This window comes from Carcharodon carcharias, chromosome 27 (genome assembly GCF_017639515.1).
Source record: "Carcharodon carcharias isolate sCarCar2 chromosome 27, sCarCar2.pri, whole genome shotgun sequence".
Taxonomy (NCBI): Eukaryota; Metazoa; Chordata; class Chondrichthyes; order Lamniformes; family Lamnidae; genus Carcharodon; species Carcharodon carcharias.
In genome coordinates, this window is record NC_054493.1 from 15,579,067 (window position 1) to 15,723,245 (window position 144,179).

Consider the following 144,179-nt stretch of genomic DNA (forward strand, 5'->3'; position numbering starts at 1 on the left):
TCTGTGTTTATTATTCTCACTGGAAACATTTTTCCTACTAGTTTTCAACTGGAACCTGTTTCTGCTATTTGATTGTCATATTTCCATGTTTTTAACTTTATTATTTAGTCTCTATGTGAATTTCCTCATGTAAGTCACACTGCAATTCAGCCTTTGGTCTGAAAACTTGCTTCTTGAATAAAATACCATTATTATAGCTCACAGTGTAGGGTCATAAGCTCAGAATTACCACTTGGCAGGGTACAGGAGGGTAAACAGTGACTGGGATTGAACCTCACCATCACACAGCACCTTCACGAAAGAAAGAGAGAAAAATCTGAGTGTTGCATCCCTGTTGATGTTGCTGGGCCATATTCTACCACCTGAAGCATTCTTGGTAGCATCATCAGCCATTGTCTTCAGATGGTACAGGAGCTAATGGAAGGTGTTCAGTTCACCGTGTTTGTACCAGCGCTTTAGTGTAGCTATCGAATTAGTCCCACTCCCCTGCTCTTTACTCCTAGACTCAGATATTTCTTCCTTCAACTATTTATTCAATTCTCCCAAAAAATGTTGCTCTTGAATCTGCTTCCAGCACCCTTTCAGGCAGTGATTTCCAGATCACAACAACACACTGCTTAAAAAAAAGTTCTGAAATCTGTGTCCTTTGATTAGCAATTTTTCTGCTACTGGACACCCTTATTCTTTCAGTTTTTCAAAACTGTTCATGATTTTGAAAACCGCTTTGCATCTTTTTTGAGAAGGTGGTGGTGAGCCAGCTTCTTGACCTGCTGCAGTCCATGGTGTAAGTTCTGGGTATTTTAAGAATCAACCACATTGCTGTGGGTCTGGAGTCATATGCAGGCCAGACCAGGTGAAGATGGCATATTTCTTTCTCTAAAGGGCATTAGTGAATCACATTGGTTCTTTATGGCAAGCAAAAATGGCTTCAGGGTCGTCGTGAGACCTGGTGGGAATCGAAACCCAGCCTCCAAAGCATTAACCCTGGTCTCTGGACTACTAGTCCAGTGACAATACCATTATGCTGCCACCACCATCCTGCTAAACCCTTTGCTCCAAGGAAAACAATCCCAGTTTCTCCATATAGCTGAAGCCACTTACCCTTGGTAACGTTCTAGCAAATTTCTTCACCCTTTCTAAGGCTTTCATATCCTGTTTAAAGTTTGATGCCCATAAATGAATGCAGAACTCCAATTGAGGCATAACCGTTGGTTTATAAAATCAGTATTAACTCATTGAACGTAAGCACACTTAAAATAAATTGTTTAAAATCTGCACTAAGAGATCACATGGAGGAATTCACAGGAGGCTTTTAACTGCTGCTACAATTGTATAACTGACATTCAATCCCCAGATAAAGAAGAGTACGATAACATCGTGGTTATCCATCAGTAATCCCATCTGTCAAGGGTGATTCTTCCTTGTGAATGACTGGGTGCAAGTGATACATCAGTGTTAGTTGTGTATCCACAGGGGACTAATGTGTCCTATCTTAGCCTTGCAGGCTCTCCTTACAGTGAGGACATGGGGTTTATTGGCCAGTAGAGTTGGTGATGGATTGTTGACTCGAGCAGCTGCTCTCTCTGTTCCTCTCTCTCAGTGGCTGCTCTTGTTGATTGAAAAGTTCATGGATGATGAATCACCGTTTTGGAGGCGATTGGGAATCTGCTTCCGAAGTGTTTCTGTTAATAGAGCAGAATGTCACAGAGGCCTTGAGACTGTCTTTGAAAAGTTTCCTTTGGCCCCATGTGAAGAGCCTCCCTGCTGTAGATCCGAGTACAGCACCTGTTTGTCAATCTGAATTCAGGCATTCTGATGACATGCCCAGGCATAGTGGTTACATTACTGGATTAGCAATCTCGAGAGAATAATAATAATCTAGAGATGTGAGTTCAAAACTCATCACAACAGGTAGAGATTTTAAATTCAGTTAATTCAATAAATCTGGAATAAAAATCTGCTATAAAAGCTGTTATCAGTGATCATAAAATGGATGGATTGTTATAAAAGTCCAACTGGTTCCCTGAAATCCTTTAGCAGAGCAAACCTGCCATCCCAACCTCATCTGGTCTACAGGTGACTCCAGACCAACAGCAATGTGCTTGACCCTTTGAAATGGTGCATAAGCTACTTTGTGTATTAAAACCACTCGGAGAAAGTAAAATTCAAATGGACTGCAGCAGTTCGGGAAGGCAGATCACTATCACATTCTCAAGGGAAATTAGGGATGCTAATAAAGGCCCAGGTTGCCAGTGACACCCACGTCCTGTGATAAATGAAAAAAAAGCTGCAGCCTGTTTCCAGGTTTCTCTGTGTTATTGGTATGTGACAGCATAACTAAAAATACACGAGGAATATCCACGAGATGACAATCCTGACAGTTACTCACTGAAAGCATTCACTCACTCACCCCATCTGCTGAGTTCACATTTGACTGGAGGGATTGGATTCCGCGTCATTGCTGCTGTTTCGCAAAACTTTGGGGGATTTGCAATTCGCCATTAATTCCCTTCTTTTTGGTGGATAATGGAGGTTCTGTGCACTTGGGCTTCTGTCCAATTTGGTTGGTCTGAAGGTCTGCTCCTCAATGCCTGGTCACACTTCAGACCCAGGCTTCCAATTGTTGTCTGCCCAGTGGGTACATCAGAGGATCTTCTCCTGGAGCTGCGCTTCAGCGTGGTTACAACAGCAACTAGTAGATCTAGGGTGGGTAGGACTCTCTGGCTGATGTTCAGTCTTCTGTGGTCTTGTCCATGCCCTGGTGGCTAGGGAGGATGCAGTGTCCATCAGTATGGTTGATCCCTTCCACATACAGTGGGCACTTCAAGTGCAGAATGTCTCATAGTCACTGGAAACAACATTGTGGTTTATTTGTGAAAATTCCATTTGCTTTTGTTGCCGTTTGGGGCTTCTTTTAGTTTGATATGGGTCACATGTTTGGAAGAACAGAGAGAGAAAAAAGTTGCATAGAAGCTAGAATTGTCTGTTTTGAATTTCTAACATGGACTGATAGCGATACTGACACTGTCAACTCTTTCTGCCGGATATTAGAAGGAGATGATTTGCACAGGAAACTAACCAAACATCACATCAAGATCTGTTAGAGTCACCTGGTTCATCAGGACTTGAATATCATCAGCATTTGAGTGTGGAAGGAGAAATGTTTCTCTGCTCTGTCTGTGGGAAAAGATTACAAACATCAGTGTGACCAGAAAAGCACCGAGACACAGACACACACCCAAGTGAGAGTGTTCCAGTGCACTGACTGTGGAAAGAGCTTTAACCAGTTACACAGCCTGAAAAAATATCACACTATTCACAGCAGGGAGAAACCGTACATGTGTTCCAAGTGTGGACAAGTTTGCACTAGATCATCCAACCTGGAGAGACACAAGAACACCCACACCATTGAGAAACCATGGAAATGTGGAGATTGTGGGAAGGGATTCAGTTTCCCATCCCTGCTGGAAACTCACCGACGCAGTCACATTGGGAAGAGACCGTTCACCTGCTCTGTGTGTGGAAAGGAATTCACTAAGTCATCCAGCCTGGGGTCACACCAGAGAGTGCACAGTGACAAGAGGCCCTTTAAATGCTTTTACTGTGGAGATTGCTTTAAAACCTCACCGGACCTAATTAAACACCAGCTTGTTCACACTGACAAGATATCATTCAATTGCTCTCACTGTGAGAAGAGATTCAGACAATCATCTCACCTTATTCAACATCAGTGAGTTCACACTGGGGAAAGGATATTCACCTGCTCCTTGTGTGGAAAGCGATTCACTTAGTCATCCAATCTCCAGACACACCAACGCACTTACAGTGTAGAGAGGCCGTTCACCTGCTCCGAGTGTGGGAAGGGATTCAATCAACCATTCAACTTGTTGAGACACCAGCGGGTTTCATATGTGACTGCAGTGGTTGGATGCTGCTGTTAATCACATGTTTTGTTTATTTCTCTGAAGCTAATAACCCCTATGACTGGGCCAGAGTTTAAAGTTCTTCACAGGGCAGGTGGTGTGCCAAGTCTGTAGCAGGTAGGAGTTTGTAGAGAATATTGCGATCCTGGACCATCATATCTGCAGCAAGTGTCTGCAGCTCAGGGAACCTGGGCTCAAGATTATTGAGCTTGAGTCTGAGCTGCAGATATCAGGGGCATCAAGGAGGGGGAGAGTTACCTGGACACTTTCTTCCAGGAAGCAGCCACAGCCCCAAGGTTCAGAAGAAATTTACAGTTAGTCAATGGTCAGGATATATCAGAATATGTTAAGGAAATTAGTTTTAGCATCTGTGGTCTTAATATCTCCAGGTTAAGAGAAATTGAAACCTAGATTTAGTGTGTGTCAGTGAAGGCAACTTTCCCTTCTTTAAGATGTTGGAACATTGTTTCTGATGTTATCAGTGAAGTGAACTGATCTGAGGCATTGAAAGGATTCTCGATACTGCACATCAGCAATTTAAACCTAACATTGGCTTCAGGACATCAGAATACTTGGTTATAGACAAGGCACCGAAAAGCTTAAAGGGAGACAGAAGCGGTTGCAGGAGAGCTGGATCCTGGTGATATGAATGTGTCTGTAGTGGGTGGGATCAGACTGTTTCCATGCATCCACAATGACTTCCCCACCCTTTATTTTGAAAGAGTAAAACTGACAGAGAACAATTGTCATTCTGGGAGTAGCAATCTGAAGCTTTAACTCGCTGACACCCTGGTTTAGGGTATCCTGTAGAACTACCTTAAATCAGCCTCTGTGTCACAATTGGCCTGTGCGTTCAGCTGTTAAACGAAAGGGTGGTGAGTTAAGACCTTCCAGAGACAAAATCTTCACTGTTTTCTGAAATCAGCATTCATTATCACACAGTTCCAGGTTGTCACGAGTACTTCAGTTGCAAGAAAAATTCTCCAACCACTAAGCTAGTTGCTAGCCATTAAGTTTCTGCCCAGGTGTTTTACATGAATATTTGTTTTTAAAATAATGATCAAACAATTACACCTGCCATATACCTATATCGAGCCCATTAGAAATCTATAAAGTTGTGAGATTCAAACAAACCCATTCACTCCTCCTCAGCTCCACAGTGAGTGAGACAGGAAAAGCAGCAAAATTCTGGCCCCACACTCACCAATCACCCGCTGCCAGCAGAAAGCAGTGATGGCAGCTTCAATCAGCGGGTTACTGCCCACCCCTGGGATGCCAAATACTCCAACCCGGGGCTAAACCTCCCAATACACTGAGCACAGGCTCAGGGAAACACAGGTAGATTATATCCCAGTCACTAAACCTCCGAAAAACATTCACGGAATACCCGAGCAAGTGAGTCACAAATAAAAACAACAAAATCTTTTCACTGCAAAATTCCTTCCTTTTATTCAAAATCTGACTGTTGTGAATCTGAAAATGAGAACCAAGGGATTTGTGTTACTGACTGACTTGTTTTCCATTGTTTGTCTGTCAGGTTTGCAATTCAACTTGTGTTGGAGATTGAAGTGAATCTGATTTCAAACTGAAAGCACAAAGCAGGTAAATATTAAATCCAGGAACAAATCCGGTGGAAAATGGATCACAATGTTTGGAAGGAGGTGCAGCTGAGAAGTGGAAACTGTGAATAATGTTATTGATGACTGAGGGGAAAGCATTGGACCCTTGGGCTTCGGCTGGTCAATTCCCTTCTCTACCATTGCATTCGGACAGTTATCTCACTGTGATAAGGTATCTGGTTCGATCATTGCTGTATGCCTCACTAGCTCAGTCAGTAGATCAAGTGTTTTTTGACCTCAGCGCTGTGGGTTTGAGGCCTACATTGGGCCCCATTGTTTTTTAAACTTTGCTGCTTCCACGGGTGAACCCCAGCTCTCCATTCCAATATGAATCATGAAAGCTAGTCAGTAGGTACAGCTCAGTAGGTACAGCAAGTAATCTGGAAGGCAAATGGAATGTTGCCATTTATTGCAAGGGGTTTGGAATCTAAAAGTAGGGAAGTTTTACTGCAGCTGCACAGGGCCTTGGTGAGACCACATCTGGAGGACTGTGTACATTTGGGTCTCCTTATTTGAAAAAGGGCAATTGCGTTGGAAGCAGTTCAGAGAAGGTTCAGTGGACTCATTCTTGGGATGAAAGGTTTATCCCATGAATGAATGTTGGACAGGTTGGGCCTATACCCATTAGAGGAATGAGAGGTGATCCTGAATCTTATTCACATCAAAATCAGCAAGGAGGAATATATTTCATAGGCTGGGTTTTATTTTCTTTGGAAAGCTGCTGGAATGGCTTGAGTGGGGGTGTGGCTAGCTCTGGAACACAAGTCTCCAGGACTTTGATCTGATCTGTTAATTTCAGGATCGCTTAGCTCTGTCTATCGCACACTCCTTCCACTATTTTACAAGTAGTCCTGTGTTGTAGCTTTACCAGGTTGACTTTTAGATTACCTGGTAATAACCCCGGCCTGCTCTCCTACACTCTTCATTGAACCTGGGCTGATCCCCTGGCTTGACGGTAATGGTAGAGTGAGGGATATGCTAGGCTATGAGTCTCAACAAGAGGTTGTGGTTCTTTACAAGTCTGCTGATGCTGATGGCCCACACTGCCTCATGTGCTCACAGTTTTGAGTTGCTAGACCTGTTCTGAATCTATCCCATTTGCCACACAACACGATGGAGAGTATCCTCAGAGTGAAGATGGGACTTTGTCTCCACAACTATGCGGTGGTCACTCCTACTGATCCTGTCATGGACAGATCCCCTTGTGACAGGTAGATTGGTGAGAACAAGTTCAGGGTTTTTCCCACTTGTGGGTTCCCTCACCTGCTGCCACAGGCCCAGTTTGTCCTTCAGGGCACAATCACCTGCCTGGACCTGTGAATGAGAATTGGAGTGTTTGAGGGAGGAAAAACAAAGCTGGAGGCAGTCGGTAATTAAACCTCGGAGGAATCACCGGACCCAGGTTTAAACTTAAGATCTTCCATTGCATGTTGTGATGGTTTTTCAAACATCAACTTGCAATTTTCTGAAGATGAGGAAAGGCTATGATGGAACTATCCAAACACTGATGTTCCTTTTCTGTTCTACCAATTTCATACTGACACTCCTTCCACCTTCCTCCCTTGCTTGCTCCCTCCCTCTAACTTCATACAGTTAACTTCCTGCTCTCACCATGGCTCCCAGCTCCTGTCCCTTCGATGCCTCCACCATTACTTATTGCCTTGTTGATATATTTTAAGTGACTGACTGCAACTGCACACTCTGGGAAGAAATTCCTGCGCACAGTGCGGAACTTTGTCTAATCATTTGACGCAACAGCAATAGGAAGCAGCAATGACTTATGGAGCACCAAAGGGCAGGGAGAGGCCAGGAGTTGTGCTGGGGGGGGGGGGGGGGGGGGGGGTGCAGGGGGGGGTGCGAGTGAGGGGCTGCTGGCAATGGTACTTCATGTCGGTGGACTCGACACCCTTTGTCATGGGCCAGATCTGAACTTTGAGTCATTTTGTAACTTCCCTGGTCGTGAAGGATACAGAAATCTAACGTGATGTTTAATGTTTCAGATGGGACCCCTCAATAAAGAATACCTCCTGCATGCATTATACTCAATAATCAACACTCACCACCAGAAATAATGTTATATATCATGCTGCATAATATATCTTACATCATTACCAACTTGGTTCACAAAAAATTGAATAGGTGGGTGGACGTAGATGGGAAATGGGTTTTGAAAAAGGATATTGAAGAAAATGATGAGCTAAAATAGAAGCGAGAAATAACAATGGAGTGAGATTAATACAGAAACAGTAGAAACAAAACAGGAAAACAAGAAATACTGGTTATTAATATTAACCGGTTATTAATATTAACTGATATTAATATTAACCGGATATTGATATTAGCAAATCTAGGAAAATAGAAACACTAGTTATTAAGATTGTTGGAATAAATCTGCCTGGGAGACGATCAGTTTCAAGACATTTGATTAAAATAAATGTGTGTTATAACAAATATGAAATAACAGTAATTCCCATTTGTATGATATTCCTAGCAGGTCTACCAAGGCATAGGTCATACTGAGCCAGAGGGTCTTCTGTTTTACACCCATAGGGATGTTACACAATGTATGATGACACATTTAATAGAACCGCTGATTGATGTTGGTTAAGTATGTGCATTCCCATTTTTATTGTATGGAAATTATACAATAGTCAAATGAGAGACAAAAAAAACTGTCTTAATATTGGAAGTGTTAAGACCAATGTGAAGTTTCTCAGAATGTTTTTATTTTGGTAAAGGTGTTATATAAATGCACGTTTTCATTGTTGTTGACTGTGGAGAGAGATTCCATTGCCCTTCTGAACTGGAAACTCATGGGTGCAGTCACACAAGGAAGAGGATATTCACCAGTTGATTGTGGAATCAGTCACCCCATTTACTGATGCAGCAGTACAGTCACACTGGAGAGAGACCATTCAGAGTACGAAAGGATTTACTCAGCTTTCTCACCTACTTTGAAAGTTCAAAGAATTTGATACATGATCAGCATGTTTATACAGGAGAGAAGTTATTCAAATGTTGTGTGTGTGGGCAGTGATCCACTTGTTCTTTCCAGCAGCTGGGACGCCAATGAGTTCACATGTGACTCTAGAGGTTGGATTCTGCTGTTATTGCTGTTGTTTTGGGGACTTTTGACTTTCTACCAATTCCCATTTCCCTTATTTTCAGTGGATAATTGAGGATCCATGCCGATGGGTTTCTGTATAATTTGTGTCCTAGCTTTAATATTGGATCGTTTGGCCCCAGACTCCACCCCATAACAGCAAAACAAATCAGGATAGAGTAATTTGAATTGTCAATGGCGGGGCCGTTACCTAGCATTCTCTGCGGTTGAGAATGTCCTTTATTCACATCATGAGACCAGTGCGCAGGCGCCCTGCCCAATGTTTAGCACATGCGCAGTACAGGTGATGGCGATGGAGAGACGCTTTATCAAGGATCTGCAAACGGTAAATTGATGGCGGGAAGGAGGGAGCAATGGATCCGGCGGTTAGTCGGGGAGGCTATGTAGACATACTGTGTGAGCCACCAGTCCTGAAAAAGAACCTAACGGTCGCCCGTTAGCACTGAGCAGGGCAGCAGCTATAGGTGCGATTTCTCTCATTCCCAGGCCCAGGTCATCTTTATTGGGGCAACGTGAAGCAGGGCGCATGCGCGGCTGACATCTTTATTGGGAGCAATGTGATGCAGGACGCATGCGTGGCTGACATCTTTATTGGGGCCTGGTGCAGCAGGACGCATGCGCGGCGGAAACATTTACGGATAAAAGCAACAAAAGCAGAAACTGCTGGAAAAACGCAGCAGGTCTAATAGCATCTGTGGATGCTTATCTTTATAGATAAGATGTTTTTAATGACGCAATTGGGACAACTTGTTCCATCAGGCTGCTTCACACTTTTGAGTTACAATATCTCAATGACGTGCAGAGAAGGAAAGGAAGCAACTCCTCTTCTCCTAATCCCACAAGCACATGGGACGTCTTGCCCCTTGTGTCCAAAGGTCTGCGAGTCAGTTCAGTCACATAAAGCCACCCGGCAGAAACCCACGACCCTGAGTAGACGTAATCCTCAAATCGATAAAATGCTGACGACGACCAGGGGCAATGTACAGCGTGGCACGTGCGCGGTCATCCCTGTCCCTGTCAGCAGGAGGAGAGCATATTGTGGCTTTCTATCCTGGACTGACAGGGATGAATTTTGGTAAGTCCTTTTACAGGGAGTTAGAAAGAGAGTTGAAAACAGGAAATTCAAGCCAAGCACTGCATGAAAATCTGACGCAATCAGTCAATTCATCAGGATCTTGAATATTATCGGCCTTTGACTGTAAGCGTTGAGTTCCATGTCATTACCACTCGTTATGTGAAATTTCTTCCTCATATTCCCCCTGTAGATCTTGTTGAAAATCTTAAATCTGTGTCCCGTAATCCTTTTACATTCAGATGATGAAAACAGATTTTCTTTATCCACCTTATCTAAACCTATCATAAGCTTATACTTTTCCATCAAATCTCTCCTCAATTTCCTTTGCTGCAAAGAGAACAAGCCCAGTTTCTCCAACCTAAACTTGCAACTAAAATCCCTCATCCCTGGAACCATTCTGGTAAATCTCCTCTGTACCCTCTCAAGGACCCTCACATCCTTCATAATGTGTGGTGATCACTGATTTGCACCGATCCAGATGTTCTGTGTTCATGTCTGTGATGTCATCGCACATCGACAATTGCTCAGTGACATCACCCCGCTCCCTGGGTATTTCTTCAACTGGGAGATTTTTCTCTGACTCCAGTGCTTCTGATATCTTTCCATTTGTTGAAATTGTTTCAGAGCTGAGTATTTTTGACCAATTATCTAAACTTTAGAGCATTTAGTTCTATGCTCTGTTATCTGTGAGAGGTTCCATGGCTCTGGGTCTGGTGTGGCTCCTTCACTGTGGATCTGAATCCATTTCCATCCATTGCTCTGTTTCACCGCTACCCTCCCTGATCAACTCTCTGCTATTGTCTAACTTCCTCTGTCTCGAATAATGGGTATATTTTAGTTATGTTTATTATTTTACTGTTACTTCTGCAGACTGTGTCTAAATGAGGCTGACCAACTTTATCTTCCTACAGTATTTTTAAAATTTCAATCACGGGATGTGGGCTTCACTGGCTGGGCCAGCATTTATTGCCCATCCCTAGTTGCCCTTGAGAAGGGGGTGGTGAGCTACCTTCTTGAACCGCTGCAGTCCATGTGGTGTAGGTACACCCACAATGCTGTTAGGAAGGAAGTTCCAGGATTTTGACCCAGTGACAGTGAAGGAACAGCGATATATTTCCAAGTCAGGATGGTGAGTGACTTGGAGGGGAACTTCCAGGTGGTGGCGTTCCCATCTATCTGCTGCCCTTGTCCTTCTAGATGGTAGTGGTCGTGGGTTTGGAAGCTGCTGCCGAAGGAGCCTTGGTGAATTCCTGCAGTGCATCTTGTAGATGGTACACACTGTTGCCACTATGTGTCGGTAGTCGAGGGAGTGAATGTTTGTGGATGTGGTGCCAATCAAGCAGACTGCTTTGTCCTGGATGGTGTCCAGCTTCTTCAGTGTTGAGGGAGCTGCACTCATCGAGGCAAGTGGAGAGTATTCCATCACATTCCTGACTTGTGCCTTGTCGATGGTGGACAGGCTTTGGGGAGTCAGGAGGTGAGTTATTCCTCACATGATTCCTAGTCTCTGACCTGTACTAATCTTTTGCCATTCTTTTTTTTTTAATTCATTCATGGGATGTGACACCATATCAAATGTCTTCTGGAAATCTAAGTACAGTACATTCACCGCGTGAGATGGATTTGGTGGCTAGGGAGTGAAGACAATGGCTTCAGTCTTCCCAATATTTGAATAAAGTAAATTTCTGCTCTTCCAGTACTGGATGTCAGACAAGTCAGGATGGTGTGTGGGTTGGAGGGGAACTTGGAGGTGATGGTGTTCACATACTTCTGTTACCCTGGTCATTCTGAGTGGTGGGGATTGAGGGTTTGGGAGGTTCTGTCAAAGTCCTCTCTCTCTCTCCTTCCATAGAGCCCAGAGTCTTGTGTAGACTCATATCAGGTGGCCAGTTCCCTTCCCTGAGGAACTTTATTGAACCAGTTGGGTTTTTACGACAATCCAGCAGTTTTGATGGTCACTTTTCCCTGGTACCGGCCCCACAAATGACCAGATTCATTCAGCTCAATTTCACAACCTGTCTTTGTGTTTTTGTGGTTCTCTCTCACTCCTCTTTTTTCTGTTTTAAATCAGTTTCACAGGGGATTAGAAGGGGAGGATTTGCAGTCAAGAAACTCAAACTAAACATCACATCAGGACTTGACAGAGTCGCCCAATTAGCTGTAAGCTGAATATCATTGGATTTTGAACATGGAAGTAAAAAGCGCCATTCACAGTGGGGAGAAACCATATGTGTGTTGTGTGTGTGGACGAGGCTTCAGCCAATCATCTGACCTATCGAGACACAAGCACAGTCACACTGGGGAGAAACTATGAAAATGTGGGGACTGTGGGAAGGGATTCATTTCCCCATCCAAGCTGGAAACTCACCAGGGCAGTCACACTGGGGAGAGGCCATTCATCTGCTCCATGTGTGGGAAGGGATTCACTCAGTCATCCGCTCTGGTGACACACCAGCGAGTTCACACTGGGGAGACACTGTTCACCTGCTCTGAGTGTGGGAAGGGGTTCAGTATTTCAGCCCACCTGCTGAGTCACCAGTGAGTTCACACTGAGGAGAGACCTTTTAAATGCCCAGACTGTGGAAAGTGCTATAAAAGTTCTGGGGAACTGATGCACCATCAACGTGTTCACACTGACGAGAGACCGTTCAGGTGCTCTCGCTGTGGGACTGGGTTCAGGCGATCATCTGACCTCACTGTACACCGGCGAGTTCACACTGGGGAGAGACCATTCACCTGCCCCCAGTGTGAGAAGGGATTCACCCAGACATCTGACCTGCTGAAGCACCAGCGAATTCATGCTGGGGAGAGGCCACTTACCTGCCCTGAGTGTGGGAAGGGATTCACTACTTCATCCATCCTGCTGACACACCAGCGAGTTCACAACGATGAGAGACCTTTTAAAAGCCCAGACTGTGAGAAGTGCTTTAAAAATTCCAGGAAACTGATGTCCCATCAACGTGTTCACACTGATTTGAGACCATTCAAGTGCTCTCACTGCGGGACTGGGTTCAGGCGATCATCTTAACTCACTGCACATCAGCGTGTTCACAATGATGAGAGACCTTTTAAATGCCCGGACTGCGGGAAGTGTTTTAAAAGTTCTGGGGACCTGATGTTCCATCAACAAGTTCACACTGACGAGAGACCATTCAGATGTACTCACTGCAAGACAGGGTTCGTGCGATCATCTGAACTCACTGTACATCAGCGAGTTCACACTGGGGAGAGGCCATTCACCTGCGCCGAGTGTGGGAAGGGATTCACTACCTCATCCCACCTGTTGAGACACCAGCGAGTTTACAAGTAATGACAGTGATTGGATTCTGCTGTTCATCACGTTCAAGACTGAACCATCTGCTTCTGTCTGTTTCTGCTGATGTTAATAAACTCCAGATCACTTACAAGAGCTAATATTCTGGCTAAAAGTCAAATAAATTAGCTTTGTGTTAAACACACACTGTGCTGTGTCTTTTTAGAATTTCTAACATAAGTTTGTTCCTTTTGAAGGGCTCTCCCTCTTCCCTGTCTCCTCCATCCTCACCAACAACAACTGTAAGGAGCTCATGGAGCTTCTTTGTCACTAAGATTGAGACAATCCGATCAGCTGCCCCTACTGCTTCCCTCCCTCCCACTATCCCACCGGGCCAAACTGCCTCTAAAGCTCGTCCTTGTCTGAGCTCGGAACCTTTTTCCAGTTTCTCTCCCATCTCCCCTCCTGCCCTCCCAGAGCTCATCTTGTCCATGAATCCCACCTCCTGCTCCATCGACCCTATTCCCACTAAGCTGCTGATCAGCCAACTTCCCCATGTTCACTGACTATGTTAACAGTTTTCTCTCTCAGGCACTGTCCCTCTCTCCTTCAAATCTGCCATCCTCAACCCTCCTAAAAAAAACAAATCCCTGACCCCGTCATCCTTGCAAACTTCTGACCCGTCTCCAGCCTCCCTTTCCTCTCCAAAGTCCTTGTTGTCATCTCCCAAATCCCTGCCCATCTTTCCCGGAACTGTATGTTTGAATCCCCCCCCCCCCCCCCAATCATGTTTCTGTCTCGTCCTCGACCTGTCTGCAGCCTTTGACAAGGTCGACCACATCATTCTGCACCTTCGCCTCTCCCCTGTTGTCCTGCTGGGTGGGGCCGCTCTCTCCTGTCTAATCATAGCCAGAGAATCACTTGCAATGTCTTCCCTTCCCACTCACACAGTTACCTCTAGTGTCCCCTAAGGATCCAGCCTTGGCACTGATTTTCTTATCAACTTGCTCCATACAAAAACAGAGGGTGAGATTTTACAGCCCCTCCTGCTGGCGGGATTTTCCAGTCCCGCCAAAGTCAATGGACTTTTGAATGGCTCACCACATTTCCCGGCCTCGCCCCCACCACAACAGGGCTGTAAAATTCTGCTCATGATCTGAAAACAGTGTCAGTTATCACAATTACACTGACAGCTCCCAGCTCTACTTCACCACCACCTTTCTCAACTTCTCCAGTCTTAGTAAATTATCAGACTGTTTGTCTGATATCCAGTGGTGCATGTGCAGAAATTTCTTCCAATTAAATATTGGGAAGACTGAAGTCATTGTTTTCATTCCCTAGCTACCCACTCCATTCCTCTCCCTGGTAACTGTCTGACACTCAAACAGACTTTTCATATGTTTGACCCTGAGATGAGTTTCCGACTCGGGGGTGTCTGTGTGTGTCTCTTGGTGATTTTTCAGTCAAAATTATGATTTGAATCTTTCCCCAAAGACAGAGCAAACATTTCTTCAATAATCAGGCATATGAATTAAGTGATTCCTTCAAATCTTATCGAGATTTTTAGTTTAGGTTTCCCATCTGCAAATCTCCTCTAACCCCTTGTAAACAGAGTTTACAAAAGTCATCACTGTCAGCACAGGATAAAAATTCAGAACAGAGAATTCTAGTTTCTATGGAATATTTTTACCCTTTCATTCCCCACAAATCTATAAATCTCTGTCCCACACACTCCTCTCCCTCTCTGCTCATTGTTCCAGATTCAGTGTCCAGTCTCCTACTTATTCTTTTCTCCTTTCCAGATCCTCTCTCCTCCTGTCCTTAAGCTGGTGACTCAGAATGTGGATCAATCCCACTCCTTCACTCTAATTCTACCAAATAATGCAGCTCACAACAACAAACCATCTTAAATGACTTTATTAGTAACTTTCAATATTTGGAAACATTCATCTTTTCCCAATTGTACAAAACAGAAAGTCCAGTGGTTAGATCAGAGCTTCCTTCTCCTCAGGTCTAAGAAGCTATGTCTATCTGATTTACATTTATAAAAACTCACTCACTCAGTTAGTGACCAGATCTCACTGAACTATGACACAAGCTGTGTCTGTCTGAGTTACATTTATACAGACTCACTCAGTAAGTGATCGGGTTTGACTGAGCTACAACTGATATTTATATTGAGCTTTTAACATAATAAAATGTCCCAAGGAGTTTCACAGGAGCATAAGGACATATTAGGTCAGATGACTAAAAGCTTGGTCAAAGAGGTCAGTTATAAGGAGTGTCTTAAAGGAGGAAAGTGAAGTAGAAAGGTGGAGAGGTTTAGGGAGCAAATTCCAAAGCTTAGGGTCCAGGCAGCTGAAGGCACGGCCACCAATGGTGGAGAGATTAAAACCGGGGATGAAGGAAATCGAGTAATGGTGCTCCATGTTTATTCATACTCGGTTTGTTGTCATTTTCTCCACTCTTACTGCAGATTATTTCAGTTCTCAAACCTTCAGTAACAAGTCCCAGCTCCCCAACCCTGACACTGAATTTCCTTTCTCACTGCACTGTGTAATTTCCTGAAATAATCCCTGCTGTCTGTCCTGGATGAATCCATCTCACTAACAAATGTTTACATGTTTGCGTCACATAAAGGAACATAGGAACAGGCAAAGGCCATTCAGCCCATCAAGTCTGCTCTGCTACTCAATATGATCATGGTGGATTGAACACTTCAGTACCTTTTACTCACATTATCCATAGCCCTTTATGTTATTGTTAATCAGAAGTCTATCAATCTCTACTGTAAATATACTCAATGACTGAGCTTCCACAGCCCTCTGGGGTAGAGACTTCCAAAGATTCCCAATCTCTGAGTAAAGAAATTTCTCCTCTTATCGGAATTGAGTGGCTTCCCCCTTACTTTGAAATGGTGTCCACTGTTTCTAGACTCCCCAACCAGAGAAAAAAATCTTACCTGCACCTACCCTGTCTATTCCTTTAAGTATTTTGTTGGTTTCAATGAGGTCACCCCTCATTCTTCAAAACTCTCGAGAATGCAGGCCCAGTTTCCCGAGTCTTTCTTCATAAGACAGTCCGCAATCCCCAGAACAAGTCTGGTGAACCTTTGTTGCACTCCCTCCATGGCAATAATATCCCTTCTAAGTAGGAAGAAACTTAAGCAAGGAGTCAGGAGGGCCAAAAGGGGTCATTGGCAACCAGGATTAAGGAAAATCCCAAGGCCTTTTATACATATGTAAAAAGCAAGAGGGTAGCCAGGGAAAGTGTAGGCCCACTCGGGGACAGAGGTAGGAATCTGTGTGTGGAGCCAGAAGAGACAGGAGAGATACTAAATGAGTGCTTCTCATCGGTATTCACCAAAGAGAAGAACTTAGCGGTCGATTTGTCTAGGGAAGAGTGTGTAGATAGCCTGGATCATGTTGAGATCAAAACAGAGGAGGTGTTAGGCATCTTGAAGAACATTAAGATGGAAAAGTACCCAGGGCCAGATGGGATCTACCCCAGAGTACTGAGGGAGACAAGGGAGGAAATTGCTGGGGTCTTGACAGAAATCTTTGTATCCTCACTGGCTACGGGTGAGGTCCCAAAGGACTGGAGAATGGCTAATGTTGTTGTCTTGTTTAAGAAGGGTAGCAGGGATAATCCAGGAAATTACGGGCCGGTGAGCCTTACATCAATGGTAGGGAAATTATTGGAGAAGATTCTTCGTGACAGGATTTACTACCATTTGGAAGCAAATGGGCATATTGGTGAAAGGCAGCATGGTTTTGTGAAGGGGAGGTCGTCACTAACTTGATCGAGTTTTTCGAGTAAGTGACAAAGATGATCGACGATGGAAGGACGGTGGATGTTATCTACATGGATTTCAGTAAGGCCTTTGACAAGGTCCCTCATGGCAGACTGATACAGAAGGTAAAGTCGCATGGGATCAGAGGTGAGCTGGCAAGATGGATACAGAATTGGTTTGGTCATAGAAGACAGAGGGTAGCAGTGGAAGGGTGCTTTTCTGGATGGAGAGCTGTGACTAGTGGTGTTCCACAGGGATCAGTGCTGGGACCTTTGCTGTTTGCAGTATACATAAATGATTTGGAGGAAAACGTAACTGGGCCAAATAGCAAGTTTGCAGGTGACTCTAAGATTGGAGGAGTCGCAGATAGTGAAGAAGATTGTCAAAGGATACAACGGGATATAGATCGGGTGGAGACTTGGGCGTAGAAATGGCAGATGGAGTTTAATACGGACAAATGCGAGGTAATGCATTTTGGAAGGTCTAATACAGATAGGAATTTTACAGTAAATGGAAGAACCCTTAAGTGCATCGACGGGCAGAGGGATCTGGGTGTACAGGTCCACAGGTCACTGAAAGTGGCAACGCAGGTGGATGAGGTCGTGCTTGCCTTCATCGGCAGGGGTAGTGAGTATAAAAGCTGGGAAGTCATGCTGCAGTTGTATAAAGCCTTGGTTAGGCCACATTTGGAATATTGCGTGCAATTCTGGTCGCCACATCACCAGAAGGATATGGAGTCATTGGAGAGGGTGCAGAGGAGGTTTACCAGGATGCTGCCTGGTCTGGAGGTTATTAGCTATGAGGGCAGGTTGGAGAAACTCAGATTGTTCCACTATAGCGACGGAGATTGAGGGGCGACTTGATAGAAGTTTACAAAATTATGAGTGGCATGGACAGAGTAGATAGTCAGAAGCTTTTTCCCGGAGTGGAAGAGTCAATTACTAGGGGACATAGATTTAAGATGAGAGGAGAAAACTTTAGAGAAGATGTGTGGGGCAAGTATTTTATGTAGAGGGTAGTGAGTGTCTGGAATTCGCTGCCAGAGGAGGTGGTGGAAGCAGGTACGATAGTGGTGTTTAAGAGGCAGCTAGACAAATACATGAAGAGGATGGGAATAGAGGGATACGGACCCCAGAAGTGCAAAATGTTTTAGTTGATGGGCAATATGATCGGTGCAGGCTTGGAGGGCCGAAGGGCCTGTTCCTGTGCTGTACTTTTCTTTGTTCTTTGTATGGGGACCAAAGCTGCACACTGTACTCCAGGTGCAGTCTAACCAAGTTTCTGTACATTTGAAGCAAGACTTCACTACTCCTGTACTCAAACCCTCTTGCAATAAAGGCTAACATTCCATTAACTGAGCCTGCATGTTAGCTTTCAGTGACTTATGGACAAGGACACCCAGGTCCCTTTGTACATTTACACTCACAGGGTTTCATCTGTTTAAAGCCACAGACAGAAAGGTCCAGTTTTCTCCAGGAGTGGTGTGCAGGGCATGATTTCAAAATTTGCAGATGATATGAAGATTGGAAATGTTGTCAACTGTGATAAGGATACTCTTGAACTTCAAAAGGACATAAACATTTTAGTGGATTGGGCAGACAAGTCACAGATAAAGTTCAATGCAGAGAAGTGTGAGGTGATTCGTTTTGGCAGGAAAGATATGGTGAGACAGTTTAAAATAAAGGGTGAGCCTCTAAAGGAGGTGCAGGAACAGAGGGACCTCAGTGTATATGTTCATAGGCCATTGAAGATGGCAGGGTGTGTTGAGAGAGCAGTTAATAAAACATAAAGCATCTTAGGCTTTAATAATAGGGGCATTGAGTACAAAAGTAAAGAGGTCATGTTGAACTTGTATAAGACACTTGTTAGGCCTCATCTGGAGTACTGTGCCCAGTTCTGGGCACGATACTTCAGGAAGGATATGAAGGCATTGGAGAGAGTACAGAGGAGATTCACAAGAATGATTCCCGGGATGAAGAACTGTAGCTATGAGGATAGATTGGAGAGGTTGGGACTGTTTTTGCTGGAGAAAAGAAGGCTGAGAGGAGACTTTATAGAGGTATTCAAGATCCCGAGGGGTATGGACAGGGTAAGTAGTGAGAAACTGTTCCCACTCAAGAGAACATCAAGAACTAGAGGACACAGATTCAAAATAATTGGCAAAAGGAGTAAATGTGATGTGAGGAAAAATTTTTTCACCCAGAGGGTGGTTGGAATCTGGAACAAACTTCCTAAAGAGTGGTGGAGGCAGGTTCAATCAAGGTATTCAGAAGGGAATTGGATTGCTATCTGAAAAGACAGAATGTGCAAGGGGATAAGGCAGGGGAGTGGGACTAGGTGGAATGCTGTTTTCAGACAGCCAGTGCAGCCTCGATGAGCCGAATGGCCTCCTTCTGCACTGTAAAGATGCTGTGAAAAGATACTGAGTTTGAGACAAATCAGCTTTCAAAATGATGCAATCTTGGATCTCTAGACCCACCCCTTCTTCCTATTAGTCTGGAGCTACCATCAATCACTCAGGCATTGTGAACTGTCAATGACTCAGCATACGCGATCCACCCAGCCAACCCACAGCAGTAGAGTGGTTTTTAAGGTGTACAGGATTGTTGATAATCTGGCTGCCATTAGAGACTGAGGCTTGGTTAATCTTTGTCTGAATCTGGGAATGTGATGCTGAGATCTTGCCAACAGAGCGATGACATAGGGATTGCAAAAGTACAAAGATCAAGTTCCAACTCCTACCATTCACACCATGCAATAATTATTGTTGGTCAATCCTGACAATCAATCTCTATTAATACATTAATAACAGACCAACAGACCATTGTTCTGCTCGTTTTACATTTTACATATTTAAAAGAAAGCAGCGTAACACCTGAAGATAGAGAACTACACCAGCTTACGTGGGTGATCAGCAGTTTAGTAGTAACAGGGTTGATGACAGATTGTTACAGCAGAGGGAGGCCATTCAGCCCCTTGTGAGCAGAAGGTGCCTCTGATGGACAAGATGAGCACATGAGGGGATACGAGAGAGAAACTGGAGAAAGATGCAGGTTCAGGGCTCAGACAAGGGGGAATTTTAGAGGCAGTTTGTCCCGGGGAGCTACTAGAAGAGAGGAAAGCAGCAGAGGCAGCTGTTCAGATTGTCTCAATCTCAGTAATGAAGAAACTCCATGAGCTCCTCACACTTGTTGTTGGAGGTGAGGATGGAGGAGACGGGGAGAGGGAGAGCACTTCTAACTTGTGTTAGAGATATTTAAAAGACTTGACACAGTGTATTTGATTCAAAGCTGATTTATTTGACTTTTATCCAGAATATTAGCCCCTATAACTGGGTTGGAGTTTAATAACATCAACAGAAACAGACGCAATGGACATGCTTCAGTCCTAATTATGATTAATAGCAAAATCCAATCACAGTGGTTACTTGTGAACTCGCTGGTGTCTCAGCAAATTCCTTCCCACATGTCAAGCAGGTGGATGGCCTCTCCCCACTGTGAAATTCCTGATGTACAGTGAATTGAAATGATTTCCTGGATACAGATCTGCAGTGAGAGCACCTGAACGGTCTCTCGTCAGCGTGAACATGTAGATGGAACACTTCCCAAGAACTTTTATTTCACTTCCCACAGTCCAGGAATTTAAAAGGTCTTGCCCAATGTGAAATCGCTGGTGTGTCGGAGGAGGTTGGGTGACCGAGAGAAGCCCTTCTCTCACTTGGAGCAGGTGTATGACCTCTTCCCAGTGTGAATTCACTGGTGTCTCAGCAGGTCATTTGTCTGAGTGAATTCCTTCCCATACACGGAGCAGGTGAATGGTTTATCCCCAGTGTGAACACGCTGGTGTCTTAGCCGGTGTGATAAGTGAGTGAATCCCTCCCCACATACTGGGCAGGTGAACGGTTACGCCCCAGTGTGAACATGCTGATGTCTCAGTAGATGTGATAACTGAGTGAATCCCTTCCCAAACTCGGAGCAGGTGAATGGTCTCTGCCCAGTGTGAACTCACTGGTGTCTCAGCAAGTTGGATGACTGGGTGAATCCCTTCCCACAATCGGGGCAGGTGAATGGCCTCTCCCCAGTGTGAGTACGCTGGCGTGTGTGCAGTTTGGGTGACTGAGTGAGTCCTTTTCCACACTCGGGGAAAGTGAAGGGTCTCTCCCTAGAGTGAGTATTGGTGTTCACTGAGGTCAGATGATCGCCTGAACTCAGTCCCGCAGTGAGAGCACCTGAACGGTCTCTCGTCATAATGAACAACTTGATGGCACTTCAGCTCCAGGGAACTTGTAGAGTATTTCTCATTGTTTGGACATTTAAAAGGTCTCTTGTCAGTGTGATCTCGCTGTTCTGTTAACAGGTTGGATAACATCAATGAGTCCCTCCCCAGACTCTCTGCAGGTGGAAGGACTTGATTCAGTGTGAATTTGTTGGTGTGTCTGCAGGTTGGATGACTGAATGAGTCCCTCCTCAGACTCTATGCAGATGGAAGGACTTGCTTCAGTGTGAACTTGGTCTGTCTGCAGGTTGGATAACTGAATGAGTCCCTCCCCAGACTCTGTGCAAGTGGAAGGATTTGTTTCAGTGTGGACTCGCTGGTGTCTCTGCAGGCTTGTGACCAAGTGAATCTCTTCCCACATTCAGAACAGGTGAACGGCTTCTCCCCAGTGTGAACTCGCTGGTGAACCAATAGGTTGGATAACTGAATGAATCCTGTCCCACACTCGGAGTAGGTGAATGGCCTCTCCCCAGTGTGAATTCGCTGGTGTCTCAGCAAATCATTTGCCTGAGTGAATCCCTTCCCACACTCGGAGCAGGTGAATGGCTTCTCCCCAGTGTGAATTCGCTGGTGTCTCAGCAAATCATTTGCCTGAGTGAATCCCTTCCCACAATCAGAACAGGTGAATGGTGTCTCCCCAGTGTGAATTCGCTGGTGTCTCAGCAAATCATTTGCCTGAGTGAATCCCCTTCCACACTCAGTGCAGGTGAACAGCCCCTCTCTCTAGTGTGAATGCACTGGTGTTTCGACATATCAGATGATCGGTTGAAGCCTTGTCCACACACAGAGCATGTGCACGGTTTCATCCCGCTGTGAATGGTGCTTTCTCCTTCCATGTTCAAACTCCAATGATATTCAAGTTACGATAAATTGGGCGACTCCATCAGATCCTGATGTGATATTTGGTTTGAGTTTCCTGACTGCAAATCCTCCCCTTCTAATACCCTGTGAAATGTATTGAAAACAGAAAAAAGGGAGTGAAAGAGAATCCACAAAAACACAAGGGCAGGTTGTGAAATTGAGCTGAATGAATCTGGTAATTTGTGGGGACAGCACTAGGAAAAAATGACCATCAAAGCGTCTGGATTATCATAAAAACCCAACTGGTTCACTAATGTCCTTCAGGGAAGGGAACCTGTCACCCAATTTGGGCCTACACAAGACTCTAGCCTCTATGGGAAGAGGGAGAGAGAGAGAAATAGAGAGGTGGGAGAGGCAGTGGATTAAGGGGAGTTTTATATACCTACAACTAACCAGAATTTTGACAGAATCTCCCAAACCATCAATCTTCACTACCCAGAATGACCAAGGTAGAAGGTGTATGCAAACATCATTACCTCCAAGTTCCTCTCTAGGTCACACACTATCCTGACTTGTTTGATTTCCAGTACTGGATGAGCCGAAATCACTTCCATTTAAATATTGGGAAGACTGAAGCCATTGTCTTCAGTCCAGCAACAAGCTCCACTCCCGAGCCACTGACTCCATCCCTCTTGGTGAATGCACTGTACTTAGATTTCCAGAACACAGTTGCTAAGGTGCCACATCAAAGATTATGATGGAAAATAAAAGTTGCGATGCAGTGGGTAACATATTGGCATGGATAGAAGATTGGTTGGCCAACAGGAACAGAGAGTATGCATAAATGGGTCATTTTCTGGTTGGCAAGCTGTAATGAGTGGGGTGTCACAGGGATCAGTGCTGCAGCCTCAACTTCTTACAATTTATGTAAATAACTGGGATGAAGAAGCCAAAGGTATGGTTGCTAAATTTGCTAATAATACAAAGATAGGTAGGAAAGGAAGTTGTGAAGAGGATGTCAGGAGGCTACAAAGGGATATAGATAGGTTAGGTCAACAGGCAATAATTTGGCAAATGGGGTATAATGTGGGAAAATGTGAAATTGTCCATTTTGACAAGAAGAATAAAAATTTGGGAAGATGTGGTAAATCAAAGAGTAGAGACAAGGCAACAGAGAAAGGTATAAATAGGGGGAAATCTAAAATCACCAAGACCGCCTGTTTCCACCTCAGTTAGATCACCTGACTCCACCCTAGTTTCAGCTCGTCTGCTGCTGAGACTCTCATCCATTCCTTAGTTACCTCTAGACTTATCTATTCTAACACACCACTGGCCAGCCTCCCACATTCAACCTCCTCGTAATCTTAAGGTCATTCAAAACTCTGCTGCCCGTGTGCTTACTCGCACCAAGTCTTGTTCACCCATCACTCCTGTATTCACTGACGTTTAAATACTCCAGGTTAAGAAGCACCTACATTTTAAGTTTCTCATTCTTGTTTTCAAATCCCTCCATAATCTCACCACTCCCTATCTCTGTGATCTCCTCCAGCCTTACAACCCTCCAAGATATATGTTCTCCTCTAATCCGGCCTCCTGAGCGTGCCTGATTTTAAAAGGCCTTCGGTGGCTGTTCTTTCAGTTGCCTCGGTGCCAAGCTCTGGAATTTCCTCCCTAAACCTCTCCCCCTTCCCCCCCTCCTCTTCAACCGACCTTTGGGTCACCTGCCCTAATATCTCCTTATGGGGCTCGGTGTCAAATGTGCTTTGTAACATTTCTATGAAACACCTTGGAGTGTTTTATTATATTGAAAGGCACTATACAAATACAAATTATTGCTGTTGATTTGGACATATATCATTGTTCCTTCCTCATCACTGGATGAATAACCTGTAACTCTTTATCTAACAGCATTGTGGGAGCACCTTCACCACATGGACTGCAGTGGTTCAAGAAGGTCAAACATCATCTTCTCCACAGGTAATTGGGGATGGGTAATATCTGCTGCTGGTCTTGTTAGTGACTCCCAAATCCAAGAATACATTTTAAAAATATGCATGTGTAAAATAGAATAAAAGCATCCACAGAAATACTTGTTCTGGAACAATATCCTCTTGCAACCTGAACTTTCCTGGAATCTACCTCCCTCGACAATTTCACATTGGAAATTGCTGGGTCCGACTGGGTTCCAAAGTCCTCAGGGTTATAAACCCAGCAGATTCTCCTCCATCACCCCTCCAGCTCGAACTGATATAACAAAGGCTTTCAAAAGGAAATTGGATAAACGCCTGAAGTGAAAATCACAATCACTGGACTATGAGAGAAGGGCAGGGGAGTGGGACTAACTGAGTTGCTCTCGCAGACAACCAGCATGGGGTGACGGGCTATAGTCTTCTTCTGTATTGCAGTCACTTGGTGATTCTATAACTCAATGAAAGTGGGCCTACACTGGAGGCCAGGGACTAACTTCTGCAGCCACTGTCGACACTGCTACAAACCGGCTCTTAATTGGTCCACCGGTGTTTCTAGACTCGGTTCTGTGAGCAACGCCTGCAATAAAATAATAGCAAATTCTGCAGTGCTGGAAATCTGAGGTACAAAGAGAAAATGCTGGAAAAACTCAGCAGGTCAGGCAACATCTGTGGAGAGAGAATCAGAGTTAACATTTCAGTCTGCAAAATGAACTACGGGTATTAAAAATTGTGCAGAATTTAATGGTCAATATAAGCTCAAAAACAGAAGAGAAATGGGCTATAGTGCAGGAAAAACAATTCCTGACCATGAAAGATACTGTGGGAAGATAAAGCTGGGAAGCCAGCAGCACATGGTCGGGGGATGGGCAGTGGCAGAAACCTCATTTAGACATGGTCGGCAGAAGTAACAGTAAAATGTACTAAACATAACTAAAATACACCCATTATTAGAGATAGAGGAAGTTAGACAATGGCAGAGAGGTGATCAGAAAGGGCAGAGGTGAAACAGAGCAATGGATGGACATGGTTTCAGATCCACAGTAAAGGAGCCACACCAGCTCCAGAACCATGGAACCTTTCACAGGTAACAGAGCATAGCATTAAAAGCTCTAAATTTTAGATGAATGGTCAAAAATACTCACTTTTTTATTCATTCACGGGATGTGGACATCCCCTAGCTGGGCCAACATTTATTGCCCATCCCTAATTGCCTTTGAGAAGGTGGTGGTGAGCTGCCTTCTTGAACCGCTGCAGTCCATGGGGTGTAGGTACACCCACAGTGCTGGTTGGAAGGGAATTCCAGGATTTTGACCTAGCAACACTGAAGGGACGACAATATATTTCTAAGTCAGGTTGGTGAGGGACTCACTTCTGAAACAATTTCACTGTTTTCAATTTTAAAATCTCCTGTTGGAGCCTGCAGATGGAAAGATATCAGAAGCACTGGAGTCACAAAGAAAAATCTCCCAGTTGAGGAAATACCCGGGGAGCGGAGTGATGTCACCGTGTAATTGTCGATGTGTGATGACATCATAGACACGAACACAGAACATCTGGGTCTGTGCAAACCAGTGATCACCACACATTATGAAGGATGTGATGGTCCTTGAGAGGGTGCAGAGGAGATTTACCAGAATGGTTCCAGGAATGAGGGATTATAGTTGCAATGTTAGGTTGGAGAAACTGGGGTTGTTCTCCTTGGAGCAAAGGAGATTGAAGGGAGATTTGATAGAGGTGGGCAAATTTATAATAGATTTAAATAAGGTAGATAAAGAAAAGCTGTTCCCATTAGCAGACCACAAAATGATTGGGGAAACGGATTTAAGATCTACAGGGGGATTGTGAGGAAGAAATTTTACACAGTGAATGGTAATGACCTGGAACTCAATGCTTACACTCAAAGGCCAATAATATCCAGGTCCTGATGAATCGAATGATTCTATCAGTCCTGATGTGGTGCTTGGCTTTAAATTTCCGTTGGCAAATTCTCCCCTCCTAACCCCCACGCGCCCCCCGCCCACCCCTGTAAAAAGAGTTTCCAAAATCCATCCGTCAGTCCCGGATAGAAATGCACAACATTCCCTCCTCCTGCTGACAGGGACAGGGATGACCGCGCATGCGCACTGCTGCACATTGACCCCCCGCTCTATATGGCAGCCGCTAACCTGCGCCTGTGACCACAGGAAGCTCAGCGGCTCCAGAAAACCCGAGACTGGGCTGGGAGCTTCTTATTCGGGGTTTGATGCTTTCACTGGGTGTTCACGGAGCCTTTCCATCCACTCACTGCTCTCATCGCTCCCTCCGACATGCAGCTACCTTATTGGCTGCAGAGATGACATGCATGTACTTTAGATCTTGAACTCCCTCCTCCATCCCCACCCCCTTTCGTTTCTTCTCCCTTCCTTTTGTTTTTTCCAATAATTTATATAGATTTTTCTTTTCCCACCTATTTCCATTATTTTTAAATATTTTACGCCCTGCTAGTCTTTCCACCCCACCCCCACTAGAGCTGTACTTTGAGTGTCCTACCATCCATTCTTAATTAGCACATTCGTTTAGATAATATCACCACCTTCAACACCTCTTTGTTCCTTTGTCTGTGACATCTTTTGATTATCTGCTCCTATCACTGCTTGCATGTCCCTACAACCACACTACCCCCACCCCCCCACCTTAAGCCAGCTTATATTTCACCCCTCTCCTAATATTCACTCAGTTCTGTTGAAGGGTCATGAGGACTCGAAATGTCAACTCTTTTCTTCTCCACCGATGCTGCCAGACCTGCTGAGTTTTTCCAGGTAATTCTATTTTTGTTTTAGATTTCCAGCATCCGCAGATTTTTATTTTTATGCAGGTACAGTCCCTTTGCTATCACTCCCACTGTGCATGCTCCAAACATTGTGCTGTCCTGCACTTGCGCACTAGGCTCCTGTGGTCTGGATGGGGGACATTCTCCGCCACAAGGGATGCTGGGGAAATGCCCCGCCATTGCAAATGAGACATGGTTTTCGTGATTTCTTGGCTGTTACCAGGTTCAGACTGGGACTGAAGAACCATAAATTAAAATTAGGAAACAGGTTATAGAGGAACCCAAATGCGCGGGCCATTATCCACTTTCAGAGAAGGGGAATTGGAATTGGTCAGGAATTAAGAGTCACCAAAACAGTAGAAATAATTGTAGAATCCATCCCCTGTTGAACTCACACGTGAGCTCACTAGTATGTCAGCAGGTGTGATGAACAAGGGAGTCTTTTCCTATCAAACGGAACATTTAAAAAGACTATGGTAAAAATATGCTGATCATGCATGAAACCCTTTGAACCTTTAAACTGCAGTGTGAACAGTTGGAAAAATAACAAAATGCCCTCACTCTTATGAAATATATCAACAGCCTCTCTCTGATGTGACTGTGCTGCTTTGTCAGTAAATGGGATGACCTGATTATTGAAGAAATCAGCTTTACAGAAAATATGAACACTGACCTTTTCACGAGCTTTTTCTGCAGCAGCAATTGGGCCTCAGAAAGTAGTCCATTAGGCCACGTCCACCAATAAAAACAGGAACCAGCTTTTAAAATTTTTGTCACGTTCTAAGCATTTAAACCCCCTCTCTCTCTAGTATGAACTTGCTGGTGTGTTTGAGAGCTGAATGACCGAGCAAATCCCTTCCTACACATGGAGCAGGTGAACGGCCTCTCCCAGGTATGTTTGTGCTGATGAATTTCCAACTCAAATGAGTACTTTAATCCCTTTCCACTGTCCCCACATTAACATGGTTTCTCCCCAGTGTGACTGGGCTTGTGCCTTGACAGGCCAGATGATCAGCTGAAATCTCATCCAGGGATATGGGGAAAGAGTGGACGAGTGGGATTAACTGGATTGCTCTTTGAAAGAGCCAGTGCAGATTCGATGAGCCAAGTGGCCTCCTTCTGTGCTGTACACTGATGAGATCCTATGATTCTATAACAGGATAATGATTCATAATAAGCACCACATGATCGAATCATAGAACTCACAAGGTGGCCATTCAGTTCATTTTGTCTGTACTGCCTCACTGAAAATGTTGACATTCTGTCCCACTCCCCTGATCTTTCTCCTGAGTCCTGAAAAATCTTTCCTTATGAAGTAAAAGTCCAAATCACTTTTGAAAGTTACTATTAGATCTGCTTCCACCAGTCATTCAGACAATGTGTTCTAGATCATCAGAACTCACTGCGTAAAATAATCTCTCCTCATCTCCATCCTGGATTTTTTGCCAATTATTTTAAATCTGTGTCCTGCAGTTACCAACCATCCTGCTAATGGAAACAATTTCTCCCTATTTGATTAAAGTTCTTCAAAAATGCTCACACCTCTATTAAAATCACTCCTTAATCTTCTCTGCTCTAAAGAGAACCATCCAAGATTCTCCAGTCTCTCTACATAACGGAAACCCCTCATCCCTGATACTATTCTGGTCAATTTTCCATGTACTCTCTCCAAGGCCTTGACATCTTTCTTGAAGTTTGGTCTTCAGAACTGAACACAATATTTGAGCTGAGGATTAGAAAGTGATTTATAAAGATTCAGTGTGACTTCCTTGCTTTTGTACTTCATTTCTCCATCAATAAATTGAGGACCCCATTGTTGAGGGAAGTTAGGTGGTCAGCAGTTTAGTGAGAATAGGGTCAAGGGAGCAGAAGGCAGGTCTCGTGGACAAGATGAACTTTGAGGAAGTTAGAAGATAGGAGAGAAATTGGAGAAAGATGCAAGTTCAGGGCTTGGAGAGGGAAGAACTTTAGATACAGTTTTTCCCAGTGGGCTAGTGGAAGGGAGGGAAGCAGCAGAGGCAGCTAATCAGATTGTCTCAATCTTCATGACAAAGAAGCTGCATGAACTCCTCACACTTGTTGTTGGGAGGTGAGGATGGAGGAGATGGGAAAGAACTTCAAAAGGAACTAATGTGTTAGAGATATTAAGAAGATTCAACACACTGTGTTTAATACAAAGCTAATTTATTGGACTTTTATCCAGAAAACTAACCATGACAACTAGGCAGGAGTTTATTAAGGTCAGTAAAAATAGACAGCAATGAACATGGTTCAGTTCTGGACGTGATTAACAGCAAAATCCAGTCACTGTAATTGTTTGTGAACTCGCTGGTGACTCATCGGGGTGGATGACCAAGTGAATCTCTTCCCACACACGAAGCAGATAAATGGTCTCTCTGCACTGTGAACTTGCTGGTGTTTCTGCAGGTGGGATGACTGAGTGAATCTCTTTCCACACATGGAACAGATGAATGGTCACGCTCCAGTGTGAGCTTGCTGGTGTATAGTGAGCTGAGATGATTGCCTGAAACCAGTACCACATTGAGAGCATCTGAATGGTCTCACATCAGTGTGAACACGTTGATGGCGCATCAGTTCCCCAGAACTTTTATAGCACTTTCCGCAGTCTGGGCATTTAAAAGGTCTCTCATCAGTGTGAACTTGCTGATGCCTCAGCAGGTTGGATGACTGAGTGAATCCCTTCCCACACTTGGAGCAGAGGAACGGTCTCTCCCCAGTGTGAATTCGCTGGTGTACAGTAAGTTCACATGTTTGCTTGAACCCAGCCCCACAGTGAGAGCACCTGAATGGTCTCTCGTCAGTGTGAAAACATTGGTGGGACATCAGTTCCTCAATACTTTTATAGCACTTCTCACAGTCTGTGCATTTGAAAGGTTTCTTATCGGTGTGAATTTGCTGGTGTCTCATCAGGTTTGATGAACAAGTAAATCCTTTCCCACACACACAGCAGGTCTCTCCCCAGTGTGACCTCACTGGTGTATAAGCAGGGTGTTGACTGAGCGAATCCCTTCCCACAGTTGGGGCAGATGAACGGCCCCTCCCCAGTGTGAACTCTTCAGTGTGTCAGCAGGTCAGATGAATTAATGAATCCCTTCCCACACTCGGAGCAGCCTCTTCCCAGTGTGAACTCGCTGGTGTTTTAGCAGGTTGTTTGACTTTGTGAATATCTTCCCGCACTCAGAGCAGGTGAACGACCTCTCCTCTGTGAATTCGCTGGTGAATTTCTAGCTCAGATGGATAATTGAATCCATTCTCATAGTCCCCACATTTCCATAGTTTTTCCCCAGTGTGAATGGTGCTTTTTGGTTCCATGTTCAAAGGCTGATGATATTCAGGTCCTGATGAATTGGGCGACTCATTCAGATCCTGATGTGATGTTTAGTTTGAAGTTCTGAACTGCAAATCCTCCCCTTCTAATCTCCTATGCAATTGATTTAAAACAGAAAAAAGGAGAGAGAGAACCCACACATACCAAAGGCAGGTTGTGAAACTGAGCTGAATGAATCTGGTAAGTTGTGCAGCCAGAACTAGGAACAAGTGACCATGAAAACTGCTCGATTGTCGTAAAAACCCAACTGGTTCACTAATGTCCTGCAGGGAAGGGAACCTGCCACCCGGTCTAGGCCTACACAAGATTCTGGACACTATGGGAGGAAAGAGAGAGAGAGAGAAGTGGGAGAGGCAGGTAGTAAATGAGAGAGCAACTCAACCATTACATGGACAGAAACTCCCAAACCCTCAACCTCCACCACTTGAAAGGACCAGGGTTACAGGTGTATGTGAACACCATCAACTCCAAGTTCCCCTCCAACTCACACACCATCCTGACTTGCCTGACATCCAGTCCTGGATGAGAACAAATTTTCTCCATTTAAATATTGGGAGACTGAAGCCATTGTCTTCAGTACCTGTGGTAAACTCCACTCCCTAGTCACCGACTCCATCCCTCTCCCTGGAAATTGTCTGAGGCTGAACCAGACTACTCATGATTTTTATGTAATATCTGACCACGAGATGAGTTTACAATCACATTTCAGTGTTATCACCAAGACTGCCTATTTCCACCTCAGTAACATCGCCTGACTCCGCCCTAGTCTCAGCTCATCTGCTGCTGAAACTCTCATCCATTCCTTTGTTACCTCTAGACTTAACTATCCTAACACACTCCGGGGCGGCCAACCTCCCACATTCAACCTCCCTGTAATCTGCTGCCCGTGTGCTTACTCACACTAAGTTTTGTTCACCCATCACCCCCCTTTCTCACTGACTGACAAAGGTTCCTGTTTAAGAAGCACCTACATTTTAAAACTTATAGCCTTATTTTCAAATTCCTCCCCAACTGTTCCCTATCTCTGTGATCTCCTTCTGCCTCACAACCCTCCGAGATATCTGCACGCATCTAATTCCAACCTCCTGAACATTCTTGATTTTAACTGTTCCCACACCTTCAGCTTCCAAGACTGAGGAATTTCCTCCCTCAACCTCTTTGCCTCTCAACTTTGCTTTCCTCCTTTAAGATGCTTCTACCTATTTCACCAAAATCTAGTCACCTGCCCTAACATTTTCCAATGAGTCTCGGTATCAAATGTTGCTTTGAAACATTTCTGTGAAATGCCTTGGAATATTCTAGTACATAAAGGCACGATATAAATACACATTGTTGTTGTTAACTTGGACATATATCACTGTTCCTTCATCATCGCTGGGTGAATAACCTATAACTACTCATCTAATATTGAGGAAGCACCTTCACCACACGGACTGCAGCGGTTCAAGGAGGTCAAACATCATCTTCTCCACAGGCAACTGGGGATGGGTAATATCTGCTGCTGGCCTTGTTAGTGACATCCAATCCCAAGGATAAATTTTAAAAATATGTATATGTAAAGTAGATTGAAAGCATCTACAGAAATACTTTTTCCTAAAACAATACTCTTTTATATTGTCTGGACAGTATCCGTTCAACAACCTTTTCTCTCCTCAAATCTACCTTCCTCGACAATTTCACATTGGAAATTACTGGGTTCCAAAGTCCTTGGAGGTAAACCCAGCAGCTTCTCCTCCAGCTCAAACTGATGCAAAAAAAGGTTTTCAAAAGGGAACTGGATAATCAGCTGAAGAGAAAAACACAATTGCTGGACTATGAGGAATGGGCAGGGGAGTGGGACTAACTGATTTGGTGCTGCCAAGAACCAGAATGGGCACAATGGGCTAAAGGGCCTTCTGTTTTTTATCATACTCTGATTTTATTAAAAAGACCTGTACTGAAGGCCAGGGACTTCTGTAACAGCCACATTGCTACAAACTGGTGTTTAACTGGTCTGCCGGTGTTTCTGAACTCTGAGTGCTGCCTGCAATAAAATAACAGCAAAATACTGCAACTGATGGAAATCTGAAATAAAACACGAAAATGCTGGAAATACTCAGCAGGTCAGGCATTATCTGTGGAGAGTTAACGTTTCAGTGTGTTAATGAATTATGGGGAATAAAAATGGTGCAGAATTGTATGGTCATTATAAGCTCAGAAGTGGAAGAGAAATGGACCATAGCACAGGAAAAACAATTCCTGACTGAAAGATACTGTGGGAAGATAAAACTGATAAGCCAGCAGCACATTGTTGAGGGAAGGGCAGCTGTGGAAAATGCATTGTTACATAGTCAGTGAAAGTAACAGTAAAATACTAAACATAACTAAAATATACCCATTAATTAGGCAACAGCAGAGAGGTGATCAGCGAGAGAAGAGGTGAAAAAGAGCAATGGATGGACATGGATTCAGATCCACGGTGAAGGTGTCACACCAGCCCCAGAGCCATGGAACATCTCACAGATAACAGAGCATAGCATTAAATGCTCTAAATTGTAGATGGATGCTGAATAACAATTCCACTGTTTTCAATTTTAAAATCTCCTGCTGAAGCGTGCAGATGGAAAGATATTAGAAGCACTGGAGTCAGAGAAAAATCTCCCAGTTGTGGAAATACCCGGGGAGCGGGGTGATGTCACCGCGCAATTGTCGATGTGTGATGACATCACAGACACAAATACAGAACATCTGGGTCTGTGCAAACCAGTGGTCACCACACATAATGGAGGATGTGAGGGTCCTTGAGAGGGTGCAGAAGAGATTTATCAGAATGGTTCGAGGGATGAGGGATTTTAGTTGGAATGTTAGGTTGGAGAAACTGGGGTTGTTTTCCTTGGAGCAAAGGAGATTGAGGAGAGTTGATAGAGGTGTACAAGCTTATAAGATGTTTAGATAAGGCACATAAAGAAAAACTTCCCATTATCTGATTGTAAAAGGATTTTGAACAAAAATTGAAGATTTTGAGCAAGAGATACAGGGGGAATGAGAGTAAGAGCTTTTTTTACACAGTGGGTGGAGATGACCTGGAATTTGATGCTTAAACTCAAAGGCCAATGATATTCAGGTTCTGATTAATCGAGACTTAATGTTATGTTTGGTTTGAGTTTTTTGTCTCAAGACCCTCTTCTTACCACCCGCAAAAGGAGTTTACAAAATCCATCCCTGTCAGTCAGAGATAGAAATTCACAACATTGGTGTACAAAATTATGAGGGGCATAGATAGTGTAGATAGGAAGAAACGTTTCCCTTTAGTGGAGGTGTCAATAACCAGAGGGCATAGGTAAGGGGCAGGAGGTTTAGAGGGGATTTGAGGAAACATTATTTTCCCCCAGAGGGTGGCTGGAATCTGGACCACACTTGCCTGGGGGGGGGGGGGGGGGGCGGGGCGGGGGGTAAAGGAACAAACCCTCATAACATTTAAGAAGTATTTAGATCAGCATTTGAAACGTCATATTAGACAGGGCTGCGGGCCAGGTGCTGGAAAATAGATAGGTGCTTGATGGCCGGCACGGACACGATGGGCCGAAGGGGCTGTTTCTGTGCCTGTTTCACTCTGTCTCTGTCATTCCTGTTGACAGGGAGAGTTGGTGACCGCGCATGCGCAACCCCCCCATGCCGATGGCGGTCGTTAACCTGAGCCTTTCACCAAGAAAGATACCGCTTCGTTGGTGTAAACAAAGTACCTGAAGCTTCTTGTTTCTGGCGTTGAGGCCTCCAGTGGGTGTTTGTGAAGCCTCCCCTCCCACCCACCGCCCCTAACGCTGCCTCCGCTTATCCGCCTCCTTCCCGCCTGAAGATGAGACAAACAATCATCCTTCCACGGACATCATCCACACTGCGCATGCTCCAGGTCACAATGCCAGGCAATGATTGACGGCAGCTCTGGGTCAATAGGAAGAGGGGGCGTGGATGGAGGACCGATCGTGTGCAGCTGTCCTCCACCCGATCGGACTGAATAAGGGGCGGGGCTGAGCCCAGATCTCCCTCAGTGGCTGAAACTGCATCATTTTGAAAGTTGATTTGTCTCAAACTCCTGGAGAAAACTGGACCTTTCTGTTTGTGGCTTTAAGAAACCCTGTGGATGTGGAGCATTTGTTAGTGAAATGGATTCATTCAGGACAGACAGCGGCGATTATTTCAGGAAATTACAGGGTAGCGATTGTTTCTTTTTGAACTCATCCCTTGGAGAACAGTGTGAATTAGTGGATGAATTCACAGACTGTTTAGCGCTCCTTCCATGACTGGAACCATTTAATTCCAGCCGATCTGTTGGTCCGGTTTCAACTGGGAGAGTTTGATGAGTTCCCACAACTCACAATGGGAGTGGACAGCCAGACCCGTTGGACACACTGATCCTGCCTGATATCAACCCAGAATGAGCTGGAGAGTCGTCTCCACTCATCAGGACTGTCTGCAATGGGGTTTCTGACTCAGAGTTGGGAATGTGAATCTTTTATTAATAACCCAGAAGTTACAATTGCCACCGAGCTGACAGGTCTTCTCCTTTGCATATCTGCTTCATTGCCCAAAGTGTTGATTTTACTTTTGGCACTCACATCATCTAACCACTCCTTCCTTGTGAGAGTGCTGAACTACAGTAGCTGAAAAATACACATTCTTAGCTATCCTCTACCAAGCCTCTCCTCATCCTCTCAGAATGAAATCATTCCTATCTTTGGCCAGCATTTTCCATACTCCTTAAATGAATTGTCTCAGGTTATGACTGATTATGCATTATGAATCTAATCAAGCTCCTCCAATGTTCACTCTAATTGAGTTTGATTTCTGGTTAATTGTGAACTATCACATCTGCTTGTGTTTCTGCCTTATCTTCATGTTCAGCCTTGCTTTGCTCGAGTGAACTTTCTGTGGTCAGAATTCAGTTCAGTGACCCCTGTCCAGCTGCATGTATTCTCTCAGGGTAACTGGATTTGTGCCCATGGTGTCTGTGTTAGACATTGAGTCATTGTTTGATACACAACCTGTGCCGTGAAATCAGAAACTTGTTCACATAAAAGGTGATGCAAATCTGGACCAATCTCCACAAAAGGCCAGCAATCAATTGAAATTTTCAATTGGGAATCGATCGATTCTTGTGAAATAAAGATATCAAAGAAAATGGATCGAAGATGGGAAAATGGAGTTAAGGTGCAGATCAACTATAATCTAACTGAATGGGGAGCAGACTTGTGGGGCTGAATGGCCTCATCTTGTTCCTATGTCCTGGCTGCTGTCCCTCCAGCAATGATTATCTCAGAGCGGGGCCAGTTTGGGATGTCACCGTGGGGCAGGATGTTCAGTATCCAACCCTGAGCTGTCCCAGAAAGGGGCAGTTTGTGATATTCCTGTGGGGTGCAGTATGTTCAGCATCTGACCCTGAACTGCCCTCACCCATCTTGCTCTGACCCACAGTCATCCAAAAACAAAGTCCAGACACAAACATTACTTTCATTTCCTAATTGTTTTACTGGGATTCACCACATTCATGGTAGCTTCCATTACTGGGAGTAAGCTTTTTAAAAAGTGACCCTTCCTGCTTTACTTGCAGATTAAATGTATATAAGTATTCAACTTCAGCCCAGTTATTAACATCTGCAGCAACAAACCCCAACTGTGAGAATGTAGCAGAAATAATGGCAGAACTTAATCTCTGCAGTCACTTGTGAATTCGCTGGTGTCTCAGCAGGGTGGATGATAGATTAAATCGCTTCTCACACACAGATCATGTGAAAGGCCTCTCCCCAGTGTGAATACACTGATGTTTCAGCAAACCAGATGAATCAGTGAATCCCTTCCCACACACAGAGCAGGGGAATCGCCTCTCTCCAGTGTGACTGCACTCGTGTCTCAGCAGTTCCCTTTTGCATTTAAAGCTCTTTTCACAGTCAGAACATTTAAATGGTCTCTTAACAGCGTGAACAAGTTGGTGTGAAATCAGGGCGCTTAACCGAGTAAATCTCTTCCCACACAGGGAGCAGGTGAATGGCCTCTACCAGTGTGAATTCACTGGTGTGTTAGCAGGTTACTTGTGTTTTTAAAACTCTTCCCACAATCAGAACATTTAAATGGTCTCTTATCAGTGTGAACAAGCTGATGTTTATTGAGCTGCGATAACTGAATGAATCTCTTCCCACACACGGAGCAGACAAACAGCCTCTCCCCAGTGTGAGTGCACTGGTGTTTCAGCAGGTTGCAGGAGACAGTGAATTCCATCCCACATGCAGAGCAGGTGAATGGCCTCTTCCCAGTGTGTGTTCTGGTGCCTCAGCAGTTCCCTTGTCACAGTCAGAACATTTAAACGGTCTCTTATCAGTGTGATCTAGTCGGTGTGAAATGAGGCTGCTTGACCGAATGAATCGCATCCCACACTCAGAGCAGATGAACGGTCTCTCCCCAGTGTGAACTCGCTGGTGTTCAGACAGCTGGGATGAATTAGTGAATCATTTCCCACATACAGTACAGCTAAATGGCCTCTCACCAGTGTGAGTGGGTGTGTCTCAGCAAATCCCTTGCGCTTTTAAAGCTTTTCCCACAGTCGGAACATTTGAACAATCCCTCGTCGGTGTGAACGCAAGAGTCTGACAAAAGATGAGGAAAAGCATGAAATCACTTCCCACACTGAGTACAGGTGAAAGGCCTTTCTCTGGTGTGAACTCGCTGGTGTCTCAGAAGATGGGATGACTTAGTGAATCCTTTCCCACACACTGAGCAGGTGAACAGCCTCTCCCCAGTGTGAATACGCCAATGAATTTCCAGCTCTGATGGGTAATTAAATCCCTTTCCATAGTCTCCACATTTCTAAGGCTTCTGCCCAGTGTGATTGTGCATGTGTTTTGAAAGGTCAGATGACCGGATAAAACCTCGTCCACACTCAGAACACATGAACAGTTTCTCCCCACTTTGAACAGGGCTCTTTGCTTCCATGTTCAAAATCTGATGATGTTCAGACCCTGAAGAATCGATTGACTCTGTCAGATCTTGAGGTGATGCTTAGTTTTCCTATGAAAGGAGTTTCCAAAATCCATCACTGTCAGTCCAGGGCAGAAATTCACAACATTCCCATTTCCTGCTTCCGGTTCCAGGATGACGCTGGTACCTTGTTATGCGGGGTTTCAGGCCTACATACCATATGGATGAATCCTCCCCGCCCAAACCGCTCTATTCATCATCGGCGGAGAAGAAAAGAGTTGACGTTTCGGGTCCTCATGACCCTTCAAGAGCCGGTGCTGCCAGACCTGCTGAGTTTTTCCAGGTAATTCTGTTTTTGTTTTGGATTTCCAGCATCCGCAGTTTTTTTGTTTTTATTTCCGCTCTATTCATCTCCTGCTCTCCTGTTGTTTCGCACCCGGATTCAGCACCAGGGATTGCTCGGTAACTCGCATGCGCAAGGCTCCAGCCGCGACGCGAAAACCCTGCCGCTCACTCACTTCGATTGGTTGGAGGACCAGCGCTCCCGTTCTGTCATCCAGTCCCGCCTCCTATTGGTCCCGCTCTGCCGTCAATCAGGCGGGCATTGTGAGCTGTCAGGTGAAAGGTCACTCTCGGGAGCGGGTTAATAAACCCCGGGCGGGGGGGGGGTGGGGGCGGCGTTTCCAAAACCCAAGTGCGGCCCCAGAGCCGAATATTAAACAATGAACATTCTCCACTCTCACTATCCGCCGCTTCCGGCTTCTCTCCGGGAACAACCTCAAACCAAGAGACCGGGGGGAGACCAGTGGCCTCGTGGGAATGTCACAGAGACATTCAAATGTGGAATTATAAAGTTGGTTTGACGATGGATTAATTCACTGAGGAAATATTTTATTCTGAAAAATACTGGAAATCTGAAAGGAAAAAGACTGGAAAAGCTCAGTAGGTCTCTCTGGCCCTTTCATGGCCCGAGGCCCCTCCGACCATTCACGATCCACCCGGCCAACCTGCAGAAGATGGTGCGGCTTCTGAAGTGCTCAGGATTCACAGATCACAGAATTGGTATAGCGCAGGAGGCCATTGGGCCCATCGTGTCTGTACCGGCTGTCCGAATGAGCAAATCACTTAGTGACGTTCTCCTGCCTTGTTCCCTAACCCTGCACATTATTTCTTTTCAGATAATAGTCTAATTCTCTTTTGAATGCCTCAATTGCCTGTGCCTCCTCCGCACTCTCAGGTAGCTCATTCCTGTCATTAACCACTCGCTGCGCAAAAAAAAGTTTTCCTCATGCCATTTTTGCTTCTTATGCCGATTAAACCTGTGCCTTTGTAACTCTTTCAAGTACAAACACGTTTCCATCTGTTCCTATTCAGATGAAATTACATTGTTTCATAGTTTGCCATTGTGAGATTTGAACTCTTGATACTCTTTTGAGTAAACCTGTTTCCATCTGTTTCAGATGAAGTTACATTGTTTCATAGTTTGCCATTGTGAGATTTGAACTCTTGATCTGGGGGTTACAAACCCAGTACCATAACCACTTGGCTATTTAGGCCAAGCAAAATGTAACTCTTTCAAGTACAAACACGTTTCCATCTGTTTCAGATGAAGTTACATTGTTTCATAGTTTGCCGTTGTGAGATTTGAACTCTTGATACTCTTTCGAGTACAAACATGTTTCCATCTGTTTCAGATGAAGTTACATGTTTCACAGTTTGCCATTGTGAGATTTGAACTCTTGATCTTGGGGTTACAAACCCAGTACCATAACCACTTGGCTATTTAGGCCAAGCAAAAAAAAAAACTGAGCACCATTGTAACTCTTTCGAGTACAAACCCATTTCCATCTGTTTCAGATGAAGTTACATTGGTTTCATAGTTTGCCATTGTGAGATTTGAACTCTTGATCTTGGGGTTACAAAACCAGTACCATAACCACTTGGCTATTTAGGTCAAGCCTGTGCCTTTGTACTTGGTCATACTCAATCCTTTCACAAGTTATTGCTGAGTAAGTGCCACTTAATAACACTGTCAATGACACTTCTGTTTATTTTGCTGATGATCCAGTGATGGGTGGTAATTTATCCTGCCTTTTGTGAACAGGACATGCCTGGGCAATTTCCAACATTGTGGGGTAGATACCAGTGCTGTAGCTGTACTGGAACAGCTTGGCTAGGGCAAAGTGAAGGCAAGGGAAATGTTTATCTCTTCGGTATCGCTATCCTGGACTTAAAATGATGGCTTTTGTGAACACCTTTTACAGAGTTTTGAAAGTGGAGGATTTGCAGATGGGAAACTCAAAACCAAACAAGACCTGACAGCATCAATTAATTCATCAGGACCTGGATATTATCAGCCTTTGATGTAAGCACTGAGTTCCAAGACATTACCACTAACTGCTTCAAAAAAAGTTCTTCCTCACATCCCCCTTCTTTTGCACAAATTCTTTTTGATTAGTTAATGGGAACAATTAATCTTTACCTACCTTGTATAAACTTATCATAAACTTGTACACCTTTATCAAATCTCCCAGCAATCTGCTTCACTCCAAGGAGAACAATCCCAATTTCTCCAACCTAACCTTGCAACTATAGCCCATCATCCCTGGAACCATTCTGGTAAATCTCCTCTGAACCCTCTCAAGGACCCTCACATCCTTCATAATGTGTGGTGATCATTGGTTTGCACAGACCCAGATGTTCTGTGTTCGTGTCTGTGATGTCATCGCACATCGACAATTGCTCAGTGACATCACCCCGCTCCCCGGGTATTTCCTCAACTGGGAGATTTTTCTCTGACTCCAATGCTTCTGATATCTTTCCAGCTGTTGGCTCCAGCAGATCTTAAAATTGGAAACTGAAATTGTTTCAGAGATGAGTATTTTTCACCATTCATCTGCATTTTAGAGCTTTAAGTTCTATGCTGTGTTATCTGTGAGAGGTTCCATGGCTCAGGGGCTGGTGTGGCTCCTTTACTGTGGATCTGAGTACATGTCCATCCCTTGCTCTGTTTCACATCTACCCTCCTTGATCACTTCTCTGTCATTGACTAACTTCCTCTGTCTCTTCTAATGGGTGTGTTTTAACCATGTTTAGTATTTTATTGATAGTTCTGCTGACCATGTCTAATTGAGGCTTCCACTACTGGCCATTCCTGATCATGTGCTTCTGGCTTCCCAGCTTTATCTTCCCACAGAATCTTCTATATTCAGGAATTGTTTTACTTGCACTATAATTGATTTATTTTCCTTTTGTTTTATTGCAGGCTTTTCTCGCAGAACCATGTGTAAAAACACAGATGGACCAACGAAGAGCTAGTTTGTAGTAGGATAGGCATTGGTGACAGACGTTCGCCCCGGCCTCCACTACAGGTCATTTTGTTCAAGTCATATAGAAGGAGGCTCTTTAACTCATTGTGCCCAAGCTGGCTGTCTGCAAGATCTGATCGGTTAGTCCCACAAGACCAGCATGTGTTACCAATCCCCAGTTGCCTGTGGAGAAGATGTTTGATCTTCTTGACCTGCTGCAGTCTGTGTGGGGAAGGTGTTCCCACAATGTGTTAGGTAAGGAATTACAGGATTTTCACCCAGAAATGAAGGAACGGTGATATATGTAAAACAACAACAACGTACATTTATATAGTGCCTTTCATATAATACAACTTTCCAATGTGTGTTCCACAGGAGGGTTCTAAAGCAAGATTTGATACCAAGCCCACATATGGAGATAGGGCAGATGACCAGTAGTTTAGTCAAAGAGTCAGTTTTTAAAGAGTATCTTAAAGAACAAAAGAGAGGGAGAGAGATGGAGAGGTTGGGGAGGAAATTCCACAGGTTATGGCCTTGGGAGTGATTAAAATCAGGAATTCTCAGGAGGCCAGAATTAGAGCAGTGCAGATATCTCAGTGGGTTGTGTGGCTGGAGGAGATCACAGAGATAGGGATGAATGCAGCCATGGGGGTGGGGGGAGGGGGGATTTGAAAACAAGGGTGAGAAATTTAAAATTTGATGCTTCTTAAATGAGATGTTTGAAGGTCAGTGAGCACAGGGCTGATGCGTTAACAAGACTTGATGTGAGTAAACACACAGACTGCAGTTTTGGATGACCTCAAGATTACAGGGAGGTTGAATGTGCGAGGCCGGCTGGAAGTGAGTGAGGATAGTTAAATCCAGAGGTAACTAAGGATTTTTTTTTATTCATTCACGGGATGTGGGGTTCACTGGCTGGGCCAGCATTTATTGCCCATTCCTAGTTGCCCTTGAGAAGGTGGTGGTGAGCTGCCTTCTTGAACCGCTGCAGTCCATGTGGTATAGGTACACCCACAGTGCTGTTAGGGAGGGAGTTCCAGGATTTTGACTCAGCGACACTGAAGGAACAGCCAATATATTTCCAAGTCAGCATCATGAGTGACTTGGAGGGGAGCTTCCAGGTGGTGGTGTTTCCATCTAACTGCTGCCCTTGTCCTTCTAGATGGTAGTTGTGTATTTGGAAGGTGCTGTCAATTGGTGAATTCCTGCAGTGCATCTTGTAGATGGTACACACTGCTGTCACTGTGGAGGGAGTGAATGATTGTGGATTTGGTGCCAATCAAGCGGACTGCTTTGTCCTGGACGGTGTCAAGCTTCTTGAGTGTTGTGGAAGCTGCACCTGTGACCCTGGTCCTTCTTGGTGTGGAGGTTAAGGGGTAGACATATAAAATCTCTCTCGTTTGCCGCCTGCTTCTCCCACTCCTCTCTCTCCTCCCATAGAGGCCAGAGTCTGTCGACCCAGCCCGCCTGGCAGGTTCCCTTCCCTGAAGGAAGTTAGTGAACTGATTTGGGTTTTTAATGACAATCCAGCTGTTTTCATGGTCACTTTTTCCTCATGCCAGCCGCACAAATGACCAGATTCATTCAGGTCAATTTCACAACCTGCCTTTGTGTTTTTGTGGGTTCTCTCTCACTCCCTTTTTCCTGTTTTGAAACAATTTCACAGGGTGTTAGAAGGGGAGGATTTGCAGTCGGAAAACAGAAACAAAACATCACATCAGAATCTGACAGAGTCGCAGAATTTATCATAACCTGAATATCATCGGAATTGAACATGGAAGGAGAAAGCACCGTTCACAGTGGAGACACACCGTACACGTGTCCTGTGTGCGGACGAAGCTTCAGCCAATCATCTGACCTGTTAGAACATAAATGCAGTCACACTGGGGAGAAACCATGGAAATGTGGGGACTGTGGGAAGGGATTCAGATCCCCATCTGAGCTGGAAACTCATCGGCGCAGTCACACTGGGGAAAGACCATTCACCTGCTCTGAGTGTGTGAAGCGATTCATTAATTCATCCAACCTGTTAAAACACCAGCGAGTTCACACCAGGGAGAGACCATTCACCTGCTCCGAGTGTGGGAAGGAATACACTTCTTCATTCTCCCTGGTGACACACCAACATGTTCACACTGACAAGAGACCTTTTAAATGCTGGGACTGTGGGAACTGCTCTAAAAGTTCCTGGGAACTGATGTCCCATCAGCTTGTTCACACTGATGAGAGACCATTCAGGTGCTTACACTGTGGGATTTGGTTCAAGTCATTATCTGACCTCACTGTACACCAGCGCATTCACACTGGGGAGAGGTCATTCACCTGCCTCGCGTGTGGGATGGGATTTACCCGATCATCCAACCTGCTGAGACATCAGTGAGTTTACACTGGGGAGAGGCCGTTCACCTGCCCTGAGTGTGGGAAGGGATTCACTTGGTCATACCACCTGCTGGAACACCAGCGAGTTCATACTGGGGAGAGGCCATTCATCTGTTCTGAGTGTGGGAAGGGATTCACTCAGTCATCCATCCTGCTGAAACACCAGCGAGTTCACACTGGGGTGAGACCATTCATCTGCCCAGAGTGTGGGCAGGGATTCGCTCAGTCTTCCCACCTGCTGAGACATAAACACGTCCACACTGAGGTAACAGCTTTTAAATGTCCAGACTGTGGGAAGTGCTTTAAAAGATCTTAGGAACTGAAGTCTCATCAATGTGGTCATACTGATTAGAGATGGTTCAGATGCTGTCACTGAAATCTAGTGTTCAGGTAATCATCTTAACTCACTGTACACCAGTGTGGTCACACAGGGAAAGAGCTGTTCACCTGCCCGAGAGTGAGAAGGGATTCAGTTGGTTATTGCTCCTGCTAAGACACCAGTGAGATCACAATAAACACAGTGATTGGATTTTGTTGTTAATCACATCTAGGACTGAACCATGTTTACTGGAGTCTGTTTCTGCTCATGTTAATTAAACTCCAGCCCAGCTATGGGTTTAGTATTGTGGAGAGATGTCAAATAAACAACTTTGTGTTTCACAGTGTGTTGTGTCCTTTTATTATCTCTGACAAGTAAGTTCCTTTTGAAGTGCTCTCCCACTCCCTTGTCTCCTCCATCCTCACCTCCAACAAGTGTGAGGAGCTCATGGAGCTTCTTTGTCACTGAAATTGAGACAATTTGATTGGCTTCTCTCCCTTCCACTAGCCCAGAGGGCCAATTGACCTCAAACGCTCCCCCCTCGACACCTCAACCCGCATCTTTCTGCAGTTTCTCCCATGTCCCCCCTTTCCTTCCCAGTGCTCATCTTGAGAACGAGACCCAACTCTTGCTGCCTCAGCCATATTCCCATTAAACTGCTGACCATCCAACTTTCCCTGTTCACTGACATTGTTAATGGTTTTCTCTCTTCAGGTACTGCCCCTCTCCCCTTCAAATCTGCCATCATCACAACTTCCTCAATAAAATCAATCCTGGACCCCAATGTCCTTACAAACTACTGCCCAATCTCTAACCATTCTTTCCTCTCCAAAGACCTTATCACCTCCCAAATCCATGCCCAATTTTCCGGGAACCCCATTTTTGAATCCATCAAATGTGCTAAAGTATTGAAGCAGCTTTTCTCAAAGTCCCAAAATACAACCAATGTGAACTTGACTCAGATAAACTCACCCCCACTGTCCTTTGTTCTTTTCAGCCTGTCTGCAGTCTTTGACACCGTTGACCAAGCCCCTCTATTGTTGTCCAGCTAGTTGAGACTGCACATCGCTGATTCCTTTCTTATCGAATTGTAGCAAAATAATCACCTGCAGTAGCTGTGATTATTTGAGTTACATTTTTACAAACTGACTCACTGGGTAAGTGTCAGGTGTCACTGAACTTTGATATAAAAATGTTCCATTATAAGTCTCACATTGACTGTATCTTACAGACTAAATCCTTCTAAATACACCTCCGCTCCTGGATAAGTTCAACAGAGAAAAGTGAAAACATTATAGTCCAAAACCCAACTAATAGCAGTAAAAATATCTGAAAATTCCCATTAAAATGCAAGGAACAACTGCATATTGGGCTATTACAGTCTTATTGAAACAGATTCATTACTAAGATTGGCCAACAGCTCCATTGTTGCAGGATACTGATGGTAGGAGATGGATCTTGATCTTATATATTTTTCAACCCCTACGTCAGCAGAATCTCATCTTAATTCCCCCAGATTCAGACAAAGATGAACTGAGACTTGGTCTCTAATTGCAGCCCAATTAACCACAATCCCATCAGGTCCAGAAACCTAGTGGGTTGCATATGTTCGGAGGGTCCTGGTCTCTTTGGGTTTTTTTCTGGAGAGAAGCCGGAAGCGGTGGATAGTGAGAGAGGAGAATGTTCATTGCTTAATATTTGGCTCATTTTAGTCCCCAAATGTCAGTAAAACTTTGCTTTTTAAGTGAAAAATATTGTTGCCAATAGGCATTTTATTTAGAATCATGAGGCATTTTGAAACATTAGTCTTTAACATAGCTAGAATTTCATTGTGAAACAATTTAATTATTCAATTCAATTGTATTAAAAACATGAATCACAGAAGACTCTACTGACTTCTGAATAGGATATAGGATATGGAGGGGGTCACTGCTTTATATTTATAACTTAGACTTGGGGATACATGGCACAATTTCAAAATGTGAAGAAGATGCAAGTCTTGGAAGTGTTGTGAACTGTGAGGAGGAGAGTGATAGCCTTCAAGAAGATGTAGACAGGTTGGTGGAATGGGCATGTGGCAGATGAAATTTAATGTAGAGAAGTGTGAAGTGATACATTTTGGTCCGAAGAATGAGAAGAGGTGACATAATATAAACGGTACAATTTTAAAGAAAATGCAGGAGCAGAGGGCCCTGGGTGTATATGTGAAGAAACCATTGAAGGAGACAGGGCAAGTTGGGAAAGCAGTTCATAAATTCTACAGAATCAGTATTTTATACATAGGTGCACAAAGTACAAAACCAAGTAGGTTAAATTAGAAGGATCATACCGACTTGAAACATTAACTCTGTTTCTCTCTCACAGATGCTGCCAGACCTGTAGAGTTTTTCCAACATTTACTGTTTTTGTTTCAGATTTCCAGCTTCCGCAGTATTTTGCTTTTAATTTAGGTCAAATTATGAACCCTCATAAAACAATGGCCCTGCCTCAATGGGAAGTATGTGAAGGTTTTACAAACAGTGCAGAAAAGATTTACAAGAATGGTTCTGAGTATAAAAGGCTTCAGTTATGTGGATAGGATGGCGAAGCTGGGGCTGTTCTCCTTGAAGAAGTGAAGGTTGAGAAGAGATTTGTTAATGTGTTCAAAATCATGAGGGGTCTGGATGGCGTAAATGGGGAGAAGCTGTTCCCATCGGCAGAAGGTCGAGAACACTAAGGTGATTAACAAAAGAACCAGAGGTGACATGAGGAGAAACTTTTGATGCAACAAGTAGTTTGCATGTGGTTCTTTTTTGGAATAAATGCTGGCCTTGCCAGCAATGCCCACATCCCATGAAAGAATAAAGAACTCTTACAAAGCACTGTGAGGCCACATTGAGAGGATTGGGTTTTAGTTGCCACATTATAGAAAGGCTATTAAATATATATGGTTATAAAACTATATAAAGGTTAGCAAAGTTATTAAATCCTAAGAAAGCTCTGTGGGCCACATTGAGAGGATAGGTCACTGTTGCCTGCCTTATGATATAAAGGTTTTTAAATATTATATGTAATTATTTAAGGATAATATCTATCACAATAGAAAGGTGATTAAAGGCTGCCTATATTGAGCTGACAGCCCGACACCCAGGGCTGTTAGGTGACTGACTCCAGGCTCCTTGATCAGGTGATTGGAGGCGGCGATGGAGTTCAGGAGGGAGAGGCCAGGCTGGAGAGGGCAGGGCCTGCAGCTGGTTCCCAGACACATTGAGACTGGTGGGGGGGGGGGGGGGGGGGGGGGGGGGGGGGCTGCTAGGTGGCTCAGGCACTTAGCCCTCACATTCAGGCTGCTGAGCTGCTTCAGGAGGCTGTCGGGCAGGGAGCCAAGCTCATTCCCGGACACATTGCTCGGCGGGGAGACCGGAAAGCCCATTTTAATTGACCACTGGGATCCAGAGCTGTATGAGGCCGCACACCTCAGGCAGCAGCTGTCATAGGCCGGCCTCCAGCTCCCTGAGATTGAGTAGTGGAAGCTGACACAGCCCAGGGTCCAGGCCGTCCTCGCTTCTCCACCTCTGGACCCCACAGCACCATCTCCCACTGCTCGGACAGAGACAGCTGGCCCACTGGCCACATTGCCCCGGCCACCTCTGCCATCACAACCCAACATGGAGCAGCAGAACGGATGGCCAATCAGCAAGAGTTTACCATCCAGCGGTGCTCAGGAGGTGCTGGAGTGGTGCTCCAGTAGCACTACACTCCTGGTTCAAGCTCAGACGGTGGCTAGGATAACAAAATCCAATCAATATAGTCAGATATGAACTCGCTGGTGTGTCAGCAGGTTGAATGACTGAATGAATTCCTTCCTATACTCAGTGCAGAGAGAATGGTTTCTCTCCAGTGTGAGGGAGTTGGTATTTCATCTGATCTTTAAAGCTTTTAAAACTCTTCAGACAGTGGGAACAATTAAAAGGTCTCTTATCAGAGTGAACAACTTGATGGGCAGTGAGGCTGGACACAAGTGAATCAAGATCGGACGTGACAATAAAGTTCAGTTATGGAGCCGCTTTATTAAGAAAATGGGAGGACAAACTTCTCGACGAAGCGTAAAGTTCAGACAGTGATTTAGAGAACAACATGAACTCTATACTTCCCATGTCATATCTGGACAGCAGAGCGCACTTCAATCCCCTGGTTTTCTTATGGAATTTCCAGCTTTCTTGCTTCTTTCTTATTTTTTTGTCTTCTCCCCTTTGTTCTTTTCTCCACTGCATCAAACCCCTTGAGACGACTGTTCTTATGCTGGAACCCACCCCCACCTCCCCCCCAACTGGCTCCCCTGAGGCCACCAATCAGAACTGTCCATGTACATTTCACTACTCAATCATATGGCTCTTGTCCAATCACAGGTGTGTTCATCTGAACAGCGTTCACCTGTTGTTGAGAGCACACACTCTGTGATTTGTGATCACAGAGAGCACTCTGTGATTTGGCCTAAATAGCCAAGTGGTTATGGTACTGGGCTTGTAATCCCAAGATCAAGATTTCAAATCTCACAATGGCAAACTATGAAACAATGTAACTTCATCTGAAAAAACAGATGGAAACGTGTTTGTACTTGAAAGAGTTACTCCTTTGCTTGGCCTAAATAGCCAAGTGGTTATGGTACTGGGTTTATAACCCCAAGATCAAGAGTTCAAATCTCACAATAGCAAACTATGTAACTTCATCTGAAACAGATGGAAATGGGTTTGTACTTGAAAGAGTTACATGTCCTTCATGCATGACATTTAAAAGATTATCAAGAGTTCAAATCTCACAATGGCAAACTATGAAACAATGTAACTTCATCTGAAACAGATGGAAACGTGTTTGTACTCGAAAGAGTTACATAGAACTTCTGCACTTCCACTATCTCTCAGTTCTAAACTAGGACAAGCTGGTTCAAATCATGACATCACCCCCACAGGCTCTACCCTGCAGATCAACACACAGGCAAAGAAAGAACACAACTCTGACAGACTATATTAATACACAGACAAAGAAAGGACAGAATTCTTACAGATTGTTTCTTGAGACTGGGTGACTGAGTGAATCTCTTCCCACACACTGAGTAAGTTTTATGGTTTCTCATCACTGTGAATGTGCTAGTGTTTCTGGAAGCTGGATGATTTGGTGAATCTGTTCCCACACATGGTGCAGGTGAATGGTTTCCCCCAGTGTGACTGCCGCGATGAGTTTCCAGCCGGGATGGAGAGCTGAATCCCTTCCCACAGCCCCCACATTTCCACAGTTCCTCCCTGTTGTGGGTGTCCTTGTGTCTCTCCAGGTTGTACGATCAGTTGAAGCCTTACATAGGATCACATAGATATAGAGCACAGGAACAGACCATTCAGCCCAACTAGTCTATGTTATTGTTTATGTTCCACTCGAGCCTCCTCCCATCTTTTCAATTCCAAATCTATTATCATAACCTGATATTCTCCTCTCCCTCATATGTTTGTCCAGCCTCCCCATAAATACATCTATACTATTCACTTCACCCCTCCCCGTGGTAGTGAGTTCCACATTCTCACCACTCTCTGGGTAAAGAATTTTATTTGCTGAATTCTCTATTGGATTTCTTGGTGACTATCTTATATTGATGGTGTCTAGTTTTTCTGTTCCCCACAAGAGGAAATATTCTCTCTGTATCTTCGCTATCAAAACCTTTCATAATTTTAAAGACTTCTAATAGTTCAGCCCTCCAATGCCTATTTCCAAGAGGAAAGAAACCCAATTTGTCCATTCTCTCCATGTAAACCCATGCATTTCTGGTATCGTTCTTGTTAATTTTTTTCTGCACCCTCTCCAGTGCCTCTGTATCCTTTCTGTAATATGGTGACCAGAACTGCACACAGTACTTGGCTGTTAGGTTTTTGTTGTGGATCAGGTGGGTTTTGTTTTTTGCTTCAATGACAGATGTCATCTCTGCTGAGCGGATCTCAAACCAGTCTTTGTTGTGGGTTCCACCTTTACTAAATGTTGCTGCTGCTGTGTCAGAAATGATTGAACTCAGCAACTTCCAAACTTCATCAATGTCAATGTTGATTGATGAAGCTTTTATTGATGTGTCTGTAAAATATTTTACTGTTTTGTTTAATGTTCCTTGATAATTTAACTTCATAATAGAGGTGTCACTGTGAAGAATGTTTAAGTCAGTAAGAATTGTCAGCAAGGATTAATCAGCACTTTCTAATTGGAAATGTTAACAGTGGAATCTTTCAGACACTGAATTGTAGATTTTACACCAAAGATCAATTTAGGATTGAAGTAAAAGTTCATCATTTTATAGTAAACTAGTTCCTGTTGAGAGTTTTTGTATTAATGGGAAAGATCACAGATGGCGCTTTTAGAAAGGAACCTTGCAGCCCCGAAAATCAGTGACATCTCCAGAATATTAAACTCCACCTAGTTATAGGGTTGTTAACATCAGCAGAAACAAACCAAATATTGTCAGACTATCAGACCTGGGTGTGATTAAAAGCAGCAGTAACAGAAAAGTCCAATCATTGCAGTCACTTGTGAACTCGCTCATGTCTCAGCAGGTGTTGTGACTGAGGGAATCCCGCCCCACACGAGGAGCAGGTGAATGGTCTGTCCCCGGTGTGAACTCACTGGTGTTCAGTGAGGATGGATGAAGACTTGAACTTCTCTCCACAGGTTGTGCAGCTGAATGGCTTTTTCTCAGTGTGAACTCGCTGGTGTGACCGAAGGCCAGATGACTGAGTGAATCCCTTCCCACACACTGAACAGCTGAACGGCTTCTCCCCTGTGTGAATATGTCGATGGATTTCGAGCCAGGATGAAGAATTGAATCCTTTTCCACAGTCCTCACATTTCCACGGTTTCTCCATGGTGCTGGTGTCTTTGTGTCTCTCCAGGTTGGACAATAAGTTGAACCTTGTCCACACACAGAAGATGTGTGCGGTTTCTCCCTACTGTGCAATTAGTTAAAGTTCTTTCCAAAGTCAATGCACTGGAATGCTCTCACTCGGTTGTGTGTGTCCCAGTGCTTTTCCGGTCTCGCTGATGTTTGAAATAGTTTCCTGCAGACAGAAGAGAGATATTTTTGTTCTTTCTCATTGAAAGCCGATGAATTGAATGACTGTCAGATCATGCTGTGATGTTAGGTTTGAGTTTCCTGTCTGTAAATCCACCCGTTCTAATTCCCTAGAAAAGAATTTACAAAACTCATCATTGTGAATACAGGATAGAAATTCTGAACAGACAATTCCAGTTTCTATGGAAAATGTTTTCCTCAATTGTTCCTGCAAAGCAGTAAATCCTCATCTCACACACTAACCCTACTCCCTGTGCTGGATCCAAAAGCCCAGAGTGACCAACTGTACAATATTTTACAGGATAGTCCCGTATTTGAGAGTCAACTGTCCTGGGCTTCATGGTGCCAGAACACTTAGTCCTGTAAACTGGACCTGCCTGGTTGTGCAGAACACTGTCCACTACTGTTTCTGTGTTCCAACAGCTCTGGCAGCCAATCCCCAACACAATGGCAGTATCACACGGACTCACTAAAGAGGATTACATCATTTACAAGATGAATTAATGGGTTAATATGTCCTGTTTGATAAACAAATAACCAGAAGGTGTTGACATGTTATCATCAACTTAGCAAGACATTACTAAAGTCAAAAGGGATTAATGCACAAAAGCTTGGGGTCCTGTACCATGTCTACCTTCGAATAGAGATTAGAATAATGTGCACACAACTCTTTCTGATGAGTCCTCCCTTGAGTATCCAGTAATCTCATGGTCTCTGTATGGAATGGGTTATGTAATAGAAATAAAAACATTAAACCAATGTCTCAGTGTTTCCTAGTTTCCAAGCTTATTTAAAGAGATATAGATAATTCTGTAAAAACACAAAGTATATGTAGCTTTTAGGGAGAAACACTCTAACAATGTGAAATGAATTCAATGATCTCTGATAGGTACAATATCCATTATTGGGAAATGTGTTTCCAGTCAGGAAGCAGGTGAATAGGCTCTCCCCACTTTATATTTGACATTTTTGTAGCTGTGATTATGATCAAATAATTTTACACAGAGACACACACACACACACACACAGGACAAACACCCGCTATGCAGGGTGAACTCACTGATGAGTCAGAAGTTTAAATAACTAAGTGAATCCTTTCCCACAAACAGAGAGGGTGAACAGTCTCAGCTCAGTGTGAATTTGCGGGTGTGTCCAGAGATTGGATGAATTAATGAATCTACTCTCACGTTCATATCACCTGCACAGTCGTTCCCCAGTGTGAACCTGTTGGTGATTCATCAGGTCAGTTGATTCCATGAATCCTTTCCCACACATGGAGCAAGTGAATCACTGTCTAACAGCAGGCTGTATGACTGAGTGAATCCCTACCCTCACAGGGAGCAGGTCTCCCTGTGTGAACTCGCTGGTGTCTCAAAAAGGTGCTTCATCGACTCTCTTCCCACACTCCGAGCATGAGATGATCTCTCCCCAGTGTGAGTGCGCTGGTGTGTCAGCAGGTTGTATGAGTGAGCAAATCCCTTCCCATACTTGGAGCAGGTGAACGGTCTCTCCCCAGTGTGAACTCGTTGGTGCCTCAGCAGGTAGGATGAACAAGTGAATCCTTTCCTACACTTAGAACAGGTGAATGGCCTCTTCCCCCATGCGAATTCGTTGGTGTGTCAGCGGGTTGGATGACTGAGCGAATTCCTTCCCACACTTGGAGCAGGTGAATGGCCTTTCTCCAGTGTGAACTCGCTGGTGGATCAGAAGGTGGGATGACTGAGTAAATCCCTTCCTACCCTCAGGGCAAGTGAACGGCCTCTCCCCAGTGTGAATTCACTGGAGTGTCAGCAGGTAGGATGAGGTCGTGAATCCCTTCCCACACTCAGAGCAGGTGAATGGTCTTTCCCTGGTGTGACTGCAATGATATGCAATGAGGTCAGATGATCACCTGAACCCTGTCCTGCAGTAAGAGCACCTGAACGGTCTCTCGTCAGTGTGAACACGTTGATGGGACATCAGTTCTCTGGAACTTTAATAACACCTCCCACAGACTGGGCATTTAAAAGGGTTCTCATCAGTGTGAACTCTCTGGTGTGTCAGCAGGGTGGATGAATCAGCAATTCCCTTCCCACACTTGTAGTAGGTCTCTCCCCAGTGTGACTGCTCCTATCAATTTCCACCTTGAATGGGTAATTGTAACCCTTCCCACAGTCCCCACGTTTCCACAGTTTCTCCCTGCTGTAGCTGCGTTTGTGGTTCGACAAGCCAGATGATCAGCTGAAGTCTTATCCACAGACAGAACATGTGCACAGTTGCTCTACACGGTGAATGGTGCTTATTCCCTCCATGTTCAAAATTGACACTCCGATTATGATGAATTGGGCAACTCTGTCAGATCCTGATGTGAAGGTGGGTTAGTGTTTCCTGACTTCTCATCGCCTGTGAAATTAATTTTAAACAGAAAAGCAAATGTGAGACTGAAATTGAGCCGAATGAATCTGGTAATTTGTGGGACCAGCACAAAGAGAAAGTGAAAATGAAAACTGTAGAATTGTCATTAAAAAGCCAATTGCTTTACTGATGCCCTTCAGGGAAAGGGAGCTGCCTGCTGGCCTGGACATACACAAGATTCTGGCATCTATGGGATGAGAGAGAGAGAAAGAGAGAGGTGGGAGGGAGAGAGAGAGAGAGAGAGAGAGAGATGGGAGAGGCAGGAGACAAAGGAGAGGGATTTCATATGTCTACAACTCGACCAGAAGTGTGACAGAATCTCCCAAACCCTCAGCTTCCATCGCCCAGAAAGACCAGAACAACAGTTGGATGAGAACAACATCACCTCCAAATTCCTCTCCAAGCCACACACTGTCCTGACTTGTCTGACATCCAGTACTGGATGAGCAGAAAAATTCCACCATTTAAATATTGCAAAGAACAAAGACACTGTCTTTAGTCCTCGCTACAAACTCACTTCCTAACCACTGACCCTATCCCTCTCCCGGACAACTGTCTGAGGCTGAACCATAGTTCACACCCATCCCAAAATATTTCCCCACAAGGTGTGCTTTCAACCACATGTCCACATCAATGCCAAGACCCCTTATTTCCACCTCAGTAACATCACACGACACCACCCTAGTCTCAGCTCATCTGCTGCTGAAACTCTCATCCATTTATTTGTTACCTCTAAACTTAACTATCCTAGCACACTCCCAGCCAGTCTCCCACATTCAACTTTTCTGTAAACTTGAGGTCATCTAAAACTCTGCTGCCCGTGTGCTAACTCACATCAAGTTTCGTACACCCACCATCCCTGTCCTCACTGACTACAGAGGCTTCCATTTAAGAAGAAACTAAATTTCAAAATTCTCATCCCTGTTTCAAATTTCTCCATGCGCTTGCCCCTTCCTGTCTCTGTAATCTCCTAAACATTCCTGATTTTAATCACCACACCCTTGGTGTCCACGCCCTGAGCTGTCAAGCCCAAAAGCTCTGAATTTCCTCCCTAAATCTCTCCTCCCTCTACCTTCCTTTCCTCCTTTAAAATACTCCTTAAAACCTACCTCATTGGCCAAACGATTGGTCACCAGTCCTCATATCTCCTTATATGACTCTGTGTCAAATGTTGCTTTATAATATAACTATGAAATACACTGGAAACATCTATTACATAAAAGGTGCTATATAAATACAAATTGTTGTTGTTGATTTGAACATTTATCACTGTTCCTTCATCATTGCTGGGTGAATAACCTGTAACTCCTTATTTAACATCATTGTGGGAGCACCTTCACCACACGGACTGCAGCAATTCAAGAAGATCAAACATCTTCTCCACAGGTAACTGGGGATGGTATTATTTGCTGCTGGTCTTGTTAGTGAAAGGGTAAGGGAGTGGGATTAGCTGATTTGCTCCTGCAGAGAGCCAGCATAGGCAGGATGGGCTGAATGGCCTCTGTCTGTATTGTAACCATTCAATGGTTTAATGATAAAGAACCGACACTGGACACTAGAGATCAACCAACCTCTCCATCACCATTACCTGCACTGCGCACGCTCCAGTCACAGCCCGGCCCCGCCCCCTCATTCACTCCGATTGGTATTCCAACCTTGGATTATTTCACCCCACCCCCACTAGAGCTACCTTGCTTGTCCTGCTCTCCACTCTTAATTAGCACATTCTTTTAGATAATATCACCACCTTTAACACCTCTTTGTTCTTTTGTCTGTGACATCTTTTGGTTATCTCCTCCTATCACTGCTTGCTTGTCCCAACAACAACCCCCCCATTCTCCACTCCCACCCCCCACCCCCCTTAAACCAGCTTATATTTCACCCCTTAACAAAAACAGAATTTCCTGGAAAAACTCAGCAGGTCTGGCAGCATCGGCGGAGAAGAAAAGAGTTGACGTTTCGAGTCCTCATGACCCTTCGACAGAACTTGAGTTCGAGTCCAAGCAAGAGTTGAAATATAAGCTGGTTTAAGGTGTGTGTGTGTGTGTGTGTGTGGGGTGGGGGGAGAGAGAGAGAGAGAAGTGGAGGGGGGCGGTGTGGTTGTAGGGACAAACAAGCAGTGATAGAAGCAGATCATCGAAAGATGTCAACAACAATAGAACAAAAGAACACATAGGTGTTAAAGTTGGTGATATTATCTAAACGAATGTGCTAATTAAGAATGGATGGTAGGGCACTCAAGGTATAGCTCTAGTGGGGGTGGGGAGAGCATAAAAGTTTTTAAAATATTTAAAAATAATGGAAATAGGTGGGAAAAGAAAAATCTATATAATTTATTGGAAAAAAAAGGAAGGGGGAAACAGAAAGGGGGTGGGGATGGGAGAGGGAGCTCAAGACCTAAAGTTGTTGAATTCAATATTCAGTCCGGAAGGCTGTAAAGTGCCTAGTCGGAAGATGAGGTGTTGTTCCTCCAGTTTGCGTTGGGCTTCACTGGAACAATGCAGCAAGCCAAGGACAGACATGTGGGCAAGAGAGCAGGGTGGAGTGTTAAAATGGCAAGCGACAGGGAGGTTTGGGTCATTCTTGCGGACAGACCGCAGGTGTTCTGCAAAGCGGTCGCCCAGTTTACGTTTGGTCTCTCCAATGTAGAGGAGACCACATTTCACCCCTTTCCTATTTCTACTTAGTTCTGTTGAAGGGTCATGAGGACTCGAAACATCAACTTTGTTCTTCTCCGCCGATGCTGCCAGACCTGCTGAGTTTTTCCAGGTATTTCTGTTTTTATTTTGGATTTCCAGCATCCGCAGTTTTTTTGTTTTAATTTCCGCCCTCTCTTTCTAATGGTCTGGAGCTGCGTCAATCAACTGGACATTGCGACGGTTTCAAACGCTGACAGCGGCCACAGACTCAGCCTGACTTGCTGATTCTTGGCAGCATTTTCTGTTTGGGAATTAGAGCTAGAGATGGATGGTCAGTTCCCCTCTGTCCGGAGAGATTCACATTCATTTTCCCAGCGCAGTGATTATCACGTTTACGTTACATGAGAAAGTCCCCGGCTCAATCCCGGCTGGAAATCTCAGCTCAATCCCAGCTGGAAGCTTTGTGTTTATAATTGTTACTGACGAGGAATTAACAGTGAGTTTAGTTTCACGTCGAACAGTGACAGTTACTGTTGTCTCATTCTTTAAAAGCTCATTCTTCACCTTCAAACATGTAACGATAAGTGAGAGAAACTGATCCACAGTGACCCGAAAATAAGATACTGCAGATGCTGTAAATCTGACCTCAAAACTGAAAATGTTGCACTCAGCAGGTCAAACAGCATCATTCACAATGAATGCTTCAGGTCGGTGAACTTTTATCCAAACTGGAAAAATTCCGAGATTTAACAGTTTACTAACAAGTACAGAGTCTGAGAAAACAGGGGCAGAGAGGAGGAAAGATCAAATTGTCTTGTGATAGGAATGGAAGGCTGGAGAGTAAATGACAAAGGGGACGATGTTGCAACATGGGGTGACAATTAAAGAAACGAATGGGGCAAGTGAACAAATAAGACAAGTTCAGAGGAGGGATAAATGGTAACAGCAGGACTTTTACCAGCATCCACTGCCTAAAAATGGAAGTGATGATTATGATCTGAAATTGTTGAAATTAATGTTAATTCTGGAAGGCTGTGAAGTGAACAATCAAAAATGAGCTGCTGCTCCTCGAGCTTCTGTTGGGCTTCATGAGACCTTACAGGAGGCCGAGGACTAAGAGGTCAGACCTGAAGTGAGGCTGAGAATTAAAATAGTAAATGAGAAGAAGCTCAGGATCACACTTGCAGAGTGATTGTTGATTTTACACGAAGCAGTCACCCAATCTGGACATAGTCGCCACAGTGTGGAGGAGACCACATCATGAGCAGTGAATGCAGAATACTAAATTGTAAGAAGTAGAATTAAATCACTGTCACCTGGAAAGTGTGTTTGGGGAACTGGAACGTGGAAAGGGAGGAGGTGGCAATGAATCTGTTTCAATAAGTTTGTAACAGGCCAATGCACAGTTCTTCTGCTGTGCTATATATTTCAAAGGGAATTATCAAATGCTTTTACCACTATGATCTTGGCTGGTGGACTTTAATGTTTTCACTTTTCTCTGTTGATCTATCCAGGAGGATTGATGTTGTAAGAAGGCTTGGTCTGTAAAATACAGTCACTGTGAGCTTGATAGTGGAAATTTGTACATCAAAGTGCATTGATACCTGATCACCAGTCGAGTGAGTGAGCTTGTAACAGTGTAACTGAAATGATCACAGCTACTGCAGGCTACACAGCTACTCTGGCTACAATTTGAAAAGAAAGGATCGGGGTGCAGACCCACCCAGCTGGACAACAGAGGAGAGGCATTGGAGGAGGATGGAGTTGTCAGTGGTAGTCAATGGTCAGTCTGCTGCCATTGTCCTTCTAGATGGTAGTGGTCATGGGTTTGGAAGGTGCTGTCTAAGGAGCCTCAGTGAGTATGGAAATGGGCGAGGGAGAGCACTTCAAAGGAATTAACTTGTGTTATATATATTAAAAAGACTCGGCAAACTGTGTGGTTAACACAAAGCTGATTTATTTTTTTCTGTATCCAGAATATCAACACCTATAACTGGCCTGGAGTTTATTAACATCAGTAGAAACAGACCCCAATGAACATGGTTCAGTCCTGGATGTGATTTAACAGAAAAATCCAATCATTGTCGTGACTTGTAAACTTGTTGGTGACTCAGCAGAGTGGATGACCGAGTGAATCTCTTCCCACACTCGGAACAGGTGAATGGTCTCACCCCAGTGTGTGCTCTCTTGTATCTCAGCATGTGGGATAACTGAGCAAATCCCTTCCCACACAAGTAGCAGGTGAATGGCATCCGCCAGTGTGAACTCGCTGGTGCACAGTGAGTTGAGATGATTGCTTGAATCCAGTCCCACAGTGAGAGCACCTGAACGGTCTCTCGTCAGTGTGAAAACGTTTATGGGACATCAGTCCCCCGGAACTTTTATAGCACTTTCCACAGTCTGAGCATTTGAAAGGTTTCTCCCTAGTGTGAACTCGCTGGTGTCTCAGCAGGTTGGCTGCCCAAGAAAATCCCTTCCCGCACTCGGAGCAAGTGAACAGTTTCTCCCCAGTGTGAACTCGCTGGTGTACAGTGAGTTGAAATAATGCCTTGAAACTCTTCCCACACTCGGAGCAGGTGAATGATTTCTCCCCGGTGTGAACTCGCTGGTGTGTAATCAGCTGGGACGATCGAGAAAATCCCTTCCCACACACAGAGCAGGCGAATGGCCTCTCCCCAGTGTGAGTGCGCTGGTGTACAGTGAGTTGAGATGATCGCTTGAAACCAGTCCCACAGTGAGAGCACCGGAACGGTCTCTCGTCAGTGTGAACACGTTGATGAAGCAGCAGTTCCCATGAACTTTTATAGCACTTCCCACAGTCTGCACATTTAAAAGGTCTCTCCCCAGTGTGAACTCGTTGGTGTCTCAGCAGGTTGGAAGACTGAGTGAATCCCTTCCCACACTCGGAGCAGGTGAATGGTTTCTCCCCAGTGTGAACTCGCTGGTGTGTAATCAGCTGGGATAATCGAGAGAATCCTTTCCCACACACAGAACAGGTGAACGGTCTCTCCCCCGTGTGAGTGCGTCGATGAGTTTCCAGCTCACACGGGTAACTGAATCTCTCCTCACAGTCCCCACATTTCCACTGTTTCTCTCCAATTTGAACAGTGCTTTTTCCTTCCATGTTCAAAATGCTATGCTGTTCAGGTTACAATGTATTGGGCGACTCCTTCAGATGCTGTTTTCTGACTGCAAATCCTCCCCTTCTAGCACCCTGTGAAATGATTTAAAACAGAAAAAGGGAGTGAGAGCGAACCCACAAAAACACAAAGGCATGTTGTGAAATTGAGCTGAATGAAAAGCGAGAGAGAGAAAGAAAACAGGGGGTGAAGGAGAGGGATTTTATATTTCTACAGCTTGAACAGAACTGTGAGGAAATTTCCTAAACCCTCAACCTGCACCACCTAGAAGGACTAGGGTAGCTGGTGTATGTGAATACCATCACCTCCCAAGTTCCCCTCCAAGTCACACACTGTCCTGACTTCTATGACATCCAGTATTGGATAAGCAGAAAATTCCTCCATTTAAATATTGGGAAGACTGAAGCTGTTCTCTTCAGTCGCCACTACAAACTCCATTCCCAGCCACCAACTCTATCCCTCTCCCTGGTAATTGCGTGAGGCAGAACCAGACTGTTCACAACCATGGAAAATTATTTCACCCCAAATTGAACTTCCAAACACATATCCGCATCATCACCAAAGCCGCCTATTTGCACCTCAGTAACACCGCCCAACTGCACCCTCATCTCAGCTCATCCGCTGCTGAAACCATCACCTATTCCTTTGTTACCTCTAGACTTAACTATCCTAACACACTCCCAGCCGGCCTCTCACGTTCAACATCCCTGTGATCTCGTGGTCATCCAAAACTCGGCTGCTCGTATATTTACTCGCACTCAGTCTTACTCACCCATCACTCCTGCGCTTACTGACATATAAAGGTTCCTGTTTAAGAAGCAACAAAATTTTAAATTTCTCATCCTTGTTTTCAAATCCCTCCATGGTCTCATCCCTCCATTTCTCTGTAATCTCCTGCAGCCTCACAACCCTCCAAGGGTTCTCATTCCGGCTTCCTGACTTTAATCGCTCCATCCTTGGTGTCCACACCCTGAGCTCAAAGGCCATAAGGAGTGAAATTTTCTCCCTAAACCTCCCGCTCTCTTTTTCCCTTTCCTACTTCAAAATTCTCCTTAAAACCTACCTCTTTGACCAAACCTTTGGCCATCTGCCCTCTTACCTCTTTACATGAAATGTGTTATACAAATACACATTGTTGTTGTTGATTTGGACAGATATCGCTGTTCCTTCATAATCGTTGTAACTCTTTATCTAACATCATTGTGGGATCACCTTCACCACATGGATTGCAGCGGTTCAAGAAGGTCAAACATCATCTTCTCCAAAGGTAACTGGGGATGAGTAATATCTGCTGCTGGTCTTGTTAGTGAAAGGGCAGAGGAGAGGGAATGGCTGATTTGCTCTTGCGGAGAACCAGCACATACAAGACTGACTGAGGGGCTTGGCCTAAATAGCCAAGTGGTTATGGTACTGGGTTTGTAACCCCAAGATCAAGAGTTCAAATCTCACAATGGCAAACTATGAAACAATGTAATTTCATCTGAAACAGATGGAAACGGGTTTGTACTCAAAAGAGTTACAAGACTGACTGACGCCTCATCGCCATTACGCACACTGCGCATGCTTCATCACAGCTAGGCCCCGCCCCTTCATTCACTCCGATTGGTTGGACGACCAGTCCCGCCCCCTCCTCCTATTGGTCCGGAGCTTCCGTCAATCACCCGGGCATTGTGACGGTTTCAAACGCTGAGAGCGGTCACAGACTCAGCCTGACTTGCTGATTCTTGGCAGCGTTTTCTGTTTGGGAATTAGAGCTAGAGATGGATGGTCGGTTCCCTTCTGTCCGGGGGTGGGGGGGTGGATTCACACTCATTTCCCCAGTGCAGTGATTGTCACGTTTACTTTACATGAGGAAAGTCCCCGGTTCAATCTAGGCGGGAAGCTTTGTGTTCAACATTGTTACTGACGAGGAATTAACAGTGAGTTTAGTTTCATGTTGAACAGAGTGACAGTTACTGTTGACTCATTGTTTAAAAACTCCTTCTTCACCTTTAAACAGGCAGCGATAAGTGAGAGAAAACTGATCCACACTGACCCAAAAACAAGATACTGCAGATGCTGCAAATCCGACCTCAAAACAGAAAATGTTGGAAACACTCAGCAGGTCAAACTGCATCATTCTCAGTGAATGTTTCAGGTACCTGAACTTTTATCCAAACTGGAAAAAATCCGAGATTTAACAGCTTGCAAAGAAGTACAGAGTCAGAGAAAACGAGCAGGCAGGAGAAAAGAACAAACGGTCTTGTGAAAGGGTAGAAGGCTGGAGAGAGTAAATGACAAAGGGGACGATGGTGCAAGGCACATTGGATGGTAATGAGACAATAAACTAATGGGACAAAAGAAGGAGCTAAAGAGGGATGAGGGATAAATGGTCACAGTAGAACCTTGTGTCTGAAAAAATGGTAGTGATGATTATGATCTAAAATTATTGAATTGAATGTTGAGTCTGGAAGGTTGTAAAGTGACCAATCATAGACGAGCTGCTGTTCCTTGAGTTTGTGTTGGACTCAAGAAGAGTCATACGGATTCGAAACATTAACACTGACTTTCTCGTTACAGATGCTGCTAGACCTGCTTAACTTTTCCAGCATTTTCCGTTTCTTTGTTTCAGATTTCCAGCATTTGCAGTATTTTACTTTTATCTTAGATTTTGGAGGAGGATGGTTTGGTCAATGGTGTCAAAGACTGCAGACTGGCTGAGAAGGACACTGAGAGATAGTTTACCTTAGTCACACTCACATAGGATGTAATTTGTGATTTTGTGAAGAGTTGCTTCAATACTATGGCAGGGGAAAAATCTTATTGGAGGGATTCAAAAATAGAATTCCAGGAAAGATTTGGGAGGTGACAAGGACTTTGGAGAGGAAAGGGAGGTTGGAGATGGGGCAGGAGTTTGCAAGGTCACTATGGTCAAGGGTTGGTTTTATTGAGGGGTGGGGGGGACTGATCTTGACAGATCTGAAGGACAGAGGGACAGTACCTGAAGAGAGAGAACCGTTAACAATGTCAGTTAAAATGGGGAAGTTGGATGATAAGCAGATTAGTGGGAATAGGGTTAATGGAGCAGGAGGTGGGTCTCATGGACAGGATGAGCTCTGAGAGGGCATGAAGGAAGGTGAGAGAGAATTGAAGGAAATATGTGGGTTCAGGCCTCGGACAAAGAGGAACCTGACAGGCAGTTTAGCCCGGTAGGCTCATGGAGGCAGTGAAGCAGCTGATCGGATTGTCTCAATCTTACTGACAAAGAAGCTCCATTTACCTCCTCACATTTGTTTTTCTTTTATTCATTTATGGGGTGCGGGTGTTAGCATTTATTGCCCATCCCTAATTACCCTTGAGAAGGTGATAGGGAGCTGCCTTATTCAATCACTGCAGTCCATGTGGTGTAGGTACACTCACAGTGCAGTTAGGGGGGGAGTTCCAGGATTTTGACCCAGCGAAAGCGAAGGAACAGCAATATATTTCCAAGTCAGGATGGTGAGTGGCTTGGAGGGGAACTTCCAGGTGGTGATGTTTCCATATGTCTTCTGCCCTTCTCCTTCAAGATGGTAGTGGTTGGTAGTTTGGAAGGTGCTGTCGAAGGAGCCTTGGTGAGTTGGAGGTAAGTGTGGAGGAGAAAGGAGAGGGAGAGCACTTCAAAGGAATTAACTTGTGTTATAGATATTAAAAAGACTCCGCACACTGTGTGGTTAATGCAAATCTAATTTATTTCAATTTTATCCAGAATATTAACACCTATAACTGGGCTGTGGTTTATTAACATCTGCAGAAAAAGACCCCAATTCAGTCCTGGAAGTGAGTAACAGCAAAATCCAATTACTATAGTTACTTATGCACTCGTTGATGTTTCATCAGGTGGGATGACTGAGTGAATCTCTTCCCATAGTCAGAATAGGAGAATGGTCTCTCCCCAGTGTGAGTGCGCTTGTGTTCAGTGAGGTCAGTTGATCGCCTGAACCCAATCCCACAGTCAGAGCACCTGAAAGGTCTCTCGTCTGTGTGAACATGTTGATGGGACATCAAGTCCCCGGAACTTTTATAGCACTTCCTGCAGTCTGGGCATTTAAAAGTTCTTTCCCCAGTGTGACCTCGCTGGTGTATCAGCAAGCTCGAGGACTGAGTGAATTCTTTCCCACACTCAAGGCAGGAGAATGGCCTCTCCCCAATGTGAACTTGCTGATGCGTGAGCAGGTCGGATGTCCAAGTGAATCCCTTCCCACACTGGGAGCAGGTGAATGACCTCCTCCCAGTGTGAACTTGCTGATGTATCAGCAAGGAGGATGACCGAGTGAATCCCTCCCCACAATCGGAGCAGATAAATGGTGTCTCCCCAATGTGAATGCGCCGGTGTGTCAGCAGGTTGGATGACCGATTGAATTCCTTCCCACAATTGGAGCAGGTGAATGGCCTCTCCCCTGTGTGAGTGTGCTGGTGTACAGTGAGGGGAGATGATTTCCTGAACCCAGTCCCACAGTGAGAGCACCTGAACAGTCATCAGTGTGAATACATTGATGGGACATCAGCTTCCCTGAACTCTTGAAGCACTTCTCAGTCTGGACATTTAAAACATTTCTTATCTGTGTGAATTAGCTGGTGTGTCAGTAGGTTGGATGACTGAGTGAATCCTTTCCCACACTCAGAGCAGGTGAATGGCCTCTCCCCAGTGTGAACTCACTGGTGTCTTGTCAGGTGGCATGATCGAGTGAAACCTATCCTGCAGTCAGGGCAGGTGAATGGCCTGTCCCTAGTGTGAGTGCGCCAATGTGTTTCCAGCTGAACAGGAAAATTATATCCCTACCCACAGTCTTCACATTTCCATGGTTTCTCCCTGTTGTGAGTGCATTTGTGTTTTGACAGGCCAGATGATCAGCCGAAGCCTCGTCCACACACAGAACACATGTACGGTTTCTTTCCACTGTGAACAGTGCTTTTTTCTTCCATGTTTAAAATCCGATGATATTCAGATTATGATAAATTGAGTCACTCTGTCAGATCCTGAGGCAATGTTTGGTTTCTGCTTCCTAACTGTAAATCCCCACATTCTAATACTCTGTGAATTTGATATAAAACAGAAAAAAGAGTGAGAGAGAACCCACAAAAACATAAAGGCAGGTTGTGAAATTGAGCTGAATGAATCTGGTAATTTGTGGGGCCGGTACTAGGAACATGTGACCATGAAAGCAGCCGGGTTGTCAGAAAAACCCAACTGGTTCAATAAAGTTCTTCAAAATGGGAACCGGTTTTGGGCCTACACAAGACTTCGATTTTAAGGGTGGAGAGAGAGAGCAGTGGGAGAGGAAGATGGTGAAGGACAAAGCTTTGACATCAACAACTTGATGAGAACTTTGACAGAATCACCCAAAACCTCAAATTCCACCACCTAGATGGACCAGGGTAGCAAGTGTATGTGAACACCATCACCTCCAAATCACACACCGTCCTGAATTGTCTGATGTCAAGTACGGGATGCGCAGAAATTTCCTCTGAAGCTGAACCAGATTGTTCACAACCATGGTGTCATATTTGACTCCCAAATAAGCTTCCAATCACATACCCACATCATCACCAAGATCACCTATTTCCATCCCAGTGACAAGGCCAACTCCACCGTCATCTCAGTTTATGTACTGCAGAAACCATCATCCATTCCTCTGTCACCACTATACTAAACTATCCTAACACACTCCCAGTCGGCCTCCAACATTAAACCACCTTGCTCCACCCCCATAATCTTGAGGTCATCCAAACTCTGCTGCTCATGTGTTTAGTCACACCAAGTCTTGGTCATCCACTACCACTGTGCTCACTGACTTATAAGGACTCCCAGTTAAGAATCACCAATTTTGAAAATTCTCATCCTTGTTTTCCTCCATGGTTATGATCATCCCTATCCCCGTAATCTCCACCAGCCACACAATCCCTGAGATCACTGCAATCATCTAATTCCAGCCTCTTGAGAATTCCCGATTTTAATCGCTGCATCATTGGCAACTGTTCTATCATTTGCCTCGGCCACAAGCTCTGGAAGTTCCTACTTAAACTTCTCTGCCTCTCCAACTCATTTTTCTCCTTTAAGATATTCCTTCAAACCTACCTCTTTAACCTCACCTGTCCCAATATCTCCATATATGGCTCAGTGTCAAATCTAACTTTGTAACATTTCTATGAAATGTCTTGGAAAGTTTTATTCTGTTAAAGGCACAATATAAATACAAATGATTGTTAATGGCTTAGACATATATCGTTGCCTCATCAATAACTCAAAGTGTGAAGCAGCTTGATGGACAATTGTTCACATTCTGTCATTGGAAAAACTTCAAAACCTTGCCCCCTACAAATATGGCGGCCACGTTTGCGTTCTGCTGCAAATCGCCCCCAATAAAGATGGCGGCCGCTAAGCTGCGGCCCCGCTCTGTGCAAAGGGCGAGGGGCTGTCCCGGGTACTGGCAGGTTCTTTTTCGAAGTTTGGGGTTTACGTAACATGTTTACGAAGCCTATTCAATCACCCGCCGGATCCATCGATCCCTTCGCCCCGCCGTACCCACTTTTACTGATTACGGATGCAAGAAAGAAGGTATTCTGCATCGCCATAAATCACGCAGTGCGCATGTTTCATTCAGCCTAGCTCCGCTCCTCATTCACTCCGATTGGCTGGAGAGACAGCCGCTTTCACTCGCTCACTACAGCTGCGCCCGCTGCTTTCCTATTGGTCCGAAGCTGCTGTCAATCAGCCGGGCATTGTGAGCTGTCCCATATATGTGTTATAGATATAATATAGTAATATATCATATATTAACTATATATATAATATAATTTTTTAAAGTTCATTCACGGGATGTGGGCTTCACTGGCTGGGCCAGTATTTATTGCCCATCCCTAATTGCCCTTGAGAATGTGGTGGTGAGTTGCCTTCAAGAACTGCTGCAGTCCATGTGGTGTAGGTATACCCACAATGCTGTTAGGAATAGAATTAAATGATTTTGACCCAGCAACAGTGAAGGAATGGCGATATATTTCCAAGTCTGGATGGTGAGTGGTTTGGAGCGGAACTTCCAGGTGGCGGTGTTCCCATCAATCTGCTGCCCTTGTCCTTCGAGATGGTGTGGTCATGTGTTTGAAAGGTCCTGCTGAAGGAGCCTTGGTGAGTTCCTGCCATGCATCTTGTAGATGGTACGCACAGCTGTCACTGTTTGTCAGTGGTGGAGGGAGTGAATGTTTGTGGATGGAGTGCCAATCAAGCGGGCTGCTTTGTGCTGCATGGTGTCAAGCCTCTTGAGTGTTGTTGGAGCTGCACTCCTCCAAGCAAGTGGAGAAGTAACTCATCTCCTGACTTGTGTCTTGTAGATGGTGGAGAGGCTTTGGAAAGTCAGGAGGTGAGTTACTTGCGGCAGGATTCCCAGCCTCTGACCTGCTCTTGTAGCAACAGTATTTATATGGCTAGTCCAGTTCAGTTTCTTGACAATGGTAAACCCCAGGATGTCGATAGTTAGGGATTCAGTGATGGTAATGCCACTAAATATCAAGGGGTGATGGTTAGATTCTCTCTTGTTGTAGATGGTCATTGCCTGGCACTTGTGTGGCGTGAATGATACTTGCCACCTGTCAGTCAAAGCCTGGATATTGTCCAGGTCTTGCTGCATTTGGACATGGACTGCTTCAGTAGCTGAGAATTCGCAACATTGTGCAATCATCAGTGAACATCCCCACTTCTGACCTTATGATGAGAGGAGGGTCATTGATGAAGCAGCTGAGATGGTTTGGCCTAGGATAATGCCCTGAGGAACTCCTGCAGTGATGTTGTGGAACTGAGATGATTGACCTCCCAACAATCACAACCATCTTCCTTTGTGCTAGGTATGAATCCAAGCAGCGTAGATATCCCCTCTATTCTCATTGACTCCAGTGTGGCCAGGGACCCTTGATGCCACACTCGGTCAAATACTGCCTTGATGTCAAGGGCAGCCACTCTCACTTCACTTTTTGAGTTCAGCTCTTTTGTTCATGTTTGAACCACAGCTGTAACGAGGTCCAGAGCTGAGTGACCCTGGCGGAACCCAAACTTATCATTAATGAGCAGATTATTTCTAAGCAAGTGCCACTTGATACAAAAACAGGCCCAATCTCAATGTGGTGATGAACATTTTTGTTCACCAGTTAAGCTTTGAGCGACACTGTTACCATTGATAATTTTCCATGTACCCCATCAATGACTACATGAGTCCAGTGTGATTACTCAGCCCTCGGTTGCACTTTGAGCATGTGCAGTACAAATGGTTCATGTGGCGCATGCTGATCAGGAGCCAGTAGGAGATGACACTGAATTACAGAGAATATCGAATCCAGAAACAGAGCATTCTGTTCAACTGACCTGTGCTGGTGTTTATGTTCCACACAAGACACATTCCATTCCATCAACTTCTTGTTTGCTTTTCAGCATTACTTTCTTTCAGGTACCAGCACTGAATTAAAATCAAAATACTGGAAATCTGAAATAAAAACAGAAAGTGATGGAAAAACTCAACAGGTTGTTTCCACCAATTTGTACCAGCACTGATCTTTGTGAAGTTTAGCCCTCAACCTTTTTCCAATCTGAAAATTCAGATGGAGATGGGAGTGAATTGCGCAGATTGTATCAGGGAGGAAGGTACAGACTTTCGGGTATCTACATACTTTAAGAGCCTATACTGTGTATTGTGCTGACATTAAAATATAATAATTTTCATATTATTGTGATTTATTGTAAAGGTAGGTTAATAGTGGGGGTTGGAATATTTTCTCTGTGTGGATATGTGGGGGGGATTTAATAGAATTGGAGACAGCTGAGGTGGAGCTTTTGAGTGATCAAAAGGGAAGCTTGGTTTGAAATGCTAAATATATAAACATGACTGAAGTTTTAGAATCTGAGGTGTGAAGGCCATTTGCATTTTTCCATAAATTAGGTTAGTTTGAATTTCAAAGAGATGGTAAGATGTTACACCTAGCCTAAGAAGCTAAGCCAAACTGTGTGTTTATTTTTCCCAAAGGTTACTGATGATGTGAGTACAATGAAAGATTTACAGTATGAGAAAAGTAAAGTTGCAAAGATATATTGGGACATTGGAATTTACATTAAAAAGAGAGAAGCATATATAATGGAGGTGAGGTTATGTGCAAGGGGGAAGGCATTCTAAAATCTAACACAAATGTGAAAATCCTCCAGCCTCTATGCATTAAATTGCTGTCTACAGCAACTGAAGCTAAGAAAACCCACTTTGAATATCACTGCCCAAAGTATTGTGTGCTTTGCCTGGATCTGTTAAACTTATATTTTGCTTTACTGTTGCCTTAACGGAGGTGTAACTGAGAGCTAGATTAATTAGGAGATTTAGGAGTTATTATAATCATAATTTGTAGACTAATATATGTACTTAACATCTTTTCTCCTGTTAATAAATGTTTAATTTACTTCTGTAAAAAAAACTCAAATTGTGGCTGTACTTATTACGATTGAATTCAAGGTACGTATCTCAAAATAAAATACAAATTGCAAAACAGTACTGGCAGCTGTTTCAAGTTTCCCTCTGGGATTTGAGCAGCTTGGCATTTACCATCCGCTGTGCCATAACAGCGCCCCGGGTCCCGATCTCGATTAGGAAGCCGATACGTTGAAGTTTGTGTTCCCAATTCAAGTTATCAATGGCAGATTGTTTGCCCAGAACACCCCGCGCTTCGAAAAGTCCCCTATCAATGACGATAGGAGTCCAGTGCGCAGGTGCAGTGTGGGTGTGCGCTCTGAGCATGCTCAGTGTCAGTCATGGTGCCAGAGTGAGGAGGAGCGGACGGTTCGGGAGGCGGGAGGAGATTGTGAGCACAGGGTAGGAATGGAAACCGCGGCTGGACTGAGAACTGGAGCAACTTCTGGGGTAGGCCCCAGGCCCCGTGTTTACCCCGCGGTGGCTGGACGGGGAGGATTTGGAAACACTTTTGTGGATCCGCAAACCCTGAGGAATAATTGTCAGCTCCTGGTTTGCAGCTGCGGGGCTTCTCCCTCCCGGGAACAGGCCCAGGTTAACGGCCGCCATCCTGGGTCAGCGAGTGGAGGATGGTTCATGTCAGAGGATGGGGGAGGGGGGACAATAAATAAGAGGTTACACTTTGGGCTCAAACCAATGAGGATCTGATCTGTGTTTGGGAAACTGTTAACAAATGGCCCCTTTTAAAACATGATCTCCAGTTGTAGAATTTATTAAAAGGATACAGAGAATTATCCAACACTTTATTTGAATTTCAGCCCAGGGAGGAGGGAGAGTGCTTGAGATGGGGATTTACAGCTTTGGGAGAACAAGAGAGGAAAACATTTTCCATAGAAACTAGAATTAACTGTTCTGAATTTCTATGCTGTGCTTACAATGAGGACTTTTGAAATCTCTTCTTACAGGGCATCAGAAGGGAGAATTTATAGACTGGTAACTCAGACAAAACATCACATCAAGATCTAACAGAGTCACGCAATTCATCAGGAGCTGAATATCACCGGCCTTTGAATGTGGAAGGAGAAATGTTTGCCTGTTCTGACTGTAGAAAAAAAAATCACTCATCTATATGACTGGAAAAGCATCAAGACACACTCACACTGGTGAGTGTTCCAGTGCACTGACTGTGCAAAGAGCTTTAGCTAGTTACGCAACCTGAAAAAAATTACAGTATTTACAGTGGGGAGAAACCATACACGTGTCTGTGTGTTTGGACTAGGATCCAACCTGGAGAGACACAAGGACACCCGCACCATGGGGAAACCGTGGAAATGTGGGGACTGTGGAGCTGGATTCATTTCCCCATCCCAGCTGGAAATTCATCGGCGTATTCACACTGGGGAGAGGCCGTTCACCTGTACTGATTGTGGGAAGGGTTTCACCCAGTTATCAAATCTTCTTACACACCAGCGTGTTCACAGTGGTGTGAGGCCATTCAGCTGTTCTGTGTGCGGGAAGGGATTCATGAGCTCATCTAACCTGGGGACTCACCAGCGAGTTCACACTGGGGAGAGGCCGTTCACCTGCTCTGTGTGTGGGAAAGGCTTCACTCAGTCATCTGCTCTGCTGACACATCAACTTGTTCACAGTGATCAGAGATTGTTTAAATGCTCTGACTGTGAGAAGAGTTTCAAAGGACCAATAAATTTGCTCAAACACCAGCGAGTTCACACTGGGGAGAGGCCGTTCACCTGCTGTGTGTGTGGAAAGAGATTCACTCGGTCGCATAACCTGCACAGACACCAACGAGTTCACACTGGGGAGAGGCCTTTCAACTGCCCCATCTGTGGGAAGAGTTTCACTTTTTCATCTAACTTGAAGAGACACCAGAAGTTTCACATATGACAACAGGGGTTGGATTCTGCTGTTATTGCTGCTGTGAATCACATCCACATTTGAACTATGTTCATTCTGAGAGCTGGGGTTGGATTTTCACTTCCTGAAGAGGGTGAGAACTGGGACTTGTGCGACTTGAAAATTACTTTCCTGGTCAGAGGCATTGGATCCGCTGCCTCTGAGACAATTTGTGATTTTCAAAGTGTCAATTAACTCACCACCAATTAACCATCTGAATAACCACCAATGAACCAACTTAATCTCATTAAAGAACTTGTTAAGGAGCCTGTCTGGAACAGAATGGGATTTCAATCTTTTCTTCTGGATTCTAAATTGATTTATGGGGTACAGGTTGTTTGCAATAAATCCCCAATTGTGAATGAAATCATCAGGTTCTACAGGACTTCACCATCGGGCAGGACTGAACACTTTAAATGGTCATTTCAAAAGATTTATTAACCATTAAAAGATGGAAAGGTAACAAGTTAGAAAGATGAAATCAAAATTTCAATTAACAGTAAGAGGAGAATGTTTAACAATTAAACAGACTTCTTAATGTTGCTCGGTCGATCAGGCTGAAGATGTGAAGTGAGGATAACCCTCCATCATTCGATACACAGATAACATGCTAACAAAATGCCTTCTCGCAACCTTCATTTTTACACTTAAAAGATGTTGTAAGCCCTCCTTAGCCAAGTTGTTGGAAATGGCTAATTGGTCTATAATTTGTCAAGAATGTGGCAAGGGCGAACTCCATTGGTTTTAGCTAATTTACCACATTGCCTTAAACTTAGAACAGTGCCTACCTTTAAGCTGTGTCTCTTATCTTGGTGTCTTTACAGGAGCCCATTCATTTAGATAGACTCAACAACCAAGGACAGTGTGTGTTCCTGATAGGGAGCGAGTCCAGGGCTTATCCCATTTCTTTCCCAGCTGTTACAGCACTTTAATTCTCTCATAAGAAATGCTAATGGAGAAATACAGAAACAACATAAAGTGACTTCTACTTAACCACCAATCATCTGTTGCTCATCAGTCACTGCTTCGTGATACTGTTTTGGGTTAGTTTCTTGTAAAAGCTTAACATCAAAATGGCTTTTCATCTCAGTGTTAGCAGAAAATTGTGTTTTGAGCTTGTTAGCTTATTACAATGAATATGACATGAAATGAACCTGAAAATGATTGGGCTATGCTAAAATCTAGTACCCCGGCTTACTTACAGGATGATGCCAGACATGTTAGTGCACAGCTGTTAGAGTTACCATGAGTCAAAAGAAAGTTCATTTTCATTTTTTTTTTGTAAAATTTGAGGGATAGACTTGTTTCGGTTCGAGCGCTGTACCTTGATTTGATGTCCGTGCGCACTTCTGTTGTCTTTATTGTCCTGGTCATTTCATGAGCTGCCAGCTCCCCTCTGCAAAGCAGCAGCAAACCTCAAAATAGCTGCCATCTGCCTTTACTGCTGGCGTCAGACAGGAAGCCCCCTGCCCCCGGAGGAACTTGGTGTCTCAGGTTGGATGCTGAGTTCACCTCCTGCCAAAACAGCTCATTTACACTTAAAAATAATGTCACAAGAGCAATGCAGTTCAGGTGCAGTATCCGGACTCGGAATTCATCCAGTGTCAGGTTCTCAACCCTCTTTAAAAATCCAGCTCTTGGAGTTTATTCCTCCTGATATTAATAATCCCTGTAACAGGGCTGGAGTTTAATATTCTGGTTAAATGCCAAATAAATCACTTTGGTGTCAAACACACAGTGTGTGGAGTATTTGTTTTCGCCAGGATAAGAGGAGACAAATTGAAATCCTGTTCTTGACTGTTCCATTTCTGGGCCTTTTCTCCTCTGTTAAAGAAAATTTGTATTTCTGCAGAGCCTTTCATGACATCAGGATGTCCCAAGCCAATTACAGCCAATGACATTCCTTTGAAGTGTAGTCAATGTTGTAATGTAGGAAACACAGCAGCTAATTTATGCACAGCAAGATACCATAGACATCAAATTGATAACACCCAGATGATCTGTTTCAGTGATGTTGATTGAGGGATAATTATTAACCAAGATTCTGGGGAGAAGTACCCTGCTCTTTGAAATAGTGTCAATGAATATCTTATACCCGTCCATTCTCTCAGTGCCGTCACTGACAGTGCAATGCTCCCTCAATACTGCAGTGGAATGTCAGCCTGGATTTTATGCTCATCTTTCTGGATGTGGATTTGAACCCACAACCTCCTGACTCAACATGAAAATGCAACCACTGAGCCACGACTAACACATCATCAGTCTGGATTATTTCAGTTCCTAGCCTGTTGATTACTCTCATGGACAAGTCCCAGCTACCCATACCTTCCAGAGTGTCTCTCCTAGTCTTGGTAGCAAACATCATCTCACTTTTCTACAAAGGAGGAAGAGAGAAAATGGGGAAGTAGAAACCAGTTAGTCTAACATCAATAATTGGCAAAATGTAGGAATCTATCATGAGGGATGTGTTAACAGGGCATTTAGAAAATCATTAACTGATTGAGCAGAGCTTTAACTGATTGAGCAGAGCCAATATGGATTTATGAAAGGGAAATCATGTTTGACAAATATGTTCAGAGCTTTTTGAAAACATAATAAGTCAGGAAGATAACTAGGGTATCAGTAGATGTGTATTTGGATTTTCAAAAAGCATTTGACAAGGGGTAATTACAAAAAATTCGGTCTGGTGTTTGGGGGTATCTTAGCATGGACTGAAGATTGGTTAATGGTCAGAAAACAGAGAGTAGGAATAAACGGGACGTCTTCAGGTTGGCAGGCTGTGACTAGCAGATGCCACAAGGATTAGTAGTTGTGTCTCAGCCATTTACAATCGATACCAATGACTTAGATGAGGGGACGGAGTGTAATGTATTCAGGTTTTCTGATGATACAATGTTGGGTGGGAAAGTAAGTGCTGAGGAGGACACAAAGAGGCTGCAGAGGGATATAGACAGGTTGGGTAAGAACATGGCAGATGGAATACAACATGGTGAAGTGTGAAATTATCCACTTCGGTAGGAACAATAAAAAAAAGAATATTTTTTGAATGGTGAGAGACTGGGAAATATTTGCTTTCAGAGGGACCTGGCTGTTCTTGTACATGAATCACAGAAAGTTAACATGCAGGTACAGCAACAAATGGTAAATGGTCTGTTAGCTTTTGTTACAAAGGGATTGGAGTATAAGAGTAAAGATGTCTTACTACAATTACACAGAACATTGGTGAGGCCTCATTTGGAGTACTGTGTGCAGTTTTAGTCTCATTACCTAAAGAAGGACATACCTGCCCGAGAGGGAGTGAAACAAACGTTCACCAAATTGGTTCCTGAGATGAGGGGATTGTCCCATGAGGAGACATCGAGTAGACCAGGCCTAGATTGAATGGACTTTATAAGAATGAGACATTCTCAAGGGGCATGACAGGATAGATGCTTAGAAAATGTTTCCCCTGCCTGGAGAATCCAGAACATGTGGATTAGTCTCAGAATAAGGGGTCAACCTTTCATGACTGAGATGAGGAGGAATTTCTTCATTCAGAATTGTGATCCTTTGCAACTTTCTACCCCAGGGAGTTGTGGTTCTCAGTTACATTTAAGACAGAGGTCGATAGGGTTTGGGTACAAGGGGAATTAGGTTTGTGGAGTGTGTAGAGTTGAGGTGGAAGATCAGCCATAATTGTATTGAATAGCAGAGCAGGCTTGATGGGCCGAATGGCCTCTTCCTACTCCTATTTCTTATGTCCGTTAAGCCTCGGTCTGGTCCCACTCAAGCTGCTGAGTGGGTGAATTAAATCTTTCTTCACAAATCACCCGGATACCAGACTACAAGTAAGGCCATGAACATTGTTTATTGTTTTCAAATCTCAGTGAAATGTGGGCACACAGACCCTTTCTAGACATGTCTAAATGTAATCAGAGTTAGCCGGCAGTTCAACACTAATGGGGAGAGAACAAGGAACAAAGACTCCACAGGATATTCAGTGATTCACTGCAAATCAGCACAAATGGATGCTGAGTATTAACTACAGCAGGGAGCAGAGTCTGGGGTTATCAATTGGTGAGTTTATTTTCAGAGTAATTCCTTCAATGTCTGACAAGTTAACAACTTTGAACAGCCTGTCTCTCAAATAGCTCGAACCCACTTGTGATTATAAACAATCAGAGCTTACCGAGCCTCATCCTCGAGTTACAGAACAGGCTTTCTCCCATCAATATAGAGCTGCAGGATTGCACTATGATCTGTTCATCTTTAGTTCAATACAGTTTCTGAGTGGATTTAAATTTAAAAACAAGGTTTGCAGACATGATGGTCTATTCACACAGGATTGAGAGACGGTGCAGGTACATGCTAAGTCTAACCTGGGCAACTGACATTAGAGATCAACCCCAACTGTCAGAATGGACATGGTTTAGTCCAGGATTTGATTAACAGCAGCAACAACAGCAGAATCCAACCCCTGTAATCACTTGTGAATTCGCTGATGTTTCAGCAGGTTGGATGAACGAGTAAATCTCTTCTCACACACAGAGCAGGTGAATGGCCTCTCCCCAGTGTGAATTTACTGATGTTTCAACAGATCATTTCTGCTTTTAAAGCGCTTCTCACAGTCAGAACATTGAAAAGGTCTCGTATCCGTTTGAACAAGGTGATGTGTAGTAAGATGAGATAAAGGAGTGAATCCCTTCCCACACTCAGAGCAGGTGAACGGCCTCTCACCAGTGTGAACTCGCTGGTGTGCAGTGAGATCACCTGCTCACCTGAACCCAGTCCCGCAGTGAGAACATGTGAACAGTCTCTCGTCAGTGTGAACAAGTTGATGGGACATCAGTTTCTCTGACCATTTAAAGCATTTCCCACAGTCTGGACATTTAAATGGTCTCTTGTCTGAGTGAACGTGCCAATGCCTCAACAGATTGGATGACCGAGTGAATCCCTTCCCACACTCGGAGCAGCTGAACGGCCTCTCCCCGATGTGAGTGCATTGGTGTTTCAGCAGGGTGGAGGATCCCCTGAAACTCTTCCCACACTCAGAGCAGCTGAACAGCATGGAACTGGTGTGAATGCGCTGGTGTTCCATCAGTGAACGTGGGCTTTTAAAGCTCTTTTCACAGTTACAGCATTTAAATTCTCCCTCGTCAGGACAGAAAAATGATTGAATCCCTGCCCACACACAGCAGGTGAATAGCCTCTCCCTGGTGTGAACTCGCTGGTGTGTGGTGAGGTCACCTGATCGCCTGAAGCCAGTCCCGCAGTGAGAGCACCTGAACGGCCTCTCCCCAGTGTGAACCCTTTGGTGTTGCAGCAGGTTGGATGACTGAGTGAATCCCTTCCCACACTCGGAGCAGGTAAACGGCCGCTCCCCAGTGTGACTGCGCCGATGAATTTCCAACTGAGATGAGTAATTGAACACCTTCCCACAGTCCCCACATTTATAGGGTTTCTCACCAGCGTGAACGGTGCTTTTTCCTTCCATGTTCCAAGGCTGATGACATTCCCGTCCTGATAAATTGAGAGGTTCCATCAGATCCTGATGTGATGTTTGGTTTCAGTTTCCCGACTGCAAATCCTCCCCTTCTAATACCCTGTGAAATTGATTTAAAACAGATAAAAGGGAGTGAGAGAGAACCCACAAAAACACAAGGGCAGGTTGTGAAATCGAGCTGAATAAATCTGGTCATTTGTGGGGCCGGCACCAGGGAAAAGTGACCATGAAAACTGCTGGATTATCATAAAAACCCAACTGGTTCACTAATGTCCTTCAGGGAACGGAACCTGCCAGCCGGTCTGGAGCTACACAAGAGCCTGGCCTCTATGGGAGGAGAAAGAGAGAGAGGTGGAGGAGGGGGCAGTGGAGATGGACTTGATACATGAGAATTTTGACATCATGTCCCAAACCCAGCACCCCATCTTCTAGAAGAGCAAGAGCAGCTGGTGCATGGGAAAACCATCATGTCCAAGACACACTAGCGAGTTCACCCTGGGAAGAGGCTTTGTTTTGTAACCTTTATTTTTAAAAGAAAGTATCTTTCTTTGGGCTATTCTCAAGGTTTTGCAAGACGAAACCAAACAGAAATTTGCTTGTACTTCTTGCAATTTAGTTATTGTCTTCACTGCTCACGAAGTGATCTGCTCGACAATGAGGGTGATCACTTTTTGGAACAACCTCCATTTTGTCTGTGACCTTGACCCTGAGCTTCCAGTCATTTGTCATTTTAATTCTCTGCCCCACTCCCACTCTGACTGTCATTGGCCTCCTGAACTTTTCCAATAAAGCTCAATGGGAACTCGAGGAACAGCAGCTCATCTTTCGATTCGACACTTTACAACCTTCCAGACTCAATATCGAGTTCAGCAGTTTCTGCACCAACAGGATCAGGATTGTCAGGATCAGGAATTCTCCACCTGAAAATGTGCTGGAACCTGATTCTATGTTTAGACTCCGCTCACTCATCCTAGATTCCCCAACCAGTGGAAATAGTTCCTCTCTATCCACCCTGACAGTTACAATTAATGTACTGAAAACTTTGATCGAATCACCTCTTAATCTTCTAAATTCAGGGATCATAATCCTCACAGTGAGTGGTGTGTTTTAGCAGAATGGATAGAGAGAGTCAATATATAATGAAAGGCGCAGTTCTAAAGAGTGAGCAGGGACAGAGGGACCTGCGGGTTCATGTGCAGAGATCTTTGAAGGTGACAGGCCATATTAAGAGAGTAGCTGTTTAAAGTAAATTGGATCTCGAGCTACATGAAGAGTGGCGTTGAGTACACAAACAGGGAAGTTATGCTGAATCTTTATAAAGCGCTGGTTAGGCCACAATTCGAGAATTGCATCCAGTTCTGGTCACCTCACTTTCGGAAGGGATGTGAAAGTCATTGAGAAAAGTGCAGAGGAGATTTACCAGAATGGTTCCTGCAAAGGAGGTTGAGGGGAGATTGATATGGGTGTACAAGATTATGACAGGTTTAGATAAGGTAGAAAAAGAAAGGTTATTCCCAACAGCTGATCACTCAAGGACTCATGGACACAGATTTAAGGATTTGGGTAAGAGATTGAGGGGCTTCTGAGGGAAAACATTTTTACACTGTGAGTGTAATGAGCTGGAACTTGTTGCCTATGAGGGTGGTGGAAATGGACATGATGAATGATCTCAAAAGGAAATTGGATAGGCACTTGAGGGAAATAAACCTGCAAGGATACAGGGTTAGAGCAGGGGAATGGGACTGACTGGATTGCGGTAGAGAGCTGGCATGGACTCAATGGGCCTAATGGCCTCCTCTGTGCCATAATAACTCTATAACTCTTTTGTGTACTGTCCCTTGTAATTTAAACCATGGAATTCAGATATCACTCAGGTAAATGTGTTACACTCCCTCCAAGGCCATTCTATCCTTCCTGTTGTTTATTGCCCAGAACTGAACATAACATGGTGTGCTCTAACCAGGGTTTGTGTGTCTCAGTGCTTTTCCAGTCACACTGATACCTGACATCTTCTCCCACAGAGAGAACAGACAAACCTTTTACCTTCCACATTCAGATGCTGCTGATATTTTGGTTCTGATGACGTGAGTGCCTTTGTCAGATCTTGATGTGAAGTTTGGTTTGAGTTTCCTTTTTGTCAATCCTCCACTTCCAGTACCCTGTAAGTTTACAGAAATCATCACCGTCAGTCTGGGATAGAAATTCACAGCATTCTCTCCTCTAGGGTTACAACTCTGATTAAATGTATCCCTGGAGGTTTAATCACATGACCTGCTCCCACACATCCACCCTTTACACATCCTTCCGACACTAATTGGAAAAAAAAGTTTAATTATCCAATTGGATGATGATTGATTGTCAGCCAAACAACCTTTATCCCATTTTCAATATTTTTATTTCTGGTAAAGAGAAACGTTCAAAGAAAATTACAAAAATATATATTTTTTAATGTCCTGGTGGTTTTTCTCCAGGGTTACACACCACAGTGTCCTGGGGATTCATCTTCAATTCCTGGAGAGTCCAAGGAGGTTATGCTGAACTTATATAAGACACTAGAGGTTTACAAGAATGGTTCCAGGGATGGGAAACTTCAGTTATGAAGATAGATTGGAGAGATTGGGACTGTTCTCCTTGGAGAGGAGAAAGCTAAGAGGAGTTTTGATAGAGATGCTCAAAATCATGAGGGCGTTGGATAGAGTGGAAAGGGAGAAACTGTTCCTGCTCGGAAAACAATGGAGAACAAGACGGCAAAGATTTAAAGTGATTTGCAAAAAAAGGCAAATGTGTTGTGAGAAAAAAACTTTTTCACACAGTGAGTGGTTCGAGTTTGGAATGCGCTGCCTGGAAGTGTGGTGGAGACAGGTTCAATCGAGGCATTCAAGAGGACAATGGATGATTATTTAAATAGAAACAATATGCAAGGGTACGGGGAAAAGGAGAATGGCACTGTTATAATGCTCATTTTGAGAGCCGGTACAGACATGATGGGCTGAATGGCCTCCTTTGTGCCGTCACAATTCTGTGAATCTGTGATGGGATGGCAACCCTTCCTCTGCTGCTGGTCCAGGATCACCCCCAATAAATATGGTGGTCGCGCACACGCAGTGCTGCACATTGCCCCCCAACAAGATGGCGGCCAGAAAACCAGGCTTACGAGCGGGAGGAGTCCCATTGCTTATACTCCTATCAGTGCCAAGGCGGGATCGATAAGTATTTATTTCGGGTTTCAGGCCTACACTGAGTACTTATGAAGCATCCACCCACATCGATGGTTCTAATCCTCCTCACCCAGCCACCGGCTCCATTACTCAACTGCACTCGATCACTTCCTATCCTTTCCATGCAGCTCCAGTGACAGCCCACATTGCGCATGCTCGGGTCGCAACGGAGCAGTGCGCTTACGCGAAGAGCCCCTGTATTGAGGATAGTGCACATTCATACTCGCAGCGAATGCTGGGTAAGATCTTCGCCATTGAAAATCGATAGTTGTTGATGGAACAAAGTTGTGTGATTCGATTACGATTGGAGCCATTGGGCCGCGATACCAATTTATTAAATTAATTGATGCAGCAACTAAAGGCCTTCTAACATAGTTTTGTACTGGGTGTGATTAAAAGCAAAACGAACACCTACAGTCAGGTGTGAACTCACCGGGATCTCAGCAGGTGGGGTATAAAAGTGCTTTTTCCCCATAGACAGAATAGTTAAACTGCACCTCACCAACATGAAAGCACTGACAGCGGATCAAGTGCTTTTAGCTTTTAAAGCTGGAATGTTAACCAGTGGCTGAACTGAGCAAATCCCTTCAGACACGGGATTTTACCCATGAGTTTCCCATTCAGACAGGAATCCCAAATGCTCCTAGTAATGAGTTCCACATTCTCAGCATTCTCCAGTTAAAGAAAAGCAAAATACTGTGGATGCATCAGATTTGAATTAACATTAGAAAATTCTGGAAATACTCTGTCGATCTGATTGCATCTGTGGAGATAGAAACAGAGTTTACATTTCAGGCAGATGAGCTTTCATCACAACTGCACAGACCTGAAATATTAACTCCCCTTCTCCTTCCACTTACATGCTGAGTATTTCCAGCATTTTCTGTTTTTATCTCTGGTTGCTCTAGAACTGTAATTAGATTTATCAGTAACAAACTGATATTTATTCTCATCTGTCCGTAACCGGAAACATCTCTCACTTGTCTACCCTGTCAAACCCTTTCATAATCTTAAATGTTCAGGTCATGCTTTACCCACTTTTCCAGAGAAAACATTTACAACCTGTCCAATTTTTCTTGTTGGGTGTAACCTGCCAGTTCTGGCATCATTCTTGTATTTTTTCTTGCATCTTCTCCAGTTCTTCTAGATCCATTTTATATATGAAGCTAATCTGAGCAGTAAACTCACTATTGTCCCCAAATGCCTGTATGTTGCAGCATTTTAATAATTAGCTGAATATAAGATGGGATAGAATGAGCAGATCCAACAAGCCAGTCTGTAACATTATGGAGCATCTACAAAATTGCATCTTTCCCTTACAGTGGGATGGTGGGGTGTTTAACTCTTAATCCATCAGTTATGATATGAAGAATATTCATGTCAGAGAAAGACAGGATTTCAGTGGGGTGACAGAAGCCAGATGAAAGTTCAGTTAATATGATTGCCAAGCAGTGAAAGGGAGCACTTGCGATTCATTTGCACCTTCTCTATTCATTTTCCAGATTAAAAATGAATTGAATCTATCACTCTCCACTTTGAATATATTTAAAATGCAAATCCATGATACTCGGGGAATCAATAGATTTGGGGATAGGGTGGAAAAGTGGGGCTAAGGTTAATCATTTAATGGTTCAGAGGCTCAAGGGGCCATATGGTCTACACCTGCTCCTATTTCTTGTGTTCTTACGAACATCATTGTGAATTATTTCCATGCAAGCACAGCAGATGCAGCACCCACACTTTCACCTCCCACTTCTTACATTCCAGGACTCCAAACACACTTTCCAAGTGGCACAATGATTTATTGTGTTTTCTTGCAATTTAATATTGTGTTACCTGCTCATAATGCGGTCTCCTCTATACTGAGGAGACTAAATCTGATTGGGTGATTTCTTTTTGGAACATCACCAGTCTGTGAGCTTCCGGTCATTTACTCTTTTAATTCTCACTTCAGGTCTGACCTCTGCCCTCAGCCTTCTGCACTCTTCTAATAAACCTCAAAGGAAATGCGAGGAACAGCACCTCGTTATTGATTGGCCACTTCACAACCTTCTGGACTCAACATTCATTTCAACAATTTCAGATCATAACCACTGCTCCCTTTTTTTCTACACAGTAGCTGATGCTAATTGTTCTGCTGTTACGATTTTTTACTTCTTCTGGACTTGTCTTTTATTTGTTCACTTGTTCCATTGGTTTATTTGCTTGTATAATTATCGCCCAATTTTGCCTTGCAACATCATCCCCCTTGTCATTTAATCTCCAGCTTTCCATTCTATCACAGGACCGTTTTTCTTTCCTGCTCTCTGCCTCTCTTATCTCCGATTATGTACTTGTTGGTAAAAGTTTGGATAAAAGTTCAGTAACCTGAAAAATTCGCTCTGTTTCCCCCTCCATTGTTTGCTGAGTGTTTCCAACATTTTCTGTTTTGAGGTCGGATTTCCAGCGTCTTGTTTTTCGGTCGCTGTGGATTAGTTTACTCTCACTTTCCGTTACTTGTTTAAAAGGTGAAGAAGAAACGTTTAAAGAATGAGACAACAGGAACTATCACCCTGTTCGACATGAAACTAAACTCATTTTTAATTCCTCACCAGTAACAATGTTAAACACAAAGCTTCCAGCCGGGATTGATAAAAGCAAAATACTGTGGATGCTGGAAATCTGAAACAGAAAACGAAGGAAAAACTCGGCATGTCTAACAGTATCTGTGGGGAGAGAATGAGAGTTTACGTTTCGAGATCGTATGACTTCTTCAGAGCCGGGATTGAACCGGAGACTTTCTCATGTAAAGTAAACGTGGTAATCACTGCACTGGGGAAATGAGTGTGAATTCCGCCCCGCCCCCGGACAGAGGGGAGCTGACCATCCATCTCGAGCTCTAATTCTCAAACAGAAAATGCTGCCAAGAATCAGCAAGTCAGGCTGAATCTGTGGCCGCTCTGTGTTTGAAACCGTCACAATGCCCGGGTGATTGACGGCTGCTCCGGCCCAATAGAAACTAGGGGCGGGGCAGGAAGACCGTGGAGCGGCTGGTCTTCCAACGAATCGGAGTGAATGAGGGGCGGGGCTCGTCTTGTGACAGAAGCATGCGCAGTGAGGGTAATGGTGAGAGTGAGAGACGCTTCTTTCTCGGATTCGCAATCGGTAAAGGGGGGTGGGGAATGGCGGGGCGGGGGAATGGCGGGGCGGAGGGAGCGATAGATCTGGTGGGTGGGCGGGGAGGCTTTTTAAACATGTTGTGTAAGCCGCGAAACCCGAAAAAGAACTTATCGTTCCACTGTTTTCACCAAGCGGGGCCAGTGATCGGGCTGGTTAACGGCCGCCATCTTTATTAGAGTAATGTGCTGCAGGGCGCATGCACGGCCGCCATCTTTGTAGGGGGCAATGTTAATGACTGGGAGGAGCTTGTTACCCATTGTTCAGAATGGGGACAGCTTGTCCATCAAGCTGTATTGCCCTTTGAGTCCCATTGTCTTATTGTGGAGGCAGAGCAGGAAAGAAAATGAAGCAAATCCTGCTGTCCTAATACCAATACCTCATGGAACCCAATGTGTCCAAAGCACTGTGCATCTGTTTAATCACATGAAGACCCACGGCAGAAACTCACGACCCTGATTGAATGTCATCCTTGAATCGAGGAACTGCTGATGACGACGAAGGGTAATGTGCAGCAGGGTGCATGCACGGTCACCTTGGGCCAGGTGGCAGGAGGGAAGAATATTGTGAATTTCTCTCCTAGACTGAGAGGGATGGATTTTTGAAACTCCTTTTACAGGGGATTAGAAGGGGAGGATTTACACACAGCAAAGTCAAATCAAGAAAAATGCTTTTCTATCCTGGACTGACAGTGATGGCTTTTGTGAACTTTGTTCACAGGGTATTAGAAGAAGATTTTCAGACAGGAAACTCATGCCAAATTTCACATCAACATCTGACAGAATCAGAAATTTATCAGGACCTGGATATTATCAGCCTTTGAGTGTAAGTATTGAGTTCCAGGTCATTACCACTCGCTGTGTAAAATTTTTTCCTCTCAACTCCTCAAAACCTTAAATCTATGGCAAGTAACCTTTTCACAATCAGATAATGGGAACAGTTTTTCTTTATCTACCTTACCTAAACCTCTTATAAACTTGTACACCTCTATCAAATCTCCCCTCAATCCCCTTTGCTCCAAGGAGAACAGCCCCAGTTTCTCCAACCTAACATTGCAAATAAAATTCACACCCTGGAAACATTCTGGTAAATCTCCTCTTCACCCTCTCAGGGACCCTCACATCCTTCATAATGTGTGTTGACTGGTTTGCACAGATCCAGATGTTCTGTATTCATGTCTGTGATATCATCACACACCGACAATTGCGCAGTGACATCACCCTGCTCCCTGGGTATTTCCTCAACTGGGAGATTTTTCTCTGACTCCAGTGCTTCTGATATCTTTCCAGCTGCAGGCTCCAGCAGGAGATTTTAATATTGAAAACAGTAAAATTGTTTCAGAGGTGAGTATTTTTGACATTCAGCTACCATTTAGAACTCTTAGTGCTGTACTTTGTTATCTGAGAGAGTTTCATGGCTCTTGGGCTGTGCAGCTCCTGTTCTGTGGATCTGAATCCATCTATTACTCTGTTTCACCTCTGCCCTTCCAGATGACCTCTCTTCCATTCTCTAACATCCTCTGCCTCCAGTATTGGCTGTATTTTATATTTTGCTTACCAGCTTTATCTTCCTACCATATTTTTCAGTCAGGAATTCTCAGTTGCTGCACTTTGGCCCATTTCTCTTCCGTTCCTAAGCTTATATTGACCACCAAATTCTACATCATTTTTATTCTCGGTGATTCATTGTGCACAACCTGAAACATTAACTATTTTGCTTTGTCCACTGACAATGCCTGATCTACTGAGTATTTCCAGCATTTGCTCTTTGTATTTCAGATTTCCAGCAACTTCAGTATTTTGTGTTTCTTTTATTGCAAGCATTGCTCACAGAACCAAGTCTATAAACACACATTATGAGTCGGTTTGTTGCCAGGTAGGCATTGGTTCAGAAGTTAGTCCTCAGCCTCCAGTATTGGTCCTTTTTAATCGAATCGGAGAATCATTGAATGATTACAATCCAGACGGAGGCCATTTGATCCTTTGTGCCTGTTCTGGTTCTCTGCAAGGACAGATCAGCTAGTCCCACTCCCTTGTCCTTTCTTCAGCAATTTTTTTTCTCCTAAAATTTTTTCCAATTCACTTTTTAAAGTCTTATTTGCATCAGTTTGAGATGGAGGAGAAGCTGCTGGGTTTAACCCTGAGGACTTTGGAACTCAGTTGGACTCAGCAATTTCAATCTGAAACTATCAAGGGAGGCAGATACTAGAGGAGATCTGGTTATTAAACAAACGCTGTCCGTACATTGTAAAAGAGTATTGTTTTTGGAATATATACATATTTTAAAAAAATTATTCTTGCGATTTGGACATCACTAAAAGGCCAGCAGCATATATTGCCAATGCCCAGTTGCTCATGGAGAAGATGATGTTTGACCTTCTTACCTCTGCAGGCCTTGTGGTGAAGGTGATCTCATGAAGCTTTTAGGTGAGGAGTTACACGATTTTGACCCAGCAACGATGAAGAAGCAGACATATACATCCAAGTCACTGGGGTGTGATCTTACTGAAATGTAAAAAATTTTGAGGGGCTTGTCAGGTTAGATGTTGAGATGATGTTTCCATTAGTGGGAGAATCTCGAACTAGGGGACAGAGTTACAGAATAAGGGGACACTCATTTAAAACTGAGATGCAAAGGAATTTCTTCTCTCAGAGGGTAGTGGATGTCTGGAATTCTCTACTCCAGAGATTTGTGGAGGCTAAATCACTGAAAGGATTTAAAGGAGGTAGATAGATTTTTGAAATATTGAGGAGTTGAGGGCTATGAAGAACTGGCATGAATAAGGAGTTGAGGCCTGGGGCCGAGCAGCCATGATTTTATTGAATGGCTGGATAGGCTTGAGGGGCCGAATGGCCTACTCCTGCTCTTATTTCTTATGTTCTAATAATTTGTATTTATATTGTGCCTTTAACGTGATAAAACTTTCCAAGACATTTCACAAAAATGTTATAAAGAAATATTTGAACTGAGCTACATAAGTTGTTGTGAGGGAGCAGGGCAGCAGGTGTCTGGCCAAAGAGGTAGTTTTGAGGATTATCTTAAAAGATGAGATTGAGGTAGCAACGGGGAGAGGTTTAAGGATGAAATTCCAGAGTTTTGGGGCCTAGGCAACTGAAAGGACGACCACCAATCATAAACGCCTGAATTAGATGAGTGCAATCTCTCTGCAGATGCTGTCAGACCTGCTGAGTTTTTCCAGGTATTTTTGTTTTTGATCTTGGAGGATTGACTGTTTGGAGGAGATTACAGAGATAGGGGAGAATACAACCATGGAGGAAAATAAAGGTGAGAATTTTAAAATTTTGGTGCTTCTTAAACAGGAGCTTTTGTAGGTCAGTGAGCATAGGGAGGACGGGCGAACAAGGCTTGGTGTGAGTAAACACATGGGCAGCAGAGTTTTATGTAACCTCAAGGTCACAGGGAGGTTGAATGTAGGGGGCCAGCAGGGAGTGTGTGAGGATAGTTAAGTCCAGGGGTAACAAAGGAATGGATGACAGTTTTAATAGCAGATTAACTGAGACGAGGATGGAGTCAGATGATGTTACTGAGGTGGAAGTAGGTGGTCTTGGTAATAATGTGGATTCGTGGCTGAAAGCTTATCTTGCTTGGGGTGAAATATTCTGCCATGGTTGTGAACAGCCTGGTTCAGCCTCAGACAGTTGGCAGAGAGAGGGATGGAATCGGTGGCTAAGGAGTGAAGTTTGTAGTGGGGACCGAAGACAAAGGCTTTGATCTTCCTGGTACTTAAGTGGAGGAAATTTCTGTTAATCCAGTACTGGATGTCAGACCAGTCAGGATGAAGAGTGACTTGGAGGGGAACTTGGAGGTGATGGTGTTCACATACACCTGATACCCTGGTCCTTTTAGTAGGTTCTGGGTTTGTTCCCTCTCCTTGACCCCCTGCCTGTTCCACCTTTCTCTCTCTCTCTCTCTCTCTCTCTCTCCTCCCATAGAGGCCAGTGTCTTGTGTAGGTCCACTCTGGGTGACAGGTTCCCTTCCCTGAAGCAGTTGGGTTTTTATGACAATCCAGCAGTTTTCATGGTCACTTCTTCCTTGTACCGGCCCCACAAATTACCAGATTGATTCAGTTCAATTTCACAACTTGCCTTTGTGTTTTTGTGGGTTCTCTCTCACCCCCTTTTTTCTGTTTTAAATCACTTTCAGTCATGAACCTAAAGCCAAACATCACATCAGGAGCTGACAGTCGCCCAATTTATCATAACTGGAAAGCATCAGCCTTTGAACGTGGAAGGAAAAAGCACCGTTCACATCGCGGAGAAACAGTACATGTGTTCTGTGTGTGGACGAGGCTTCAGACAATCATCTGGTCTGTCGAGACACAAGTGCAGTCACACTGGGGAGAAACCATGAAAATGTGGGGATTGTGGGAAGAGATTCAATTACCTGTCTGACCTGGAAACTCATCGACGCAGTCACACTGGGGAGAGGCCGTTCACCTGCTCTATGTGTGGGAAGGGATTCACTCAGTCATCCAGCCTGCTGAGACACCAGCGAGATCACACTGAGGAGAGACCTTTCAAATGCCCGGACTGCGAGAAGTGCTTTAAAAGTTCTGGGGAACTGATGTCCCATCAACGTGTTCACACTGAGGAGAGACCATTCAGGTGCTCTCATTGTGGGACTGGATTCAGGCGATCAGAACAGCTCACTGTGCACCAGCGAATTCACTCTGGGGAGAGGCCATTCACCTGCATGGAATGTAGGAAGGGATTCACTCAGTTATCCACCCTGCTGAATCACCAGTGAATTCACACCAGTGAGAGGCCAATCACCTGCTCTGAGTGTGGGAAAAGATTCACAACTTCATCCACGCTGCTAAAGCACCAGCGAGTCACAAGTTTCTACATTGATGGATTTTGCTGTTAATCACATTCAGGACTGAACCATGTTCATTGGGGTCTGTTTCTGCTGATGTTAATAAACTCCAGCCCAGTTAGCGGGGATATTATTCTGGCAATAATTAAATAAATCAGCTTTATGTTGAACACACAGCCTGTTGAATCTTTTTAGTATCTCTAATACAAGTTAGTTCCTTCTGAAGGGCTCTACCCAGCCTCCTCCATCCTCAGTCCCAACAACAAGTGCGGGGAGCTCATGGAGTTTCTTTGTCACTAAGATTGAGACAATCCGATCAGCTACCTCTGCTGCTTCCCTCTTTCCCACCAGCCCACCGGGCCAAACAGTCTCTACAGTTCCTCTTTGACCAAGCCCTGAAATTGCATCTTTCTCCAGTTTCTCTTCTACCTCCTGTCAATCCCTGTTAGAGCTCATCTTGTCTACGAGACCCGCATCCAAGTCCCTCGACCCTATTCTCATTAAACTGCTGACCATCCATGTTAGTTGATGTTGTTAATTTTTCTCTCTCTTTCCTGGTACTGTCACCCTCACCTTGAAATGCACCATCGTCACCATCCTGAGGGAAACCAACACTTGACTCCACAGTCTAACCAAACTACCACCCCATCTCCGACCTCCATTTCCTCTGCAAAATCCTTGTTCTTGGTGTCCCCCAAGGATCTATCCTTGGACCCTCCTATTTCTCATCTACAAGCTGCTACTAGGCAACATCATCCAAAAGCACCGTGTTAGTTTTCACATGTACACTGACAACGCCCAGCTCTACCTCATCACCATCCCTCTTCATTCCTCCACTGTTACTAAATTATCAAACTGCTTATCTGACATCCAGTACTGCATGAGCAGAAATTTCTGCTAATTAAAAATTGGAAAGACCAAAGTAATTGTCTTCAGTCACCGCTACAAATTCCATTCCCTAACTACTGAGTCCATCCCTCTCCCTGGGAACTGTCTGAGGCTGAAACACATTCTTCACAATCGTGGTGTCAGATTTGACCCCATGATGAGTTCCTGACCACATATCCACACCATCACTAATACCAGATATTTCAATCTCCCTATCGTCACCTGTCTCCACCCCACCCCAGCTCATCTGCTGCTGAAACCCTCATCCATGCCTGTGTTACCTTTAGACTTGACAATTGCAATACATTCCTGACCAGACTCTCATATTCACCTCACCCCACCCCCACCTGGAAACGTGAGATTGTCCAAAACTCTGCTGCCCATGTGCTTTGTCACGCCAATTCCCATTCACCCATCACTCCTGTGTTCTCTGCTCTACAGTGGCCACTGGTTAAAACTTGGTTTTGACCAAATCCTGATTTTAAAATTGTAGCCTTGTTTTCAAGTTCCTCTATGGCCCCATCCCTCCGAATCTTTGTAATCTCCAGCCTCACACCCTTTGAGATATCTGCTCTGCTCTTATTCTGGCCCCTTCAACATTCCTGATTTTAATTATTCCACCATTAGTAGCTGTACCCAGGCATTAAGTTCCCTCCCTAACCCGCTCTGCTCTTCTAGCTCTCTCTCCTGATTAAAGATGCTCGTTAAAATCTACCTCTCCAATCAAGGTTTTGGCCATCTACCTTAATAATGTCCTGTGTAACTCAGTGCCAATTTTTTCTTTGTGAAATTCCTCTGAAGCACTTGGGATGTTTTATTACATCCAGTTTCACAACAGCCAGTTTGTGCAAGTAAGATTCCACAAACAGCAATCAGACCAGTGACTAATTAATCCAGTTTTTTTTGGTGGTGATAGTTAAAGCACGAATATTGGTCCCACTGCACCAGGAGAACTCACCTGTCGACACTTTGTGGAGTTGTTGAGGTCTCCTGAGCTGAGAGTGTAGCTGATTGAGCTGTCGGGCCTGCAGTGTACCTTGAAGAACCGCTGTCTGGGATCTTTCCTCTTAATTCACTGACTCCCAGTTGGAGTTTTTCTACAGTAAAGTAGTTAACTTTGAATATCAATCCTAATTTAATCTTTGGATCAAAATCTACAACTTTTATTCAGCTATAAAAGAAAGTTCTCGTGTTCATTTGGCACCTTTCACATCCTCAGAAAATCTCAAAGTGATTCACAGTCAATGATGCATTTGGAAGGACGAATGAGGAGAGGCAGTATAAACTAAATGGTACAATTTTAAACACAGTGCAGGAACAGAGTGACCTGGGAGTGTATGGACACAAACCCTTGAATCTGTCAGGACATGTTGATCGATTGTTTATAAAAATATAATGGGAACCTCAGTTTACTGATGGGGACATGGAGTGGAAAAGCAGGGCAGTTATCCTAAATCTTTATAAATCACTGATCAGCTGTAGTCTTGTGCTCAATTCTGAGCACCACACTTTGGGAAAGATGTCTAGGGCTTCGAGAGAGTGCAGGGAAAATTTATCAGAATTGTATCAGGGGTGAGAGGTTTCAGTTACGCGGAGAGACTGGAAAAGCTGGAATTGTTCTCTTTAGAGCAGAGAGAGAAGGTTAAGGACTGATTTAATAGAGGTGTGGAAATTTTTATTTTTTAGGAGTTTTCATTTACATTGGGAGAAATTGTTTCCATTGGCGGGATGGTTGGTGTGTCCACAGGTTGAGTGAGTAGTGAATCTCTTCCCACACTCAGTGCAGGTGAACGGTTTCTCTTCAGTGTGAGTGAATTGGTATTTCATCAGATCTTTAGAGCTTTTAAAACTCTTCACACAGTGGGAACAATTAAAAGGTCTCTTATCAGAGTGAACAACTTGATGGGCATGAGGCTGGACACACAAATGAATCCTTTCCTACAAATGGAGCAGATGAACAGAATCTCCTTGATGTGAACTTGTGGGTTGTAGGGATTGAACTCCTTACTTACAACAGGATCAGATGTGACAATAAAGTTCAGTTATGGAGCAGCTTTATTAAGAGAAAGGCAGGAGAAACTTCTGAACTAAAGGTAAAGTTCAAGCAGTGATTTACAGAATAATGTGAGCTCTATACTTACCGTGTCGTATCTGGACAGCAGAGCGCACTTCTTTCCCCATAGCTTTTGGTTTTCATGTGGAGTTTCCAGCTTTCTTTCTTATTTCTTTGTCTTCTTCCCTTTGTTCTTTTCTCCACTGCATCAAACCCCTTGAGAGGACTGTTCTTATGCTGGAAACCTCCCCCCCCAACCCCACCCAACCCCCCAACTGGCTCCCCTGAGGTCACCAATTAGAACTGTCCATGTACATTTCACAACACAATCATGTGGCTCTTGTCCAATCACAGGTGTGTTCATCTGAACAGTGTTCACCTGTTGTTGAGAGCACACACATTCCTCTGTGATTACATAGAACTTCTACACTTCCATCATCTCATAGTTCCAAACTAGGACAAGCCGGTTCAAATCATGGCATCACCTCCACAGATTCTGCCCTATAGATCAACACACAGGCAAAGAAAGAACACAACTCCTACAGACTGTATAAATACACAGACAAAGAAAGAACAGAATTCTTACAGACTGTATCCAGAGAATGGGTGACTGAGTGAATCGCTTCCCACACACAGTGTAAGTTTCACAGTTTCTCCTCACTGTGAGTGTGCTGGCATTTCTGGAAGCTGGATGATTCGGTGAATCCCTTCCTCCACACGGTGCAGGGTAACAGTCTCTCCCCAGTGTGACTGAGCCAATGAGTTTCCAGTTGGGATGGAGAGCTGAATCCCTTCCCACAATCCCCGCATTTCCATGGTTTCTCCCTGTTGTGGGTATCCTTGTGTCTCTCCAGGTTGGACAATCAATTGAAGCTTTACATAGGATTACATAGACATACAGCACAGAAACAGACCATTTGGCCCATCCAGTCCATTTCGGTGTTTATGTTCCATTCGAGCCAAGTCGATCACCGTAACCCAATATCCCCTTCTCCCTCATGTTTGTCCCCATAAGTACATTGATACTATTCACTTCACTCACGCCATCTGTGGGTGAAGAAGTTTCTTCTGAATTCCCTATTGGATTCTTGGTGATAATCTTATATTGATGGTGTCTAATTACACTTTTCTCCACAAGAGTAAAATTCTCCCTGTATCCTCTCTATCAAAACCTTTCATCATTTTAAATGATTAGCTCAGCCCTCAGACATCTTATTTCAAAAGAAAAAAGACCAAGTTTGTTTGTGTGTGTGCGTTCTCATGACATATAAACCCACGCATTTATTGCCAATCCCTAATTGTCCTTGTTTAGAGAGCATTTTAGGAGTTGCTGTGGGTCTGGAGTCATATGTAGGCCAGACCAGGTGAGGATGACAGATTTCCTTTCCTAAAGGGCATCAGTGAACCAGATGGGTTTTTATGACAATGGTTTCATGGTCATCATTGGACTTCTAATTCCAGATATTTGAATTCAAATTCCACCATCTGCCATGCTGGGATTCAAACCCACATCCCCATTACCCTGGGTCTCTGGAACACGAGTCCAGTGACAATACCACTCCACCACTTCCCCTTAAATTCATATGGTGACCAGAACTGCACACAGTATTTGGCTGTTGGGTTTATGTTGTGCATCAGGTGGGCTTTGCTTTTTGCTTCAATGACAGATGTCATCTTTGCTGAGTCGGTCTCAAACCTGTCTTTGTGTGGGTTCCACCTTTACCAAATGTTGCTGCTGCTGTGTCAGAAATGATTGAACTCAGCGACTTCCAAGCTTCATCAATATCAATGTTGATTGATGAAGCTTTTATTAATCTGCCTGTAAAATATTTCACCATTTTAATTGCTGTTCCTTCATAATTTAACTTCATAATGGAGGTGTCACTGTGAAGAATGTGGAAGTCAGTAAGAATTGTCAGCAAGAGTTAATCAGCACTTTCTAATTGGAGATGTTAATCAGTGGAACCTTTCAAACACTGAATTGTAGATTTTGCATCAAAGATCAATTTAAGATTGAAGCAAAAGTTCATAATTTTAGTGTAAATTAGCTGCTATTGAGAGTTCTCATATTAAGGAGAAAGATCACAGATGAAGCTTTTAAAGAGGGAGAATGCAGCCCTGAAAATCAGTGACATTTCCAGAATATTAAACTTCAGCCACTTAGTTTTGTTAACGTCAGCAGAAACAAACCAATTATTGTCAGACTATCGATCCTAGGTGTGATTAACAGCAGCAAAAGCAGAATCCAACCCCCCTGTAATCACTTGTTAATCCGCTCATGTCTCAACAGATGTTGTGACTGAGTGAATCCCATCCCTCACAAGGAGCAAGTGAACGGTCTGTCCCCAGTGTGAACTCGCTGATGTGTCAGCAGTTGGGATAACCAAGGGAATCCCTTCCCACACAAGGAGCAGATGAATGGTCGATCCCCAATGTGAACTCGCTGATGTGTCAACAGTTGGGATGAGCAAGGAAATCCCTTCCACACATGGAGTAGGTGAACGGCTTCTCCCCAGTGTGAGTACGTTGGTGTTCACTGAGGTCGGTTGACTGCCTGAAACTCTTTCCGCAGGAAGTACAGCTGAACGGATTCTCCTTCGTGTGCTGTTCGGTGGTGTTACTGGAGGGCGAATACCTCAGTGAATCCCTTCGCACGCAGAATCACACAGTACAGGAGAAGACCTTCGGCCCATCGAGTTTGCACCGACACGTGAGAAACACCTGACCTACCTACCTAATCCCATTTACCAGCACTTGGCCCATCACCTTGAATGTTATGACGCGCCAAGTGCTCATCCAGGTACTTTTTAAAGGATGTGAGGCAACCCGTCTCCACCACCCTCCCAGGCAGCGCATTCCAGACCGTCACCACCCTCTGGGTAAAAATGTTTTTCCTCTCATTCCCCGCTAAACCTCCTGCCCCTCACCTTGAACTTATGTCCCCTTGTGACTGACCCTTCAACTAAGTGGAACAGCTGCTTCCTATCCACCCTGTCCATGCCCCTCATAACCTTGTACACCTCGATCAAGTCGCCCCGCAGTCTTCTCTGCTCCAGCAAAAACAACCTCTCTTCATAACTTAAATGTTTCATCCCAGGTAACATCCTGGTGAATCTCCTCTGCACCCCCTCCAGTGCAATCACATCCTTGTTATAATGTGGTGACCAGAACTGCACACAGTACTCCAGCTGTGGCCTCACCAAGGTTCTATACAATCCAACATGACCTCCCTACTTTTGTAATCTATGCCTCGATTGATGAAGGCAAGTGTCCCATATGCCATTTTCACCACCCCACTAACATGCCCCTCCACCTTCAGACATCTATGGACACACATGCAAAGGTCCCTTTGTTCCTCAGAACTCCCTAGTGTCATGTCATTCATTGAATACGTCCTTGTCAAATTACTCCTTCCAAAGTATATCACCTCACACTTTTCAGGGTTAAATTCCATCTGCCACTTATCTGCCCATTTGACCATCCCTTCTATATCTTCCTGTAGCCCGAGACATTCAACTGTTAACTACCCGGCCAATCTTTGTGTCATCCACAAACTTACTAATCCTACCCCTCACATAGTCATCTATGTCGTTTATATAAATGACAAATAATAAGGGATGCAGCACAGATCCCTGTGGTACACCACTGGACACTGGTTTCCAGTCACTGAAGCAAAAGCATATCCTTGCAACAACGCCCACACACGAAGTAAGTGAATGGTCTCCCACCCATGTCAATCCGCTGGTGTTCAGTAAGGATGGATGAAGACTTGAACCTCTCTCCACAGGTTGTGCAGCTGAATGGTTTCTTCTCAGTGTGAACTCGCTGGTGTGACTGAAGGCCGGATGACCGAGTGAATCCCATCCCACACATGGAACAACTGAATGGCATTTCCCCATTGTGAATGCATTGATGAATTTCCAGCCTGGATGAAGAATTGAATCCTTTACCGCATTCCTTCCAGTTCCATGGTTTCTCCATGGTGCCGGTGGCCTTGTGTCTCTTCAGATTGGACAATCAGTTGAAGCCTCGTCCACACACAGAACACGTGTATGGTTTCTCCCCACTGTGAATGGTGTGATCTTTATTCAGGCTGTGTAACTAAAGCTCTTTCCACAGTCAGTACACTGGAACACTCTCACTCAAGTGTGCGTGTCTTGGTGATTTTCCAGTCATACTGATGTTTGAAACATTTCCCCACAGGCAGAACAAACAAACATTTCTCCATCCGCATTGAAAGGCTGATGATCTTCAGGTCCTGATGAATCGAGTGACTCTGTCAGATCATGCTGTGGTGTTCGGTTGGAGCCTCCTGCCTGTAAAACCCATTCTAATATCCTGGAAAAGGAGTTTACAAAACTCATCACTGTAAAGACAGGATAGAAATTCTAAACAGACAATTTTGGTTTATATGGAACATGGTTTCCTCTCTTGTTCCTGCAAGGCAGTAAACCCTCATCCCACACACTCTTCCTCCTCCCTGTGCTGGAATCCAAAACATAGGATTTTACAGAATTGTCCTGTATTCAGCTGTCCTGGGCTTCCTGGTGCAGAACACTGTTTGTCCCTTAAATTGGACCTTTGTGGTCATGCCTCATGCAGAACACTGTGCCTTACTGTTTCTGTGCTCCAACAGCTTTGGCAGCCAATTCACCCCATTCCTCCGCGCCTCACCAGCTCTGGCAGCATCCCAACCAAGACCCTCCCACCCACTCATACGGACTCCCATGGCAGTTTGTCCCTTAATTTTCTCCATGAGATATGGTCATCCTGCCAAACCCATCATACCATCTCCACCATTCCTCTCCTCACTCCCAGTTTATCCCTCTCTCTAATCTGGCTGGGTTCTGTTCTCAAGTCCCTGTGTGGAGAGTGAGAATGTAATCAATGAATTCATCATTTTCTCTCCTGGTCACTGGGACCATGAAGCCCCACCCACTCTCTGTTGCATCCCCAAGATGGCCACACACAGATAAATTATACCAAAGAACTTTCCTAACCCCCACAGCCTATCTACATGACATGATATACCAAGGATGATCCGAACAGAAATGTAAATTAACTGTCTTTTACTGTAAAAACAACCCCTTTGATTTTTTGACCCACGAGGCTAATTTATATCTCTAATGGTGAGTTCCAAAGACTCACAGCCCTCTGAGGGAAAAAATTTCTCCTCATCTCTGTCTTAAATGAGCAACCCCTTATTTATAATCAGTGACCCCCTAGTTCTAGATTCTCCGACAGGAGGAAACATCCTCTCCACATCCACCCTGTCAAGACCCCTCAGGATCTTAAACATTTCAATTAAGTCAGCTCTTATTCTTCTAAATTCCAGTGGATACAAGCCTAACCTGTCTAAGCCAAACCTTGGTGGGAGGGGAGGCGGTGGCACAGTGGTATTGTCACTGACTAGTATTCCAGAGACCCAGGGTATTGCTCTGGGGACTCAGGTTTGAATCTTACCAAGGCAAATGCTGGAATTTAAATCCAATAAAACATCTGGAGTTCAAAGTCTGTTGATGACCATGAAACCATTGCCGATTGTTGTAAAAACCCATCTGGTTCACTAATGCCCTTTACTGTGCAATCCTTTCCTAGTCTGGACTGCATGTGACTCCAGACCCACAACAATGTGGTTGACTCTGAAACGCCTCTGAACAAGGGCAATTAGGGATGGGCAACAAATGCTGGCCTAGCCAGCAACATCCACATCCCATGAACAAATGAAAAAAAAGCCTTTCCTCATAAGACAACCCACCCATTCCTGGTATTAGTCTAGTAAACCATCTCCGAACTGCTTCTAACACATTGACAACTTTCCTAAATAAGTAGAACAGTACTGTACACAATAGTCTAGATGTTTTTTGTTCATTCATTCATGCAATGTGGGCTTCACTGGCTGGGCCAGCATTTATTGCCCATCCCTAGTTGCCCTTGAGAAGGTGGCGGTGAGCTGCCTTCTTGAACCGCTGCAGTCCATGTGGTGTAGGTACATCCACAGTGCTGTTAGGGAGGGAGTTCCAGGATTTTGACCCAGCAACAGTAAAGAACGGCGATATATTTCTAAGTCAGTCTAGTGAGTGACTTGGAGGGAAACTTCCAGGTGGTGGTATTCCCATCTATCTGCTGCCTTTCACCTTCCAGATGGTAGCGGTTGTGGGTTTGAAAGGTGCTGTTGAAGGGGCCTTGGTGAATTCTTGCAGTGCACCTTGCAGATGGTACACACTGCTGCTACTGTGCATCGGTGGTGGAGGGAGTGAATGTTTGAGGATGTGGTGCCAATCAAGCAGGCTACTTTGTCCTGGACGGTGTAAAGTTTCTTGAGTGTTGTGGGAGCTGCACTCATCCAGGCAAGTGGGGAGTATTCCAACACACTCCTGACTTGTGCCTTGTAGATGGTAGACAGGCTTTGGGGAGTCAGGAGGTGAGTTATTCGATGCATGATTCCTAGCCTCTGACCTGCTCTTGTAGCCACAGTATTTATATGGCTGGTCCAGTTCAGTTTCTGGTCAATGGTAACCCCCAGGATGTTGATCGTGGGGGATTCAGTGATGGTAATGCCTTTGAACATCAAGGGCCAATGGTTGGATTCTTTCTTGCTGGAGATGGTCATTGCCTGACACTTCTATGGCGTGAATGTTACTTGCCATTTGTCAGCCCAAATCTGGATATTGTCCAGGTTTAGCTGCATTTGGACATGGACTGTGAAGGACCCCATGGCCACTACTTGGAAGGAGAGGAGGGGAGTTCTCCCCTGTGAGGCCAATATTTCACCCTCAACTAATCTCATGAAAAACAGATCATCTCTGGTCATTATCACATTGCTGTTTGTGGAGGCTTACTGCACACAGAGATGTCCTGAGATTGCGAAAGGCACTTCACAATTGTCAACTCCAGCCTGGATACTGTGGTTAGCAACAACAGCATCAACACTTCCCCAATATCATAATTAACAAGGTTCACTCCTGAATCTGATTAACAGCAGCAGAATCAGAGCAGTGCAGTCACATGTGAACTCGCTGGTGTTTCCCCAGGTTGGATGATCGATTAAATCCCTTCCCATACATGGAGCAGGTGAAGGGTCTCTCCCCGGTGTGAACTCGCTGGTGTGTCAGCAGCGCTGATGATTGTGTGAATCCCTTCCCGCACTTGGAGCAGGCAAATGGCCTCTCCCCAGTGTGAATGCGCTGGTGGCTCAGCAGGTGGGATGATCGTGTGAATCCCTTTCCACATTCAGAGCAGGTGAATGGCCTCTCCTCAGTGTGAACTTGTTGGTGTGTCAACAGGTTGGATGACTGACTGAATCCCTTCCTACACTGGGAGCAGGTGAATGACCTGTCCCCAGTGTGAGTGCGCTGGTGTGTAGTGAGGTGAGACGATTGCCTGAAGCCAGTCCCACAGTGAGAGCACCTGAACGGTCTCTCATCAGTGTGAATACGTTGATGATATTGCAGATCCCCAGGAGTTTTGAAGCACTTCCCACAGCCTGAACATTTAAAAAGTCTCTCGTCAGTGTGAACTCATTGGTGTGTCAGAAGATGGGGTGATGTCCTTAATCTCTTCCCACACTGTGAGCAGCTGAATGGTGCATACCTGGTGTGAATGTGCTGGTGCACCCTCGGTCCGTGCGGGTTTTTAAAGCTCTTTTCACATTTGGGACATTTAAACTCTCTCTTGTCAGTGTGAACTTGCTGGTGGTGTTTCAGTAGGTGGGATGAGAGAGTGAATCCTTTTCCACGCACAGAACAGGTGAACGGCCTCTCCCCAGTGTGAAGTTGCTGGTGCCTCTGAAGACAGACTAACTGAACGAATCCCTTCACACACACAGAGCAGATGAACGGCCTTTCTCCAGTGTGATTGCTTCAATAAGTTTCCAGCTCAGACGGGGATCTGAATCCCTTCCCACAGTCCCCACATTTCCAGGGTTTCTCCCTGGTGTGAATGGTACTTTTTGCTTCCATGTTCAAAGGCTGATAATATTCAGGTCCTGATGAATCGAGCCATGGCAGATTTTGATGTGATGTTTGGTTTGACTTTCCCAACTGAAAATCTTTCTAAGACCCTGTAAAATTAATTTAAAACAAACAAGGAAATATGAAACAGAACCCACAAAAACACAAAGGCAGGCTGTGAAATTGAGCTGAATGGATCTGGTAATTTGTGGGGCCGGCACTAGGAAAAAATGACGATGAAAATTGCTGGATTGTCATAAAAACCCAACTGGTTCATCAATGTCCTTCAGGGAAGGGAACCTGCCTCCCGGTCTGGGCCTACACAAGACTCTGGCCTCTATGGGAGAAGAGAGAGAGGTGGAGGAAGGGAAAAGGAGATGGATTTCATAGATCTGCAATTCAACCAGAATTTTTGATAGAATCTCCCAAACCCATGACACCCACCACCTGGAAAGACATGGTGCATGGGGATAACCATCAGCTCCAAGACACACAGCAGTGAGTTCACACTGAGGAGAGGCCGGACACCTGCTCCATCATCCAACCGGCTGACACACCAGCGAGTTCAGCAGTGACTCCAGGAGTTGGATTCTGCTGTTATTCATATTCAGGACTGAACCATGTTCATTCTGATAGTTTGGGTTTGTTTCTGCTGATGTTAATAATCTCTATAACTGGACTGGTGATTTAATATTTTGGAAATCAGCTTGTTTTACTTTGTAACCCTTACTCTCCAAATGAAGCATCCTTCTTTGGCCTACAACAAACAGTGATTTACTTATAATTTTTTCCATTTAGTTTCTTTATTCAGTGCTCACCATGTGGTCTGCACTACATGGGGCAGATCAAACACAGATTGGGTGATCACTTTGTGGAACAACCTCCGTTCAGTCTCTGAGTTTGACCCTGAGTTCCAGTCACTTGTCATTCTAATTGTCTACCCCACTCCCACTCTGACCTCTCTGTCCTTGGCCCCAAGAACTGTTCTAATGAAGTTCATTGGGAGCTTGAGGAACAGCAGCTCATCTTTCGATTCGACACCTTACAACCTTCCAGACTCAATATTGGGTTCAGCAGTTTCTGCACCAACAGAGAGCTGTCAGGATCGGGAACTCTTGACCTGAATAGGTGCTGGAACCTGATTCTACAGGGAATTTTAAAAGGAAGTTAACAGGGATTTGAGAATGAGGAACTTACTGATTACAAACAGAATGCGGGTATGTGGGTCTAAACATGACTGCTCTTTCAAAGAGACAACAGAAGCACAAAAGGTTGAATGGTCTCTTTCTGTGCTGTAAGTTTCTATGATTCTAGGGGATGGCTATTTAGTCCCTTGTGTCTGTACCATCATGAAATGAGATCATGGCTGATCTGTGATCTAACTCTATACACTTGCTTTTGCTCCACATCCATTAATATCTTTGGTTAACAAAGATTGTTCAATGTCAGATTTAACATTAACATCAATCTCGCATTAACTGCTGTTTGTGGAACAGAGTACCTCACTTCTACCTCCCTTTGTGTAGAGGTGTTTGCTAACTTCACTTCTGAAAGGTCTGGCTCCCAGGTTTACACTATGCCCCCTGTCCCAGATTTTCCAACTGGTGGAAATTGTTTCTCTCTATCTATCCACTCAATTCCAATTAATATTTTGACAACTTTGATCAAATCACCCCTTAATCTTTTAAATTCCAGGGAATACAACCCAACTTTGTGATATCTCTCCTCACAATTTAACTCTTGGAGTCCAGGTATCATTCAGGTAAGTCTGTGCTGCACTCCCTCCAAGGAAAATGTAGCCTTCCTGCCCAGAACTGAAAACTGATATCCAGGTTGGTCTGACCAGGGCTTTGTGTATCCAGGTGCTTTTCCAGTCACAGTGATACCTGAAATTAAATTATCAGGAGAGATGACTGAAACTCGGATTGTGTTTCCAGGAATTTATTCAAGATAGAGAGAAATTATTTCTGTTAACTAGGGAGTTGTGGACTAGGGACATAGTCTAAAAATTGTAGCCAGGTCTTTCAGATTGAAATGAGGTAACAATTGTTGACACAAAAACAAAAGTTTGGAATTCTCTCCCACAAATGACAATCCCCTCACCAATATGGCCACCCATTCACCCCCCACCTTCCCCTCCCAAGATGGTGACAGGCATAAGCCAGGCCTCTTACCAGGGTTACAGAACAAAAACAGAATTACCTGGAAAAACTCAGCAGGTCTGGTAGCATCGGCGGAGAGGAAAATAGTTGACATTTCGAGTCCTCATGACCCTTCAACAGAACTCAACTGAGTTCTGTTGAAGGGTCATGAGGACTCGAAACATCAACTATTTTCTTCTCCGCCGATGCTGCCAGACCTGCTGAGTTTTTCCAGGTAATTCTGTTTTTGTTTTGGATTTCTAGTATCCGCAGTTTTTTTGTTTTTATCTCTTACCAGGGTTTCCAGTCCCACAGCCACCATGATTTTTAAAAATTTCTCTGATGGGATGTGGGCATTGCCCATCCCGAATAGCCCTGGAACTGAGTGGCTTGCTGGACCGTTTCAGAGTGAACCACTTCACTGTGGGTCTGGAGTCACATGTCGGTTGGCAGATTTCCTTCCCTGAAGGGGCGCTGGTGAACCAGATGGGTTTAAAACAACCCATGATAGTTTTATGGTCACTATTTCCGAGACCAGGTTTAAGTTCCAGATTTATTCATTGAATTGAACCCATATCCTCAGAACAGGGTTTCTGGGTTTCTAGCCCAGTGATATTACCACTAGGCCACTGTCTCCCTGTCCTCCGAGCTCACGCGTGGTTTCTAGGCTCCCCCCAATTCACAATCTCCTCGCCCTCTGAGCTCGCGCGTGGTTTCCAGGCTCCCCCCGGTTCACAATCTCCAGCCATCGGCTTCATTTCTCACCCTTTGTGATCACAACCCGACCGCCTTCCTCCGGCTCCGATTCCAGTATTGCGTATGCTTCAATCGCAGCCTAACCCCACCCCTCCATCACTCCGATTGGCTCGAGAACAAGCCGCTGCCGCTGCCACTGACATACCCCCCCCCCCGCTATTGGCCCGAAGCTGCCGTCAATCAGCCGGGCATTGTGAGGTGTCAGGTGAGAGGTCACTCTCGGGCGTAGGTGAATAAACCTCGGGCGGGGTTTACAAATCCCGAGTGCGGCCCCAGAGCCGAATATTAAACAGTGAACATTCTCCACTATCACTATCCGCTGCTTCCGGCTTCTCTCCGGGAACAACCTCAAATCTAACTGCCACTCAATTCATCGGGATCTGAAGACTTGGACATCTGAAGGGATTTAATTGACCGTCTGAGTTGGAAACTGGTGGGAGATGGTTCACCTACTCCTCCTGTTGGAAGTATTTGATACAGCTGGTAAACATGTTAACACGACAGCGAGCATACAGGTCGATTACCTGCTCCGTGTATGGGAAGAAATTCATGTGTTCATCCAATCTGCTGGCACACCAACTCGATCACTTTGCTGAGGAGCTTCTTCAATGCTCTGACTCTAGGAAAAGTTTTGAGGAACTGGTCCAACACCAGTGAAATCACACTGTTCAGCTGCTCCCACTGCGGTAAGAGATTCAGCCAGACCTCTTACAAGACCACCAGCTCCTTCACACTCTCAAGAGACTGTTCAGCTGCTCTCAATGTGGGGAGTTGTTCAGCGAGTCAGTACATCTCACTGAGCACCAATGAGCTCACACCAAGTACAGGTTGTTCAGTTGCTCCCAGTGTCATAAATAGTGAGGAGGAAAGCCTTAGATTACAGGATAATATAGATGGGCTGGTAAAATGGGCAGAGCAGTGGCAAATGGAGTTCAATCCTGAGAAGTGTAAGGTGATGCATTTTGGGAGGACTAATATGGCAAGAGAATACAAATGAATGTTAGGAGCCTGGGAAGTGCAGAGGATCAGAGGGACCTTGGTGTACAAGTCCATAGATCCCTGAAAGCAGCAGCACAGGTAGACAGGGTGATTAAGAAGACATATGGGATACTTGCCTTTTTTAGTCGAGGCATAGAATATAAGAGCAGGGGTATTATGTTGGAGCTGTATAAAACACTAGTTGGGCCATATCTGGAGTACTCCGTGCAATTCTGGTCACCACACAATAGGAAGGATGTGATTGCACTGGAGAGGGTGCAGAGGAGATTCACCGGGATGTTGCCTGGGCTGGAGCGGGAGACTGGATAGGCTAGGGCTGTTTTCCTTAGAGCAGAGAAGGCTGTGGGGAGAACCTGACAGAGGTGTACAAAATTATGAGGGGCATAGATAGGGTAGATAAGAAGAACCTTTTCTCCTCAGTGGAGGTGTCAATAACCAGGGGGCTTAGATTTAAGGTAAGGGGCAGGAACTTTAGAGAGGATTTGAGGAAAATAGTTTCACACAGAGGGTGGTTGGAATCTGGAACACACTGCCTGAGGGGGTGGTAGAGGCAGGAACCCTGACAACATTTAAGAAGTATTTAGATGAGCACTTGAAACGCCATTACATACAGGACTGTAGGCCAAGTGCTGGGAAATGGGATTAGAGTAGGTTGGTGCTAGAAGGCCAGCATGGCCATAATGGGCCGAAGGGCCTGCTTATATGCTGCATAACTCTATGACTCTATGACCCCGAGCTAGGTTACAGTCAGCCTGCTTACAGGGGGAATGGTTCCACTGTTACAGACCGAGTGGAATGACATTCTCGTGTAACATTGTAGAGGTTTTCTGACATTCTGACGATGCCGGCACACATGAGGTCTACGATTTTAAGGTGCAAGTTAGTGTGGCATTACTTTCCTCATCATCTGTCATAAGAGGATCCCCTCCACTATCCACTGTTTCTTGGTTATATCAACATGAAATAATAATAATGATTGCCATCATCATCATCATTGAAACCTCTGATGATTCTCTGGAAAGGCAACAGAGAAGATTTTCTACATGTCAAACTTGAAGGTGGATGTTTGAATCTTGAAGCAAAACATGATAACATTAAATTCACAGCCATTATATTACTGGATATCTATAATCACAGACAAGTGAAGGTACATTATAAACAATGTGCCTCCACCATGTATTTTTCTGTCTTTCTATCTGCCTTCATACACTCTACTCATTTCAGTTTCCCTCCTTTCTCTCTTCTTGTCCATGTAATATTGATACATATGCAGATACACAGATTCTCTTCACAGTCTCTTCCCTGCTTTGTTAATATGTCAGGAGCACGTGTATCACCGAGCCCTCAGTGAACCACTGGGTTCATGAGCTGAAGCCAAGTTCAAATAATCCCAAAGCACCTCTCTTACCGTGTTAATGCTGAGCAGATAGACACATTCTCAGTTATAATACCGAGAGAAACTTGTCAGTCATTTCAAATTGGAGACTGATGAAAATAGAACGAAGGAACATTTGAGAAAAAGAAACTCATCATGACCATCGGTATGTGTCCTGTCTCGTTCACTGAAAGGCCCAATGAGTGGTCAGCAAAAGGTTGCAATGCAACAGATTGGTTGAGTGATTATGGTGTTGGACTTTGGTTCAGTCAATGAATGCTCAAGTGGAGCTGAGAACCCCCCCCCCCCCCCCCCCCCCCCCCCCCACCACCCCCACACCCAACCTCCTCCTGGAAGTTTGTTTGCCAGAGTTGTTCCTGTTTTTGTTGAGTGAGGAAGATGGTGGTAAGGGGATGATACTGACAGGCAGATCAGCAATTCTCTTAGCGAATTCAGAGCACAGTCAAGGGGGCTGAATGACATCCTCCTGTTTCTATTGAAGGACAATATATTTTCCAAAGACCGTAAAGAGTGGGATTGATGGAGAATGATGCAGAGTAAGAAAGACAGATACATAGAAAGAGAGAAAGTTAGGCTGGCAGAGAGATGTAATGATCAATTTATTTCCTAAAAAAGCAGGTTTGGCACAGAGAGTGATCATCACAGATGAGTTGAAGAGTTTAAAATAAGCTCTTAGAAAGTCGAGTATTGATGACAAATAGGATTAAAAAGATTAAATCTTGGAGTGTTTAACAAAATAATGATGTAAAATGGATGGGAGTGGAGTTGTATGAACTCCTCTTATTTCTGTGTTACATTTCGCTATTTTCTTACAATTAAATAAAAACAACCAATCAGACATGGAATTCCTGAGACTGCTTGCTGTCAACAACACATTTCCCCTCTTTAATCTCAGTGCTTGAGAGAAGTGTACCTGTTAACCAGTTTGTTAACTCAGTTTGTCATTTCCACACAGAACAGTTAAACGAATGGTTTCTGCAGTGCAGTCACTGAGAGCTCAATGTCCATTGATCAGTAAAACCGTATTCAGTCACAGTGAATTTACTCAATGGGACAATATTAAAGCACAAACAGCTGGGAATCAGAAATTGAATCAGTTTTGCATGCATTTCTGGACATAAGTGCATAAGAAAAAGCAGCAGGTTAGACCATAGGGCCCCTCAAGCCTGCTCCATCATTGAATATGATCGTAGCTGATCTTCTGCTTCAACACCACTTTCCCACCTGTTCCCCATATCCGTCGATTCACTGAGAGACCAAAGAATTGTCTATATCAGCCTTAAATGTATCCAACAATAGACCATCCAGAACCCTCTGGAGTAGAGAATTCCAATTATTCGCAACGACAAGAGTGAATATTTTTTTCCTCATCTCAGTCCTAAATGATCGGCTCCTTATCTTGAGACTGTGCCCCATCTTTTTGATTCTTCAGCCGGGAAGAGAACCTTTTCATGTCTGCCTTATCAAGCTCCTTAGAATCTTAAATGTTTCAATGAGATCACCTCTCATCTTTTAAACTCCTGAGGTTATAGGCCCAATTTAAGCAGCCACTCACCATAGGACAACCATTTCACCCCAGGGACCAATGTAGTGAACGCTCACTGTACTCCCTCCACTGCAAATATGTCTGTCTTTAAATGTGGAAACCAAAACTGCATACAGGGTTGCAGGTGTGGTCTCAGAAAAGCCTTGTATGATTGTAGCAAGACAACTTAACTCTTCTACTCCAATCCACTTACATTAAAGGCCAATTAAGGATGATAAAAAGCAATAAAGGCCAATGAAACAACAAAGGACAATGGATACATTCTTCCTGGACAGAGAATGAATGAGAGTATAATATTGGAGAGAGTAAGAGGCTGTCAGACCTGCTGAGTTTTTGTTTCCAATTTCTAGCATCCACAGTATTTTGCTTTTATAAGAATACTTTGCATCTGTCTTTACCAAGGAAAAAGATGCTACCAGACCACAGTGAAAAAGGAGGTAATTAAAATACGCGAGGTATTTAAAATTGATAAGAAGGAGGTATTAGATAGGCTGTCTATACTTAAATTTAATAAAGCGCCAGGACTGGATGAGTTACATCCAAGGATAATGAGGGAAGTGAGAGTGGAAATTGCAGAGGTACTGGCATAATTTTCCAATTTCACTTAGACACAGAGGTGGCTCCAGAGGACTGGAGAATTGCAAATGTTACAAATTTGTTGAAAAAAGATAAAGATAAGCCCAGTAACGACAGGCCAGTCAGTTTAACTTCCGTGGTGTGGAAAATTCTAGAAGCAATGATTAGAGATAAAATTAATTATCACATCGATAAATATGGGTTAATTAAGGAAAACTAGCATGAATTTAATCTTATTTGTTGGCCGTCCGACCCCAGCGTGAAAGCAAAAAAAAGCTGTTCATAATTGGGATTCTCTATGGCAGCATTTTTACCCAGCATCCCCCGCGGTGGAGAATGTCCCCTGTCCATCACCACAGGGGAGCAGTGCGCAAACACTGCCGCCCAGTGTTGGGAGCATGCGCAGTGTCAGTCATGACCAGGGACAGACGCTTCTTTCCCAAATCCACAATGGGTAAAGGGGGGGATGGTGGGGCGGAGGGAGCGATGGATCCGGCGGGCGGACGGAGAGGCTCCGGAAACGTGCTGTGAAAACCGCAAACACCAAATGAGAAGCTACCGGTGAAGCCGAGAGGAAATGTCCCGGTACAAACTTGGAGCAGGAGGAGAGAATATTGTGAATTTCTATCCGGGACTGACAGGGATGAATTTTGGAAACTCCTTTTACAGGGGTTAGAAGCTTCTTTGACTGCCCTCTCAAACTCCCTGTGCAGGGCAGTCGCCTTCTCCCGATCTGGGACGCCCCCAGGTTTCGCCCTGTCTCCACTTCTAAACTGCAGGGGTATTCTTCCCCAGATATCCCCTGGGCATTTAGCCTTCATCAGTATATGGGTATCAAGGGGTGCATTGCATGGAAATCTTGCATTTCCCACAATTTGGTACAGAAATCTGGGTTGTGCCGAGTTTTAAGTCTCAGCAGTTCTTTAAGCAAAACCTGCTTCTCCCCCGGGCTGAGTGGTACGTGCTTAACTTTCTCCATAATCCTCTTAATCTCTTCATTCTCCCCCTATTCCTCAGCTCCCTTTCTCCCAATGGATTTTAGCTAGCCTCTCCTGACTTTACTTTTCCTAACAGTTACTGCCAAAGGGGCCATGGGTTACGGTGGCATGGTTTCTGCTCCCTCATTGGTTTCTCCTTCAGAGCTCTCCTCTTCTTGATCAATATCACTACAAGCTGCCGCCACTGCTCTGATCTGTCCTGGATCTGACTTTGTTTCTCTCTCTAATCGATTGGAATTTAGAACCTGTCTGCACAACTGTAGGTACAGTGTGATAATAACCATCATCCCTTTCTTTCGCTTATCCTTTTTTTGCTCTAACCACCACTGTTTTAGTTCTCCAGGGGTTCCCTGTGGATTCCACCCCTCCTTCAGCATTTTTGTGATTAGTTTTGACTGCTGTTCCGCTATGAACCTCGTAATGGAGTCCGCAGTTCCCCAGTCGAGTTCCATAGCGCTATGTTGTTTCCCTGACGGCACTCTGTTCCTACTTTCCATCTATCTCTGCGCAGTATGTTTGCACGGGCCTAACAACTTAGTTTCTTGCAGTATGTGCAGTTTCACTGGGGTCTGGCCTCCCTGTGCGGCTTCGGCTAAGATTATATTTCAAACCGTAACCCGCCAGCACGGCTCTGCCCTCCTCTTACTGGGGTCTGGCCTCCCTGCGCGGCTTCGGCTAAGGGTATATTTCAAACTGTAACACGCCAGCACAGCTCTGCCTCCTATCTCTGGTAATGGTTCTGGCCTTCCTGCGTGGCTTCGGCTCCGCTAGCCTGCCTGCACTGCTCTGCTTCTTACCCCTGGCGCCTCCTATCTCCTGTCCTGAGTCCTCTTCCTGATTCTTTGATACTTGACCAGACCGTTCCGGGTAGGCTTACTGCACTAACTACGGGTGGTAAATGAATATACTCACCCACTTTGCAGAGCCGTCCCGAGGACCTGATCCAAGTATCCGACTACGCCAAACTGTTGTGGTCACTTTGACAAACGCATCACAGGAGACTCAGGTACAGGTTTCAATCATTTATTCGAGCAATTGCAAGAAGGGCAACTTCTCAATACAGCTTGAGACAGTACTCTGCTAAGCTACAAGTGTTCACCATATTTATACACTATTGGTCACATACAAGAACATCCTCCAGATTCCGATCTTGTCAACATATAGGTTTACATTAAACAGACAAGTCTCTGGTACAAAGGTACATGCATCATCTGACCCTACTTTCACCCAGGCAGAGACCTGCCTTCCTATCTAAGCTGCGACCATCTGTTCATCCCAAATCTGTTGAAGAGCAACTTAATCTATGTTATTGCCATCCTCTGGCTCCAGTCTAACTCCCAGGACCTTGCTGGTGATTGCAAACCCTGAGGGGGTACAAAATTTGAGACTGTATAAGGTTCATCTGGTTTAACTGTTTAATTGTTGATTTACTGATTTGCGCTGGCCTGCCTATAGATTCTAATTTAAGTAATTCATTCCCTTATAATGAATTCTCTCTTACCATAAATTCTCATTTACTTTCTTTCCCCTAACACTGCAGTAGGCCCAGTTTCAGTTTTTATTTATCTTAGCTCTGTATCAGTAAACACTGCACTGGACATTGTCTGAGTTTATATTGATCAAGACCATGCATCAGTAAACACTGCACTAGACCCTGTCTCAGTTTCTATTAATCTAGACCCTTTATTAGTAATGATTGCACTGGACACCGTCTCAGTTTATATTGATCCGGATCCTGTATCATTAATCACCGCACTAGCATTTGCCCTAGTTTATATTGACCTCGGCCCTGTATCAGTAATCATTGCACAGGACACTATCTCAGTTTATGTTGATCCAGGTCCTGTATCAGTAATAATTGCATTAGAGCCTGTCTGATTTTAAATAAATCCAACCTTGTATAACAAATCACAGTACAAGGCCCTGTCTCAGTTCATCTTAATCTGGAGCCTGTATCAGTAATCACTGCAGTATGCTGTGATTCAGTATATATCAATCTGGACCCTGTTTAAGTCATCACTGCCATTGGCCCTGTCTCTGTTATATTAACCAGGCCATGTAACAGTAATCACTGCACTAGAGCCTGTCTCAGATATTTGTCTAGACCCTGTATCAGCATTCACTGCACTATGCCTGCCCCATTTCATATCAACCTAGGCTCTGTAACAGTAATCACTGCATTTGGACCTGTCTCAGTTTATATTAATCAAGACCCTTTATCAGTAATCACTGCACTGAACACTTTCTCAGTTTATATTGATTCAGACCCTGCATCAGTAATCATTGCACTAGACTCTATCTCAGTTTATATTAGCCTAGACCCTGTATCAGTAATCACTGCACTATGACCTGTCTCAGTTCATATTAATTGAGGCCCTTTATGGGTAATCATTGCGCTAGACCCTGTTTCAGTTTGTATCAACCGAAACCCCGTAACAGTAATCACTCAACGTGGCCCTGTCTCAGTTTATATCAACCTAGGCTCCGTAACAGTAATCACTGCACTTGGTCCTGCCTCAAGTTTTATTAATCTAGACCCTGTATCAGTAATCACTGCACTAGCCCCTGTCCTAGTTCATATTAATCTAAGCCCTGCATCAGTAATTGCTGCACTAGGCCCTGCCTCACTTTATATCAACCTAGACCCTCTATCCGTAATCAATGCACTAGGCCCTGTCACAGTTTATATTAATCTAGATCCTGTGTCAGTAATCACTGCACTAGACACTGTCTCAGTTGACTTTGATCGAGACCTTTTTCAATATCAATTTATATTATATTCTGCCCTGCCTCAGTTTTTATCAATCTAGACACTATCAGTAATCACCGCAATATGCCCTGCCACAGTTGATATGAAATAGACCCTCTATCAGTAATTACTGCACTGGACACTGCCTCAGTTTATATTGAGCTAAAGTCTGTATCAGTAATCTCTGCACTGGACGCTGTCTTAGTTTATATTAATCAAGACCCTGTATCAGTAATCACTGCAGTAGATGCAGTCTCAGTTGATATTGATCTAGACCTGTATAAGTTTTCATTGCACTTGACCCTGTCTCAGTTTATCTTGATCTTGGCCCCATATCAGTTATCTCTGTACTAGATTCTGTCTCACTTGATATTAGGCTAGTCCCTCTATCAGTAATCACTGCACTAGATCTAGCCTGAGTTTATATTAATTTAGTCCCTGCAGCAGTATTCACTGCAAGAGCTCCTCTCCCAGTTATATTTATCTAGGTCCTGTATCAGTGAACATTTCACCAGGCCCTGTCTCAGTTTATGTTGGTTCAGACATTGTTTCAGTCATCACTGCACTCGACCCTGTTCTGGTTATAATAATTTGCACCCTGAACTGAAAAGCACGGCACTGGACTGTTTCTCAGTTCATATTAGTCTAAAGCTTGTATCAGTAATCACTGCATTATGCCCTGTCTCAGTTTATATCAATCTAGTCCCTCTATCAGTAATCACTGCACTAGGCCCTTTCTCAGTTCATATTAACCAAGAACCTGTATCAGTAACCACTGCAGTGGCCCTGTCTCAGGTTATATTAATATAGAGCCTGTGTCAACACTCACTGCACTATGCCCTGTCCCAGTTTATATCAATCTAGACCCTGTATCATGTTCATATTAATCTCGACCCTTTGTCAGTAATCACTGCACAAGACCCTGCATCATTTTATATCAATTTAGACCCTATATCAGTAATCACTGTTCTTGAGCCTCTCTCTGTTTATATTAATCTAGGCTCTGTGTCAGTAATCACGGCAGTAGGCCCTGTCTCAGTTTATATTTATCTCTGCCCTTTATCAGTAATCACCGCACTTGACATTGTCTGAGTTTATATTGATTGAGACCATGTATCAATAAACACTGCACGAGACCCTGCCTCAGTTTATATTAAGCTAGATTATGTGTCTGTAATCACTGCACTAGAGCATGTCTCAGTTTATATTAATCTAGTTCCTGTATCAGTAATCAGTGCACTCGACATTGTCTCAGTTTATATTGATTGAGACCCTGTATCAGTGAACATGGCACTAGACCCTGTCTCAGTTTATATTAATCTAGATCCTGTATCAGTCATCACTGCAACATTCCCTGCCTCAGTTTATATCAATATAGACCCAATATCAGTAATCACTGCACTTGGCTTCTTTCTGTTTACATTAATCTAGACCCTGTATCAGTTATCCCTGCACTAGACCCTGTCTCAGCCTATATATATCTTGGCCCTGAATCAGTAATCACTGCACTGGACATAGGCTGAGTTTATATTGATTGAGACCATGTATAAGTAAACACTGCACTAGAGCATATGTCAGTTTACATTGACCTAGACCCTGTATCAGTTATCACTGCAAAGGGCACTGTCTCAGCTTCTATTGATCCTGACCCTGTATCAATAATCACTGCACTAGGCCCTGACACAGTTTATATTAATCTAGGCCCTGTGTCAGTCATGACTGCACTAGATCCTGTCTCAGTTTATATTCAACTAGATCCATATCAGTAATCACTGCACTAGGCCCTGTCTTAGTTTAGATTAACCTCGACCCTGTATCAGTCATCTTTGCACTATGCCCTGCCTCAATTAATTTCAATCTGGACCCCTGTATCAGTAATCACTACATGAGATCCTGTCTCAATTTACATTAACTTAGAGCCTGCATCAGTCATCACTGCACTAGACCCTATCTGAATTGATATTGATTTAAATCTTGTAACAGTAATCACTGCAAATGACACTGTCTCAGTTTATATTGATTCTGATCCTGTATCATTAATCGCTCCACTAGCCCCTGTCTTAGTTTATATTTATCTAGGCCGTCTCAGATTATATTCATTTAGATGCTCTATCAGTAATCACTGCACTAGACCCTGTATCAGTTTATATTAATCTAGACCTGTATCACTAAACACTGCACAAGACCCTGTCTCTGTTTAATTTAATCTAGACCCAGTATCAGTAATCACTGCACTAGATTGGAGTCTCAGTTTATATTATTTTAGTCCCTGCTGCAGTAATCACCACCCAAACCCCTGTCCTAGTTATATTTATCTTGGCCCTGTATCAGTGAACACAGCACCAGGCCCTGTCTCAGGTTATGTATCCATTGATACATAACACGAGCCCTTGTCCTAGTTTATACTGACCATGTATCAATAATTACGGTACAAGAGTCTGTCTCAGTTTCTATTAATCAAGGCCCTGTTTCAGTAATCACTGCACTCGTCCCTGTTCTGGTTATAATAATCTGCCCCTTGAAACTATAATCACTGCACCTGGCCCTCTCCCAGTTTTTAATAACAGAGACCCTGTGTCAGTAACCACTGCAATATGCACTGCCTCAGTTTATATCAATTTAGACCCTTTATCAGTAATTTTTGCACCATGCCCTGACTCAGTTTTTATCAATCGAGACTCTGTATCAGTAATCACTGCACTGGACACTGTCTCAGTTTATATTAATCCAGACCCTGTGTCAGTCATGATTGCATTAGAACCTGTCTGATTTTATATAAATCCAACATTGTATCACTAATCAATGCACAAGGCCCTGTCTCAGTTCATCTTAATCTGGAACCTGTATCAGTAATCACTGCACTTGGCCCTATCTCAGTTTATATTAATCTGGAGCCTGTAACAGTAATCAGTGCACTAGACCCTGTCTCAGTTTATATTGTTCTAGACCCTGTATCAGTTATCTCTGCACTAGAGCCTGTCTTAGGTTGTATTTGTCTAGACCCTGTATCACTATTCACATCACTATGCCCTGTCTCACTTCATATCAATCTAGACCCTGTAACAGTAATCACTGCATTTGGCCCTGTCACAGATTATATTAATCAAGACCCTTTATCAGTAATCACCGCACTGAACACTTTCTCAGTTTATATTGATTCAGACCCTGCATCAGAAATCACTGCACTAGACCCTATCTCAGTTTATATTAATCTAGCCCCTGTATAATAATCAGTACAATGGACACTCTCACTTTATATTGATCTAGGCCCAGTATCAGTAATCACTGCCCTAGCCTCTATCCTAATTTTTATTTATCTAGGCCCTGTATCAGTAGTCACTGCACTATGGCCTGTTTCAGTTTATATAAATCTAGATCCTGTATCAGTAATCACTTCACTAGACCCTGCCTCAGTCTATATTAGTCCATACCCTGTATCAGTAATGACGGAACTAAGGTATGCCTCAATTTATATGAGTCCAGACCCTGTATCAGTAATCACTGCACTCGCTCCTGTAATCAGTTTATATTAATCTAAACCCTGTATAATAATCAGTGCAACAGACACTCTCACTTTGTATTGATCTAGGCCCTGTATCAGTAGTCACTGCACTATGTCCTGCCTCAGTTTAAATCAATCTAGATCCTGTATCAGTGGTCATTTCACTAGACCCTTTCTCAGTTTGTATTAGTCCACACCTTGTATCAGTAATGACAGAACTAGGGAATGCCTCAGTTTATATGATTCCAGACCCTGTATCAGTAATCACTGCACTAGCCCCTCTCTCAGTTTATATTGATCTGGACCCTGCATCAGTCATCACTGCACTAAGACCTGTCTCAATTCACATTAATCTAGACCCTTTACGAGTAATCATTGCACTAGATCCTGCCTCACTTTATAATAATCTGAACCCTATATCAGTAATCACTGCACTTGGCCCTGACTCAGTTTATATTAATCTGGCCCCTATATAAGTAATCACTGCACTTGGCCCTGTCTCAGTTTATATCGATCTGGACCCCGTAACAATAATCACTGGGCTTGGCCCTGTCTCAAGCTTTATTAATCTAGACCCTGTATCTGTAGTTACTGCATTGGGCACTGTCTCAGTTTATATTGATCTAGACCTTATATCATAATCAGCGCATGGACACTGTCTCCATTTATATTGATCTACACGAGCCCTTGTCCTAGTTTATATTTACCTCAGCCCTGCATGAGTAATCACTGCACTGTGGCCCGCCTCAGTGTATATCAATCTGCACCCCGTATCAGTAATCACTGCACTGGACATTGTCTGAATTTATATTTATCGAGACCCTGTATCAGTAACCACTGCACTAGACCCTGTCTCAGTTCATATTAATCTAGATCCTCTGTCACTAATCACTGCACTCTGGCCTGCCTCAGTTTATATCAATCTAGACACTATGCTGCACATAAGCCTGTCTCAGTTTACATTAATCTAGACCCTGCATCAGTAAACTCTGCATTAGACCCTGTCTCAGTTTATGATAATCTGGACCCTCCATCAGTGAGCACTGCACTAGGCACTGTCTCAGTTTACATCAATCTGGGTAAAGGCAAAACACTGCGGATGCTGGAAACTGGAAAGAAAAGCAAAACATGCTGGAAAATCTCAGCAGGTCTGACAACACCTGTGGTGAGAGAAGCAGAGCTAACTTTCTGAGACTGAAGACTCTTCTTCAGAGCTAGAGAGAAGTCAAAATGTGATGACATTTGCTGTTTAAGCGGGGTGGAACAGGTGAGGCTAGATAGAAGGCAAACAATAGGTGGGGGTAAGGTGAAAGTGATAAACATCATAGGCAAAAAGAAAAAGGGAGTGTTAATGGTAGTGGAAAGGCTAAAGTAGATGCTGATAAAGTCATAAAGGTAAGACAGAAGAATGTGTTAATAGCAGAACCAGAGTCCACACACTGTGAAAGAACAACATGGAACAAGTATCTGATGGCACTTTTGGTAGGGGGATGGGGAGGTGGTTGGAGAAAAACTGTATAAAAAGGAATAAAAAAGATGATAAAGAAGGGGGAATAAAACAATGAATAAATGAATAGGGCTGTAAAGTGCATAATCGGAAGAAGAGGTGTTGTTCCTCCAGGTTGGGCTTCACTAGAACATTGCAGCAGGTCAAAGAGGGACATATAGTTATGAGAGCAGGATGGTGTGTTGAAATTGCAAGCAACAGGAAAGTTAAGGTCATGCTTGCAGACAGACTGAAGGTGTTGCACAAAGCGACCTACTTGTCTGCGCATGGTCTCCTGATGTAGTAGAGACAACATTGGGGGCATCGAATGCAGGAGACCAAATTGAAGGATGGGGCAATGAGGTGGTGCTTCACCTGAAAGGAATGTTTGGGCCCTTGAACGGTGAGGAGGGAGGAGGTAAATCGGCAAGTGTAGCATCTTCTGTGATTGCATGGGAAGATGCCATGGGAAGGGGATGAGGTGTTGGGGTGATGGAGGAGTAGACCAGAGTGTCCTAGAGGGAATGGTCCCTATGGAATGCTGACAGGGGTAGGGGTGGTGGGCTGGGGGTGATGAGGGGAAGATGTGCTTGATGGTGGCATCTGTTGGAGATAGCAGAAATGGGGAGGATGATCCTTTGAATACGGGGGCTGGTGAGTTGAAATGGGAGGACAAGGAGGGCCTAATCATGATTCTGGTAGAGAGAGGAATGTTTGAAAGCAGAGATGCGGGAGATGGGTTGGAAACATTTGAGGGCCCTGTCAGCCACAGTGGGTGGAAAACCTCGCTTAAGGAAGAAGGAAGGCATGTCAGAAGCATCGTTTTGGAGAGTGGCCTCATCGGAACAGATGCAAAGGAGGCGAAGGAACTGAGAGAATGGGATGGCGTTTTTCCAGCATTCTCTGTTTTTATATCAATATAGACCTTTTATCAATATTGACTGCATTGGACCCTGCCTCAGTTGATATTAATCTCAGCGCTGTATAAGTAATCACTTCATTAGAGCCTGTCTCAGTTTATATCTCAGTTTAAAAAATGGAAGCAGAAATAGTGAAAGTTCTGGAGAGCCGAAGGATTTTCAATCCTTCCCATCAATAGGAATAATAAGTTGGGGAATTGCAGATGTGTTTATCTCATGTCAGGCATGGGTGAAGTTTGATTTTTGCCATCACGTGAACCATTAATCACACACTCGAGATTATCAGGAGCTTCTGTGAGATGTTGACATGATCATTTGTTAATAAGATTCTGGTTATTCTGCATGTGATTTAATCTCCTTTCCAAATGATCACCAGAGACAGATAAACCTACCTTAGAAACGAAATAGTCTGACATCACTTAATAAACAAATGCACACAACAGAATGGCTATCAATAAATATTTAGAATATTAAGCCAGCTTTAGTTACAATTTTAATAAAGGAATATAAAATACTGAAACATTCTGGTGAAAATCATCGTTTATCTTTGAGAAATGACGGTACAAGCAAGAAGGATGTCTTTTCTTCCATAGAGCACACATAACAGACGATATCTGATATATAATTTCTTTGAATGAAACTAAATGAAACTAACTATCAGATGCTGCAAAGAACGGGCCATCCAAAGCTACCCGTTTTAGGCCAACGCCAGAGAACAATTCTCACGTCAACATCTTTGTTTGTAATATTATCTCTCCAACTCAGAGACATAGATAACTACAGTAATAACAGAGACATGGTCTAGTGTAGAAATAGCTGAGGCAGGGTTAGCGCAGTAATTAGTGAATAAGAGCCATGATTAACATTAACTGACATTAATACATTCTTGGGGCTAGAACGTTAATTATTGATACAGGATATGGATTAATAACATCAAAGACAGAGCCAGGTGTAGTAATAACTGAGATTGTCTCTGATGTAAGATAAACAAAAACATGGTCTATGGGAGTAAAATCAGGGACAGGGCGAGTGTAATCAAATGAGACGTATGGACTAGCGCAGCTACAACGAAGGCAGTTTTAGCGTTGTATATACATACACTGGGTCCAGAGCAGTCATAACTGTGACTTATCCGTATGTAATGCAACCGGAGATAACGCCGAATTCAGGAACAGCTGAGACGAGGCCGAGCACTGATATAACTGGGGCAGGAACTGGTGTAATACTATCATAGAGAAAATCTATTTCAAAGGCAACAAAGTCAGGTTCTGTTGTAATAATACTGAGACAGAGCCTAGTGCAATAATTGCCAACAAAGGGCCTAGATTTATATGATCAGAAACATGCACAATTGCAGCAACAAGAAAGACACGGTATTATAAGATAAAAACAGAAAGAGGGCATCGGTCGATATAAACAATGACATGGACTGGTGCAGCATTAGCCAAGAAATCCTTGAGTTGAGTATAAATGTGGTAGGGTCTAGTAGAGTGATAACTGAGACAGGGCTCGTTTCATGCAAACTGGAACATGCTCTGGTTTAGTATAAACAGAGACAAGTACTAGTGCAGTAACAACTGAGGCATGGACTATTGTCATATTGGCCAAGACATGTTTTAACGCAGTCATAACTGAGAGAAAGTCTAATATGGCCCAGTGCATTGACAACCGAGATTGAGTTTATCACAGAAACAACTGAGGCAAAACCTATTGTAATATGATCAGAGACACAACGTAGTGTAACATATACATTCACGACTCAAATTTAATATGAACAGGGACAGGGCTCGGTGCAGAAATGATTGAGACAGTGCCAGTTCCATATAATGTCAATCTTCACTGTTTCACTACCATCTACTGGACAAACTCTACTATTGCTGATGCTGTGAAAATGTCGATTTCAGTTACTGCTTCTGATAATAATGATAAAATCATAGAATTCTTACAGCACAGAAGGATGCCATTCGTCCAATCGTGTCCATACTGAACCTCTGAAGGAACCATTTACCTAGCGCCACAGTTTCCCTCGTACTCCAGCGTTTTGTTCCCTTTTCAGGTAATGATCCAATTTCTTTTTGAAAGCATCAATTGTCCCTCAATCCACCACACTCTCAGGCAGTGCATTCCAGGTCCTAACCACTGAGTGTGAGAAGACGTTTTTCCTCTTGCCTCCATTGCTTCTTCTCCAGATTACCCTAAACCTGTGCCCACTTGACCTGGAGCCTTCCACCAATGGGAACAATTTCTCCCTATTTGCCCTGTCCAGACGCCTCATGATTTTTATTACCTCGATAAAATCTCCTTTCAACCTACTCTTCTCCGAGGAGATTAAAGCCAACTTCTCCACTCTTTACACATAACTGGAGTTCCTCATCTCTGGAAGAATTCCCATGAATCTTTCCTGTGCCCTCTCTCATTCCTTCAAATTCTTCCAAAAGTGTGGTGCCCGAAACTGGATGCAATTCTTCAATTGAGGACTAACCAGTGTGTCACAGTTTAATATAACCTCCTTACTTTTATACTTTTTTCTCCTGTTGATAAAGCCCAGGACGCTGCATGCTTTATTAACCTCTCTCTCAACTTGCCTTGCCACCTTCAATAATTTAGACCCATAAACGCTCAGTTGTCTCTGCTCCTGCAGCCTCTTTGGAATCTTACCCTTTCTTGTATATTGTCACTCTGCGTTCTTGCTACTAAAATGAACAACTTCGCATATGCTCTGCGTTAAATTTCATCTGTCACTTGACCGCCTTTGCACCACCTTGGCGATGTCGTTTTGAAGTTCTACACTATCCTCCTCATGGCTCACAATGTTTCCACATTTCGCATCGTCCATATATTTTTTAATTGTGCCCTGTGCACCAAGGCCCAGTTTATTAATAAATACCATGAAAAGCAGGCGTCCTAGCACTGAGGCCTGGGGAACTTCATTATAATCCTTTCCCGAGTCTGAAAAACAACCGTTCAAAACTATCTTTTGTTTCCTGGCACTCAGCCAATTCCCTATTCATGATGCTACCATCCATTTTATTCCAGTGAGCCCCAACTTTACTCACAAGCCTGTTGTGCAGCAGTTCATCAAATGCCATTTGTAAGACCATGTAAAATACGTCAACAGAATTACCCTCATCAACAATCACTGCTATGTCATCAAAAAACGCAGGCAATTCAGTTGAACATGATTTGAGTTTTACTGGTCCATGCTGGCTTAATTTATCAAGAAACCACTTCTACTGGTGTATCAGCTCATTACCTCCTGTGGGAAGCCCCAATATTTAAGGTGGCTGATTTGTGCAGTTTAAGGTCAGCAAAAGAGCAAAGTGTTTTAATTCCTTTTAATTATTCTTGATGATCTTGTCCAACTCAACATAAGCAACGTGGGAAGAGATTATTGGTTAATGGTACGACCTGAAATATGATGGCGGTGATTTCCCGGATGCTTCAGGTGCTGCGGAGCCTCCAAGGTAGCCAAGATGGGATCTTAGTGTGTGTGTGTGTGTGTGTGTGTGTGTGTGTGTGTGTGTGTGTGTGTGTGTGTGCCTCTGTATGTGTGTGTGTTTGTGTGCGTGGATGTGTGTACACACATCATATTCTTTACAAGTGAAGTGCACAAAGATAAATAATTATATTCACGTATTATGTTCCAGGTTTTATTTTATTCAAAATGTAATTGCTGTTTGTTTGATATCATTAACGTTGATTAAGAAGACATTGAGTATTCCTTCACCAAGGAACTCCTCTGTCCCTGTTCAGTGGGAAATGGGACTAAATTATTCCCATCAGTTTCTGCGTTTTATTGTTAAATGTTCAGCTCAGCATTAAACAGAAGATCTTGATATAAACATCGAGAGGGTGATAATTTGTGCAACTGATTGTAAAAATTAACACTACCAATACCTGACCTAAATTTACCCGGTCTTAAAATCGCTCTTTATTTTTCCCCTTGCTTGGAAAAGAATGAAACACTTGCTGCTCTTCAAGAAGTTTCAGACTATTTCCGTTGCTACATTATTCGTTCTTACCCTGTTACATACATTATTTCCACCCCAGCGTCTTCCCATATCTTTGGGTATGATCTTGGAAAGCAACATAGAAGGCGCTGGCATATTGGTATTGTCGCTGGACTAATATTTCATAGGACCCAGAGTAATGGTCTGGGGATCTGAGTTTGAATCCCACCAGACCAAATGTTCAAATTTGAGTTCAACTAAAATTTCGAGTTAGAAATCTAATCATGACCATGAAACCATGGTTGAATGCTATATTAACCCATCTGGTTTACTAATATCCTTTGTGGAAGGAAATCTGTTGTCCTCAACTGGTCTGACCTACATGTGAGTCCAGGCCCACAGAAATGTGATTGATTTTCAAATAGTAAGCCACTCAGTTGAATGAAACTGGACGGACCACCCGACAAACTCAGACCTGTCAACACTGCAAAGTCACTTTTTACATTCGTTCATGGGTTGTGGGCCAGCATTTATGGCCCATCCCAAATTTCATGTGTTCAGAGGGCATTTCAGGGTCAACCACATTGCTGCGGGCCTGGAGTTACATATAGGCCAGACCAGGTAAGGGCGGCAGATTTCCTTCCCTAAAGGACATTAGTGAACCAAAAGAGTTTTTATAACAATCAGCAATGGCTTCATGGTTATCATCAGAGATTTAATACCAGATTTTTATTAAATTCAAATTTCACCACCTGCCATGGTGGGATTTGAGCCAGCATTAGTTGTCAGTGACAATACCACTATGCCACCCCCTCCCCCAGTTGAGACCTAACCAGTGTGTCACACAAGTTTAACATAACCTTCTTGTTTTTATGCTCTTTTACCCTGTTGATAAAGCCCAGGATGCTACCACCATGTGAAATATTCGAACATATCAAGAAACTCAAGACTAGGCAACAACCTGGTGCTGTGGGCCATCAGAAGCAGCAGAAGTGTACTCAACCACAATCTGTAACCTCATGGCCTGGCATATCCCCCACTCTACAATTATCACAAAGCCAGGGGATCAACCCTGGTTCAGTGAAGTGTGCAGAAGGGCATGCCAGGAGCAGCACCAGGCATACCTAAAAATGAGATGTCAACCTGGTGAAACTACAACACATGGGTACTTATGTGCCAAACAGCATAAGCAGCAAGTGATAGACAGAGCTAAGGACTCCACAACCAACGGATCAGATCTAAGCTTTGCAGTCCTTTCACATCCAGCCGTGAAAGGTAGTGGATAATTAAACAACTCACTGGAGGAGGAGGCATCTCCAATATCCCCATCCCCTATGAAGAAAGAGTCTAGCAGCTCAGTGCAAAAGATAAGACTGAAACATTTATTGCAATCTTCGGCTTCCTCCAGATGAAATCTTCAGCCAATTCGATTCTCTCCTGGTGATATCAAGAAACGGTTGAAGGCACTGGATACGGCAAAGGCTATTGGCGCTGACAATATTCCGGCAATAGTACTGAACATTTGTGCTCCAGATCTGGCCGCACTCAGACCGAATATTTTCCAGTACAGCCACAACACAGGCATATACCCAGCAACGTGAAAAATGTCCCAGGTATACCCTGTACACAAAAAGCAGGACAAACCCAACCGCCCGAACAGACTATTCTCGATAATCAGTAAAGATATGGAACGGGTCATCAACAGGGCGACCAAGCAGCACTTGCTTAGCAATGAGTTGCTCACTGACGCCCAGTTTGGGTTCCGCCAGGGCCACTGAGCACCTGGCCTCATTACGTCAACGACGGAATGAGACAGATAGACCCTCCGATGAAGAAAGTACCTGAGATAGCGAGAAAGACAGGGAGAAAGAGAAAGTCAGAGAAAATAATCGGCCCAGAAGCAATTGGTGCCCAATTGTCATCAGTCTTGAGAGACCAGCCAATCATGTCGCTGGGAAAAGCCTTTCAGTTTCTCAATAAGTGAAGCTTGCCCCGATCCGAATTTCCTCTTTATCTCAGAACAGAGTGTCAACATATTTCTGATCTTATCTTACTTCATCCGAATTCTAATCCTGACACCATATGCTCCCAGTGCCCCTTAATGATAATAATGATCTTACTGCCTGGTGAGTCAATGTTTACATGGTCAATGTCTGTTCTATTTGTTATATTCAATTCCAGATATTTGATACGTTCTGTGTTTTGTTCCAGGAACAAATGGTCAAGATTCAGTGTCCCAGGATCCCCCTGAATTAGCGGCTCTTGAAGGGCAAGGCATAAAACTGGAATGTATTTATTCGGCAGCTGGTGTAACTCTGTTCTGGTACATCCAGTACCCCGGGGAAGCTCCGATATATTTAATGAAGATATATAGCTCGGGGAATGCAGAAAATTTCCAGATTTCCCAGACAGGTTCTCCGCTGTTTTGCACAATGGGAACAAAACGGTTCCTTTAAATACCGCCGGGGCTTTTCTGTCCGACAGCGCCGTGTATTTCTGTGCCATGGAGGCCACACTGCTGCAGAGATATAGCGGATCCCGTACAAAAACCCCGCTGGGAGTTCCAGTCAGTGCTCAGCAGAGGGCGCTGTCACACCGAAAAAACAGAAACAATTCAGCCTGTAGGTGTCACAGGGTCATTAATGAAATATCAAAACCAATCATAACGCTGAACAAGAACAGCTGAGCAGCAACTGAGGAATTCTATGAGTTGGGATTTTAGCATGCATCTATACTAAACATGAATTTCCCAAATTAATTTGTGGTGCGTTAATTCACATTTTGCCTTTTGATGATCTTTCCTTGCCTGTCGGAATTATTGCCCCTTTCTCCATCTCCACTGTCCCTTTCGAAGTCTCTTTGGTCAACGCCGGCACATGTTGTCTATTTGACCAGACTATTTTTCTGGTTCATGGAAGGTAGGTAGAAAATGAACACATTTCACACGGGAATGATTGCGCTCTTTTAAACAAGCCCCAAGCACAGAGTTCCCTCAATGTGCATTGTCCTTTCGAGTGTCTGCTTGATATTTTCTTACACCATTCACAACCCGGTGTTTCTGTTTTTCAATAACCAGACAAGGGGATCTATCCCCACCCCTGTCCCTAATAATATAACATCTCCGTTATAAGGACACAGACAATAGCCCCGCTCGGGCTGTTTACATTCACTGACAGCCGCTCCCCTCCGCCACCAAACCCCCCGCCCACCCCACCACCTACAGGTCTTAAAGAACCAACGGATACACAAGGGAATGAGGTGAGAGGGTCCCGAGAATAACAACCGATTATTGATGGTTTCTTCTAATCTCAATTTCTCTTTCACAGAGCGGACAGCGACAATGTCGACAAGCAGCAATTGGGGTGTATGGGGAGTGACCGGGGTATTCCTGACAGGGAACTGTGAAATAAACACATTTCATCTCATTTTCAAAACATGGTTTCAATCTGAATTTTAAACACTCTCCTGTATGAGCATTTTCTGTTTGATCATGTGTTTCAGGTCTGAGTTATGGAGATCGTTACTCAGATACTGTCCTCAAATGTTAAGACTGAAGGAGAAGTAGCTGGTTTAAGTTTCACTGATAATATTTCACGGAGTGAATGCGTTTTATTCTGGTACCGGCTGATCCCGATCGGGCTGTATTTACAGCGGCAGTCTTACTCATGTCTGCAGGCAATTGGTGAGACAGACAACAGCAAAAGGACCGTTCAGACAGTCACACCTCTCTCTGAGTTAAGGAAGTGAACTGTGAAGAGTTCATCAGAAGCAGGGCACAACCGCGGTTTATGTTGGGAAGCAATCTCACTCCCCCGTACTTTGTGCTGTGCTTGGGAGTTCCTGCCTGTTGGGGTTTGTGCAGAATCCAGGGCAGGTGCAGCCACAATGTCCAGCGGCGCTGTCAGCAACTCAAACACACACCGAGAGAAAACCACATTCACCTCGGGTCAAACCGGCAACAATTGTTTCCAGCAGCGGCCAAGAAAACAAACTGCAGAATCCGACCCTACCGAACACATGTCAAATAAATCTACAGGTTAAACCGTCTTTCCTGTTTCTGATCAGCTTTTATTTCCCTTAAACTCCGGGCTCGATATTCAGATCAGCTCCGGGAAAGATGTTTCTGATCCTCAAACCAGACCGTCTGACATCACACTGACTGCAGGGCGAAGACGTCTCACAGCTGCAGGGTGACGTCACACAGGCTGTGGCTGGAGTCTTACTGGCGGATGCTCTGACGCATACGCACTCCCCTCCCCCACGCCCCATCAATGTTGAAGCTCCATCGCAGCTTCAGTTTGTGATCACAAGTCCCAGAGACTCCGGTCTGGCGGACGCAGTGAAACTGGTGTTGGGCTCAGTTTGATAGGGCACAGCGCTGCCTCCCACGACAGCGCCTCTTGGCCTGAATCTGTTGAGAGTTACTTTACTGAAGTCGATAGGATCCGACATGAAGCTGAGCCTCACTTTAGTGATCATCACCCTGGATTTCTTACTCTTCCCTCCGTGTTAGTGTGCTCACTATTCCTGACCAGAATATTTTATACATCCGTTATGTTGTTTTACATAGTACTTTACTTTATCGTATATCTTCTATTATGTCATCTTGTTCTTATTGTGCTATGTTATAGTTTATTGTGCTAGATAATATTGATTTCATGATATTACTCTATATCTACATATTCTTCTCAGACTCCACTGACAGTGCAGAAATGTCGCAATCTCCCAAGTCAGTGGTTGCTACCGAAGGAGAAACTGCATCGTTCAGCTGTTCCATTAGAGTAGGAGGACAGATCCTACACTGGTACAGGCAATACCCGGACAGAACCGTGCAGCACCTGGCCAGTGGTACCAGTGTTCGGGACAGGAGCACGGCTCGGTTCATTACAGCAGAGAGGAGCAGTGCTTTGAATGTTAGTGACGCTCGAGTGACAGGCACCGCCATTTATTGCTGCGCGGTTGAGACGCTGCAGCAAAGATCAGACAAAAACCTGCCAGGGACACCCTGACGGTTTGTAGCCGGTGCAGGGATCAGACAGCTGGGAGTTTCATCACTTTCTCGAAGGGAACCGTCCGTCAGTCGCCCAATAAGTAAAGTTTGCCCCTGATCGGGCGCGAATGGCCAACATTCACTTAAAATTCAGTTAATTTCTGCCGAAGCCTGAACCAGCTACTATGTTTTCCCCATTGTCCTTTCTGATAATGGCCGTGCTGTGCGGTGAGTCTATGCTTAAAGGGTAATTGTCTATTTAATGTCTTAAATTCAAACCCAGGCTCATTCTGTGTTTGTTACAGCAACCAGTGGCGCAGCCGCACTGCCCCTGGATCCCTTTGAGTTAACTGTCTGGAAGAACAAACCATATCTGTGAGCTTTCTCTACCTTTGTTGGTACATCAATATTCTGGGTAAGCCCCGAAATATTTACCGAGGCACTCGGGGCATGGAGATAAGCCTCAACATTTCCCAGGCCGAATCTCTATTGATTTGGACATAGGCAATGGCAGCAATCCAAATGTTTAATATGTAAATCTGCCAGCTTTTGTTCTCTGTGAGCCCGGAAACAAACTAAAGTCTCAGATGAGCGAACTCTCTGAGGTTTTTGCACGAGTGGCTGGCTTTTATGTGAGGCTATGCCTCACTGCACAGTTATAGACAGCCCCGTCTTCCATACTCAGTCCGCTTATAATGAGATAACCGGACTTTTTAGACTTGTCAGAAGCCGCCAGGTATCGTCCTGAGAGTTCATCTTTTTTCAGTCCCACTCCTTGGCTAAGAACCCAGCTGGCAGGCTGTGCCGGTTTCTACCGAACCCATTGCATATTGTATATAGCCTGGTCCGTATATTCACAATGTAACCGCCCAAACTCCCTTCTGACACAGTTAACGTCACTGGAGTCTGTGTTACTGAATCGGCACATAGTCCGCCTGTGAAAGCAGAGGAACAAAAGAGCAGGAGGTTAAACAGGGTCCATCTCAATATGCGTCTATCTCTCTGAGTGCGTGTGAATTCCCATCCATCAAGCTGTTCATAATATGTACACATCTGATCGCCAACTCCATGAATTCGTAGCACAAACTTTCTACATCAACCTGCTAAACTGTTTTGCTGAACATTACCCAGTACTTACTGTCCAACATCGCGGCCAGTATTATCAGAAACATGTCTGACTGAATCTCCCTCAGTGGATGTGAATCGAATGAGCCAGAGATTGAGAAGGAGAGACGGAGCCCGGGCTCTGTTCCGCTCATTGTTCCACCAACACACTGCAGAGCGCCGGGCCCATCAGTTAGGCTACCACCCCTATTGGCTTTGGCGTTCGTCTCACGTGACTTTCAAATTAGCATGCTTGGGCCTGGCGCCCTCTGCTGGCGAATTATGTTCAATCTGCTTTAAAATAGAACCATTGAGTGGATTTAATGTTCAATTATTTACATATCAAAAGACGACATTTACATATTTTTCCCAGCAGTTGATCAGAATCAATCTTTCTCGTTGATATCCATGCAATATTTAAGTAATATTAAAGCTTTATAACTCACTGTTTAGAGGTCAGGGAACCACAGTTTACATAGAATGTCAAGATATTGAACGTAATATACCAGAATGGCACCAGGGATGACGGCCTCCAATTTGAAAGGACTAGGGAAACAGGGAATGTTTCTCTTATGTTGAAGAATTAAAGGAGATACTTAATTGAAGTTCTAAAAATTACAAGAGGTTTAATGCATTAGATATGGAGGAATTGTTTCCATTGGCAGAAAATTTGATAATCCAAGTACTCAAGTTTAAGAGAAAAAAGACAGGGAAAGGTTATATTCACTTATTACACTGCCATTCGTTCAAATCTGGAATGCACTGTCCAAAGGTATCGCAGAATATTCATTAGTAACTTTCAGAAGAAAATTTTATGTAATTTATAAGGAAATTATAAGTAACTTGAAAAAAGTAAAAACAAAATGTGGGCTATGTGGAAAATGTGGTGTTGAAAGATGAATTGGAGAACTTTTCCAATGAGGCATAGATATGATGGGCTGAATGGCCTCATTTCCTAATCTAAGTTTCTGTGATTCTAGTTCCTTCATGTGCCTCCCGCTCAATTTGTTCTCAGTCACTTGAACTGTGAGCAGGTGCAGGATGGTCACAGGATTCTGGAGATTCAATCGTCACTATTTCCGCTCCTTCAGTTCCGGGTGCAGCTGAGAGTCACCGCACACTTCACTCAATATTGACTCTGCGGTATCCCCGCCCAAAGCTTCCATTTGTTGCTCTCGCTCTGACCCGGTTGTATTATCGGAAAAATTGCTGCCGCTGGTCCATTCCTGTCATTGGTTGTATCAGCAGTGCAGTGGGACGGGGATCTGTATTTTTGCTCCGGCAGAGGGTTTCTCGCACTGCAGAGCTACTAACTCAGGAAGTATCATGGGGAACCATCTCGCTCCGTTGCTCATTTCTTGGTAAATATTTCCTTCCCAGTAAACAATCTATGTTCCTCTAATTACTGAAACACAGATGTTGTTGTTCAAAAAGCAGTCGCGATGGTGATGATAATGATTCTGTTGATCAATATGAGGCTGATACTGATTGTTGTTTTGCTATTGTTTTATGTTAGAATGGTGCCATCAAGACACAGTGGAACAGCTGGTTGCTGAGATGATAATTGAAGAGAAAAGTAATATCACAATAGTTTGCACATTGAAAACAAGAACTTATAACCCTTATGTGTACTGGTACAGTCAGAGCCCCGAGCAGCCCCCACAGTACATGCTTCATATTCTGGGAGAGAAGGCATACAGACCTAAGGGCATCACTGATCGGTTTTCAGCAACGTTCAGTAAAACTGCCAAGATTACCGAACTCATGATCGGTGACACCCTGATCTCTCACAGCGCGGTATATTTCTGTGCCTTGGACTCCACACTGCTGCAGAGAGGGAGCGGATCCCGTACAAAAACCCTCACTAAGAGTTCCAATTAGTGCTCAACAGAGGGCGCTCTCACACCGACAAATGGAAGCAATAATTCCGTCTCCACAGGGAGAAAAGTTGCAAAAAAATCCCACAACTTTCTACCAGAACAGATAATGACAATTTCCACAGTAATATTAATTTGCGATTTCAACTGGCATATCTAATAACATTAACATTACGGATAAATTTACGTGTTACGTCACCCTTTTCCCTTTGGATACATTTCCCTGCCGATTTGATCTTTCTCACGCTCTGTCTCCATCCGTTACCCATATTTGCAGGCATTTCCTTCTTCAGCCTTTGGTTTAAAAGTTTCAAACCTTTGATACTTCCTTGCACATTAACTCAGAACTATTCTATCCCAGCCGTCCATAGGCTCTGCCCCGTTTTTAACCGATTCAGCAAATGAAAACTTCATTTATTGTTGAATAATTTACTAATCCTGACACGGCAGTGTTCACCCTGCTCGCCTCCAATATGGAATGAATGTAAAAGTACTACAGCCCTTATAGAGAGGCAGAGTTATATCATTTTCGAAGGGGACATTATTATTGACGCCAGCTCCTCACAAATGGGTTCGATGTGTGATGACACTTACTGCTGAAGCCCCGCCCACATCTTCCGTTTGCTGCCATCGCTCTGATGTGTGATTGCCTGCCCTGTGTGATTGGACAGATTGCTGCCGCCGTTCTCTGTTTGACATTGTTTGGATCAGCAGTTCAGCGGGGCGGAGCTCTGACAGAGGGTTTCACGGACTGTGGAGTTGCAGAGAGAAGGATCCTCATGCAGAAACATGCTGTGCAGCTCCTCATCATTATATCACTTCTCAATAAATATTTATTCTCCCGCGGAATGCTGTAACCCAGATGTCCCGACTGATACTGATGACGATGTTGTTAATGAAGAATCGATGACTCTTAATAATGTTTATATCAGAATGGAGCCAGCGAGACACAGTAGAACAATCGACTGCTGAGATAACTCTTGACGATGAAAATACTATCACCCTAAACTGCAACTTCAAAGCAAATTATTTCAACACTAATGTGTTCTGGAACAGTCAACATCCCTGGCATCCTCCACAGCACATCTTTTATCTCTATGAAGGGATAGCAAACTTGGTCCTGAATTTACTAATACACTCCTTTCCAGCTTTAATAAAACTACGATCGCCAAGTTAAGGGCCATTGAAGCCCTGATTTCCGACGCCACCGTGTATTTCTGTGCCTTGGACCCTAACACCTGCCGTACTGATATAGCGGATCCAGGGCAAAACCCACACTGGCAGTTCCATTCGGCGATCTCACACTGATAAATAGAAGCAATAATTTAACATTCAGTGTGAGCCAAAGGAATTATCTAAAACTGGAATAAACCATAAAGCGCAATAAGAGCTGGTGAGGGTCACTTGTGGAATTATATTGGTGATTTGAACTCCAATTTGTAATAAAAAAATAAACCACAAATGCAGCTGTGGAATCTTGATTAACCCTGTGTCTTTCAATTTATTTTTCCAGTCTGTCCTTTCTCGTCGCTGGTTCCCATGTTTCACCCATAATCATCTAACTTTCTTCCTTCCAGTATTTAGTTTAAAGATTTAAAGTTTTTTTTTAAATTTCTGCTCGGCATTATTCATTCAGAACTGCTGCAACCTGGCTTCCCACGATCAGGAACTGTCAAATCAGGCCAACCACTAAGCACAGACCTCCCAAACTCAGTCATTTTTAATCTTTTTCCCCCAACCACACCCATCCGCCCCCCCCCCCCCCCCCCCCCCCCCCCCCCCCTCCACCCCAGACAGGGCCATCTGTCTTTTGATTCTATTTTGTGCTCTTACAGAGTGCTGCCTCTTGTTCTGCTATGAACACGTTCTTCTAACTTACCTTTATGCCACTATCAGCACCTTATTTACTCCTCACCACTACCATTAACACTCCCTTTGTCTTGTGTCCATGACATCTTTGTCAATCTCTCCTTAGTTCCCACAGACTCTTGGCCTTTTATCTCGCTCCACCACCTCTTAACCAGTATAAAATCCATCACATTTCTGCTTTTCTTTAGCTCTGAAGTGTCATACAGGCTCGAACTTTAACTCTATTTCTTTCTCCACAGATTCTGCCTGATCTGCTGAGTTTTTCCAGCATTTTCTGTTTTAATACAAAGTAAATAGGTGGTCAGAAAAAGAGTTCTGACTGTCCGTGAGATAGATAGATAGAAATTAGATAGATAGACAGATAGATACAGAGATAGACAGATAAGCATTCAGACAGACAGAAAGAAAGAAAGACAGATAGATAAATAGATAGATAAACAGACAGACAGATAGCTAGATAGATCCATTCATTATTTCTGTATCCACCAACACTTATTTAATTCTTCTTGCATACATGGTTAGTTTTTTTTCTTGTTCTGGCAGCCTTCCCATAAATTCAGAGGCGGTTCAGATATCGTGGAACTGTCGGACAAACCATTTCGCTACATTGTTCCGTTACTTTCATCAGAAGTGTCTTTGTATCCTGGTATAGGCAATTCTCCAATCAAGCTCCCGAGTATCTAGTCTCCACATTCAGAGATTAAAGAGTTGAGAGAAGCTTGAAAATATCTGAGGACCATGAGAAAGGTACCACCACGCTCACCGTTAACACCGTTCAGATGCCAGACACTGCGGTATATAACACTGCAATGAAACATGGTGAAACAAAGAGATAAAGAGCCTGTACAATAATTCACTCGACATGAAGACTGAGGAGACAACCAGCCAGAGGGATCCACAAGTAAGTGCGATGCAAGTAAAATCTGTAACAAAAAATAAATGAAAATCTGAGTAATCTAATGGAATAAAAATATTCTTTCACTTATAGTAATATAACATTCAGATTAACCCTGAGTAGAGAAATATAAATTGCTCTTGATTCAGTAGTTTATTGAAATTTGGTTGACATCTTGTTTTGATGATTAGGGAGCTCTCCTATTCTTTGGAAATTAACAATCCAACGTCATCAGTTGTTGATTTATGAGGTCATTAAGATAAGTTGATCTATTTCTGCAAATGAACATGTGCTGTGTTGATGATGTAAGCATGCAGAAAACTGGCAAATAATCTCGCATTAATATTATGTAGTAAACGTTTCAAAAACAGAATAACAAAAGAGCAGCAGTTACAAAAAAAAAAAAATCAAAGCAAAGAAACTGGCATAATATTAAGCCAGCAGCAGCAAAAACAGAATTACCTGGAAAAACTCAGCAGGTCTGGCAGCATCGGCGGAGAAGAAAAGAGTTGACGTTTCGAGTCCTCATGACCCTTCGACAGACTAATTCTGTTTTTGTTTTGGATTTCCAGCATCGGCAGCTTTTTGTTTTTTGTTTTTATCCAGCAGCAGCATGCGGCAATATTAGAGAATAAATTGAGAATCGCTGTTTCACAGTCTGGATGCCACTAGATGGCGCTCGAAGACTTTCTCTTTGACCAAAGCTTCGAGAGCTGCCAGTTCACCACTGCCACAGGTGACAGCTGTAAATTACAGGAAATACTTTTGCATCTTGACACTTCACTGCAAACAATAGTGTAAATAGGGCAGGAACCTATAAGGTAAATGGAGATGTTATGGTACAGGCTGCTTAAAGAGTGCTTATTGTATTTCACGTTCCAATGTCACGACACAAAAGGTTAGCACAATGTATCCAATCAATATGTGTCATAAATGGAGATACAGGCGGAGGGGTGGGGGGATGGAGAGAAAGAGGGGGGAAGAGGGAGGTGGGGGTTGAGCCCGCGGCGGTTGGGGTGATGGGGTGGCGGGTCCGTCCATCTTTTCCTGACCAAATGTTTTGGTTACTATGGGCCGCAAGTTCGAAGTATCTGGAAAATGCCTGGACTCCCAATCCCTTCATTCCCACTACAAGGGTGAGAGTGACAATCCTTTCTGGCAGAGAATTAAACATTCCCACTGTCCTCTGAGTAAATAATATTTCTAATGTCACAACAGCGACTACACTGGAAATATACTTCAGGGCTGTAAAGTGCTTTCCAGCGTCCTGAATCGATAAAATTTCCCACATCAGTAAAAATCTTTGCTTCTCTTCTTGTCCAGTGATATTTGATCCTAGGGACTAATTTCATTGTCCACCCATTTTTCACAGGGGCTAATAAATTTTATTGCTTTAAATATTGCAGGTTCTTTATTTCAATCCATTTTCACAGCTAGGGTTGATGAGCGGTCACTACCTCCCCGGATTCTGTCTCCGGTTTGTTCAGAGATTCTTTCCGCTCAACAGGCCACCGGCAGTGTGTCGGGTAAAAAGCAATCCGGGAAGTTGCCAGATGACCTTGACGGAAACTGGTCTCCTTTTCAGGGAGAGTCAGTGACCGAGACGCCGAGAGGCCGCCGTCTCCCATCTGTCAGTCATCAGTCCGATCACATTTATGAAGAATTTGCATTTATTACCTGCATTTGTTCATATATATTGTATATTCATTATCAAAAATATACAACTGACTTGGAATTAAGAGTAGGAGGGCTAATCTGCAAACATTACCTGTCAGGCAAGGCCCAGTGATTCAACTCATCGCCTCTGAATCAGGGGTTTCATGGTTCCCGTTCCTCTCCAGAGACTTGACCTCCGTGACCTTTGCTGATACCACAGTGCAGTCCTAAGGGAAGGGTAGAAGGGGCCGACGTCCCGATGAGATGTTAAATTAAGGGCGCCGCCAGCCCTCTCAGGTGAACGTGATCGAACACACTATTTCGAAGGAGAGCAGAGGAATTGCCCTGGACGATGCCTATCCACCAATCACTGCCACTGGAACAGGCTGGCCATTGAAACTGTTCTGTTCGTAGGACCATGCTGGGTCCAATGGCTGCTGAGTTTTCTACATTCTATTATAACAGTGATGGTGAAACGCTTCAGGGCATGACGGAAGGCGATATCTACTTTATTGCAAAACTGCCTGCATTCATATTTTTTTAATATCACGAATGAAAGTATATAAGAGAATGAAAAGTACGAGACATCCCAATTTCATGAATCAGTTCAGATTCGCCGCTGATCACAACGCACTGTAATGTTGAGTGTCGCTCTGATAGCTTTTGTGCAGGTTCATCCCAGTTCTGTGTCTCTGTGGGTTTCAGTGCGCAGTAATACATCGCGGAGTCTCTCAGTTCTGTTTTAGACACTTTCAGCGGGACGGTGCGATTCACATAATCCAGCTTCGCTGAAAAACGGTCCCCCTGAAATCTTCCTGTGTCCTCGCTGTATTTATTCCTCTGCAGCAGATACTCCAGGGATCCGCTGGGATACTGACGGTACCAGAATAGGTAATCATTGCCAGTGCTTGTAGTTGTATAATTACAGAACAAGTGACCATCGTCTCCTTCACTCACTGCGACTGCAGCCGGTGTCTGTGAAACAGAGTCTCCTCCACAATATCCTGTAAGAGCCCAGATAGATATTAAATTAAACGATGTCATTTCACTATGTCTCCCCCCTGAATGGGCCCGTTACCCTGAACAATAACCTGAGAAATGAATCAGGGCAGCTAAACAGAAATACGTTTCCCGCAGCTCAGGGGCTGTAACGGGAAACTGCTTGGACAGATTAAATATACCTTCCTTTAACGAACATTTGGCAACTTCTCTGGAGATCAGTTCCTCGCCCTCGTTTCCTGTAATTTGGAGGAAAAACTGAAAATGGCCTATGAGTTAAAAAGTCGAGTGTTTGTCAAAGTCCGTGGATACCGATGATTTGTTTATCTGGGATCAATCCATTGTAACATTGTTGAGAGAACTGCCAGATTAAAGGCAATGTTTGGCAACGATTGGAAACACAGAGCTGTGCAACTTGTGAACCTACCGGTTAAAGAAGCTCCCGCTGTGAGGAATAAATACAAAGCAACAGGAGACATGTTTGCAGAGAGCTCAGGCGGATTTGAGCAGGAGGGGCTGAAGCTGAAATTGTTTTAGTAAAGAATTGGGAAGAGTTTGAGTAACATCTGCCATTCTGCTGATTGGTTTATTCCTGGTAGCGTCATCAGTTGACATCCAATCAGCTTAAAACTCCTTTGCCTTCAATTAAACCTATGACCTCACAACTCCTTTGATCTCCAATCCTTCGGCGAGGGGAGAAAGGGACAAAGTTCACCTCACATCTGAGTACGGACGATGGTTAAACCTAATGTTGTCACTTTAACAGGTTCAATCTGAGTGGCAGGGGGAGAGATGGAAAACAGTTAATATTGTTCTGGTAGGGAAGCTGGAGCCCCCAATTAAAGGAGCTGCTCTCTAACTATGCGTACACCCCGCTCCGGATACAAGCGGCCAGTGAGTCCTGAGGGATTTAAATACAACAATGCAGTAAATAGAGGAACGCCGCACTTGAAATGAATTAAGTGGTAGAGGGGAGGGGTTTGGCGGTATGATGGATTTTAGCAGAATGGGTGTGCGGACAACCAATCTTGGATGAACTGATCATTAGAAATATTCACAGGAAATTTATTTTAAAAATTACCGTGTTCACAGTAATTTATTAGTTAATCAACAGAACCCCAGACGTCCATTGAATATTGATTTCTGAATTCAAAATTAAGTGATTAAATAAACACGTCAAGCCTCCATACCGAAACCTCTCCCATCTAGAAGGACAACAGCAGCAGATATATGGGAACATCACTACCACCTGGAAGTTGCCCTCGAAGTCACTCATCATCCTGATTTGGAAATATATCGCCGTTCCTTCACTGTCGCTGGGTTAAAATCCTGGAACTCCCTCCCTAACATCACTGTGGTTGTACCTACACGGCATGGGCTGCAGCGGTTGAAGGAGGCAGCTCACTACCATCTTCTCAAGGGCAGTTAGGGATGGCCAACACATGCTGACTTGGCCAGCGACGCTCAATCTCAATAAATAATAAAAATTCCCAATCTGTAATCGGGTTCGACTCAAACCACCAAATGAACCATCCTCCTCCTGCCATCTGGTGGCGAGTACTGGTAACATTTATGAAGGGAAAGTGGGCGACTCGGAGTAATCTGCGCCAATCAAAATCAGGCATAGCTGATATCGTTATTTAACAGAATCAAATGAGAGACTTTCCAAATAACTATTTAGTTGTGATCCTCACAACTGATCAGATTTATTCCTGGCGTTGGCAGGAAGAACCACTGTCGTGCGTAGTGGAGGGAGTTTCAGTGCGAGGATTGAGCTTTATTATCACCGTGAGTCTCAGGGAGCAGAAAATGAACCGAGGTATCGCTCCGTTGCAGCCCAGCGATTGTTAAAGTGTACATTTTGTCAAACTGTCGACATTCCTAGAAAAAAAGTCTTTTGGCAAAATCCGGTCTATCCTCAGAGCCGTTTGGGTATTTAATAAGCATAACCTCTATCTGTGTTTCAGGCTGTTGACGCATAAAAATTCGAGATGCCGCCCCATACAGTATCAGAGGTAAAGTTTAAAGTCATCGCTTCTCCTTCTGTCTTAACACCTGAAGACAGCGACTGAGTTATAGAATCTCCATGACTCAGATCCACACACAGAAAGTGTATAGGGGATCGTGTCCCGTGAGAAGAGCTGTGAGAATTGGACAAGAAAATAAAGAAATAGTTGTCCTGGAGAAGGCGCAATTATAAAAAGCAGATCCATTAGCAGCAGGTACCGTCCAAAAAATGCAAAGAGGAAACATAAAAAAAAGTACTTGGAGGTTAGGCTTTAAATTGTCGAAAGGAATCTGGAGTTCGGAAAGCTAACAAGTGCTGGAAAGCTGTATCTTGCAGTTCCATAGCACCGCCACCAGAGGGCAATGAGAGTCTATATTGTGTTCAGTGTTTGGGCGAGTTCCAGACTCTCAAACGTGTTCAGTAATTTTAAAGAAGAATAAGTGATTAAAGGAACAGATGTGGAAACAAAGAATTATTATAACACTGACAGGAATTTTATATTGTTCCGCGTAATTTAGTGTTATGAGTTGTAAGTGTTGCTATTATTAGCGGTAGGTTGCAAATATTCGTAAAACAACTGGCATTGCGTCCATGTGGGGAAGCACACTGGTTTAAACTATAACGAGATCTTAGGATCAATATCAAAGTATTCCTCTTGTCACACTGATAATGATCAGTGTACAATTACGCTTCAGCCAAGATGTGGGAGGAAAATATAATGAAATCATTGGATGCTACAGTTGAAATCGCGATGTAGAGACTCCACGGTTAAAGGGCCTATACCAGAGAGGAATAGCAGTTTTCACTTGCAACTATCATTTGAACTGCAGCTTGGCTGGAATTCTAATGAATAATTTGCAGTTTGCAATTACCAGCATGCACCGCCATTGAACAGTGTGAACCAATGTGGGCGGCCATGTGTTAGCTCAGAAACAGTGTGAACCGGTGTCACTGTGAAATAATGAATGTAGGTGGTCAGGCTTGAGCTTAGGGTCAATGTGATTCAGTGCTAGTGTGAATCCTGAAGAGGGTAGACCAAAGGAATCAGCTTCTTTCGTTAGTTCGGCAGCAAGACGCCTCTGAATCTGATCTGAAGCGGGCGTTTGGCTCCTTGTTGAATCTTAATATCCATCTCCTAGTCCGAACCCGATCTCCGTGGACAATTACTTCAGCCGGCATTTCATGTAATCTGATAGTGCTCTGGATTTACAGAGGCTGTTTGCTCTTATCCATTCTGATCTACACTGAAGTGACCGGTAAAGATGGGGTGACGCAGCTCCCAGTGCGGTTGGCTGTTAGCAAAGCGGGAATCGGAATGAAGTAATTTTCTCACAAATGCCCGGCCGCTGTGCTGTGCTGTGCTGATAAATCCCATAATTAAACAAACTGTGATAAGAAATGTTAAATCAATGCACCCTGTCAACGTGAACATCCCTTGCACTTTACGTTCCTCCAGATTAAGTTCCACCAACCGTATGGGTTGTATTCTGTCATCTCGGGTATTTAAGTCCATCATGTCCATTCTGCTGGATGCTTGACAGGGTAGATGCTGAGAGATCGTTTCCCTTTGTGAGAGAGTCGAGGACTAGAGGGCATAAACTAAGAGTAAGGGGGCCCCTATTTAAAATAGAGATGAGGAGGGATTTCTTCTCTCAGAGGGTAGTCAATCTTTGGAATTCTTTACCGCAAAGTGTCGTAGTCGCTGTGTCGTTCAGTATATTCAAGGCTGACTTTGCTAATGTAACAATCAGACGGAGTCAGTATTCGATATGAAGGATTTTAGATGGTGTTTGTGTGGATTGTGGTCAGATTTGCGCGCACAGGAATTAATTCATATGACAGTGGTCTCATCCGGTGTTATAAACAGCCCTCAGCAGACAGCAGCTGTGACCCAGAAACCTGCGGCAGTTATTCTAAGGGGCTTTCATTCGTTCCAGTCATTGTGAGGTTTTGTGCACAGTAATAGACCGCAGTGTCTGACATTCGCAGTGTCTGATGCCATTTCCTACCCAGGGCATGACTATGTCGCATTTCTCGAGTTCTTCTTCTTCTTATACTGTATTTTAGTGCAGATGAACTTATACACAGGGGCTAATTCAAACTTTACTTTAAATCCTGGCGGTTCCCTTGTTTATTTTAATATCTCGGCGATTACTGATTCAAAGAAGCTTGTGTTAACAATATGAAACAACCAAGATTCCAATGGGATGCTGAGTCTCAAATATCAACACAGACGAAGGATGTAAATAGGACGCCTGTCATACTTGGGATTTAAATATAATTGTTTCCATTTACATGCTGCCTTCGAGCTGCGATTAAATAATTGATCTATTGCAGCTGCTCCTATTAATCGAGCACTTTCCTGAGCTCATCGAAATGGGAGACTGGGGTAAATTGGATTTTCTGCACTTTGAACTTAGGAAAATCGGGAGAACGAGAAAGAGGCAGAGAAAGCGATTGTGAGGGATGGTCAGAATAAGCAAAAGGGGAGATAGAGCCACAGAGACCGAAAGACAAAATGAGACCGAAATATCCTGAGACCAAGAGAGATCCAGTGAAACCCAGAAAGACAGGGAGGAAGAGAAAGTCAGAAGGAATAATCGGTCCAGAGCTATCACTGTTTGGTGCCCAACTGTCATAAGTTCTGAGCGACCAGCCAATCCTGTAACTGGGAAACGCCCCTCAGTTTCTCAATAAGTGAAGCCTGCCCCTGATCTGAATTTCCACTTTAATATCAGAACAGGAATATCAACATATTTTATCTTATCTTATTTCTTCCAAACTCTAATCCTGTCACCATGTGCTCCCTGTGTTCCTTACTGCTAATAATTGTCTTGCTGCCTGGTGAGTCAATGTTTAAACGGCCAGTGTCTGTTCCTTGTGTTATCTTCACTCCCAGATATTTGATATATTCCGTGTTTTGTTGCAGGAACAAATGGTAAAGATTCAGTGTCCCAGGATCTCCCTGAATTAACGGTTCTGGAAGGACAGAGCATAACACTGGACTGTAATTACTCGACAACTTATGCCCCAACTCTGTTCTGGTACATCCAGTACCCCGGAGAAGGTCCGAGATATTTAATGAGGATATATAGCTTGGGGGATGCAGAGAAGTCTCCAGATTTCCCAGACAGGTTCTCAGCTGTGTTGCACAAAGGAAGCAAAACGGTTCCTTTAAATGTCACCGGGACTCTTCTCTCCGACAGCGCCGTGTATTTCTGTGCCATGGACGCCACACTGCTGCAGAGAAATAGCGGATCCCGTACAAAAACCGTCACTGGGAGTTCCAGTTTGTGCGCAGCAGAGGGCGCTCTCACACCGATAAACGGAAGTAATAACAGCCTGTGAGGTTCACAGAGTCTTTAATGAAATATCAAAACAAAAACAACGCCGAAGAAGAACGGGTCAGCAGCAACTGAGCAATTATGCTAGTTGACTTTGACTTGCAACTATGCTAAAAATGAATTCCACAAATAAATCTGTATTGCATTAACTCATATTTAGCTTTACGATGAACTTTCCTTGCCTGTCTGAACTCTTATATAGCCCATTCCCCATCCCCAATCTTTCCTTCTAGGTCCATTTGTCAAAGCATGCACATAGTGTCTATTTGAACAGAGTATTTTGCTGGTTCAGAAACAATGTATAGAAAATGAAGACACTTCACCAGGTTGTGTTTTCACTCTTTAAAACAAGCCCTGAGCACAGAGTTCCCTCAATGTTCATTCTCCTTTCGAGTGTGCCTGTTAAATGTTTTCCGACACCATTAACAAACCAGTGCTTCTGCCTTTTAATAAGGAATCCAGTCCCACCCCTGTCCCTAACTACGTAACCATTCCTCTTATAAGGACACTGACTATAGCTCAGATCGGGTTGTTTCCATTCGCTGACAACCGGTTCTCACCTACACGTCTTAAAGCATCACTGCAGAGGCAATGAAATAAGGTGAGAGGATCCTGAGACACCTCAGAAGATTCTTGATGATGCAGATTAAAACGAATTTCTTCTAATCTCAATTTCCATTCACAGGGCGGACAGAGACAATGCAGCCACCCAGCATCTGGGTTGAAATCGGGGGCGGTGGAGTGGGAGTGAGTGGATGGGGTGTGGGGAGTGGGAGGGGTAAGGCATTTCGGACAGGTAATTATGGAACAAACACAGTTCGTCTCATTTCCTATTCAAGGTTTCAGTCCGAACGTTAAACAGCCTCCAGTCAGATAGCTCCCTGTTTGCGCATGAATATCAGATCTGAGTCATGGAGATTTTATCATTCAGCTACTGTCCGTAAATGCTTGGACGGAAGTATCGCCTATGATATTACTTGGGGCGAACTGTGTTTTATTCTGGCACTGGCTGGTCCCGTTCGGGCTGTATTTACGGCGACAGTCTCACACATGTTTTCAAGTTATTGGTGAGGCAAAAACATAGCAGCAGCACCGTTCAAGCAGCCGCACCTCTCTCTCTCAGCGGAGAAAGTGGACTCGGGAGAGCTGGTCAGAAGCAGGGCTTACAGCCGGAGTTAATGATGAAATTCAGTCTCACTCCCGTACTCTGGGCTGTGTCTGGGAGCTCCTGTCTGCTCGGGTTTGTATCGAATCTCGGACAGGTGCAGCCAGAATGTTCAGCGGCGCTGTCAGCCGCTCAAACACAAACCGAGAGGAAAACACATTCACCTCGGTTCAAACTGTCAACAACTGCAGCGGCCGAGAAAACAAAGTGCAGATTCCGAACCGACCGACAGATAAATTACCAAATGAGTCTACAGTTTAAACCGTCTTTCCTGTTTCTGATCAAGTTTATTTACCTTAAGCTCAGGGCTCGATATTCAGCTCAGCTCCGGGGCAGATGTTTATGATCCTCAAACCAGACTACCTGACATCACACAGGCTGCCGGGTGTCGTCACAGAGTTTACAAGGTGATGCCACGCAGACCGCAGAATTACGTCACACGAGCGGATACTCTGACGCATGCGCATCCCTCTCCCTCACACTCCATCAATGCTGAAGCTCTGTCAAAGATTCACTTTGTGATCACGAGTCCCAGGGCCAAGAGCCTGGCGGACACAGTGTAATTGCTAAAACAAAAACAGAATTACCTGGAAAAACTCAGCAGGTCTGGCAGCATCGGCGGAGAAGAAAAGAGTTGACGATTCGAGTCCTCATGACCCTTCGACAGAACTAGGAAAATCCCAGTTAATTCCTGGGATTCGCCTAGTTCTGTCGAAGGGTCATGAGGACTCGAAACGTCAACTCTTTTCTTCTCCGCCGATGCTGCCAGACCTGCTGAGTTTTTCCAGGTAATTCTGTTTTTGTTTTGGATTTCCAGCATCCGCAGTTTTTTGTTTTTATCTCAGTGTAATTGCTGTTGGGTTCTGTTTGATGCACAACAGCGATGCCTTCACCAGGCGGCTCTCTTGGTTGAATCTTCCGATAGTTATTACATACAAGTCGATAGCATCCGACACATGAATCTGAGCTTCACTTTAGCGAACATATTCTTGGATACCTTACTCTCTCCCACATGTGAGGATGATCACTATTTCTAACAGCAATGTTTCACACATCAGATCCGTTTTCTTCTGTTAGATTGTAATTTGCTTGCTTGTATTATCCTGTACGACGCTAAATTGTAATTTTATTCAATTTTACAAGATGCTGGCTGGGCCAGAAATCATTGTCCATCCCTAGTTACCCTTGAGAAGGTGTTGGTGAGCTGTCTTCTTGAACTGCTGCAATCCATGTGGTGTAGGTGCACCCACAGTGCTGTTAGGGAGAGAGTTCCAGGATTTTGACCCAGCGACAGTGAAGGAAGAGCAATATATTTCCAAGTCAGGATGGTGAGCGTCTTCGAGGGAAACTTTTAGGTAGTGGCGTTCCCATCTATCAGCTACCCTTGTTCTTCTAGATGGTAGCGGTCGTGGCTTTGGAAGGCGTTGCCTAAGGAGCCTTGATGAGCTTCTGCAGTGCATCTTGCAGATGGCACATACTGCTGCTGCTGTGCTTCTCTGCTGGAGGGAGTCAATGTTTGTAGGTGTGGTGCCAATAAAGCGGCCTGATTCGTCCTGGAAGGTGTCAAGTTCTTTAGTGTTTTGGGAGCTGGACTCATTCAGGCAAGTGGGGAGTATTCCATCAGAGGAGAGGTGGGACGGGAGAATTGCCGAACACAAATCCCATCCAGAATAGCTCCCCCCAGCCGCCGAACATTGTCCCCTCCTCCTTCCACCTACTCAGTGATATTCTGAGTGATGCCATTAGACGGTGTAGGAGGAAGTAGAGAAACTATATTTGACGAGTCAGCACTCGTGTCGAAATGCTGTTAACCAGTTAAGGCATTCGCTACTTTTTATTGGAAAGGAATTACAAGAGGTACTTCCTCCAGCCCCCGCCCCCCTACTCTCCTCCGTTATAGCTAGCTGGAGAACTGTTTCTTAACTTAACAGATTGCAACAGTAAATATATCTGCTATTCGAAGAGATTGTTGCTGAGGATATAATGAGGCTCATGCCGCATCGTCATCTGGTTATATTGTGGCTGGTGTTCGGTAGGTGCAGCCATATCATTTTATCCGTTTGCAGTAATGCGATGTTAATAGACTTTTAAACTCGCTGTTGCATTCAGCTTTTCGTTACGTTTAATTTCAGGTGTGATTCAGGCAGATTCTGTGTCCCAACCTCAGACTACACTGTATATTAAAGAAGGAGGTGGTATGAAAATAGACTGTAGCTACACAACAAGTCATGGTAATCCAGATCTGTACTGGTACAGACAGCAGACGAACCAGGATCCTCCTTTCATTTTGTATCGAGATAGAAGCAGAAAAAAAGATGCATATTTTGTTAAAAGCAAATTCGACGCGGGTCAGACAAACGAAGGAAAGAAGTTTCCTCTAACGATCATTCGAGCGGAAATCCAGGACACCGCCGTATATTTCTGCGCACTGAGCAACACATTAGTTTAAAACTCATCTGTCGCTGTACAAAAACCCCAGCGATGTAGAATTGCCAGCTCAAGGAAACCCGCCCCTGTGGGTAAGTGCTATCCGCGGATCAATGTAACTTCCTTCTCACAACTGTATTTCTCTGTCAGAAATGTGTGTTCAGGCCGCACTCTGGAAACCTGAGCACATGACCCAGGCTGACACTTCCACTGCCAGTAAGAAGGGAACGCTGCTATGTTCGTGGTGCCATTTTTCGGATGAGCTATTGTTGTGGTCACTTTGACAAACGGACTACAAGAGACTCAGGTACAGGTTTCGATCATTTATTCGAACAATTGCAAGGAGGGCGCCATCTCAATATAGCTTGAGAAGTTTTCTGATAAGCTACAAGTGTTCACCATATTTATACATTATTGGTCACATACAAGAACATCCTCCAGATTCCGATCTTGTCAACATATAGGTTTACATTAAACAGACAAGTCTCTGGTACAAAGGTAACCTTACTTTCACCCAGGCAGAGACCTGCCTTCCTATCTAAGCTGGGACCATCTGTCCTTCCCCTATCTGTTGAAGAACACACTTAATCAATGTTATTGCCATCCTCTGACTGCAGTCTAATTCCCAGGACCCTGCTGGTGATTGCAAACACTGAGGGTGTACAAAGTTTGAGAGTGCATAAGGTTCATCTGGTTTAACTGTTTAATTGTTGATTTACTGGCTTGTGCTGGCCTGCCTCTAGATTCTAATTTAAATAATTCATTCCCTTATAATGAATTCCCTCTTTCCATAAGTTCTCATTTACTTTCTTCCCCCAACAGCCCCCACCCCCTCCTTTTGGCTCATGGCCTAGCCCAAGGTAGCCAACTACAGTGGCACTGTCCGTTCCTTTACTCACCGCTGCCCATCCCTTTACTCACCGCTGCCCATTGGTGCTGGCCAGTCATCCAGCTTTGGGTTGTAAAAGGAAACGTGAGACCACCTGTGTCATCTGGCCGTTCAATTCAGGCCTCAGACTTACTAAACTCCTTCTCCACCAGTTAAAACTCCCCCAGCACCACCTTTTTGTGACTTCCGAGTGCGATGAATCAAGTATGTTAGATATATAATGACTATCAGTTGAAGTATAACTAGGGCATGGGAGATAATCCTAATCCACAGGTGCATTTGTACATTTGAGCCCCAGTTCCACCACCACCATGTGGAGGAACCTATTTGCTCGATATCCTCTTTTAAGGCTCTAACCTGTTGCTGCAATTTATAGTAAGTTCTATACATCTGCTGAGCCTGTCTCCAAATCGTGGTTAGGTGCTCAGGTAATAAGGGAATTTCATAGGACAACTGGTTCAAATACTGTGTCTTGTTATCCTTAAGGCTTTCCTTGACCTCTTAGGGCTTATCCAGTTGTTCCCATACTGGATTCTTTCCTGGCACGTGGTGATACAATATCTCCCATTCCCTGGTTCTTTAGTTTTCATTGTACAGTTTGCTGCTGCTTTAAATCCACTTAGCTTCTTCTGTCTCATATATTGGGTGTGCATACTACTGCGGTGGCCTCTATCCTACACTCTTCTAATGTGGTACTAACTATATTCACTTCTATGCATATGTTGGAATGACATGATACCTAATACAATAATCCTCCCGTATAACTCCAATATTTTCTACTCTATATAATGTCCTGCCGGGTGTTGACATAGGTATAACAGGTACTACTAATACAATTCCTGTTCGCATATTACTATTCACTATACATTTAACATTAATTCTATATACACGTGTTAAACCCCTGAGCTGGCAACCGGTCAACTCATGATCCTTGTGTTGTGAATGATTAAATAAATGCTCATTAGTTACTCATAAAGGAACTGCCCCTTCATTAATCTGTCTTAAATTCTCTCGGGCTTGTTCCAGTGCCCAAGATCCATGGGCGCTGCAAACATCATTTCAGCTTCCTTCATCTGAAATATTCTTCCCTATTTCAATCAGTTTGTTGATAGCCTCCGCATGACTTTCGAGCACGTAGCCAGGATGAACCATGTCATATCCTGGTCTGTATTTAATTGGGTGTTATGAACTCCCTGTCCCCGCTTTAGAATCTTCTTAAGCTTAAAGCTCAGGGTACGGACCTTCTGGTCAACAGTTGCCAGGTTCTGAATTAATCACTGATGTCCCTATATTGAATATCGTAGCGGCATCATTTATCAAGCTGTGTTTAATGTGATTCCCTTCGAAGCCTGATCACATCTCACCATTGAACTGAGATGCTTCCGTCATCAGCTGCCCCATTCGAGCCGTATATAGTGCTCGAATTTGGACTGAGCACCACTGGAGCGGGATCGTTCTGGATATGTTCAAGACTACGGGCACCAGGTCATGGTGCACATTATCATACAAAACTTCTGATTAACCAGTACCACACCATTCGTCGGTACTGGATGCATAGTCGGACAGAGTGGGTTAGGCGGTGTGGTTTGAGGGGCTTCAATTATCTCTACTCGGACTGTCGAAGTAGCTGTGGAAGGTGGCTGGATAGTGGCGCACCTCCCACGCCCAATCTGAAGCAAACCCTTCCTACAATTCGACAGCACTTGTTCTCCTACTGTTACAATTATTATTCGCCGTTGTAAATCGTGTTCAGCGCTGTCCGTGCTGTTCCAAAGTTCATCCTGTGGTGCGGGATGAGCAGTGATGATGCCGGACCCTGTTGCCAGTTCTGATACGTCCTCGACCAGGATCGTGGATCTGTGGAGACATTAACATCGGCTCCCGTTCTCCGGGTTACAGCTTGGTCAATTGTCATGCATTTTAAACTGTGTGTTTTGCCTCCATTTACTTCCAGTTCTCATATCTACAGTGCGCATGTATCACCTGTCATAATTACCTCGTATGGTCCATGCTTGTTTGCTCAGGCTCACCTTGACCATCACCGTATTCCCACTTGGTCCATTGTTGCTCTTTGGATTTGCCAGTTTCCATATCCTTAAACATCTGTCAGTCTCTGACTTCCTTCCTTAACTCATGCAATTGCCTACTCATTTCACTCACATAGTCTCGCATCCTTCCTTTTAGTGGTCCGATATCTCCCATTCCTACTATGATTCCCTCAGGTAGCTGCATTGCTCGCCTTGTCATTATTACAAATGGGGTGAACCTGGTGGTCCTGCTTGGGGTAGTCCTAAGGCGCATTAGAATATAAGGCACATTTGAGTATAAAAGCTGGGAAGCAATGCTGCAGCTGTTTAGAACCTTGGTTAGGCCACACTTGGAATATTGCATGCAATTCTGGTCACCACATTACCAGAAGGATATGAAGGCGTTGGAGAGGGTGCAGAGGAGGTTTACCAGGATGCTGCCTGGTCTGGAGGTTATTAGCTATGAAGAGAGGTTGGAGAAATTCGGATTGTTCTCACTGGAGCGACGGAAATTGGGGGCAACTTAATAGAAGTTTACAAAATTATGAGTGGCATGGACAGAGTAGATAGTGAGAAGCTTTTTCCCAGGGTTGAAGAGTCAATTACTACGGGACATATATTTAAGGTGAGAGGAGAAAACTATAAAGATGATGTGCGGGACAAGTTTTACGCAGAGGGTAGTGAGTGCCTGGAATTTGCTGCCAGAGGAGGTGGTGGAAGCAGGTACGATAGTGATATTTAAGAGGCAGCTTGACAAAT

The 144,179-nt window shown here is 44.1% G+C and overlaps 1 protein-coding gene, 3 long non-coding RNA genes, 1 pseudogene and 1 gene segment (V, D, J or C); 2 read left to right on the top strand and 4 right to left on the bottom strand.

The window, feature by feature from the left end:
* Positions 1–20,103: 20,103 nt before the first annotated feature.
* LOC121270294 (gastrula zinc finger protein XlCGF8.2DB-like) lies at positions 20,104–25,367 on the bottom strand. Its single transcript, XM_041175606.1, has 3 exons — positions 25,316–25,367; positions 24,328–24,410; positions 20,104–21,785 (listed from the first exon to the last, which is right to left on the bottom strand). Exons 1-3 carry the CDS (start codon positions 25,365–25,367, stop codon positions 21,261–21,263), a joined length of 660 nt encoding a protein of 219 aa, XP_041031540.1. The 3' UTR covers positions 20,104–21,260.
* Positions 25,368–37,608: 12,241 nt separating this feature from the next.
* On the top strand, positions 37,609–43,284 carry LOC121270212. 2 transcript variants are annotated; one of them, XR_005941493.1, is made up of 5 exons: positions 37,609–38,001; positions 38,118–38,176; positions 39,204–39,304; positions 40,205–40,502; positions 41,914–43,284. It is a non-coding gene; the product is annotated as an uncharacterized LOC121270212 (long non-coding RNA). The 2 variants fall into 2 exon arrangements; XR_005941492.1 differs by having other exon boundaries at positions 37,610–38,176.
* Positions 43,285–50,073: 6,789 nt separating this feature from the next.
* Positions 50,074–70,442, bottom strand: LOC121270213. Its single transcript, XR_005941494.1, has 3 exons — positions 70,354–70,442; positions 66,568–66,685; positions 50,074–50,136 (listed from the first exon to the last, which is right to left on the bottom strand). It is a non-coding gene; the product is annotated as an uncharacterized LOC121270213 (long non-coding RNA).
* On the bottom strand, positions 57,016–59,569 carry LOC121270211 (annotated as a pseudogene).
* A 2,963-nt stretch (positions 70,443–73,405) lies between the features above and the next one.
* On the bottom strand, positions 73,406–78,484 carry LOC121270214. Its single transcript, XR_005941495.1, has 3 exons — positions 78,336–78,484; positions 77,091–77,206; positions 73,406–75,147 (listed from the first exon to the last, which is right to left on the bottom strand). It is a non-coding gene; the product is annotated as an uncharacterized LOC121270214 (long non-coding RNA).
* Positions 78,485–136,366: 57,882 nt separating this feature from the next.
* Positions 136,367–138,338, top strand: LOC121270295. The segment is given in 3 exon segments: positions 136,367–136,412; positions 136,498–136,830; positions 138,175–138,338. Coding segments are annotated over 3 exon segments (543 nt in total).
* The last annotated feature ends 5,841 nt before the right edge of the window (positions 138,339–144,179 follow it).

Excerpts from the sequence above, each read along its gene's own strand:
- LOC121270294 (XM_041175606.1), bottom strand. The coding sequence starts at position 25,367 with ATGATGTCATCACACATCGACAATTACACGGTGACATCACTCCGCTCC. Across the intron at positions 24,411-25,315 it reads GACATCACTCCGCTCCCCGG|GCGTTGCTCACAGAACCGAG; the intron begins GTATTTCCTCAA and ends ATTTTATTGCAG. Across the intron at positions 21,786-24,327 it reads TGTCGACAGTGGCTGCAGAA|AGAGAGGGGCTGTTCACCTG; the intron begins GTTAGTCCCTGG and ends CATTCACACTAG.